The following is a 129,685-nucleotide window of genomic DNA, read 5'->3' as shown; positions in this document are numbered from 1 at the left end:
GGGATGTGTAGGTTAGAGGGATTAGTGGGTATAATGTGTAGGGATATGGGGGTAGGGCCTGGGTGGGATTGTGGTTGGTGCAGACTCGATGGGCCGAAGGGCCTCTTTCTGCACCGTAGGGTTTCTATGATTCTATGACCTCTCAGCTCCCCTGTCAATCAAAACCCTGTCTAACCCGGCCCTGAATATATTTATTGACCCACTGCTCTCTGTGCAAGAGGATTCCAAAGACTAACAACTCTCTGAGAGAAGAAATTTCTCCTTGCCCGTCTTAAGACGGAGAGGGTTGGACCTGGTTCTGTCTGTGGCGGAGGCCACCTCGTACAAAAGGTGAGAAAACGCACAGGAATTATCAAGGCCAAAATGATCTCTTCTTGACTGAACGATGAGGGTTAAGGGTCAGAGAGAAAGCTGCCCGGGTATCTTATTCCAAATTGGCCTGGACTTCAATCTGGTCACCTTGTCCTGGAGATCACAGGGTCTCAAGGTGGACTGGAGATTTTGGGGTCAGACAGAGAGAGGATGTGTCCCCTTTTCTTTGTGCTGTGTCACTTCTCTTTTGGCCAATAAGAACATAAGAACATAAGAAATAGGAGCAGGAGTAGGCCATCTAGCCCTTCGAGCCTGCCCCGCCATTCAATAAGATCATGGCTGATCTGTCGTGGCTCAGTTCCACTTTCCCGCCCTCTCCCCATAACCCTCAATCCCCTCTCTTATCAAGAACCCATCAACCCGCTTCTTAAAAATATTTAGCGAGGCAGCCTCCACCACTTCAACGGGCAGAGAATTCCAGAGATTCACCACCCTTTGAGTGAAGAAGTTCCTCCTCAACTCCGTTCTAAACCGCACCCCCTTTATCTTGAGGCTGTGCCCCCTAGTCCTACTGTCTTTTTTGAGCGGGAAGAGTCTCTCCACCTCTATCCTATCCATCCCATTCATCATCTTATACGTCTCAATGAGATCTCCCCTCATTCTTCTAAACTCTAACGAGTACAAGCCTAGTTTATTCAGCCTCTCCTCATAGATCAACCCCCTCAACTCCGGTATCAGCCTAGTAAACCTCCTCTGCACTCCCTCCAGGGCCAAAATATCCTTGCGCAGGTGCGGCGCCCAAAACTGCACACAGTACTCCAGCTGCGGCCTCACCAATGCCCTATACAGCCACAGCAAGACCTCCCTACTTTTATATTCAATCCCCCTCGCTATGAAGGCCAGCATCCCATTCGCCTTCCTGACCACCTGCTGCACCTGCAGGCTGGGTTTTTGCGACTCATGCACAAGGACCCCGAGGTCCCTCTGCACCGTCGCCTGCTGCAGTTTTTCGCCACGTAAGTAATAATCCTTCCTACCATTCTTCCTACCAAAGTGGACCACCTCACACTTGCCAACATTAAATTCCAAATGCCCAACCCTTGTTGCCCCCTGCCGTACCTTACCTTTATCCTGTTGTCTTCTTGCCCCTTGGTCTTTTTCTTATATGTTATATATTATTATCGGTGTTAGTTTTTTTCTTGTGTGGGGGGGTGTGTGGTGGGGGGGGGGGGGGTGCTACCGTACTGTGGCAGAAGAGAAGGGATGGGGGAGGGGGAAGGACAAAGGGAAACAGGGTGATGGTCTGCTTGTGTTGTGTTTTAGCTGGTTTGGGGAGGGAGATGGTTGTTGAGGCGGTGGGTGTTAGGAGGAAGGGGGCTGCCAGGGTGGGTGTTTACGTGTTTCCAGATGCAAAGAACAAAGAACAGCACAGCACAGGAAAACAGGCCCTTTGGCCCTACAAGCCCGTGCCACCCATTTTAACACATTCAGTCAGCGCCTTATTCAAGTCTTTCATCGATCGTCGATGTTTTGTCTACCTCTAGTGGAACTTCACAGTAAAGGGGGTGGAAATTTAGGGAATTATATGTACGCCAGATTAAGGGAGATCCAATTTATTGACACCAATCAGCCCAAAAAGCACGTTTTTGGGGTGTGGGAGGAAACCGGAGCACCCGGAGAAAACCCACGCAAGCACGGGGAGAATGTGCAAACTCCCACAGACATTGATCCAAGCCGGAGATCCGACCCGGGTCCCTGTAACTGTACAATGCCGGGGGGGGGGGGGGCGGGGGGTGTGTGTGTGTGTGTGTGTGTGTGAGGGGGGGGGCGGCGTGTGGGGGGGGGGGGGGCAGGGGGGTGGATGTCTAGGCAGCGTATGTTGGAGAGTCGGGGGGGGGGTGGATGGTTTCTTGGCTGGGGAGGTTTTGTGTCTGTTGCTGAGTCAGATTCTGTTTTTTTCAAAGTGGGGGGGGAGGGGGGAGGGGGGAAGGTTTTGTTAGTGGGTGAGCTACTGAGGGGGTGGTAGGTGGGAGTGGAGGGGTGGGGGGGGGGGGGTGGGTAAAAGATCTTCGGGGTTTCCTGGGAGGGATGTTGGCGGGTAGGGTATTGGTTGAGAGATGGTTTGTTGCCCTCCGCTGTCTCCCGTGTGTGCCTGTTAGGGTGGGTGGAGCGAGGGGGGGGGCTCCCAGAGCTGGTGGGATGGGGTGATTTCTATTTCTGGAGTTGCTGAAGGATTGGAGAGCGTTTATGTTGGAATAAATGAGTTTGGGTGAATGTATGGGACAGTCTGATAGAGCACAGAACCTGTCCTCTCACTGTGTTATTAATAAGGGGGCTCATGATACTCACACGTTGGCAAAACCAACTGCAGAAATACAGCCACGCACGCCCACAGTTTTTGAAGATTGATGTATCCATCGCTGGCTGGGCCAGCATTTATTACCCGTCCCTAATTGCCCCTTGAGATGATGGTGGCCTTCTTGAACCCGCTACGGACCATGCGGTGTAGGCACACCCACCGTGCTGTTAGGGAGAGAGTCCCCCGGGATTTTGACCCAGGTGAAGGAACGGCCGATATATTTCCAAGCCAGGATGGCCTTGGGGGGGAGTCTTGCAGAATTCCCAGCGTTCCCAAGTATCTGCTTGTCCTTCCGGGGGAGAGAGGTCACAGGGTTTGGAAGGTGCTACACAAGCAGCCTCGGCGAGCTGCGGCAGTGCGTCTTGTGAGATGGTACACGCTGACACAGTGCATTGGTGGTGGAAGGAGTGGACGTTGAAAGTGTTGGGTGTGGTGTGGAGCAGGTCTTTTTCTGCCAGTTCTCCTCTGGAGAGTTTTGGGACCTTCCATTTCATTGTTATAAGTGCACGTTAATGTTTTGTTACTGGACAACAAATTTTATGAAATTGGGCACACAAAATGGAAGCGGACTAAAGTTACCCTCAGAGCCTCTCCACTAAAAATCACTAAGTAACAGACTCCAATCAGTAGGCTAGAGCATGCTTTTAGAATGCAAATGAGGGCTAGCACATAAGGGACGCTGGACAGGATGGCACCTACCAGAACTAAAATCTCCACCCCATCAAAATCAGAACTTCTAAAACAGTCAAACAACCCATGGAGACACCTAAAATTAGCATAGCTAAGGAAACATTCCTGGCCCCTCAAAACCTCTTTTTGAGATCAATGAGAACATAAGAAATAGGAGCAGGAGTCGGCCATCTAGCCCCTCGAGCCTGTCCCCCCCATTCAATAAGATCATGGCTGATCTGAAGTGGATCAGTTCCACTTTCCTGCCCTCTCCCCATGACCCTTAATTCCCCTGTCTATCAGAAACCTATCTACCCGTGACTTAAATATATTCAGCGAGGTAGCATCCACCACTTCAACGGGCAGAGAATTCCAGAGATTCACCACCCTTTGGGTGAAGAAGTTCCTCCTCAACTCTGAGGAGTTGACATGCCTCTGGTCCAAACCCGGAGATTCTAGACTATTAAATAACCAATCAGACAAAACAATTAACACACACCTAAAACAATTTCCCCAACACTTGGAAACATCGAGACGGGATGGCTAAGGTCGAATACTGTAAATAAAGTATTAGCATTTGAATCGCAAACTGCACCAAAGTTCGGGTATAACTGTAGCCCATTGCGGCGGACCATTAGAGTGCTTTCGGGACAGTCCGATTGGACGTCCTGACTGCGCTTCTCCGTCGACGTAAAGAAAATAAAGCTGTGCCGTTACTGAACTTCACCCTGAGTCCGCAGTGGTCGTTTCGCCCACTCGCGCTAACAGTCTTAACCGTACAACAAGCTTCCAACCTCGTTCAGGAGCTCTGAAACGCGGACGGGTAAAATGAGTACCTGGTGTTAAGTTGGCGATGAGGTTGTTCTCCAGGTACAGGAACGTCACCGTGGCCGCGCCGTCAAAGGCTCCACCCTCCAAGGCGCCAATGCTATTGTTGTTGAGGTGGAGGAACTGCAGTCGGCTCAGGCCGCTGAAGGCGCCTGCCCTGAGCCGCTCAACCCCGTTGCCGCTCAGGTACAGGGTGGTCAGGCGGGACAGGTTGGGGAAGGCCCCCGCCGGGACGACCGGCAGGCGACTGGAGCTGAACTGCAGCTGAGTAGTGGCTCCGGGCAGCCAGCCGGGGAAGTCCCCGACGTCGGCGCAGCTGACGTGATGGTACAGTTGGCAGGCGCAGCCGCTTGGGCACTGGGCGTCCACGGAAGGGGCGGCGGAGCTCACCGCCAGAGTAAAGTGCCGCGTCAGCGTCACCGTGCACAGGAAGATCCCAAGGAATGGCATGTTCTGTATGAACGAGAGAGGAAAGAGTTGGGTGATGTTTGCCACACTTTAGGTATTATTTTACAAGCAGCAACGGCCCACGGGTAGACATTTTTCTGTTTTGCGCCTTGCATAGGAATCCATCGGTGCACCAGTTGTGTCCTGCACACAAAGATTCTACATCCCTGGCCTCCTGCACATTCTCCATCTTCTTTCTCTCAACCATTGGCAGCCACATTGTCGGCTGCCTAAACGCTAAATTTGTTAAACCTTCCTGCTCCTGAACTCAAAGGACAAAGAATGAGATAGCACGGGAAACAGGCCCTTCGGCCCAACCAGCCCACGCCGCCATTTCGACATTGTGAGTCCCCTCTTCCACCCGTGACCCTTGTCTACGCCTATGGCACTCCACATTGGAAACCAGATTGAGGGGAGACTAATTTAGGGACAATTTGCTACACCAATCAGCCTAACTCGACGTCTGACCTCCCCTAAAACCTCCTGACATGGTGTCAGTCTCTGTTTGAGAACACTGATCTGTACCTCCCTGGGAGATCTTAAACCCGACATAAATTGTTATTGTTTGAGATCATTTAAAATGCAGTTCCGCTATCTGCTGTGGCGGGAATCGAACCCAGAACCTTAGCTGAGTTTCCAGATTAATAGTCTAGTGATTACACCACTGGGCCTTTGCCTCCCCGCGATGAGATGTTAAACTAAGGCCTTCCCCTGGCCCCACCTTGAAAAGAAGCAGTGAGGCCACCCCGGCCGGGTGTCCTGGCCAACATTCATCCCTCAACCATCTTCACAACTGTAGGATACCAGAGCGATGGCTGTTTGTGGGAGCTTGCTGTGCGCAAATTGGGTGTCATTTTCCTCACTGCTTCAAGATGTTGCCGTAAGGGGAATTCCCGAGGTTGTACAAAGATGAGGTAAAAATACAAATTATGTCTTTCCTTCTCGACTTGGATAGCTTGGACTACAGGAACCTGGGAAGCCGACACCAAAAATTGAAAAAAGATAAACCTTGAAACGTAGAGATGGAAGGAGATGTTTGTTATTAAGACAATTGGGAGGCTTTTGTTAATGAAAGAGTTTTCATTGGCAGCAGTGAGTGAAGCCATTGCCCCATCTCCTTGGATAGATGGGTGGGAGGGAGCATGGCTGGCGCTTTGCGCCCCCCTTTGGATTGGATGTGAATGGCAACGGTAGCGCAAAATTCTCGGCAGAGGCCCAAAGTGTGAGAGGGAACCATAGAACCCTACAGTGCAGAAAGAGGCTCTTCAGCCCATCGAGTCTGCACCCAACACAATCCCACCCAGGCCCTACCCCCATATCCCTACATATTATACCCATTAATCCGTCTAACCTACACATCCCTACTCAGTAAGGGGCAATTTCTTAGCATGGCCAATCAACCTAACCTGCACATCTTTGGACTGTGGGAGGAAACCCACGCAGGCACGAGGAGAATGTGCAAACTCCACACAGACAGTGACCTGACCCTGGAATGGAACCCAGGACCCTGGAGCTGTGAAGCAGCAGTGCTAACCACTGTGCTACCGTGCCACCCAAGACAAGTCCTCTTGCGATTGTCCCCAAAGTAGGGGAGGGAGGTGGGGGGGGGGGGGGAGGTGGGGGGCAGTGATGTTAAGGGGATTCTCAATTTCAACATTGGGAAACCCATTGGAATAAATTGAAATCTAGCCCTCTATACCTGATAATGAGACAGGTGGCACAGTGGTTAGCACTGCTGCCTCACGGCACCAGGGATCCAGGTTCGATTCCTGCCTGTGTGGACTCTGCACGTTCTCCCCATGTCGGCGTGGGTTTCCTCTGGGTGCTCTGGTTTCCTCCCACAGTCCAAAAGACTGTGCTGGTTAGGGTGCATTGGCCGTGCTAAATTCTCCCTCAGTGTAACCCGGACAGGCGCTGGAGTGGGGATTTTCACAGTAACTTCATCGTGGTGTTAATGTACACCTACTTGTGACACTCATAAAGAAACTAAACGAAAGATTATTCCCCCACCCTGGCCGTTATTTTACCCACTCGTGTTGGCACAGGGGCATGGCAATGTGAGTTATGACTGCTGCCTCACGGGGCTGGACTCGCCAGGGGAGTGCATCGCTCAGGGAGGAGAGGGCCATCCTTGGGGGAGAGCCAGGGGGCAATGCCAGGGGATTGAAGGGGGGGCACACTCTGCCGCCCATTTGGGTACACTGCATGGCCAATGCACCAAGCCAGCACGTCTCCTTTTACACCCACAGGCGATTCGGTCCACCTTGTTGTCTAACAAGGTGCACACACGCGGTGGGTCCTGCAAGGGCTGCTCTTGGATGTTGCTTCGAGAGTTGCCTCGTGCTTCACGTCGTTAGTGTACGCTTAAACTGGACCATCTGACGGGCAACACCACAGCTCAGTGACTATCACTGTTCGCTGGTGCAGTTACAGGGACCCGGGTCGGATCTCCGACTTGGATCAATGTCTGTGGGAGTTTGCGCATTCTCCCCGTGCTTGCGTGGGTTTTCTCCGGGTGCTCCGGTTTCCTCCCACACCCCACTTTTCAGGCTGATTGGTGTCAATAAATTGTCCCTGAATTGGATCTCCCTTAATCTGGCGCACATTTAATTCCCTAAATTTGCCCCCCCTTTATTGTGGAGTTCCACTGGAGGTAAACAAAAACATCATCGATTGACGTAAGACTTGAATAAGGCACTGACTGAGTGTTAAAATGGGCAGCGCGGGCTTGTTGGGCCAAAGGGCCTGTTTCCTGTGCTGTGTGGCTCTTTGTTCTTTGTCTTTCAGATTGTGGGAAGGAGGGTGGAGGGTTCTGTGTTTGCTTTATTGTACTGGGACGGACTTTAAAAATGACACCAAATCTCCTTTCCCCGCCTGCGATAAATTAATAACGATAAATTCCACCCTCGATCGCGGACAAGTGTGTGAAAGAGAACTCGTTCTCTGGCTTGCCAATTGACAAACTGAACGGAAGATAGTTGGTGACCCGCGTGGAGCTGTGAAACGGACAATCCCAGACGGGGATTCCCTTATCAGAGAGCCACAGGCAACCTCTGCCTTTCCTGCTGTTTGCTCTCCACACTGAGCTCTGAGTGAGAGAGCCGCTGAGAAACCCAACCGCAACGCAAGCGGCCTTCAACCCCTGTCGAGGGTCAAAAAGTGAGGGCAGCCGGCGAGCGCTGAACGTGAACCCCCCCCAGTGAATCATCCGGACTCAGGACCAGTCCGTTACACAGCCAGGAGGAAAGGCTTGCATTCATATAGCGCCTTCTGTGATCACCAAGCGTCCCAAAGCATTTTACAGCCCAGTGAAGTACTGCACAGAGTGTAATCGCAGTTGCATTTAGGAAATGACTCAGCCGATTTGTGCACAGCAAGCTCCCACAAACGGCAACGGGATAATGACATAAGAACACAAGAAATAGGAGCAGGAGTAGGCCATCTAGCCCTTCGAACCTGCCCCGACATTCAATAAGATCATGGCTGATCTGAAGTGGATCAGTTCCACTTTCCTGCTTTCTCCCCATAACCCTTAATTCCCCTGTCTATCAGAAACCTATCTACCTGTGACTTAAATATATTTAGTGAGGCAGCCTCCACCACTTCAACGGGCAGAGAATTCCAGAGATTCACCACCCTTTGAGTGAAGAAGTTCCTCCTCAACTCCGATCTAAACTGCACCCCCCCATCTTGAGGCTGTGCCCTCTAGTTCTGCTATCCTTTCTAAGTGGGAAGAATCTCTCTACCTCTACCCCTATCCATCCCCTTCATTATCTTATACGTCTCTATAAGATCCCCCCCTCAGCCTTCTAAACTCCAGCGAGTTCAGACCCAGTCTATTTAGTCTCTCTTCATAGTCCAACCCCCTCATCTCTGGTATCAGCCTAGTGAACCTCCTCTGCACTCCCTCCAAGGCCAATATATCCTTGTGCAAGTGCGGCGACCAAAACTGCACACAGTACTCCAGCTGCAGCCTCACCAGTGCCCAGTACAGTCACAGCAAGACCTCCCTGCTTTTATATTCTATCCCCCTCGCTATAAAGGCCAGCATCCCATTCTTGATCACAGGTACTCTGTCCTTGCATTGTTAACAGAAGCATACAGAGGAATCAAGGCCCTCAGTTCCCTAAGGCAGGCTGGCCTTTATCGCTCGGGGTGTTGGAGTATAGGAATTGGAAAATCGTGTTGCAGCTGTATAAGACTTTGGTTCGACCACATTTGGAGTATTGTGTACAACTCTGGTCGCTGGAGGACGTTGATGCATTGGAAAGGGTGCGGAAGAGATTTACCAGGACGTTGCCTGGTCTGGAGGGTATGGACCATGGAGAAAGGTTGAATAAACTTGGATTGTTTTTATTGGAGTGTCAGAGGATGAGAGGAGGGGAGCCTGATAGAGGTTTACAAGGTTATAGAAACATAGAAGATAGGAGCAGGAGGAGGCCATTTGGCCCTTCGAGCCTGCTCCACCATTCATTACGATCATGGCTGATTGTCCAACTCAATAGCCTAATCCTGCTTTCTCCCCATAACCTTTGATCCCGTTCACCCCAAGTGCGATATCCAGCCGCCTCTTGAATACATTCAATGTTTTGGTATCAACTCCTTCCTGTGGGAATGAATTCCACAGACTCACCGGGTGAAGAAATGTCTCCTCATCTCCATCCTAAATGGTCTACCCTGAATCCTCACCCCTGGTTCTGGACTCCCCCCACCATCGGGAACAGCCTCCCTGCATCCACCCTGTCTAGTCCTGTTAGAATTTTATAAATCTCTATGAGATCCGCCCCTCATTCGTCTGAACTCCAGTGAAAACAACCGTAACCCAGTCAATCTCTCCTCGTACATCAGTCCCACCATCCCCGGAATCAGCCTGGTAAACCTTCGCTCCCTCGAGAGCAAGAACATCCTTCCCCAGAAAAGGAGACCAAAACTGCCCACAATACTCTAGGTGTGGCCTCACCAAAGCCCTGTATAATTGCAACAACGCATCCCTGCTCCTATGCTCGAAACCTCTCACAATGAAGGCCAACAGACCATTTACCTTCTTTACCCCCGCTGTACCTGCACGCTTACCTTCAGTGACTGGTGCACAAGGACACCCAGATCCCTCTGCACACTCCCCTCTCCCAATTTACAGCCATTCAGGTAGTAATCTGCCTTCTTGTTTTTGCTTCCAAAGTGAATAACCTCACATTTATCCAAATTATACTGCAACTGCCATTGATTAACCCACTCACCCAACCTGTCCAGATCATTCTGAAGGATCTCTGTATCCTGGTCACAGTTCACCCTCCCACCCAACTCGGTATCATCTGCAAACTTTCAGATGTTACATTTCGTTCCTTCATCCAAATCATTAATATATATAAAACAGGCTTGGATGGAGTGGATAGAGTATTTTTCCCAGGGTTGAAGGGTCAATTACTCAGGGGTGGAGGTTGACAGTGAGAGGGGAAAAGTTTTAAAGAGATGTGAGGGATAAGTTTTTCACACAGAGGGTGGTGAACGCTTGGAATGCGCTGCCGGAGGAGGCGGTGGAAACAGATTTTATAACAACGTTCAAAAGGCATCTGGATAAATACACGGGTGGCACAGTGGGTTAGCACGGCTGCCTCACAGCGCCAGGGACCCGGGTTCGATTCCTGGCTCGGGTCACTGTCTGTGTGGAGTCTGCATGTTCTCCCCGTGTCTGGTGTCCAGGGGCAGGGTTGGTGTCTGAGGGTGTGTCCAGGGGGTGGGGCTGGTATCTGCGGGGGTGGGGCTGGTATCTGTGGGGGTGGGGCTGGTATCTGCGGGGGTGGGGCTGGTATCTGCGGGAGTGGGGCTGGTGTCTGCGGGGGTGGGGCTGGTGTCTGCGGGGGTGGGGCTGGTATCTGCGGGAGTGGGGCTGGTATCTGCGGGGGTGGGGCTGGTATCTGCGGGGGTGGGGCTGGTGTCTGTGGGGGTGGGGCTGATGCCCGAGGGTGGGGCTGGTATCTGCAGGGGGGGGGGCTGGTATCTGCGGGGGTGGGGCTGGTGTCTGCGGGGGTGGGTCTGGTATCTGCGGGGGTGGGGCTGGTGTCTGCGGGGGTGGGGCTGGTGTCTGCGGGGGTGGGGCTGGTATCTGCGGGGGTGGGTCTGGTATGTGCGGGGGTGGGGCTGGTATGTGCGGGAGTGGGGCTGGTGCCCGAGGGTGGGGCTGGTGCCCGAGGGTGGGGCTGGTGTCTGGGGATTGCGTTGGCCTCTGCTGTGACTTTCAGGGTTGAGTATTTGGTCAGCAGGTTAGAGCCACAGAAAGAGGTGCCACAGTGGGAAAAGGAAAGCTTCCATCCAAGGTTGACATTCCCAGGAAGCCCCAGTATGCCAATGAAACCCTCCTTGCCTGGCAGGAAACACAGCAGCCAATTTGTGCACAGCAAGCTCCCACAGACAGCGGCAGGTTAAATTCCCGGATACTAATCTGCTTTTGGCTTTGGTCAGGTGTGTGGAGAAATGGCCAGGTCACTGGGAGGAACCGCCATTCTTATCCCCAATATAAGATGATGAGAGGGATTGATAGAGTGAACGTTCAGAGACTATTTCCTCGGGTGGATGTAGCTGTTATTAGGGGGCATAACTATAAGGTTCATGGTGGGAGATATAGGAGGGATGTCCGAGGTAGATTCTCCACTCAGAGAGTGGTTGGGGTGTGGAATGCACTGCCTGCTGTGATGGTGGAGTTGGACACTTTAGGAACTTTCAAGCGGTTATTGGATAGGCACATGGAGCACACCGGAATGATAGGGAGTGGGATAGACTGATCTTGGGTTTGGACAAAGCTCGGCACAACATTGAGGGCCGAAGGGCCTGTACCGTTCTATGTTCTGTACTTTACACCCACAAATGTTTCATTTGAAAGAAGCCACCTCGGGCAGGGTGGCACCCCATCAGTACGGCAGCCCCGAACCAGCCCGGGAGCGGCATGTGTAACCCCCCCCCCCAACCCTGAGTGCCACCCAGAACTTAGAGAGAGAGAGAGAGATGGGGAATATTAGAGAGAGAGGGGAGTCAGCCAGGCGGGGTCAAAACAACAAAGAACAACACAGCACGGGAAACAGGCCCTTCGGCCCAACGAGCCCGTGCCGCCATTTTAACATTATGGGTGCCCTCCTCTACCCATGACCTATTGGGGAAGATTGAGGGGAGACTAATTTAGGGACAATTTGTTACACCAATCAGCCTAAGAGCACGTTTTTGGGATGCGGTCTCCTCTGACTTTTTGTCTCCGCCATAATAGTGAACAGAAAAACAGCCACAAAGAAAACCATTTCTACTCACCGCAGGGGAGGGAGGGAGGGCGAGAGCGCCCATTGCCGTTGGGGGTTTATACAGGCTCGGTGTGGCAGTCACTGCCAGCGGGTTATTCGGCTCACTGTCCCTGGGTGGCTGGCAGTCAGAGAGAAGGCTGCTGCCGGCAGTGGATGGCCCATCGAACTGTGGACAACACTCTGTATGGCTCCTGCGAGTGCGTTGGACAGGAAGCTGAGGCTGGAAGGCAACACTTCCTGCCATTGTCTACGAGCCTGGGAGAGGAACGAGAAAAATAAAATCAAATTACTCCGTTCCTGTCGACTGATAAACGCAGCAAAGGGACAGCAGCGAGGTGCAGGGATATACCCACTGCTGGAAAACAACTTTTTCTCTCTCCCATTTACTCCTCCCTGTCTGTGGACAAGATATACCTTTCCTACTCAGACCCTCTCTGTTAACCGCTCCCAAATGGCCACCTTTATTCTAACCTGGCCTACAAGGGTGAACTTAATTCTAGTTACGATGTGGAGTTGCCAGCATTGGACTGGGGGTGGGCACAGTGAGTAGTCTCAAAACACCAGGTTAAAAATCCACAAGTGTGGGGTTATCCACTTTGGCAGGAATAATAGTAGGAGGGATTACTATTTAAAGGGTGAAAAGCTGCAGCATGCGACGGTGCAGAGGGACCTCGGGGTCCTTGTGCACGAGTCGCAAAAACCCAGCCTGCAGCTGCAGCAGGTGGTCAGGAAGGCGAATGGGATGTTGGCCTTTATAGCGAGGGGGATAGAATATAAAAGCAGGGAGGTCTTGCTGCGGCTGTACAGGGCACTGGTGAGGCCGCAGCTGGAGTACTGTGTGCAGTTTTGGTTGCCGCACTTACGCAAGGATATTTTGGCCTTGGAGGGAGTGCAGAGGAGGTTCACTAGGCTGATACCGGAGATGAGGGGGTTGGACTATGAAGAGAGATTGAATAGACTGGGTCTGTACTCGCTGGAGTTTAGAAGGATGAGGGGGGATCTTATAGAGATGTATAAGATAATGAAGGGGATGGATAGAGTAGAGGTAGAGAGATTCTTCCCGCTCAGAAAGGACAGCAGGACTCGAGGGCACAGCCTCAAGATAAGGGTGGGGCAGTTTAGATCGGAGTTGAGGAGGAACTTCTTCACTCAAAGGGAGGTGAATCTCTGGAATTCTCTGCCCGTTGAAGTGGTGGAGGCTACCTCGCTAAATATATTTAAGTCACGGGTAGATAGGTTTCTGATAGACAACGGAATTAAGGGTTATGGGGAGAAAGCGGGAAAGTGGAACTGATCCACTTCAGATCAGCCATGATCTTATTGAATGGCGGGGCAGGCTCGAAGGGCTGGATGGCCTACTCCTGCTCCTATTTCTTGTTATGTTCTTAAAGTCCAACAGGTTTATTTGGTAGCACAAGCTTTTGGAGCGTTGCCCCTTCATCAGGTGGGTGAAGGAGCAGCGCTCCGAAAGCTTGTGCTACCAAATAAACCTGTTGGACTTTAACCTGGTGTTGTGAGACTTCTTACTGTGTTTAATTCTAGTTGGGAGAGACTAGACCCTTGCTGACGAGTGACCAAAATATGGTAGAATTCTTTGTCAAAGTGGATAATGATATAATTGATTTTGAGACCAGTGTCTTGAATCTCTGTGAAGGTAACTGTGATGGTATGAGGCATGAATTAAAAGACAGTGGACAGGAAACGGGAGACATTTGAAGAACAAATAGATGAATTCCAGAAGTTGTTTATTCCTGTTTGGTACAAGAATGGCAAAGGAACTGTGGCCAAGTTATGGCTCGCAAGGGAATTTAAAGATAATATCAGATTCAAGGAAGAAACATACAAACTGGCAAGAAATAGCAATAGTCCCGAGATCGGGAGCAGTTTAAAATTCAGCAAAGGAGGACCAAGAGATTGATAAAGAAGGGAAGAATAGAGTATGAAAGTAAGCTAGTAGGGAACAAAAAAACTGACTGTAAAAGTTTCTGTAGATATGTAAAGAGAAAAAGATCGACAAAAACAAATCTTTACAGTCAGAAACAGGAGAATTCATAACGGGGAATAAGGAAATGGCCGAGGAATTAAATTAGTATTTTGCTTTAGACTTCACAAAGGAAGACATGAATAATGTATCAGAAGTGCTGAGAGAAATATGTTTTAGTGAGGAGTGAAGGGAATCAGCACAAGTAGAGGAATGGTTTTGGGGAAATGGATGGGATTGAAGGTGGATTAATCTCCAGATCCTGATAATCTTCATCCCAGAATACTGAAGGAAGTGGTCTTGGAAATAGTAGATCCATTGGTGGTTATTTTCCAAAATTCTTTGGATTCTAAAATAGTTCCTACAGGTTGGAAGTTGCCAATGTAAGCCCGCTATTCAAAAAGGGAGGTAGAGAGAAAACAGGGAACTATAGACCAGTGAGTCTAACATCGATACTGGGGACGTTGTTAAGAGTCCATTATCAAGGATTTCATAACTCAGCATTTGGACAGCAGTGGGATAATCAGACAAAGTCAGCATGGATTTACAAAAGGGAAATCATATTTGACAAATCTACTGGGATTCTTTGAGGATGTAACTAGTTGGAAAAATGCTTGAATCCGTCATCAAAGAAGAAATAACGAGGCACCTAGAGAAGAATTGTTTGATAGAGCAGATGCAGCACGGATTCGTTAAGGGGAAGTCGTGTTTGACAAATTTATTGGATTTCTATGAGGATGTGACTAGTGCGGTAGACAGAGGAGAACCAGTGGATGTGGTGTTTCTCGATTTTCAAAAGGCGTTTGATAAGGTGCCGCACAAAAGGTTGCTTCAGAAGGTTAGGGGGCATGGAGTTTGGGTAAGGTGTTAGCGTGGATAGAGGATTGGTTGTCTAATAGGAGGCAGAGAGTTGGTATAAATGGGTGCTATTCGGATTGGCGGTTGGTGACTAGTGGAGTGCCCCAGGGATCGGTGCTGGGGCCTCAGCTATTTACCATTTATATAGATGATCTGGAGGAGGGGGCTGAGTGTAGGGTGTCGAAATTTGCTGATGACACAAAGATGAGTGGAAAAGCAAATTGTGCGGAGGGTGTGGAAAGTCTGCAGAGGGATCTAGATAGGCTGAGCGAGTGGGCGAGGACCTGGCAGATGGAGTACAATGTTAGCAAGTGTGAGGTTATCCACTTTGGCAGAAATAATAGTAGGAGGGATTGCTATTTAAAGGGAGAAAAGCTGCAGCATGCTACAGTGCAGAGGGACCTGGGGGTCCTTGTGCACGAGTCGCAAAAACCCAGTCTGCTGGTGCAGCAGGTGATCAAGAAGGCGAATGGGATGCTGGCCTTTATAGCGAGGGGGATAGAATATAAAAGCAGGGAGGTCTTGCTGCAGCTGTACAGGGCACTGGTGAGGCCACAGCTGGAGTACTGTGTGCAGTTTTGGTCACCGCACTTGCCCAAGGATATTTTGGCCTTGGAGGGAGTGCAGAGGAGGTTCACTAGGCTGATACCGGAGATGAGGGGGGTTGGACTATGAAGAGAGACTCAATAGACTGGGTCTGTACTCGCTGGAGTTTAGAAGGATGAGGGGGGGATCTTATAGAGACATATAAGATAATGAAGAGGATGGATAGGGTAGAGGTAGAGAGGTTCTTCCCGCTCGGAAAGGACAGCAGGACTAGAGGGCACAGCCTCAAGATAAGGGGGGGTGCAGTTTAGATTGGAGTTGAGGAGGAACTTCTTCACTCAAAGGGTGGTGAATCTCTGGAATTCTCTGCCCATTGAAGTGGTGGAGGCTGCCTCGCTAAATATATTTAAGTCACGGGTAGATAGGTTTCTGATAGACAAGGGGATTAAGGGTTATGGGGAGAAAGCGGGAAAGTGGAACTGATCCACTTCAGATCAGCCATGATCTTATTGAATGGTGGGGCAGGCTCGAAGGGCTAGATGGCCTACTCCTGCTCCTATTTCTTATGTTCTTAGTCAACTTGACTGAGGAGAACCAGTAGATGTGGTTTATTTAGACTTTCAGAAGGCTTTCGACAAGGTCTCACATAGCAGACTACAGTGTAAAGTTAAAGCACATGGGATTACAGGGAGTGTGTTGAGATGGATAGAAAGCTGGTTAGCAAATAGGAAGCAAGGAGTTGGCATAAATGGGTCTCTTTCTGATTGGCAGTCAGTGACTAATGGGGTTCCTTGAGGATCTGTGCTGGGACCCCAACTGTTCACATTATATATTAATGATTTGGAAGAGGGAACTGAATGTATTATCTCCAAATTTGCAGATGATACAAGGTTGGGTGGGAGGGTGAGCTGTGAGGGGGATGCAGAGATGCTTCAGTGTGATTTGAACAGGTTGAGTGTGTGGGTATCTGCATGGCAGATGCAGTATAATGTGGATAAATGTGAGGTTATCCACTTTGGGAGCAATAATAGAAAGGCAGATTATTATCTGAATGGGTGTAAATTGAGAGAGGCGGATACTCAGCAAGACCCTGGAGTCCTCGTGCATCAGTCACTGAAAGTAAGCGCACAGATACAGCAGGCGGTAAAGAAGGAAAATGGTATGTTGGCCTTCATAGCAAGAGGATTTGAGTATCGGGATAGGGATGTTTTGCTGCAATTGTACAGGGCGTTGGTGAGGCCACACCTGGAGTATTGTGAGCAGTTTTGGTGTCCTTATCTGAGGAAGGATGTCCTTGCTATAGAGGGAGTACAGCGAAGGTTTACCAGGCTGATTCCTGGGATGGCAGGTCTGTCATATGAGGAGAGACTAAGTCGGTTAGGATTATATTCACTGGAGTTTAGAAGAGTGAGAGGGGATCTCATAGAAACTTATAGAATTCAAATGGGGTTAGACAGGAAATCTGCCATCCTTACCCGGTCTGGCCTATACGTGACTCCAGAGCCACAGCAATGTGGTTGACTCTCAACTGCCCCCCTGAAATAGCCCAGCAAGACACTCAGTTCAATGGCAACTAGGGATGGGCTATAAGTGCTGGCCCAGTCAGAGACACCCATGTCCCACAAATGAATAAAGAAAATCCTTTCTAAAGCAACTAGAACTGGAGCCTAACCTGTGCCTTGCTTATCATTCTGGGAGGGTATCATTAATTCCAGATATTCCAAGATGTGGGACAGTACGGAGGGGGATTGGCCAAAATGGTTCTGAGGATGGGGAAGATTTTAGCTCCAGGGTTAGGGTTGGAGATGTGGGGGGTTGTTCTCCTCAAAGCAAAGGAGATTCAGCAGAGTTTTGGTTGATGCAAACAAGATTGTCCACCTTATCCAAAGCTGGCACAAAGAAAATTCTTCGCAGGTGGAAGATGTGGTCAAGAAGGCGTTTGGTGTACTGGCCTTCATCAATCGAGGGATTGAGTTTAGGAGTCGGGAGGTAATGCTGCAACTTTATAAGAGTGTTGTCAGACCCCACTTGGAGTACTGTGCTCAGTTCTGGTCGCCTCACTACAGGAAGGATGTGGAAGCTATTGAGAGGGTACAGAGGAGATCTACAAGGATGTTGCCTGGATTGGGAGGCATGCCTTATGAGGATAGGTTGAGGGAGCTTGGTCTTTTCTCCCTGGAGAGACGAAGGTTGAGAGGTGACCTGATAGAGGTTTATAAGATGTTGAGAGGAATAGATAGGGTGGATTCTCAGAGGCTATTTCCCAGGGCTGAAATGGTCACTACGAGAGGACACAGGTTTAAGGTGCTGGGGAGCAGGTACAGAGGAGACGTCAGGGGTAAGTTTTTCACTCAGAGGGTGGTGAGTGAGTGGAATCGGCTGCCGTTGGTGGTGAACTCGCTGGGGTCTTTTAAGAGACTTCTGGATGAGTATATGGGATTTAATAGGATTGAGGGTAAGCCTAGTAGGTAGGGATATCATCGGTGCAACTTGTGGGCCGAAGGGCCTGTTTGTACTGTAGTGTTCTACGTTCTTTCTCAGGGTCCCAAATGTGTAGGGTAAATGCGTGGGCCTGGGTAAGATGCTCTTTCAGAGAGTCGGTGCAGACCTGATGGGCTGAATGGTCTCATAGAAACCCTACAGTACGGAAAGAGGACATTCGGCCCATCGAGTCTGCACTGACCACAATCCCACCCAGGCCCTACCCCCATATCCCTACATATTATACCCACTAATCCCTCTAACCTACACATCCCTGGACACTGAGGGGCAATTTCTTAGCATGGCCAATCAACCTAACCCACACATCTTTGGAGTGTGGGAGGAAACCAGAGCACCCGGAGGAAACCCACGCAGACACGGGGAGAATGTGCAAACTCCACACAGACAGTGACCCGAGCCGGGAATCGAACCTGTGTCCCTGGTGCTGTGAGGCAGCAGTGCTCACCACTGTGCCACTGTAGAGGGTTAGCAACTGACTCCCTACAGGCCTCAGGCTCTGGAATTCCCTCCCTACATACCCCTCTGCCTCGTTACCTCGCTTTCCTCTTGTAAGCCCCTCCTTCAAGCTTACCCCTCTGTCACCGTCCTTCCTAATCTGGCCTCATGTGATTCAGCGTTAACCCCTTGTTTGATTGCACTCCTATAACCCGGCTTGGGGGTGGTTTACTGTGTTGGGGGTGCTATATAAATGCAAGTTGCTGTTGTTTTTCACCATTCGTGCAGCCACACATGGTCGCATAGCTTCGCCCAGGACACTAACCTATTGAGAGGGGATGGCCTCTCTCAGTCAGAGCGAGTCCGATTCCGTCTGCTCGTCCACAGGAGGTTGCGCCGCCATCCCCCACACCCCTCCCTAGTGGCCCAACTGAGCAGAAATTCCTGACCTGAATATGAACTGAGTACAGCTGGGAAAAAAGAGACATACTGTCAAAGTTTTTGGTCTTGAACTCATCAGGTCTGATCTGCAAGAATACCAAATCTCAAAAGCAGATAATTTATACTGCATGAGAAGAGATCATAGAATCATAGAACCCTACAGTGCAGAAAGAGGCCCTTTGGCCCATCGAGTCTGCACTGAACACAATCCCACCCAGGCCCTACCCCCATATCCCTACATATTTTACCCACTAATCCCTCTAACCTACACATCCCTGGACACTAAGGGGCAATTTCTAAGGGGCATGGCCAATCCCGCACATCTTTGGACTGTGAGAGGAAACCGGAGCATCCGGAGGAAACCCACGCAGACACGAGGAGAACGTGCCAACTCCACACAGACAGTGACCCGAGCCGGGAACCGAACCCAGGACCCTGGAGCTGTGAAGCAGCAGTGCTAACCCACTGTGCCACCGTGCCACCCCAAGAGGGCCCTGATTGGTTGGCAAGGCAGCTGTGATTTGTAGAGGCAGGCTCCCACGGGGAATGCACCAGGGCGCAGTTAACCGCCAAGCCTTCGTTTAAGTGCAGACCAGGCAAGTCGACTCTGATTGGCCGAGGCCAATTTTTATAGGGAAGGAAATGGCTGACCCCCACGCTTTTTGTTGAAGTGTTGAAACTATTAACCGGTCTCTGCACCCCCTGGCGTCGGAGAGGAAAGATAAGGGAATCAGTCGGTGGGGGTGCGGGGGGGGGGGGGGCGGTGTCTAATCAAATCGCTGATTCCCTCGCCGCATCCCTGTTGGAAAAAAAACACGGATGGAATTTTCCCGCTCCGCCCGCCACGAGGATCGTCAGCAGGCGAGAGGCAGGACCACGGAAACCTCGGGGTGGGGGGGGGTGGGGGGAGGGGGGGAATTTTCCTCGCCTTGGGGTGAGCGCCGGCGGAAGACCCTGTCCCATACCAGGGGAGAACTGCTAGTCGCTCCTCCTAGTGAGGCACCCCCGGCGGAACAGCTGACTTAAACTTAGCTTAGGATGTTGGCTAAGTTGGGGAGGGGGGGTGGGGAGGATTTGACAGGCCCATTGACCTGTCTCTGTGCCCCGACGGTAACGAACTTGGACGGAGAAGGGCGAGCGAGGCCTGAGTCTCAGCAAACAGGGGCCCAGCGAGCAGCCCAGGAGAAAGATCCCTTTGTTCAGGATATATATATTAAAAAAAATCCTTGGATTGGTGCTGCAGGCAGTGGAAAATTCCAGGTCTCTCAGCTCCAACACCTCCCCCCCACCCCCCCCACACCCCTCCCTTCCCCCCCTCTCTCCGATACGAGCGCTCGCAGCACTCTCGCTAAGACTCAGGATCCCCACCCTAATCTCTCCTGTCTCCCTCCCGAGAATCCCGGACTCCCAAACAGACTCCAAGTTTTGTGCTGCTGTGACCACAGGGTGGTGGGGTTGAGGGGGGGGGCGGGCGGAGGGAGGTGGGGGGGGGTGCGGTTTATCAGGAACATTTCAGACTCCCAGTCGGCTCCCTTTTCTCCACCCCCCCCCCCCCCCGTTCCGGTTGCAGGCTCCAAGTCGCCGTCCCCCGGCGTCGTCAAAGGTAGGTGTTTAGATCGGATCCGTCGACGGGTGAGCGACTTCGCTGTCGATTTGCTCAAACCCTCTCGGTTTCTCTTGAGGGGGGCCGGGCGCCGTTTCCGCCTCCGGTGGCTCGGCCGCTGAGGGTTGGCACCTCGCCTGGGTGAGCTCACGGTGCCCCCACCTCCTGGGGAGGTGGGGGGTTTGGGGGGGGGGGGAGGGGTAGACACTTGGCGAGCGGGGAACCCGGGGCTGATACCCCGTGGCTGGGTTGTGTTGACGCGGATTCGGGCCTCGCTCGCGGGTCAACGCCCAGCCAAGGTTAGCCCGGCCCCGTGCCGCTGGCGGGCTGAGTGTGACGGCTCGGCATCGAGCCCCCGGGGGGGGGGGAGGGGTGGGGGGGGGGGGGTGAGTCTGCGATTTGCTGGAATTTTCCACCTTGTTTTCTCTGGGACGGAGCTTGACATTCCCACACGGCAGCTCAGAGACTGCTCATTCCCAGAATATCCGGTGCGGCTGCTGGAATCTTTTCAAACCGCCCATAGAATTCCCCATTCAGGGAGGCCATTCAGCCCATCGGGTCCGCACCAGCAGCAATCCCACCCAGGACCTATCCCCGTAACCCCCGCACGCTCACCCTGATAGTCCCCCTGACACTGAGGGGCAATTTAGCACGGCCAGTCCACCCTAACCCGCACGTCTTTGGAGTGTGGGAGGAAACCGGAGCACCCGGAGGAAACCCACGCAGGCACGGGGAGAATGTGCAGACCCCGCACAGACGGTGACCCGAGCCGGGAATCGAACCCGGGTCCCTGGCGCTGTGAGGGAGCAGTGCCAACCCACTGTGCCGCCCTCTCAGGATGTGTCATTTGTGCTCAACTGTTTTCCAGAGATTTCAATAATTCATAGATTCCCTGCAGTGCAGAAGGAGACCATTCGGCCCATCGAGTCTGCACCAACCGGCTGACAGAGTATCTTACCCAGACTCTACCCCCACTAATCTCTCTAACCTACACATCTAGGTACACTGAGGGCAGTCTACCATGGCCAATCCACCTAACTGGCATATCTTTGGCGTGTCGGAGGAAACTGGAGCCTCCAGAGGAAACCCACGCAGATATGGGGAGAATGTGCCGACTGCACACAGACAGTGACCCGAGGCTGGGAATCGAACCCAGGTCCCTGGTGCTGTGAGACAGCAGTGCTAACCCACCGTGCCACCCTGATGTGTTGCCCAGCCCTAATTACCCTCGAACTGAGTGTCCATCTCGATTATTTTGGGGGACAGTTGAGAGTCACCCACGTTGCTGTGGGCTCTGGAGTCACATGTAGGCCAGACTGGGTAAGGATGGCAGATTTCCTTCCCTATAGGGACACGAGTGAACCAGATGGGTTTTTACTGAGACTAGCTTTCAATTCCAGGGCTATTAATTGAATGTAAATTCCACCATTCCCACCATGCCGTGGTGGGATTTGAACCCGTGTCCCCAGAGAATTAGCCTGGGCCCCTGGGCTACTAGTCCAGCGATATCACCCCTACTCCACATCTCCCCACTTCATTCCTGAAGGTGACTACACTGCCCAGCTCTGCTCAACCCAGCCCACACCCACCTGCTCAACACCTTTTAAACTTGTGGGGGGGTGTGGGGTGGTCCTAGTGATATAGAGTCGTACAGAGAAGGAAAGGCCATTCGGCCCATCGAGTCCGCATCGACAACAACCACCTCTAGAGCTGCGCTGATCCCATTTTCCAGCTAATCCCATATCCGGGAATGTTCTGATGTTTCAAGTGCTCATCCAAATACATTTTAAAGTTTCCGGCCTTCACTACCTTCCCAGGCAGCACGTTTCCGATTCCCACCACCCTCTGAGCAGAAAGGTTTTCTCTCAAATCCCCTCTGGATTTCCCACCCCTCGCTCTCAATCGATGACCCCTCAACCAAGGGGATCAGCTGCTCCTTACTCACCCTGTCCACACCCCTCGTAATCTTACACACCTCAATCCTGTCCCCCCTCAGCCTTCTCTGCTCCAGAGAAAACAATCCAGCCTCTCCTTATCGCTCAAACGCTCCGTCCCAGGCAGCACCCTGGTGAATTATTCCCCCCTTTTCTCCCCCCTTTGCTTCCCCTTTTTTCTCCATTTTCCCTCTCTCCCACCCATCTCTCCTTTCCACCTCATCTTCGTCTGTCACAGTTTACCCTCTGGTTCCAGCTCCTCTGCCCTTTGGCCGTTCTGTTCTCTCTAGGGGCTGCCATTAGCAGCCTCTCCCCTGGTTTCTGTGGCTATGACTCATCTTTCATTCCCTCCCCCTGCAGTATAAATACCTTAGTAAGGAGTCCCACAACACCAGGTTAAAGACCAACAGGTTTATTTGATAGTAAACGCTACGAGCTTTCGGAACGATGTTCCTTTGTCAGGTGAGTGGAGAGTTCTGCTCACAAACAGGGCATATAAAGGCACACACAGGTTACAGAATACTGGTGAGAATGCAAGTCTTTCTAATCACATTCTCACCAGTATTCTGTAAACTGTGTGTGCCTTTATATGCCCTGTTTATGATCAGAACTCTCCACTCACCTGACGAAGGAACATCGTTCCGAAAGCTAGTGGTGTTTACTACCAAATAAACCTGTTGGACTTTAACCTGGTGTTGTGAGAGTTCTTACTGTGTTTACCCCAGTCCAACGCCGGCATCTCCACAGTATAAATATCTCCCACTTTTAACTTTGACAAAGGGTCACCTGGACTCGAAACATCAGCTCTTTTCCCTCCTTACATGATGCTGCCAGACCCGCTGAGATTTTCCAGCGTTTTCCCTTTTGGATTCAGATTCCGCAATAATTTGCCTTTATCCCGGTGAATCTGCTCTGTTTCCCTTCTCGTGCAGTCACGTCCCTCCTGTAGTGAGCGTACACCAAGCCAGAGGCAGCCAGACAGGTCGGGGAGGGGGGCGGGAATCACACTGGGAAAGCTTTGGGAAGCCCTGGTCTAACTGGGGTGGTTTTATTTTTCTTCAGATGTTCCGGCTGCGTTCCAGCCACTGGTTCCTGGGAGCCGTCCTCACTGCCCTTGTGAGTGGGAGTGTGGCGTGTCCGTCTTACTGCATCTGTGACAATATCCAGCGAGAGGTGACCTGCGTCAAGAAACAGTTGACGGAGGTGCCCGTCACCATACCAGAGGTTTGTACTGGGCCCATTCTCAAAGGCACCTATCCGGTTTGCTGACCCTGTCCACCGTGCCGGGTTTTGAGAGGTGGGCAGGAGTTTCCGAGCTTGAGCTGAAAACAGAAAGTGCTGGAAAACACTCGATAGGCCAGCGCGCAGGACCCATCTCGACGTCGACCTTCGCATCCATCTTCCGCCTCCACTTCCCTTCGAACATCCAATCTCTCCGCCTCCCCCACAGCCCGAGACCTCACCACTTCTCAGACCCCCCCCCTCACCACCGCTCCCTCATCCAACAACTCCCCCTTTAACTTGTCTCCAAATCGAAGGTGTTGCTCACACTCGCCCGTAGCGCCTGTCTTTTTGTAGGGTGTGTAGAACACTCCTTGCTCCTACTCAACCTACCCCCACCCTTCCCAGCTTTGCCTCCCGGACCCTGATGACTGTATCGGCGCCATTTCCTTATCCTTCCTGGAAAGCTTCGTTCGCCATTGAAAGAGCCGGAGCGGGAAGAGGCCATTCGGCCCATCGAGTCTGCACCGACCACAATCCCACCCAGGCCCTGCCCCCCACATCCCTACATATTTACCCACTAATCCCTCTAACCTAACTTTACTTCCAATTTCCAGCCCTCTCACACCTTCACCTGGTCCAACCCTGCCTTCCCTTCCCCTGTCTCCGTTTCCGCTGATAGATTGTCTCCTATTATAAACCCACCGACTCCTACATCGACCTCCCCTACACCCCCTCGCTCCCTCTGAGATCCCACCCCGTTCCCCCACATCTCTGTCTCATACTGATGATGCCACCATTCATCGCTCTTGTTTCTGACACATCTTCTTTTCCCCAAAACTGAGGGTTCCCCCCCCCTTCTCCACTCTGTGGTTACCAGGGTGCAAAATACCCCCGCTCAGTCCCCACGTGCCACTCCGACCGTCCTGTCCCTGCCATTTTAACTCACCGTGTCCTCACGTCCATCCTTGGGCTGCTGCAATGCTCCACTCAAACCCAACGCAAAGAACGCAGAACAGTACAGCACAGCCGATCATGATAAACTGAAACCATCCGCGCTTACAGAGTCCGTATCCTTCCATTCCCATCCTATTCATGTATTTGTCTAATTGCCCCTTAAATGTCACTATTGTACCCGCTCCCACCCCCTCCCACATTCCAGACGCTCACCACTCTCTGTGTAAAAAATTTGCCTCGCACACCTCCTCTAAACTTTTCCCCACTCACCTTAAACCCCTGTCCCCGAGTACTTGACTTTTCTACCCTAGGAAAGAGCATCTGACTATCCACTCTCTCCATGCTACTCAATCTTGTAAACCTCCATCAGGTCACCCCCTCAAACTCTGTCTTTCCAGTGAGAACAACCCAAGTTTCTCCAACCTCTCCTCGTAGCTAATACCCTCCAGACCAGGGCAACATCCTGGTAAACCTCTTCAAAGCATCCACATCCTCCTGGTAGTGTGGCGATTAGAATTGTGCATAATATTTCCTCCGGGCGCTCCGGTTTCCTCCCACACTCCAAAGATGTGCAGTTTTGGTCGCCGCACTTACGCAAGGATATTTTGGCCTTGGAGGGAGTGCAGAGGAGGTTTACTAGGCTGACACCGGAGTTGAGGGGGTTGAACTATGAAGAGAGGCTGAATAAACTAGGCTTGTACTCGTTAGAGTTTAGAAGAATGAGGGGAGATCTCATTGAGACGTATAAGATGATGAATGGGATGGATAGGATAGAGGTGGAGAGACTCTTCCCGCTCAGAAAGGACAGTAGGACTAGAGGGCACAGCCTCAAGATAAAGGGGGGGCAGTTTAGAACGGAGTTGAGGAGGAACTTCTTCACTCAAAGGGTGGTGAATCTCTGGAATTCTCTGCCCGTTGAAGTGGTGGAGGCTGCCTCGCTAAGTATTTTTAAGACGCGGGTTGATGGGTTTTTGATAAGAGAGGGGATTAAGGGTTATGGGGAGAGGGCGGGAATGTGGAACTGAGACACGACAGATCAGCCATGATCTTATTGAATGGCGGGGCAGGCTCGAAGGGCTAGATGGCCTACTCCTGCTCCTATTTCTTATGTTCTTATGGGTTGATTGGCCGTGCTAAATTGACCCTGGTGTCAGGAAGATCAGGAGGATGAATATGTGGGGTTACGGGAATAGGGTCTGGTTGGGATTGTGGTTGGTGCAGCCTCGATGGGCCGAATGGCCTCCCTCTGCACTGTAGGGATTCTATGATACTATTGTACACTCGAGAAGCAACACCCCATCTAGTGATTGAGCATTTGACAGACTTCTGGATTCAATAGAAAGTTCAACACTCACATAGCACAAACTTTGTCCTCTTTTCTTTACCGTGTGTTAATATGAATCTTAGTTTTCAGACAGAGCTGTTGATTATTCTGCCATTCACACGTACTTGGCACCAAAGCTCAGTTTCTTGCTTACAACCATTAACGTTCCCTTGGCCTTCTGCTCCATGGCATCTTTGTACCTCTCCCACCCTATCCCTTTTCTTCTTCCCCCCCCTATCCAACTTCTCCTCATAGCTAATACCCTCCAGACCAGGTAACCCCCCCTGGTAAACCTCTTCAAGGCATCCCTGTCGCCATAACCCCAGGGACTTACCCTGCTAATCCTCCTGACTCTAAGGGACAAGTTCCCCCTCCAATGGTGTGAATCCCATCACATTTGCCCCTCACCTCAGTTCTGAAGAAGATTCGTATCTGAAACATTAACTCTGGGCCAGATTTCCCACCGCGTGGCGTGCTTTCCAGTTCCTGCTCGTGTTATGTGTGGCTCACCAGTCGGGAAACCCATCGCGGGGTGGGGTTGGGGGTGGGGGAGGGTGGTGGTGTCACTCTCGGTGGGACTGGAAAATCCTGCCCTCTGTTCCTGTCTCCACGGATGCTGAGTATTTCCAGCACTTTCTGTGCGTCCCTCGATCTGGTTCTGATTCTCTAAATTTGCTCACCTTTATTGTGGAGTCCAATAGTGGTAGACAAAAGTCGTAGGGATTGGAATGAGGCACTGACTGAGTGTTAAAATGGGCGGTGCAGGCTTGTAGGGCCAAAGGGCCTGTTTCCTGTGCTGTGTTGTTCTTTGTTCTTTCAATTTTTATCCCATTATCTCCACCAGGCTTCTCTTTCACTCTGTCTTCGACAATATCTTCTTCCTCGGTGATGATAAATGCAGAATATTCATTCGTTTCCTCAGCCGTACTCTTTGTCTCCAGGGTAGAGACAGGATCACTCGTGTCACTAAAGAGCTTCACCTCTCCTTAGGCTCTTCCGTATGACTATCGTTGGGAAACAGAATTGAAATCCACTATTCTTACACGATCTGTCTCTAAACCTCCTCCTATTCCTCTTCATCTAAACCTATCGGTGTACCCTTCTATTTTTTTCGGGTGGCACAGTGGGTTAGCGCTGCTGCCTCACGGCGCCAGGGACCCGGGTTCGATTCCCGGCTCGGGTCACTGCCTGTGCAGAGTCTGCATGTCCTCCCCGTGTCTGCGTGGGCTTCCTCCGAAGATGTGCGGGTTCGGTGCTAAATTGCTCCTCAGTGTCCTGGGATGCACGGGATAAATTTACAGGGATAGGGCCTAGGTGGGATTGTTGTCGGTGCAGACTCGATGGGCCGAATGGCCTCCTTCTCCACTGTAGGGATTCTATGATTCTACGTGCGGGTTAGGTGGATTGGCCGTGCTAAATTGCTCCTTAGTGTCCTGGGATGCATGGATTAACGGGATAAATTTATGGGGAAAGGGCCTGGGTGAGATTTTTGTTGGTGCAGACTCGATGGGCTGAATGGCCTCCTTCTGCACTGTAGGGATTCTATGATTCTACGTGCGGGTTAGGTGGATTGGCCGTGCTAAATTGCTCCTTGGTGTCAGGAGGATTAGTAGGGTAGGTACGTGGGGTTATGGGGATATTCCTGGGTGGGGTTGTTGCAGGCTCGAATAGCCTCTTTTTTGCACTGTAGGGTTTCTATAATTTCCATGTGCTAGCCTAGGTTCCACCAGCTACACCGGGGTTAGGACTGGCAACTGGATTCCCAAACCAGGTCGTTAAACTAGACACAAATCCTTTTCTTGATTGTTCCTTTATAAAGCTGCAGCATTGTCAACCAACTCCTAAACTCAATCCTTCATCAATCGAGGGATTGAGTTTAGGAGTTGGGAGGTAATGCTGCAACTTTATAAGACCCTGGTTACACCCCACTTGGAGTACTGTGCGCAGTTCTGGTCGCCTCACTCCAGGAAGGATGTGGAAGCTATTGAGAGGGTGCAGAGGAGATTTACAAGGATGTTGCCTGGATTGGGAGGCATGCCTTATGAAGATAGGTTGAGGGAGCTGGGACTCTTCTCCCTGGAGAGACGAAGGGTGAGAGGCGACCTGATAGAGGTTTATAAGATGTTGAGAGGAATAGATAGGGTGGATTCTCGGAGGCTATTTCCCAGGGCTGAAATGGTCACTACGAGAGGACACAGGTTTAAGGTGCTGGGGAGCAGGTACAGAGGAGATGTCAGGGGTAAGTTTTACACTCAGAGGGTGGTGAGTGAGTGGAATCGGCTGCCGTCAGTGGTGGTGGAGGTGAACTCGCTGGGGTCTTTTAAGAGACTTCTGGATGAGTACATGGGATTTAATGGGATTGAGGGTTATAGATAGGCCTGGTAGGTAGGGATAGGATCGGCGCAACTTGTGGGCCGAAGGGCCTGTTTGTGCTGTAGTTTTTCAATGTTTATTTGCAGGATGCAGTGTTGCATACACCCCAACACCTACACACTTAACCTGTGGCCCAGCAATCTCACTTTGTACAGTGAGAGAGGATTTGAGTTTAGGGATAGGGATGTTTTGCTGCAATTGTACAGGGTGTTGGTGAGGCCACACCGGGAGTATTGTGAGCAGTTTTGGTCTCCTTATCTGAGGAAGGATGTCCTTGCTATAGAGGGAGTACAGCGAAGGTTTACCAGGCTGATTCCTGGGATGGCAGGTCTGTCACATGAGGAGAGACTAAGTCGGTTAGGATTATATTCGCTGGAGTTTAGAAGAGTGAGAGGGGATCTCATAGAAACTTATAAAATTCTAACAGGGTTAAAACAAAGAACAAAGAACAAAGAACAATCCAGCACGGGAAACAGGCCCTTCGGCCCAACGAGCCCGCACCGCCGCATCACCCTACACCTATTCTACCCTGTGTGTCTACGAATGGAACCCTACTCAGTCAGATTCAGGGAAGAAATAGTGTCAATTTGGTAAAACCAATCAGCCTAAGAGCACATCTTTGGGGTGTGGGAGGAAACCGGAGCGCCCGGAGGAAACCCACGCAACCACAGGGAGAATGCGCAAACTCCCACAGACACAGGCCCAAATCCATGTATCTGCACAGCCAGCAGTGCTAGTCACTGAGCTGTTGTGGTGCCCGTCTACCGGTCCAGGATCAAGCACACACACCGACATGAAGTACTAGGCCACTCCTGGACTTCCAAGAGCAGCCCACGCATGACCCGCCGTGTGCATGCCCCTCGCTTGACACGAGGTGGACCTCCACCTGTGGAATAAAGACAAAAATATTAATCATACAGCCTGCCCTTCCGGTGTCTCCCGAGGTTTAACCCTATTTAATAGCCCCTACCATATCCCTCCACTGTCGTTTCACTCATGTGCCTATCTAACTGCATCTTAAATGAGTCCAACGTTCCTGCCTCCACCACCCTACTCGGTAGCGCATTCCAGACCCCCACAACTCTCTGCGTAAAGAACCTTCCTCTTACCTCCAAATTATACCTCTCCCCCCTCACCCTTAAATGATGACCTCTCGTGTTCGTACCCAGTCTAGGGAGCAGCCTCTCACTATTAACTCTATCTATTCCCTTCAGTATCTTATATACTTCTATCATGTCCCCTCTCAATCTCCGTCTTTCCAAGGAGAATAGTCCCAGTCTCTTCAATCTCTCCTCGTAACCCAGTCCCCCCATGCCAGGCAACATCCTGGTAAACCTCCTCTGCACCCTTTCCAGAGACTCCACGTCCTTCCGGTAGTAAGGTGACCAGAACTGGACGCAGTACTCCAAATGCGGTCTAACCAACGTTCTGTACAACAGAAGCATTAGACGGCAGCTTTTATACTCTATACCCCTTCCTATAAAGGCTAACATCCCATAAGCCTTCCTAACAACCTTCTCCACTTGTGACGCAACCTTCATGGATTTGTGAACCTGCACTCCCAGGTCCCTCTGTATGTCTATACTCCTAATCGGCCTACCTTTTATCACATAGCTCCTCTCTGCATTATTCCGTCCAAAATGCATCACCTCGCATTTGTCAGGATTAAATGCCATCTGCCAACTATCTGCCCACAGCACCAACCTATCTATATCCTGTTGTATCACCTGACAATCCAGTTCCATACCCGCCAACCCTGCCATCTTGGTGTCATCAGCAAACTTGTTGATCACACCACCTACGCCCTCTTCCAAGTCATTTATGTAGACTACAAAGTTAGACAGGGTAGATTCAGAAAGAATGTTCCTGATGGTGGGGGAGTCCAGAACTAGGGGTCAGAGTTTGAGGATAAGGGGTAGATCTTTGAGAACTGAGGTGGAGAGAAATTTCTTCACCCAGAGGGTGGTGAATGTGTGGAATTCACTCCCACAGAAAGTAGTTGAGGCCAAAATGTCTGATTTCAAGATGAAATTAGATATAGCCCTTGGGGCTAAAGAGATTGAGGGGTATGGAGCGGGGGAGAGGGGGATCAGGATATTGAATTTGATGATCAGTCACGATCAAAATGAATGGCGGGGCAGGCTCGAGGGGCCAAATGGCCTCCTCCTTGCTTCTAGTTTCTATGTGCTCTTAGTAATTAATTAAACAATGACCTTTCACCTATGTATCTTAAGGATATAATTAATATCTCAGTAACAAAGAGACTTTTACCATAGAAACCCTACAGTACAGAAAGAGGCCCTTCGGCCCATCGAGCCTGCACCGAACACAATCCCACCCAGGCCCTACCCCCATATCCCTACATATTATACCCACTAATCCCTCTAACCTACACATCCCTGGACACTAAGGGGCAATTTCTTAGCATGGCCAATCAACCTAACCCGCACATCTTTGAACTGTGGGAGGAAACGGGAGCACCCGGAGGAAACCCACGCAGACACGAGGAGAATGTGCAAACTCCGCACAGGCGGTGACCCGAGCCGGGAATCGAACCCCGGACCCTGGAGCTGTGAAGCAGCAGTGCTAACCACATGCCGCCCACTAACAATCAGCCCATTTAATACTGAACGCTTCACGTAGACAGAACAAACACTGGAGTTAACGTCCCGGGAGTGCGTCAAACACTGAGTGCAGCGATCAGAAGTTAGAGGCTGAATCGGTGGGGTGGGGGCGGGGGGGAGGGATATGTTTTTTTTCTTGACGGGCTGAATGGCCTTTCTCGCCCAGGGGGTTGTGAATGGCTGGGCCAAGTCCATCATTGGTCAGTCTGTGAGTTCACCATTGACCAGTTGGTTGGAAATATCGGAGTTTCTGCAGAGTTGTGTCAGACACACTCAGTGTTGGGTTCCTGCTGGAGGTGGGGGAGGCCAGCTTCCAACAGAGAGTCCGCGCAGGGGAAACGGTGTAATGAAGGGGGGGGGGAAGGACTCCAAGGTGGTAACTGGCTCTGACCTCTCGCAAACTGCTTCCTGAACAATCTCTTCCCCCACAACTTAACATAAACAAGCGTGTAACTTTCTATTTACTTTTGCTGGCGTCTTTTATACTGATGAGGGAGATACGAGAGAGATGCGCTGCCTGGGAGGGTGGTGGGTGAGTACTTGGCACGCCATAACATTCAGGGCTGTGGGCCAAGTGCTGGCACGTGGGATTGGGTGGGCAGGTCAGGGCCTTCCATACATCGGTGCAGACTCGATGGGCCGAAGGGCCTCTTCTGCGCTGTAGGATTCTGTGACATGATACCTTAAAGTGTTAACTCTTACAAGGTCTGCAAACCTAGAGAACTGGGCTACACCTGCAATCTTTGGTTAATTCCTTGGTCTCAGGAAATATTTGATTTGATTTATTATTGTCGCGTGTGTGTTAGTATACAGTGAAAAGTACTGTTTCTCGCACAGACAAAGCATAGAGAAGGAAAGGAGAGGGTACAGAATGTAGTGTTACAGTCATAGGGTGTAGAGAAAGATCAACTTAATGCGAGGTAGGTCCATTCAAAAGTCTGACAGCAGCAGGGAAGAAGCTGTTCTTGAGTCGGTCGGTACAGGACCTCAGACTTTTGTATCTTTTCCCCGACGGAAGAAGGTAGAAGAGAGAATGTCCGGGATGCATGGGGTCCTTGATTATACTGGCTGCTTTTCCCCGAGGCAGCGGGAAGTGTAGACAGAGTCAGTGGATGGGAGGCTGGTTTGCCTGATGGATTGGGCTCTGTTTATGACCCTTTTGTAGCTTCTTGCGATCTTGGACAGAGCAGGAGCCCAGACCAAGCTGTGATACAACCAAAAAAAGGTGCTTACCCTCCCCACAGCTCACTGTCCCACCCAGCTTTGTGTCATCTGCAAATTTGGAGATATAACACTTTGTTCCTTCGTAGAACCATAGAAAATTACAGCTCAGAAACAGGCCTTTTGGCCCTTCTTGTCTGTGCTGAACCATTTTTTGCCTAGTCCCACTGACCTGTACTTGAACCATATCCCTCCACACCCCCCTCATCCATGAACCCGTCCAAGTTTTTCTTAAATGTTAAAAGTGACCCCGCATTTATCCAGCAGCTCATTCCACACTCCCACCACTCTCTGTGTGAAGAAGCTCCCCTAATATTCCCTTTAAACTTTTCTCCTTTCACCCTTAACCCATGCCCTCTGGTTTTTTCTCCCCCTAGCCTCAGTGGAAAAAGCCTGCTTGCATTCACTCTATCTACACCCATCAAAATCTTATACACCTCTATCAAATCTCCCCTCATTCTCCAGGGAATAAAGTCCTAACCTATTCAATCTCTCTCTGTAACTCAGCTTCTCAAGTCCCGGCAACATCCTTGTGAACCTTCTCTGCACTCTTTCAACCTTATTTACATCCTTCCTGTAACTAGGTGACCAAAACTGTACACAATACTCTAAATTCGGCTTCACCAACACCTTATATAACCTTACCATAACACTCCAACTTTTATACTCCGATTTATAAAGGCCAATGTACCAAAATCACTCTTTACAACCCTATCCACCTGTGACGTCACTTTTAGGGAATTCTGTACCTGTATTCCCAGATCCCTCTGTTCAACTGCACTCTTCAGAGTCCTACCATTTACCCTGTACGTTCTACTTTGGTTTGCCCTTCCAAAGTGCAATCTAAGTCACTAATATATGTAGTGAATAGTTGGGGGGGGTCCCAGCACTGATCCCTGCAGTACCCCACTAATCACTGCTCGCCATTTATTCCTACACTTTGTTGCCTCTCTGCCAACCAGTTTTGGGTTCAATACACTTCCCCCAGTCCCACGTGCTCTAATTTGACATGCTAATCTCTTCTGTGGGACTTGGTCGAAAGTGTTCTGAAAGTCTAAATAAACCACATCCACTGGCTCCCCCTCATTAACTCTACCTTGAAGAATTCCAGTAGATTTCCCAAGCGTGCTTTCCCTCTCACCAATCCGTGCTGCCCCTGTCCCATCTGTTAGAATATAAAAGTAGGGAGGTCTTGCTGCAACTGTACAGGGCACTGGTGAGGCCGCAGCTGGAGTACTGTGTGCAGTTTTGGTCGCCGCACTTGCGCAAGGATATATTGGCCTTGGAGGGAGTGCAGAGGAGGTTCACTAGGCTGATACCGGAGATGAGGGGGTTGGACTATGAAGAGAGACTAAATAGACTGGGTCTGTACTCGTTGGAGTTTAGAAGGATGAGGGGGGATCTTATAGAGACGTGTAAGATAATGAAGGGGATGGATAGGGTAGAGGCAGAGAGATTCTTCCCGCTTAGAAAGGACAGCAGGACTAGAGGGCACAGCCTCAACATAAAGGGGGGGGGGGTGCAGTTTAGATCAGAGTTGAGGAGGAACTTCTTCACTCAAAGGGTGGTGAATCTCTGGAATTCTCTGCCTGTTGAAGTGGTGGAGGCTTCCTCGCTGAATATATTTAAGTCACGGGTAGATAGGTTTCTGATAGACAAGGGAATTAAGGGTTATGGGGAGAAAGCAGGAAAGTGGAACTGATCCACTTCAGATCGGCCATGATCTTATTGAATGGCGGGGCAGGCTCAAAGGGCTAGATGGCCTACTCCTGCTCCTATTTCTTATGTCAGTAAAGTGCAGTGGTGGAGAGAGAGGGAACGCCTGGTACAAAAAGTAGGTGTGACTCCTGCATTAACGATATCTGTGTTACAGGCCACGAGGAAACTGGACATCAGGGGCAACAACATCAACTCGATTCCCCACGGGACCTTCCTGCCCATTCCATACCTCACCCACTTAAATTTACAGAAAAGTAACATTCAGCACCTTGCGGAAGGTGCCTTCCGCGGACTGGGGCAACTGGTCTACCTGAACCTGGGCTTCAATAACATCGAATTCATCTTCCAGGAGACCTTTGATGGCCTCACGTCCCTCCAGCAGCTCATCATTGACCACAACAAGATTGAGGAGATCAGGCCCGGTGCTTTCAGCCAGCTGGGCTTCCTGAATTTCCTAAACCTTGAGGGGAACCTCCTGGTGTACCTCCCTCCTTTACTCTTTCAGGGGTTACAGCAAATTAAACACCTGCGCCTGTCCAAGAACATGCTCAATAATCTTGCGGATGAGGCCTTTGCTGGTCTCTGGACGCTGAAGAGACTGAGCCTGGATGACAATGAACTTCAGTACCTCCCAACCGAAGCTCTCTCCAGGCTCAAAAACGTGGTCAGACTGGAGCTTGGCCAGAACCCCATGACGTACCTCGGAGAAGAGTCCGTCCGGATGCAGTCGCTCAGGCACCTGGCTCTGGACAACATGGCCCTCCAGGAGGTATCTCACACCGCGTTCGTCCACAGCCCGAAGCTGGCGGTGATCGACTTCCACTCCAATCAGCTGGAGGCCCTGCAGCCTCTGGAGGGGCTCGAGAGCTTGAGGGTGGTCAACCTGACCGGCAACCCCATCCAGTGTAACTGCTTGATGAGGCCTTTCCGGGAGTGGATGGCCAACTCCACCAGGCTCAAGGCTGAGGTGTCCTGCGGCGCGCCCGGCGTATTCCGGGGCGAACGGTTAGACTCGCTACGGCTGGTCGACCTGAAGTGCGTCAGCCGGCCCTCGGACTACGAAGAAGAGGAGGAACTCAAGGCGGAGAGTAAGGCGGACCCAAGTAATCAAGAAAGGCGTCCATGCCCAGAGTCCTGTGACTGTCAACATGACCTACAACACTCTAGCTGTGAAGGGAAAGGTCTACGGAAGATCCCAAAGGGATTCCCCGCTGACACTCAATTACTTGACATCCGTTACAATGACTTCCACCTTGTGCCCAAAGGTTCTTTCCCAAAGTTAAAAAACCTTGTTTCCCTTCACATGCAGAAGTGTAGAATTCATGACATTCAGGCTGGGGCCTTCCGAGGTTTGAAGAAGCTAATTTACCTCTACCTGTCCGGCAACGAGATATCGAGTCTCCATCCAGCGATGTTCGACGGCCTGCTCGACCTGACCTACCTCTACCTGGACCACAACAAGTTGCCATCCCTGCCCAAGGGAGGCTTCAATCTCCTCCCCAAACTCTTCGCCCTCCACCTGGAGCACAATCCCATCCCCCGGCTGACTGACGACAACATGGAGGGGGCCGAGCAGATACGCTGGCTTCACCTGACAGGCGCCAACCTCACCTACATCTCGCCAGCCGGCCTGCGGCCTGCCGGGGAGCTCCAGAAACTGTTCCTGGACGAGAACCAGCTGACGGCGGTGCCCACCCTCGCCCTGGCCGGGATGTCCATGTTGGACGAGCTGAAGCTGTCCAAGAACCCCATCAGGCAGATCAGGGACGCTGCCTTCCTCCCGGTGGCAGGCTCCCTGCAACACTTGTGGCTGAATGACATGGGTTTGGAGAAGGTAAGCTGGTTCCCGAGATCGGAAAAGGGCTCGATCCCATAACCCCATGCATTGACCCCAGGGGTCAATTTTACCTCGGCCAATCCATCTTTGGACATCTTTTTTTCCACATGACTCTCCATCAGACCTGCTGAGCTTTTCCAGAACTTTCTGCTTCATTTCAGATTTCCGGCATCCGCAGTATTTTGCTTTTTATTTGGATTGAAATTCCCAAAATCTATCCCCACCCCCCCGCCGCACCCCGATATCCTTGGGGTTAAACGTACCTGATGTCCCGAGTCTTCACCTGCCCAGGCTCCATCCTTTGAAAATCCCTCCAAAATCCTTGTCGCATTCATTCTACTTGTTAAGACGTTCCACTTTTCCCTGAGCTAGTTTGGCACGGATCCATATCTCGCTCACATCCCTGCAAAGTTCCTTCAGCAATTATCCAACATCAAAGCCACTTTGTAAAGTCAAGAGATAGTTTTGAACTCTAAGATCAGGAAGGTAAGACTCTCACTAACCTTTACAGATGCACCACAGAAAGACATGAGGAGAAACTTTTCACACAGCGAGTCATTAGGATCTGGAATGTACTGTCTGAGAGTGTGGTGGAGACAGATTCACACAGCGAGTGGTTAGGATCTGGAATGTACTGTCTGAGAGTGTGGTGGAGACAGATTCACACAGCGAGTGGTTAGGATCTGGAATGTACTGTCTGAGAGTGTGGTGGAGACAGATTCACACAGCGAGTGGTTAGGATCTGGAATGTACTGTCTGAGAGTGTGGTGGAGACAGATTCACACAGCGAGTGGTTAGGATCTGGAATGTACTGTCTGAGAGTGTGGTGGAGACAGATTCACACAGCGAGTCATTAGGATCTGGAATGTACTGTCTGAGAGTGTGGTGGAGACAGATTCACACAGTGAGTGGTTAGGATCTGGAATGTACTGTCTGAGGGTGTGGTGGAGACAGATTCACACAGCGAGTGGTTAGGATCTGGAATGCACTGTCTGAGAGTATGGTGGAGACAGATTCACACAGCGAGTGGTTAGGATCTGGAATGTACTGTCTGAGAGTGTGGTGGAGACAGATTCACACAGCGAGTCATTAGGATCTGGAATGTACTGTCTGAGAGTGTGGTGGAGACAGATTCACACAGCGAGTGGTTAGGATCTGGAATGTACTGTCTGAGAGTGTGGTGGAGACAGATTCACACAGCGAGTGGTTAGGATCTGGAATCTACTGTCTGAGGGTGTGGTGGAGGGGGCGTTAATATCTCTAGGATGTAGGCCATCAGGTCTAGGGGTTTTGCTGCATTTCACTCCTATTAAAGATTCCTGTACCTTTTCTATCATTAATATTAATTACATTCTGTTCCCTGAATTCAATGACCAGGGATAGACTCACAGAATCATAGAATCTCTACAGCACAGAAGAGGCCATTTGACCCATCAAGTCTACACTGACTCTCTAACAGAGTATCTTACCCGGACCCTCTCCCCCACCCTATCCCCATTATCTTGCACATTTACCATGGCTAATTATTCTAGTTCACACATCTTCGGACACTAAGGGGCAATTTACCGTGGCTAATCCACCTAACGGCAGTACAGGGTACAGTGGTTAGCACTGTTACCTGGATTCGAATTCCCAGCTTGGGTGACTGTGCGGAGTCTGCATGTTCTCCCCAGGTCTGCGTGGGTTTCCTCCGGGTGCTCCGGTTTCCTCCCACAGTCTGAAAGACGTGCTGATTAGATGCATGGACCCGATCTGGAGTGTGGCAACTCAGGGATTTTTGCAGTAACTTCATTGCAGTGTTAATGTAAGCCTTGCCTGTGACTAATAAATGAACTGAACCGGCACTTCTTTGGGCCGTGAGAGGAAACTGGAGCACCCGGAGGAAACCCACGGGGTTACCAGGAGAATGTGCAAATCTATATGATCACCCGAGGCCGGAATCGAACTCGAGTCCCTGGCACAGTGAGGCAGCAGTGCTCACCACTGTATATGTCTCTGAATTCCCAACCTTTGACCTAGTCTTTGCCACGGTAGCTGTTCCAGCTCTGTTCCCGGTCAGTGATAACCCCCAGGATGTTATAGTGGGGCGGGGGGCGGGATTCAGCAATAGTAATGATATTGAATGTCTAGGGTTAGACTCTCTCCTTTTGGAGATGGTCCGTGCCTGCCACTTGTGTAGATGGGGAATAAACATCCATACCAAAGAACAAACTGGCTGGTGACACTGGCTCGCTGATGTCTTACTGCAGATCTTCGATGGGGCCTTTGATGGACTGGACACAAGCTTAGAAAGTCTGTACCTGGAGAATAACAAACTGAACTACATCCCCGATCTGAGAAAGTTCACAAACCTTCACACCATCGACCTCTCCAACAATCCCTGGAACTGCGACTGCCCACTCCTTCACCTCCGCAGGTAAACACCTCTTCACAAGGCTTTGGAAACAGCTATGCGATTACTGATTGTGATTTTCTGCTTAGCACTGTACCAAGATATTCAATTTCTAGGTAAGATTTAACGAAACGCTGAGTTAGGTTCCCTGCAGTGTTGAACAGAGTTGAGGAGGAACTTCTTCACTCAAAGGGTGGTGAATCTCTGGAATTCTCTGCCCGTTGAAGTGGTGGAGGCTACCTCGCTGAACATATTTAAGACACGGGTAGATAGGTTTTTGGTAGGCAAGGGGATTAAGGGTTATGGGGAGAGAGCGGGAATGTGGAACTGATCCACTTCAGATCAGCCATGATCTTATTGAATGGCGGGGCAGGCTCGAAGGGCTAGATGGCCTAATCCTGCTCCTATTTCTTATGTTCTTATATTCAGTGCCAAACCACTCTGAATTAACCCTGAGCTTGGGAAACCCACAGGTCCATCTTGCTTTCTCTCACCTCAACCAATCAGCGCCCTTTTCCCCTGGTGTTGAAATTGTGCTAATTTGAAATTTGGTATTCATAGAAACCCGACAGTGCAGAGAGAGGCCATTTGGCCCATCGAGTCGGCGCCAGCCACAATCCCATCCAGACCCTACCCCCATACACATTTACCTGCTAATCCCTTTAACATATGCATCTCAGGGGCAATTTTAGCACGGCCAATCAAACTAACTCGCACATCTTTGGAGGAAACCCACGCAGACACGGGGAGAATTTGCAAACTCCACACAGACAGTGACCCGAGCCGGGAATCGAACCCAGCTCCCTGGAGCTGTGAAGCCTCAGTGCTGACCCACTGTGCCGCCCGCACTGTACCGTGACCTGGCATTTGTCCAGGGAAGGTTCGTTGACTCGTTCCTGGGATAAGGAGCTTATCTTACAAAGAAAGTTTGGACCTGTACACTTTAGAGTTTAGGAGAAGGAGAGATGACCTTATTGCTTTGAATGTGCAAGAAACAAAACTATATACGAATACATGTAACAATAATAAGTCAAATCAGAGAACGAAGGACAAAGAAAATTACAGCACAGGAACAGGCCCTTCGGCCCTCCAATCCTGCACCGACCATGCTGTCCAACTGAACTAAAACCCCCTCTACCCTTCCAGGGACCATATCCCTCTATTCCTATCCTATTCATGTATTTGTCAAGACACCCCTTAAAACTCACTATCGTATCCGCTTCCACTCCCTCCCCCGGCAGCGAGTTCCACCCTCTGTGTAAAAGACTTGCCTCCTACATCTCCCTTAAACCTTACCCCTCACACCTTAAACCTGTGCCCCCCCTAGTAATTGACTCTTCCACCCTGGGGAAAAGCTCCTGACTATCCACTCTGCCCCTCACAATCTTGTAGACTTCTATCAGGTCTCCCCTCAACCTCTGTGAGAACAAACCAAGTTTCTCCAACCTCTCCCTCATAGCTAATGCCCTCCATACCAGGGCAACATCCTGGTAAATCTTTTCTGTAACCCTCTGCAAAGCCTCCACGTCCTTCTGGTAGTCAAAAATCAAATGTCTCAATAAGGTTACCTCTCATTCTTCTAAATTCCAACCTCTCCTCAGAAGAAAATCCCTCCATACCTGGGATCAACCTGGTGAACCTTCTCTAGACTCCCTCCAGTGCTACGATGTGTCTCCCTAGATAAGGGGACCAAAACTGTTCACGGTATTCCAGGTCTTGTCTAACTAATGCCTTGTGCAAATACTTCCTTATTTCATACTCCATTCCCTTTGAAATAAAAGGACAGCATTCCATTTGTCTTCCCTGTTCCTTGCAGACTCGCTTTTCCTGCATGGGGACCCCCGGCTCCCTCAGTGTGGCAGCTTTCTGCAGCCTTTCTCCATTTAAATGATGTTCGGCTCCTTTATTCTTCCTACCAAAGTGCAAAGCTTCATATTTTCCGAAAATTACATTCCATCTGCTCGGTATCACTGGCTCGCACACCAGGGCACACACCCACAGTGGTTAGCACTGCTGCCTCACAGCGCCGGGGACCCGGGTTCGATTCCCGGCTCGGGTCACTGTCTGTGCAGAGTTTGCACGTTCTCCCCCGTGTCTGTGTGGGTTTCCTCCGGGTACTCTGGTTTCCTCCCACACTCCAAAAAATGTGTGGATTGGCCATGCTGATATTGCCCTCTTGTGTCGGGGGGAATGAGCTAGAATAAATGCACTGGATTACAGGGATAGGGCCGGGGGTGGGATAGTGGTTGGTGCAGACTCGATGGGCCGAATGGCCTCCTTCTCCACTGTAGGGATTCTATGATCCTGTGAATGTGCAAACTCCGCACAGGACAGTGACCCGAGGCCGGAATCGAGCCCGGGTCCCTGGCGCGCTGTGTGCTAGCAGTGCTAACTGTGCCACCGTATCGATCACTTTGGAGAGTGCTGTGGAGATAAGGAGGCGCTAAAGAAATGCAGATTTTTTTTTGGTGCCCCATTGCGCGTGGGAGAGATGTATTATCGCCTGTGTTTATCTGAAGCAGTGATTTTTGTTTCACCGACACGTTTTTATCTTTGAAAGGTGGATGAGAAATACCAACCTAAAGGTCACGGCTGTCTGTGACCTCCCAGTAAACTCCACGGGACTGAGCGTGAGGGACGCCCCCTTTGACGACTGCGAAGGGAACCTTCCCGGGGAGGCGGAAAGTCAACCGGACCAGGAGACCAAGCAGGGCAAACGGAGACCAAAAAAGGCCAAGAAACTACGCAAGTCAGAGAGGAGGAGTAAAAAGAATAAATCTGAGTAGATGGAGCTGACAATGTGCACAGATTGAGCTGAAGCAATGTCCTGACGGTGATGCGGGCAGGCTGACTGGCTTTTTTAAAACTTCCGGCTGCTTTCACCCCTCCTGAGTTTTATAATTGCAGTGGCTGTATAATCATAGAAAAATATTTAACGCTCTTAAATCAGAACGGACTCTGTTTTGATTTTGATTTTATTTCTTGCACACTATATAGAGCATACCGTTCATAGAGTACACAGGGGAGCAGGAAAGGAGAGTGTGCAGAATATAGTGTTACAGTCACAACTAGGGTGTAAAGAAAGATCAACTTAATATTTGATTTGATTTATTATTGTCACTTGTATTAACATACACTGAAAAGTATTGTTTCTTGCGCGCGATACAAAGCATACCATTCATAGAGCACGTAGGGGAGACGGAAAGGAGACTGTGCAGAATATAGTGTTACAGTCACAACCAGGGTGTAAAGAAAGATCAACTTAATATTTGATTTGATTTATTATTGTCACATGTATCAGTATACAGTGAAAAATATTGCTTCTTGCACATTATACAGACAAAGCATACCATTCATAGAGTACATAGGGGAGACGGAAAGGAGAGGGTGCAGAATATAGTGTTACAGTCACAGCTAGGGTGTAAAGAAAGATCAACTTAATATTTGATTCGATTTATTATTGTCACATGTTTTGGGATACAGTGAAAAGTATTGTTTCTTGCGTGCTATACAGACAAAACATACCATTCATAGAGTACATAGGGGAGCAGGAAAGGAGAGCGTGCAGAATATAATGTTACAGTCACAGATAGAGTATAAAGAAAGATCAACTCAATAATTGATTTGATTTATTATTGTCACATGCGTCAGTATACAATGAAAAGTATTGTTTCTTGCACGTTATACAAAGCATACCATTCATAGAGTACATAGGGGAGACGGAAAGGAGAGGGTGCAGAATGTAGCGTTACAGTCACAGCTAGGGTGTAGAGAAAGATCAACTTAATATTAGGTTTGATTTATTATTGTCACTTGTATTCAAGTTCAAGGGGCAGTTAGGGATGGACAACAAATGCTGGGGTTTCTTACACCCCATGAAAGAATAAACAACAGGGGGAGGGAATCTATGAGTGGAGCCAGAGGAAATGGGCGAGGTATTGAATGAGATGCACCAGAGAGAAGGACTTGTTGGCTGATGAGTCTGGGAAAGGATGTGTAGATAGTTTGAGCCATGTTGAGATGGAAAAGGAGGAGGTCTAAGAGATGTCTCTATTATCAACTGTTCAGTTCAAACAAGTTCAGGCCTCTTGACTGATGTACAAACTATTCACCCAGAGTATTGGCGGAGTCAGTGTTAATGTCTACTTAGAAGCACAGAATCCCTACTGCGCAGAAGTGTGGTCCATTCAGTCTGCACTGGCCACCCTCTAGGGTGCCTCACATATTTACCCCAGCTAGTCCTCCTGACCCTAAGGGGCAATTTATCACGGCCAATCAACCTAACCCGCACATCTTTGGACAGTGTGAGTAAACCGGAGGTAACCCACGCAGAGACGATTCTTGGCTCTTTCAACCACGTTGCTGTGGCTCTGGAGTCACATATAGGCCAGACCGGGTAAGGATGGCAGATTTTCTTCTCCAAAGAGAACCAAGTGGGCTTTTACGACAATGGGTTTCATGGTCATCCTCATAATTCCAGATGATTTATTGAAATCAAATGTCACCATCTGCCGTGGTGGGATTCGAACCCGGCTCCCTACACAATTAAGCCTGGATTACTGGCCCAGTGACAACACCAGAGCTTCTCCGGTTGGGTCAAATCGAATCCTCTGGGGTTGGATAGGAGTGTAGATCTCAGTGTACAAGTCAACCTTTGACATCTCAAGACATCTCTCCATAACCAGGGTCAACTCATAGGCTGGGATTTTACTGCCCTGCCCACCATGGGAATCAGAGCCAGGGGTGGGACCACGGAAAGGCCTGTTGACATTGGTGGGATTTCGGGACGAGTGAGGCACTAAAATCCCAAGAATGATAGTGTTGAGTGTGGGTGGTCATAGGTAGAGGAGGGCACTCACAATGTTAAGATGGTGGCGCGAGCTGGTTGGGCCAAAGGGCCTGTTTCCCGTGCTGGGTTGCTCTTGGTCTCCACTTGGATCAACATCTAACACAAAGGGCAGGGGTATCATAAACCCCTGAGCATCTTTGCAACACAGCCCGTATCGCCTCCCTGATCCCTTACCCCCAGGGATAAGGTACTGGTACTTTGTGGAGTGAAAAATGAAGATTAACAACTAAGGGGGGTATGGCATGTAATAACTGAACGGGGGAACACTGTGGCCAAGAGGGTTGGCCTATACATGGAGCAGATGGAGAAACATATTTAGGGCTGGAGAAATGGGGTTGTCTTATACACTGGGTCAACTTATATGCCTTAATTTACAGTAAGTATACCCAGCTAGCCAGGAGATTTGACTGAGAGCTGATTAATGATGTGAAACCCCCTCCGAACCCCTCTTTCTCCTGTCTACCTCGAGGCTTTTCCTGTTGAACCACTTTGGAACCTGTCCGTTCTGAACTCTCTCCCCAGTTTTCTCCCTCCGTCCCCTTTCTCCGGCTCCAATTCACCTCGTTCCCTCCGGTTATATCATTCAGACTTTATGGGAAAAAATGTGATCAGTGAAGGCTGTGGCTCGCACAGTTTTACAACATCTGCCTTGTAAACGTGGCTGTGACACTGCCCTGGGTTGTCTCTGAGCTTGTTGGGACTGTGTTAGTCTCTGCTCAGACCCTGGGCCGCTTGTCCTGGCCCCTCTCCACCAGCAGGTGGTGAGAGTGAGCAACTGAACAATATTCTAACTGCAGCAAAACTGAACTAAAATCACTCACACTCACTCACCCTCACACTCACACACCCTCACACACTCACTCACTCACACCCTCACTCACACTCATTCACACTCACACACCCTCACACTCACTCACTCACTCACACCCTCACTCACACTCACTCACTACACTCACACCCTCACACTCACTCACACTCCTCACTCACACTCACACCCTCACACTCACTCACTCACTCACACCCTCACTCACTCACACCTCACACTCACTCACACTCACACCCTCACTCACATCACTCACACTCACACTCACACTCACTCACACTCACACTCACTCACCCTCACCCTCACACTCACACTCACACCCTCACACTCACTCACTCACACTCACACTCACACACACTCACACCCTCACACCCTCACACTCACTCACTCACACTCACTCACCACCTCACACTCACACCTCACACTCACTCACTCACACTCACACTCACACTCACACCCTCACTCACTCACACTCACTCACACTCACACTCACTCACACTCACACACACTCACACTCACACCCTCACACTCACTCACTCACACTCACCCTCACCCTCACACTCACACCCTCACACTCACTCACTCACACTCACACTCACTCACACTCACACCACACCCTCACTCACACTCACACTCACACTCACTCACACTCACACACACTCACACACACCCTCACACTCACTCTACACTCACTCACTCACACTCACACCCTCACTCACACCCTCACACTCACACCCTCACTCACACCCTCACACTCACTCACCCTCACACTCACTCACACTCACTCACTCACACACACTCACACTCACTCACCCTCACACACACTCACACTCACTCACCCTCACACTCACACTCACACTCACACTCACTCACTCACCCTCACACTCACTCACACTCACTCACTCACCCTCACACTCACTCACACTCACTCACTCACACTCACCCTCACACTCACTCACACTCACTCACACTCACACCCTCACTCACACCCTCACACTCACTCACTCACACACACTCACACTCACTCACACTCACACCCTCACTCACACTCACCCTCACACTCACTCACACTCACTCACACTCACACTCACACCCTCACTCACACTCACCCTCACACTCACTCACACTCACTCTCACTCACACCCTCACACTCACCCTCACACTCACACCCTCACTCACACCCTCACACTCACTCACTCACACACACTCACACTCACACTCACCCTCACTCACACCCTCACACTCACCTCACTCACCTCACACTCACACCCTCACTCACTCACACTCACCCTCACACTCACACACTCACTCACACTCACTCACCCTCACACTCACTCACCCTCACACTCACTCACTCACACTCACTCACCCTCACACTCACTCACACTCACACTCACTCACTCACACTCACTCACTCACACCCTCACACTCACTCACACTCACACCCTCACACTCACTCACACTCACACCCTCACACTCACTCACACACTCACACTCACTCACTCACACTCACTCACACTCACTCACACTCACACCCTCACACTCACTCACCCTCACACTCACTCACTCACCCTCACACTCACTCACCCTCACACTCACTCACACCCTCACACTCACTCACACTCACTCACTCACACCCTCACTCACACTCACTCACACCCTCACTCACACCCTCACTCTCACTCACACTCACTCACTCACACACACTCACTCACTCACACCCTCACTCACACTCACACCCTCACTCACACTCACTCACACTCACACCCTCACTCACACACCCTCACTCACACTCACACACTCACACTCACACCCTCACTCACTCACACACTCACACTCACTCACACTCACACTCACTCACTCACACCCTCACACTCACACTCACTCACTCACACCCTCACACTCACACCCTCACACTCACTCACCCTCACTCACACTCACTCACTCACACCCTCACTCACACTCACTCACACCCTCACACTCACACCCTCACACTCACACCCTCACTCACACCTCACTCACACTCACTCACCCTCACACTCACCCTCACTCACACACCCTCACTCACACTCACTCACCCTCACTCACTCACACCCTCACACCCTCATTCACACTCACTCACCCTCACTCATTCACTCTCTCACACCCTCACACTCACACCCTCACTCACTCACACCCTCACTCACACACACCCTCACACTCACACCCTCACACTCACTCACACCCTCACTCACACCCTCACACTCACACCCTCACCTCACTCACACCCTCACACTCACACCCTCACACTCACACACCCTCACTCACACTCACTCACTCACACCTCACACTCATTCACACCCTCACACTACCCTCACACCCACTCACACCCTCACACTCACTCACACCCTCACTCCACTCTCACACTCACTCTCACACCCTCACACTCACTCACACTCACACTCACCCTTACACTCACTCACACCCTCACACTCACTCGCACCCTCACACTCACTCACACCCTCACACTCTCACTCACACCCTCACACGCACTCACACCCTCACACTCACACTCACTCACACCCTCACACACACTCACACCCTCACTCTCACACTCACTCACACTCACTCTCACCCTTACACTCACTCACACTCACTCACACCCTCACACTCACTCACACCCTCACACGCACTCACATCCACACACTCACTCACACACTCACATTCACTCACACCCTCACACGCACTCACCCTCACACTCACTCACACTCACTCACACCCTCACACTCACACCCTCACACTCACACCCTCACTCACACCCTCACTCACACCCTCACACCCTCACACTCACTCACCCTCACTCACTCACACCCTCACTCACTCACTCACCCTCACTCACTCACACTCACTCACTCACACCCTCACACTCACACCCTCACTCACACTCACACCCTCACACTCACACCCTCACACTCACTCACACTCACACTCACTCACACCCTCACTCACACACTCACTCTCACACCCTCACACTCACTCTCACACTCACCCTTACACTCACTCACACCCTCACACTCACTCACACCCTCACTCACACCCTCACACTCACTCACACCCTCACTCACACACCCTCACACTCACTCACCCTCACACTCACTCGCACTCACACACACTCACTCACACCCTCACACTCACTCACACCCTCACACTCACTCGCACTCACACACACTCACTCACACCCTCACACTCACTCACACTCACACCCTCACACTCACACTCAAAAACACTCACACCCTCACACTCACACTCACTCACACCCTCGCACACACACACTCACTCACACCCTCACACTCGCGCTCACGCACACTCACTCACACCCTCACTCACTCACACCCTCACACACACACACTCACTCACACCCTCACACTCACTCACACCCTCACACTCACACACACTCACTCACACCCTCACACTCACGCTCACACACACTCACTCACACCCTCACACAGTCACACACACCCTCACACTCGTGCTCACACACACTCACTTGCACCCTCACACTCACTCTCAAACACACTCACTCACACACGGACACACTCTCCCTCAAACACACTCATTCACACTCTCACACCCTGACACTCACTCTCTCTCACACACACACACTCACTCACTCACACACACTCTCTCACACAGAGACAGACTCACGCACACACACACACACTCATACACACACACTCACACACTCAGAGTCTCTCTCACACACACACTCACAAAGTTTAAACTACAAACTTTAATTCACACAATATCTGATTGTGAGATTAGGGAATGGACGTTAGAGTCTCAGTGAGGAATGGAAGAACACTCTGCTCCTGTCCCGGGACAAGTCCGATACACTTTTACTCAAGACGGTTTGTCTGAAAATCATTCTTAAAACGTGTGTGTGTTTGGTTAATTGGCCACAAATTGGACAATTATCCGAGGGAGGCCAGGGTGTTTGAAGCTCAGGGATAAGAACTGACCCCCCCATCCCCCACAAGTACCCAGCATCCTCTGCTGCCCTGTGATTGGTAGAACGATACCAATTCCATTCCCATCATGCCGTGCCTGGACTTTTCCAGACCCATTGACAGCAGGCCTGGAAAATCCCACCCAAAGCCAATGAAACATTGGCTGGCCTACCAAATTTTCCATCCCTCCGGGGGACAATTCACACCACGCGAGGAACTGGAAAATCCGGCCTTCGTGTGTTGCCAGGAGAGCAACAGGATGAACAGATAGGGAATTCTGGCTTCCACTGTGTTGCAATGCTGAGAGGCTGGGCCTGAGTGAGAGGCTGGGCCTGAGAGGCTGGGCCTGAGAGACTGGGCCTGAGAGACTGGGCCTGAGAGACTGGGCCTGAGTGAGAGGCTGGGCCTGAGTGAGAGGCTGGGCCTGAGAGGCTGGGCCTGAGAGACTGGGCCTGAGAGACTGGGCCTGAGTGAGAGGCTGGGCCTGAGTGAGAGGCTGAGCCTGAGAGACTGGGCCTGAGAGACTGGGCCTGAGTGAGAGGCTGAGCCTGAGAGACTGGGCCTGAGTGAGAGGCTGGGCCTGAGAGACTGGGCCTGAGAGACTGGGCCTGAGTGAGAGGCTGGGCCTGAGAGACTGGGCCTGAGTGAGAGGCTGAGCCTGAGTGAGAGGCTGGGCCTGAGAGGCTGGGCCTGAGTGAGAGGCTGGGCCTGAGAGGCTGAGCCTGAGTGAGAGGCTGAGCCTGAGTGAGAGGCTGGGCCTGAGAGACTGGGCCTGAGTGAGAGGCTGAGCCTGAGTGAGAGGCTGGGCCTGAGAGACTGGGCCCGAGTGAGAGGCTGGGCCTGAGAGGCTGGGCCTGAGAGACTGGGCCTGAGTGAGAGGCTGGGCCTGAGAGGCTGGGCCTGAGTGAGAGACTGTGTCTGAGAGGCTGGGCCTGAGTGAGAGACTGGGCCTGAGTGAGAAGCTGGGCCTGAGTGAGAGACTGGGCCTGAGAGGCTGGGCCTGAGTGAGAAGCTGGGCCTGAGAGGCTGAGTCTAACCTGATGCCACCACACCTGATAAGTAGCTTTCCATGAGTTCCAGTTCCTTAATAACGGACAGAACAGCAGTTTGGACAACAGCAATCTTGGGATCTCCGAGATATAGACCAACATTTATTACCCATCCCTAATTGCCCCTTGAACTGAGTGTCTCGCTCAGCCATTGCAGGAGGCAGTTACAAGCCACCCACATCGTGTGGGTCTGGAGTCACATGTAGAAGTCTCACAAACACCAGGTTAAAATCCAACAGGTTTATTTGGAATCACGAGCTTTCGGAGCACTGCTCCTTCATCACCTTCTTATTGTGCCAACGCCAGTCCAACGCTGGCATCTCCCTCCACGTAGGCCAGGTAAGGACGGCAGATTTCCTTCCCTGCAGGACACATTAGACCATCATCTCCCCCAAACCCAAATTCCACGCAGAAATTACGTCCCCACTCTTAATTTTATACAGAAGGAAAGCTCGAATTACCAATGGAAGCAGGAAGCAAACACAGCCTTGCAATCTGTAAAGATATTTAAAGATGAGTGCACTAAGGCTATTTCGAGCTTTCATTGAATAGAATAGAATCTCTACAGAGACATTTGGCCCATCAAGCCTGTACTACCCACCTATTTACCCAGTCCCCCTGAGAATTTAGCACGGCCAATGTACCTAACCCACACATCTTTGGACTGTGGGAGGAAATCAGAGAACCCGGAGGAAACCCACGCAGATACAGGGAGAATGTGCAAACTCCACACAGACAGTGACCCGAGCCGGGAATCGAACCCAGGTCCCTGGCGCTGTGAGGCAGCCATGCTAACCCACCGTGCCACCGTGCCACCCAAAGAGAAGCAATGGGAGGAAGGCTGCTGTCTAACTCAGGTTCATGTATTTCTCTCTGCTAGATTCATAGAACCGCTACGGTGCAGGAAGAGGCCATTTGGCCCATTGAGTCTGCACTGACTCTCCAACAGACCATCTTACCCAGGCCCACCCCTGCCCTCTCCGCACCAAGCCCCTCTAACCTACACATCTTGGGACACCAAGGGTCAATTTAGCACGGCCAATCAGCCTAACCCGCACATCTTTGGACTGTGGGAGAAACCGGAGCACCCGGAGGAAACCCACACAGACACGAGGAGAATGTGCAAACTCTGCACAGACAGTGACCCGAGGCCAGCTTGGGTCACTTGTCTGTGTGGAGTCTGCATGTTCTCCCCGTGTCTGTGTGGGTTTCCTCCCACAGTCCAAAAGACTAGTTAGGCAGATTGGCCACGCCAAATTCTCCCTCAGTGTAGCCGAACAATGTGGTGATTGGGAGATTTTCACAGCAACTTCATTGCAGTGTTAATGACACTAATAAACACACTTTAAAAAATCAACATTTAAGAGGCATCCCAGCAGATAGATAGATAGGCAGGGAATAGAGAGATATGGACTGTGTAGAGGTCTTTGGTTTAGAAAGATACCACGTGTTGTCTTGTTCCTGTGCTGTAGTGTTCTTTGATGTGGAGTTGCCGGCGTTGGACTGGGGCATTAGAACATAGAACATTCCAGCGCAGTCCAGGCCCTTTGGCCCTCGATGTTGTGCCGACCAGTGGAACCAATCTAATGACCCTCTAACCTAAACTATTCCAATGTTATCCATATGCCTATCCACTGACCATTTGAACGCCCTTAAAGTTGGCGAGTCCACAACTGCTGCAGGCAGGGCATTCCACACCCTTACTACCCTCTGAGTAAAGAACCTACCTCTGACATCCATCCTGAGACTATTTACTGGACTGTTCTCTGTTGGCTTTATTCTGGCCCTGCAGATGCTGAGATTTTCCAGTATTTTTTGGTTGTGTTTCAGGCCACAGCAACCGGGTCAAAGTCCAACAGGTTGATTTGGTAGCAAACGCCACGAGCTTTCGGAGCGCTGCCCCTTCGCCAGGTGAGTGGAATCTCCGCGTCATGTGTTTCAGAGCCCGGGGTCTGAGGTGATTCGGTGGGGGGTGGGGAGGGGGGGTGGGGGGGGGGGGTGGGGGGGGGTGTGGGGAGGGGGGGGGGTGTGGGGGAGGCGGGTTTACAATTCCACATTCACTCTGAGGGACTACATCTCCCAGAATCCACCACCACCCAGCAAGCCCCGCACCCCCCCCCCCCTCTCTGTAAGGACTCTTTCCATTGGTCAAAGAGCATCCAGTCAGAGAGGCCCTTATTGAGAGGCTGGCCCTTCCTGAGATGGCAGCGTTGTTTGCAATGTGTTCCTGACGTTGGGTATCGAGCAGCAGAGAGAGACGGGGGAAAGGAAGGACCGTGAGTGTGTTTTTGTTGGAAGTTCTCTGAGTGGATTAACCACAGTCTGGGGTGATTTTATGAGCTGTGCTGTTCCTCACAGATTATTTCAAACCCGTTCTCCCCGGGCCACACATTGTGTTGGTGATCTTTTACCTGCTCATCTTCAGGGTTAGTTTGTAACTGTGGGGGAAATGAGCTGGGAGACATTGTTGCTAAGAGGAGATGTGGTTTGAGTGAAGGTTAATGGGTCTGAGAGTGTTACCATTGTTGCTAAATGTCTGTCTGCATTCCTCCTCGTAACAATGTTGTCAGTTGCTGCTTAATAACCCGGGCGCCAGTCTAATAACCCGTGCGCCAGTCTAATAACCCGGGTGCCAGTCTAATAACCCGCGCCCCAGTCTAATAACCCGCGCCCCAGTCTAATAACCCGCACCCCAGCCTAGTAACCGGTGCCCCAGTCTAATAACCCGGGCGCCAGTCTAATAACCCGCGCCCCAGTCTAATAACCCGCGCCCCAGTCTAATAACCCGCGCCCCAGTCTAGTAACCCGCGCCCCAGTCTAATAACCCGCACCCCAGTCTAATAACCCGCACCCCAGTCTAATAACCCGCGCCCCAGTCTAGTAACCCGCGCCCCAGTCTAATAACCCGCGCCCCAGTCTAATAACCCGCGCCCCAGTCTAATAACCCGCGCCCCAGTCTAGTAACCCGCGCCCCAGTCTAATAATCCGCGCCCCAGTCTAATAATCCGCGCCCCAGTCTAATAACCCGCGCCCCAGTCTAATAACCCGCGCCCCAGTCTAATAACCCGCGCCCCAGTCTAATAACCCGCACCCAGTCTAATAATCCGCACCCCAGTCTAATAACCCACACCCAGTCTAATAACCCGCGCCCCAGTCTAATAACCCGCACCCAGTCTAATAACCCGCACCCAGTCTAATAATCCGCACCCCAGTCTAGTAACCCGCACCCCAGTCTAGTAACCCGCACCCCAGTCTAGTAACCCGCACCCCAGTCTAATAACCCGCACCCCAGTCTAATAACCCGCGCCCCAGTCTAGTAACCCGCACCCCAGTCTAGTAACCCGCGCCCCAGTCTAGTAACCCGCGCCCCAGTCTAGTAACCCGCACCCCAGTCTAGTAACCCGCGCCCCAGTCTAGTAACCCGCGCCCCAGTCTAGTAACCCGCGCCCCAGTCTAGTAACCCGCGCCCCAGTCTAGTAACCCGCGCCCCAGTCTAGTAACCCGCGCCCCAGTCTAGTAACCCGCGCCCCAGTCTAGTAACCCGCGCCCCAGTCTAATAACCCGCGCCCCAGTCTAGTAACCCGCGCCCCAGTCTAATAACCCGCGCCCCAGTCTAGTAACCCTCACCCCAGTCTAATAACCCGCGCCCCAGTCTAGTAACCCTCACCCCAGTCTAATAACCCGCGCCCCAGTCTAGTAACCCGCGCCCCAGTCTAGTAACCCGCGCCCCAGTCTAGTAACCCGCGCCCCAGTCTAGTAACCCGCACCCAGTCTAATAACCCGCGCCCCAGTCTAGTAACCCGCGCCCCAGTCTAGTAACCCGCGCCCCAGTCTAGTAACCCGCGCCCCAGTCTAGTAACCCGCGCCCCAGTCTAGTAACCCGCGCCCCAGTCTAGTAACCCGCGCCCCAGTCTAGTAACCCTCACCCCAGTCTAATAACCCGCGCCCCAGTCTAATAACCCGCGCCCCAGTCTAATAATCCTCACCCCAGTCTAATAACCCGCGCCCCAGTCTAATAATCCTCACCCCAGTCTAATAATCCGCGCCCCAGTCTAATAACCCGCACCCAGTCTAATAACCCGCACCCCAGTCTAGTAACCCGCGCCCCAGTCTAGTAACCCTCGCCCCAGTCTAATAATCCTCGCCCCAGTCTAATGACCCGCGCCCCGGTCTAATGACCCGCGCCCCAGTCTAGTGTCCCGTGCCCCGGCCTAATAGCCCGCGCTCCAGTTTGCCCTGTTCGGCAGTCTCACAGGTGTGGGGAGCAATTGTGGGGGCTCCACAGTGTTTAGCGCTGCTGCCTCACGGTGCTGGGGAACCAGGTTCAATTCCTGGCTCGGGTCACCGTTTATGCAGAGTCTGCACGTTCTCCCCGTGTCTGCGTGGGTTTCCTCCGGGTGCTCCGGTTTCCTCCCACATTCTGAAAGACATGCTGGTTAGGGTGCATTGACCCAAACAGGAGTGTGGCGGCTAGAGGAATTTTCACAGTAACTTCATTGCAGTGTTAACGTAAGCCTACATGTGACTAATAAATAAACTTTAAAATAAATGAACAATCCTTTACTCTGAACCCCATTTCCTCTGCCACTTTTTAAATGTAGAATTGTGAAAGATTGACAATTTGTGTTTTTTAAACAGCAAATCATCTTCTGTTAGGTGTCTATTATATTATAGTATATATTAAGTTGATCTTTCTCTACACCCTGGCTATGACTGTAACATTACATTCTGCACTCTCTCCTTTCCTTCTCCATGAACGGTATGCTTTGTATAGCATGCAAGAAACAATACTTTTCACTGTATATTAATACATGTGAAAATAATAAATCAAATTATAAGTGGAAGCCTTAATTTAAGGTGGTGGTGTCACTAATCTAGAGGCAAATGCTCCGGGTGCACAGGTTCAGATCTCGCCAAGGCAGCTGGTGGAATTTAAATCCAATTAATAAATCTGTAAAATTAAGCTAAATGAGCAGCCCAGTGGTTAGCACTGCTGCCTCACAGCGCCAGGGACCCGGGTTCAATTCCCAGCCTTGTGTCACTGTCTGTGTGGAATTTGATGTGGAGATGCTGGAGTTGGACTGGGATAAAGACAGTATGAAGTTTCACAAAACCAGGTTCGAGTCCAACCAGTTTATCTGATGGCTTGTGGGATTACTATCAAACAAACTGGTTGGACTCGAACCTGGTGTTGTGAGGCTCCTTACTGTATGGAGTTTGCACATTCTCCCCGTGTCTGCGTGGGTTTCCTCCGGGTGCTCCGGTTTCCTCCCACAGTCCAGAAGACTGGTTAGGGTGCATTGGCCGTGCTAAATTCTCCCTCAGTGTAGCTGAACGGATGCCAGAGTGTGACGAATAGGGGATTTTCAAGGTAACTTCATTGCAGTGTTAATGTAAGCTGAGTTGTGACACTAATAAATAAACTTTAAACTTAGTCTCATTAATGGTGACCATGAAACTATCATTGATTGGATTATGTTGATTGTTGGAAAAACCCATCTGGGTCAAAAATGTCCTTTAGAGAAGGAAATCTGCCATCCTTACCCTGTCTGGCCTACATGTGACTCCAGAACAATGTGGTTGACTCTTAACTGCCCCTCTGACATGGCCGAGTGAGATGCTCAGTTCCAGGGCAATTAGGGATGGGCAACAATTTTCCCTGTGTCTGTGTGGGTTTCCTCTGGGTGCTCCGGTTTCTTCCCACAGTCCAGAGATGTTGGGTGGATTGGCCATGCTAAATTGCCCCCTTAGTGTCAGAGGGATTAGCTAGGGTTAATGCATGGGGTTGTGGGGATAGGGCCTGAATGAAAGTGTGGTTGGTGCAGACCTGATGGGCCGAATGGCCTCCTTCTGCACTGTAGGGGATTCTATGAAATGCTGACCTTGTCGGGAACATGCACAGGAAATAGGAGCAGGAGGAGGCCATTCGGGCCTGCTAAGCCAAGGATTGTGGGTTCAAGTCCCATTTGGGGTGATGTGCATTGTTTGGGTGGCACTGCTGCCTCACAGCGCCTGGGGCCTGGGTTCAATTCCGGCCTTGGGTCACTATCTGTGTAGAGTCTAATCAATGGGTGGCACAGTGGTTAGCCCTCCCACCTCACAGCGTCAGAGACTCAGGTTCGATTCCTGCCTCGGGTCACTGTCTGTGTGGAGTGTGCATGTTCTCCCCGTGTCTGCGTGGGTTTCCTCCGGGTGCTCCGGTTTCCTCCTATAGTCCAAAGATGTACAAGCTAGATTGGCTGTGCTAAATTGCTCCTTAGTGTCGGGGCATTAACAGGGTGAGTGAATGGGGTTAGGGGGATAGGGTTTGGTTGGAACTGTTGTCGGTCCAGGCTCGATGGGCCAAATGGCTTCCATCTGCTCTGTAGGGATTCTATATTACAATTCAGGCAATGAAAAGCTAGCCTCAAAGTGTTTAATAGCTTGCCCAGTCACAGCTGGACGCTGGCCACCGGCCATTGTCTTGGGGGAGAAATTGGGAATAGATTTAAAAGCATTTTAGAATCGTACAGTGGAGAAGGAGGCCATTCGGCCCATCGAGTCTTCACTGACCGTGAGGTCATGTTACAACTGTACAAAACTCTGGTGCGGCCGCACTTGGAGTGTTGCGTACAGTTCTGGTCGCCACATTATAAGAAGGATGTGGAGGCATTGGAAAGGGTGCAGAGGAGGTTTAAGAACATAAGAACATAAGAAATAGGAGCAGGAGTAGGCCATCTAGCCCTTCAAGCCTGCCCCGCCATTCAATAAGATCATGGCTGATCTGTCGTGTCTCAGTTCCACTTTCCCACCCTCTCCCCATAACCCTTAATCCCCTCTCTTATCAAAAACCCATCAACCCGCGTCTTAAAAATATTTAGCGAGGCAGCCTCCACCACCTCAACGGGCAGAGAATTCCAGAGATTCACCACCCTTTGAGTGAAGAAGTTCCTCCTCAACTCTGTTCTAAACCGCCCCCCCTTTATCTTGAGGCTGTGCCCCCTAGTCCTACTGTCTTTTTTGAGCGGGAAGAGTCTCTCCACCTCTATCCTATCCATCCCATTCATCATCTTATACGTCTCAATGAGATCTCCCCTCATTCTTCTAAACTCTAACGAATACAAGCCTAGTTTATTCAGCCTCTCCTCATAGCTCAACCCCCTCAACTCTGGTATCAGCCTAGTAAACCTCCTCTGCACTCCCTCCAAGGCCAAAATATCCTTGCGTAAGTACGGCGACCAAAACTGCACACAGTACTCCAGCTGCGGCCTCACCAATGCCCTATACAGCTGCAGCAAGACCTCCCTACTTATATATTCAATCCCCCTCGCTATGAAGGCCAGCATCCCATTCACCTTCCTGACCACCTGCTGCACCTGCAAGCTGGGTTTTTGCGACTCATGTTGCCTGGTATGGTGGGAAGGTCTTATGAGGAAAGGCTGAGGGACTTGAGGTTATTTTTGTTAGAAAGAAGAAGGTTGAGAGGTGACCTGATTGAGACATACAAGATGATCAGAGGATTGCATAGGGTGGATAGTGAGAGCCTTTTACCTCGGATGGTGATGGCTAACACGAGGGGACATAGCTTTAAATTAAGGGGGGATAATTATAGGATGGATGTCAGAGGGAGGTTCTTTACTCAGAGGGTAGTAAGGGCGTGGAATGCCCTGCCTGCAGCAGTTGTGGACTCGCCAACTTTTGAGGGCGTTCAAATGGTCAGTGAATAGACATATGGATGACATTGGAATAGTTTAGGTTAGAGGGTCATTAGATTGGTTCCACTGGTCGGCGCAACATTGAGGGCCGAAGGGCCTGTACTGCGCTGGAATGTTCTGTAATATTTGATCCCGCTCTTAGACTTAGGTTGAAACCAGCCAAAGTTGGACTTGCGAATCCTTACAGATGCAGGAAGCCTTCATCAACTGATTTAATTTTGTCTCTGCAGGAGGTTCTAAAAATGTCCCTCAAGGGAGATGATGACTTCAGCCTGTTTGATGGGGATGATAGCCTGGAAGACCCCGGCCCCAGTAGCAATGACAACTCCACCGAGGAATCGAGTGATGACCTGGAGGAGGAGGAGGAGGAGGAGGAGGAAGGTGGGAAGCAGCAGGAAGTGGAGTCAGTATTGGGAGCGATGAATGATGACGAATCCCTGGACGGAAGACTCGGAATGGGTGTGTTTTGTGTTTGACGTTCCGGTTTAAGAGTTGGGAACTCAAATTCATTCGGATCATAGCGGAAATCCCAATTGTCGCCGTTAACCTGAGGCCCAGTGCGGGGGGAGGTGAAATTTCATTTATTATTGTCACCTGTATTGGGATTCAGTGAAAAGTATTGTTTCTTGCGCGCTGTACAGACAAAGCATACCATTCATAGAGTACATAGGGAGAAGGAAAGGAGAGGGTGCAGAATGTAGCGTTACAGTCATAGCTAGAGAAAAATCAACTTAGTGTGAGGTAGGTCCAATCAAATGGACCTATTTTAAGGATGGCACAGTGGGTTAGCACTGCTGCCTCACCGCGCCGGGGACCCGGGTTCGATTCCCGGCTCGGGTCACTGTCTGTGTGGAGTCTGCACATTCTCCCCGTGTCGGCGTGGGTTTCCCTCCGGGTGTCCGGTTTCCTCCCACAGTCCGAACGATACGCTGGTTAGGTGGATTGGCCGTGCTGAGTTGCTCTTTAGTGTCCTGGGGGACTGGCTAGTGTAAATGCATGGGGTTATAGGGATAGGGTTTGGGGGGGGTGGGGTGGGGTGTGGGAGGATTGTGGTCGGTGCAGACTCGATGGGCCGAATGGTCTCCTGCACTGTAGGGTTCTGTGAAAAGTCGGACAGCAGCAGGGAAGAAACTGTTCTTGAGTCGGTCGGGACGTGACCTCAGACTTTTGTATCCTTTTCCCGACTGAAGAGGGTGGAAGAGAGAATGTCCGGGGTGCGTGGGATCCTTGATTATCCTGGTTGCTTTTCCGAGGCAGCAGAGTTAAACTCCCCCCCGCTTTTGGGAAGAGCTGTTTAAGCCGTGTGTAGTCCTTGGAAGTTGCGTCCAGGGCAGTTGGGGGTAAAGTAGGCAGTAGGCCTCTTGTTAGTGGGGACAGAGACACTAATGCCTGATTTGGGTACAAACTCTGGGTTCTGCTTCCTTTGACCCTCACGGCAATACAGCATGTGGATGCCTGTCTGTGAACGAGTGTGTGTTGTCTTGGTGTGTTCTATATCTGTAAAAATAGGTGAGTCTTCACCAACATAACAGAATGGCGAAAATGTTCACACTTTGGTTCATTATCCAATGTTCCTTTTATTCATTCCTGGGACGTGGGTAACGCTGGCTGGGCCAGCATTTATTGCCCATCCCGAGTTGCCCTTGGAGGGCAGTTGAGAGCCAACCACATTGTTTTGGAGTCACATGTAGGCCAGACCGGGTGAGGATGGCAGATTTCCTTCCCTAAAGGACCCAGATGGGTTTATCCAACAATCGACAATGGTTTCATGGTCATCAGTAGATTCTTAATTCCAGATTTTTTTTTTGTTTACAAATTCCACCACCTGTCGTAGTGGGATTTGAACCCGCTCCCCAGAAATTTGGCGGAGTTTCTCATCTAATAGTCTAGCGATAATACCACTGAGCCATCGCCTCCCTTGTATCGTGCGACAATGCTGTGTGTGATGAGTGGACTGTATGACTCTTAAGTGGGGACCAAGTAATGTCTCCAAAATCCTGAATGAATTAGACCACCCACCCCCTACCCCGACACATTGTCAGTCCCGTATTATCCAATTGTTGACGAGCAAACTTGTTGCCATGGTGGCACCATTCCAGCCACATTTAGTCATTTAAGAACAACACAACACGGGAAACAGGCCCTTCGGCCCGACGAGCCCGCACCGCCACCTTAACATTGTGAGTCCCCTCCCCTACCCATGACCTTTGTCTACGCCGATTGGGGAAGATTGAGGGGAGACTAATTTCGGGACAATTTGTTACACCAATCAGCCTAAGAGCACGATTTTGGGGTGTGGGAGGAAACCGGAGCACCCGGAGAAAACCCACGCAAGCACGGGGAGAATGCGCAAACTCCCACAGACACCGGCCCAAATCCATGTGTCTGCACAGCAAACAGTGATAGTCACTGAGCTGTCGTGTTGCCCGTCAGTTGGTCCAGTTTAAGCGTACACTAGCGACGTGAAGCACTAGGCAACTCTCGAAGCGACATCCAAGAGCATTTAAGGAGCAGATACCTTCTGTGTACTCACCCAATATAGCCACGCTCATGTTCACCAGCGAAGGAGAAATGTCTACCTGTGTTCTGTAGCCAAGAAAGTAAAATAGTCAAGTGACAGTCGTACACTCACGCTGTGGGCCTTGTTGCTAACTAACACACCTACACTTCTGGCGTGTTTTGGTTTTGTAGAATTCCTACAGAGGCCACCTAGCCCATCACGTCTGCCCCGACTCGCTTACCCAACCCTGCTCTGTCTACTAACCCCACACATTTACCCCAAGGCGCACTTTCTTCCACCTTCTTCCACTGGGAAAAAGACACAAATGTCTGAGGCCCCGTACTCAAGAATAGCTTCTTCCCTGCTGCTGTCAGACTCTTGAATGGACCTACCTCGCATTAAGTAGATCTTTCTCTACACCCTCGCTATGACTGTAACATTAAATTCTGCACCCTTTCCTTTCCTTCTCTCTGAATGGTATGCTTTGTCTGTGTAGCGTGCAAGAAACAATACTTTTCACTCTATCCCAATACATGTGACAATAATAAATCAAATCAAAAATTGCTAATTTCCCCAAACATGCACGTCTTGTGGGACTGTGGGAGGAAACTGGAGCACCCGGAGGAAACCCACGCAGATACGGGGAGAATGTGCAGACTCCACACAGACAGTGACCCAAAGCCGGAATTGAACCCAAGTCCCTGGTGCTGTGAAGCAGCAGTGCTAACCCACTGTGCCGTCCCTTATGCTTTCCAGCATTCCTTTACAAGGGGAAGTGGTGGTGTAGTGATATTATCACTGGACTAGTAACCCAGGCTAACACTCTGGGGACACGGGTTCAAATCCCACCACGGCAGCTGGTGGAATTTAAATTCATTTAATTAATAAATCTGGAATTGGAAGCTAGTCTCTAACAATGTACATGGAACTATCATCAGTTGTAAAAACCATCTGGTTCATAGAAGAAATAGAAACGTAGAAACCCTACAGTGCAAAAAGAGGCCATTTGGCCCATCAAGTCTGCACCGACTACAATCCCACCCAGGCCCTACCCCCATATCCACCCACTAATCCCTCTAACCTACATATCTCTCAACTTTTTTTTAGCACGGCCAATCAACCCAACCCGCACGGCTTTGGACTGTGGGAGGAAACCCACGCAGACATGGGGAGAATGTGCAAACTCCACACAGACAGTGATCCGAGCCGGGAATCGAACCCGGGTTCCTGGAGCTGTGAAGCAGCAGTGCTAACCCACTGTGCTACCGTGCCGGCCTGGTTTAGATGCGCTGTTCTTACTCTGCCTCGTCTACATGTGACTCCAGACCCACAGTAATTTATTCATACATGAGACATGGGCGTCACTGGCTTGGCCGGCATTTATTGCCCATCCCTAGTTGCCCTCGAGAAGGTGGGGGTGAGCTGCCTTCTTGAATCGCTGCAGTCCATGTGCTGTGGGTTGATGCCGTTAGGGAGGGAATTCCAGGATTTTGACCCAGCGATTGCAAAGGAATGGCCGATATATTTCCAAGTCAGGATGGTGAGTGGCTTGGAGAGGAACTCGCAGGTGGTGGTGTTCCCATTGTATCTACTTGCCCTTCTAGACGGAAGTGGTCATGGGTTTGGAAGGTGCTGTCTCAGGATCTTTGGTGAACAGTTTTTTTTAAGTTTTATAAGTTTATTTATCAGTGCCACAAGTAGGCTTACATTAACACTGCAATGAAGTTACTGTGAAAATTCCCCAGTTGCCACGCTCTGGCGCCTGTCCGGGTACACTGAGGGAGAATTTAGCACGGCCAATGTACCCTAACCAGCACATTATTAGAAAGTTTCATAAAATGCCTACAGTGCAGAAGGAGGCCATTCGGCCCATTGAGTCTGCACTGACCACAATCCCAGCCATGCCCTATTCCTGTAACCCCTCATACTTACCCTGGCAATCCCCCGATTGATACTGGGGTCAATTTAGCAATGGCCAATCAGCCTGACCTGCACGTCTTTGGAGCGTGGGAGGAAACCAGAGGAAACCCATGCAGACATGGGGAGAACGTACAGACAGTGACCCAAGCTGGAATCGAACCCGGGCCCCTGGCGCTGTGAAGCAGCAGTGCCAACCACTGTGCCACCGCACTGCCCTTCCTGATTCTTAACTGCGCGCTGGAATGTCCGAGTGAGACACGTGGTTCGAGGGTAATTAGGGATGGGTGGTAATTAGCGGGCAATGCCAGCTTTGATCCTTGTAAATCAAAATTCCTAAGATTTACAAGGATCCATCTTTCAAAAAGATCTTTTGAATTTGCCTTTAGTGTTCTGGTGGGTCCCGAGTTTCATTTAACCGCCTGTTTTTTTTTTGTTTCCCTTCTGGATCTCCTCAGCGACCTGTGAGATGTGTGGGGTTGCTGGAGCTCGGGAGACGTTCTTCTCCAAGACGAAAAGATTCTGCAGCGTCTCCTGTTCCCGAAGCTACTCTTCGAACTCGAAGAAAGCCAGCATCTTGGCGAGGTTACAGGTTTGTTTACGGCCGTGTGAGTGACCCTGGGAATGCCCACCTACTCTGCGTGGCGCGATCGGTTTGGGTGAGCAGCGCTGTGGGAGGGGGCACTGTTCCGAGAGTTAGTCCAACCCCCCCCCACCACCCCGGGGGGAGTGGGGAGAGGACGGGCAGACAGGGAGAATTGCGGAGTTGGCAAGGGGGGGGTGGGAGAGATTTCAGTTTAAACAAAAAGACTTGCATTTCTGTAACGCCTGTCCCGACCACCTCTTTACACCCAACCTTTGAAGGGAGGTTGGTGTTATAATGTATGGAGTGTGGCAGCCTATAGGCACTCAGCAGACCCCCAGAAATAGCTTTGTGATAATAATCAGCTAATCCACTTTCCTTGTGATGTTGACTGTGGAATAAATATTAATCAGGGCACCGGGGGATAACTCCCCCGCTCCTCTTCACAGTGGCGCCATTGTGATGAGACTGTGCCTTTAAGAAATGGGTTTTTATCATGTTGCTTGTAAGGGGTATGTTTAAAATTGAGCTCTGTTTTATACAGTGCCAATATGTCTGCATCAGGCAGCTCACATGCTGACAATGCAGAGTGATGACTGACTTGAGCTTGGAATATGTTTGTCTATATAGAGTTAACGCATTTGTGTTTCCTTGGGGTTTCAGAGTAGGGTTTTGATTAGGTTGATTGACAGTTATGTGATTAAAGAGAGGTGCTAAGCTTATAGGAAAGAAAGTATTTTAGTTTCATTTTTAAAATGAGAGCAGTTGCTGACTGGAGCTGTTTAAAAGAGCTGGCGTTCTTTCTTTCTCCAGATATGTTTATAAAGCTCTAGGACTGTTAACAAGTACATAAGCCTGGGGCTTTGCTAACTGGTTTTGAAGAGGAGTTTAAGTCTATAAGAAGAATATTACTTGAATTGGAACTTGTAGAGATAAGTTAGCAGTTAAGAATTGTGTCTTGTCATGTTTGGTCAATGTTAAGCTAATTAATTTGTTATATTTAAACTGCATGTTAAATAACATTTATTTTGATAAAATCTTTCCAGATTGTCAGTAGAATCATACCTGGAGTGAAACATCTCACCCTTACACCAACATTGCAACTACTCAGGGTCTAATCTAACTTCATAATATACCTTGGGGTTTCTGATCTTGTACCTTAACACCATGAGATGTTGGGCATCCACCCAAGCTGGCAAATAGGCCCTGATCTGAAAGGCAGCACCTCTGACAGTGCAGCACTCCCTCAGTACTGGTAGTGTCAATCTTGATTTTTCCGCTTCTGTGGGACTTGAACCTGAAATCTCAAAGCGAGAATGCGACCCATGAAGCCACGGCTGATGCTATTCAGTAATGGCCTCACTGATATTTTGAGTTTTTCTTACTGGGACAAGTCAATCCCCCCCTTCCCCATTATCACAGAGCCATTACATCCTGGGTACGGTGAGGGGACAGTTCTATTCTCCATCTTTCAAAAAGACTACAAAGACACAGGAAGGGGTGCGATAAAAAATTTGATTTGATTTATTATTGTCACTGGTATTAACATACAGTGAAAAGTATTTTTTTTTTGTACGCTATACAGGCAAAGCATACCATTCATAAAGAAGGAAGGGTTACAGTCATAGCTAGGGTGTAGAGAAAGATCAACTTAATGCGAGGTAGGTCCGTTCAAAAGTCTGATGGCAGCAGCAGGGAAGAAGCTGTTCTTGAGTCGGTTGATACATGTCCTCAGACTTTTGTATCATTTTCCCAATGGAAGAAGGTGGAAGAGAGAATGTCCGGGGTGTGGGGGGTCCTTAATTATGCTGGCTGCTTTGCCGAGGCAGCAGGAAGTGTAGACAGAGTCACTGGATGGGAGGCTGGTTTGTGTGATGGATTGGGTTATGTTCATGACCTTTTGTAGTACCTTGCGGTCTTGGGCAGAGCAGGAGCCCAGACCAAGCTGTGATATAACCAGAAAGAATGCTTTCTATGGGGCATCTGTAAAAGTTGGTGAGAGTCATAGCTGACATACCAAAATTCCTAAGATTTACAAGGATCAAGAAAAGATTCTGTTGAGAAGCAAAGTCTTGAAGGGATGACCAAATATAGATCTTTGAAATTATGAACTTCAAACCTTCAAAATAAAGAGGCAGCGCAGTGGTTAGCACGGTCGCCTCATAGCTCCAGGGACCCGGGTTCGATTCCCGTCTTGGGTCACTGTCTGTGTGGAGGTTGCACGTTCTCCGCGTGAGTTTCCTCCAGGTGCTCCGGTTTCCTCCCACAGTCCAAAGATGTGCAGGTTAGGTGGATTGGCTGTGATAAGTTGCCCCTTAGTGTCAGGGGGACTAGCAGGGTAAATGCATGGCATTATGGGGATAGAGCCTAGGTGGATTGTGGTTGGTGCAGACTCAATGGGCCAAATGGCCTCCTTCTGCATTTAGGATTCTACTTGTGGGGAGTCCAAACCAGGGACCATAACTATTAAGGTGCAACTCAGAGAGTCTGAGTTGCCACAGTAACCTGCACTTTCCCATGCGTGTTGTAATCTGGAGCTATGGACAGTGATGGTCGAGGCTCCAACATTCTTTCTATCACATGTCTGACCAGGAATCTCTCCCACTCTCACCGCCTGACACTGGCGTGTGTTTGGAAGGATTTTCCAGGTTGATTCTCAACCTGTTTGGCTGCGTTACGAACTCCCCTTCCTTGGACACCAAGTCCTGGGGGTGGGACTCGAACCCGGAGCTTCTGGTTCAGAGGCAGGGACACTAACCCACTGCGCCACGGGGCCTCCTGATAAGATAGTCATTGATAAATTCAGCCAGGGAGCTGTGAGAATGTGGTGGTAATGGTATAATAACTACAGAACGTTGATTACTTCAGTACCTAGAGCACTTGTAAAGAGAGACTCGGGGTGTGGGTAGGAGGCAGAGGAGAATGCAGTGTTCTGTAACTAAATCCAGTCAAACAAAAAGTATTAATGTCTAATTTGTTACCTCAATTGGCTGAGAATGGAGTTTGTGGAACTTGCTATCGCAGGGAGTGGTTCAGGCAAATAGAATAGATACATCTAAAGGGCGTTATACAAATGTAGAGGGGAATAGGCATAGATTATTCTAATAGTGAAGTTGGGTGGAAGTGAGCTCGTTTGGAGCCAGAAAATTGCCTGAGATCAGCTGAGCGACACGGTGGCACAGTGGTTAGCACTGCTGCCTCACAGCACCAGGGATCTGGGTTCGATTCCCGGCTCGGGTCACTGTCTGTGTGGAGTTTGCACATTGTCCCAGTATCGGCGTGGGTTTGCTCCGGTTTCCTCCCGCAGTCCGGAGATGTGCAGGTTAGGGGGATTGGCCGTGCTAAATGCGTGGAGTTGGGGAGGGTGGGCCTGGGGAGGACGCTCCATAGGAGAGTCAGTGCAGATTTGATGGGCCGAATGGCCTTCTCCTGCGCTGTAGGGATTTTATGATTCTGTGACGTGGACTGTCTCTGTAATGTAAATTTTTTAAAAAAAAACCTTGGTTCTTTGATGGGATGGGGCATCGCTGGCAAAGCCCATCCCTATTTGCCCTTGAACTGAACAATCCAGAGGGGCATTTAATGGCCAACCCCATTGCTGTGAGTCTGTAGGCCAGACTGGGTAAGAACGGCAGATTTCCTTCCCCGAGGGGACATTAGTGACCCAGATGGATTTTTACAACAATCGACGATAATTCCATAGTTAACCTTACTGAGGCTAACTTTATAGTCCAGACTTATTAATTAATATTTAAATTCCACCAGCTGCCATGGTGGGATTTGAACCCGGGCCTCCAGAGCATTACCCTAGGGCCCTTGGATGACTAATCCATCACCTCCCCCCAAAGACACAATTCTACACCACTGAAGACAGTATGAAATACTATTATGTAATGTCAAGCTCTTGTTAGTTAACATTTATTTATGAGTGTCACAAGTAGGCTTACATTAACACTGCAGTGAAGTTACTGTGAAAATCCCCTAGTCGCCACACTCTGGCACCTGTTCGGCTACACTGAGGGAGAACTCCATATGGCCGATACATCTAATCAGCATGTCTCTCAGACTGTGGGAGAAAACCCATGCAGACATGGGGAGAATGTGCAAACTCTACACAGACAGTGACCCGAGCGGGGATTCGAAACCGGGTCCCTGGTGCTGTGAGGCAGCAGTGCTAACCACTGTGCTACCATGCTGCCCGGATGGCACAGTGGTTAGCATTGCTGCCTGACAGCGCCAGGGACCCGGGTTCAATTCCCGGCTCGGGTCACTGCCTGTGCGGAGTCTGCACATTCTCCCCGTGTCTGCGTGGGTTTCCTCCGGGTGCTCCGGTTTCCTCCCACAGTCCCAAAGACGCGCTGGTTAGGTGCTAAATTCTTCCTCTGTGTACCCAAACAGGCGCCGGAGTGTGGCGAGTAGGGGATTTTCACAGTAACTTGATTGCAGTGTTAATGTAAGCCTACCTGTAACTAATAAATAAAACTTTAAACAGTTTTAGCACAGCCCTGACTCCCTCGAGGGAGTCACCGGGGGGGGTCGGCGACTCGGTGTTTCGGTGAGTGCCTCAGGTGATGAGAAAGGTTTTCAAGTTTGGAGCTGCCAGGAAATGTTTGGCTCCTGATCAGAAGGAATTGGGGCGACTTCCCTTGTCTGTGTTCGCTTTGATTTGGTTCTCAGAAAGAACGAAAAGCTTTTGCTCGAAGCCAGACAAGTCTGTACTCACCCTCCAGTGATGCTCGTTTACAGATACGATTCCAAATTAGAGAGAATGTACAGCGATTGTGTGTGTCCTGCCCGTGTGTACGTGCGAGTGCCCACGTCTGCATGCACCTGTGGTGCGTGTGTGTTTGTGTGCAGGTGTGTGCGCACCCATATGTGTGCGTGTACCCACTGTGGCTGTGTGCGCATTGGTGCATGCCCGCGTGTGTGTGTGCATGCGTGCCCGCAGGGGTGTGTGCGCGTGTGTGCCCACGTGTGTGTGTGTGTGCATGTGTGCCCGCGGGGGTGTGTGCGCCCGCGTGTGTGTGTGCATGCCCTTACTCCAGATTTCTAAAGCAGCCAAGTATAAGCCTCACCCCATTCTCCAGTTTTTGCTCCTTCCTGGGACATGGGCATCGCTGCCAGGGCCAGCATTTATTGCCCATCCCTAGTTGCCCCTTGTTCAGAGGGCAGTTGAGAGTCAACCACATTGCTGAGGCTCTGGAGTCACATGTAGGCCAGACCGGGGTAAGGACGGCAGATTTCCCTCCCTAAAAGGAACATTAGTGACCCAGGTAGGTTTGTTCCAACAATCGATGATATTTTGAGGGTCACCATTACTGAGACTAGATTCCAATTCCAGATTTTATTAATTGAATTTTAATTCCACCAGCTGCCGTGGTGGGATTTGAACCCGTGTCCCTGGAACATTAGCCTGGATTATTAACCAGTGCGTCACCATCTCCTCTCGATCCCACTAAGCAAGTGCTGCTGTTTGGAAGCTGCAGTTTTGTGTCGAGGTTAAATCCTGTTTCGTTTTGTCACAGGGCAAACCACCCACAAAGAAAGCCAAAGTATTAAACAAAGCCTCCTGGGTATCGAAACTGGGCGCGTTTCTCCAGCACCAGTCCAATGGGAAGATAAAGAATGGAAATCAGAATAGCAATTCTGGTAAGATTTATATCCTGTTATATATCTCAACTGTTAACAAATTGTTCTCTCTCTCTTATTCTGAATAAGTGTAGCCCTCACTTCACTGATTTGGTTTATTATTGTCACGTGTATTAGTATACAGTGAAGAGTATTGTTTCTTGCGCACTATACAGACAAAGCATACCGTTCATAGAGAAGGAAACGTGAGAGTGCAGAATGTAGTGTTACAGTCATAGCTAGGGTGTAGAGAAAGATCAACTTAATGCGAGGTAGGTCCATTCAAAACTCTGACAGCAGCAGGGAAGAAGCTGTTCTTGAGTCGGTTGGTGCGTGACCTCAGACTTCTGTATCTTTTTCCTGACGGAAGAAGGTGGAAGAGGGAATGTCCGGGGTGCGTGAGGGGGTCCTTAATTATGCCGGCTGCTTTTCCGAGGCAGCAGGAAGTGTAGACAGAGTCAATGGATGGGAGGCTGGTTTGTGTGATGGATTGGGCTGCATTCACGACCTTTTGTAGTACCTTGCGGTCTTGGGCAGAGCAGGAGCCCAGACCAAGCTGTGATCCAACCAGAAAGAATGCTTTCTGTGTTGTATCAGTAAAAGTTGGGTGAGACCCGTAGCCAAATTTCCTTAGTCTCCTGAGAAAGTAGAGGTGTTGGTGGGGCTTTCTTAACTATAGCATTGGCATGGGGGGGGACCAGGACAGGGTGTTGGTGATCTGGACACCTAAAAACTTGAAGCTCTCGGTCCTTTCTACTTCATCCCCGTTGATGTAGACAGGGGCATGTTCTCAGCTACACTTCCTGAAATCGATGACAATCTCCTTTGTTTTGTTGACATTGAGGGAGAGATTATTGTTGCTGCACCAGATCACCAGATTCTCTGCCCCCCCCTTCCCCCTCCACCACCCCTCTGCCCCTTCCCCCTCCGCCCCCTCTCCACTGTTATCCATCTGGGTGGGATTGTTCTCTCCCCCCAGTTCCATCCTTATCTATCTCGTTGTCACCAAAGAATCCCTTTCAGCTCCTTCTCTTCCTGCACTGTGAACATAAGAAATAGGAGCAGGAGTCGGCCATCTAGCCCTTCGAGCCTGCCCCGCCATTCAATAAGATCATGGCTGATCTGAAGTGGATCAGTTCCACTTTCCTGCTTTCTCCCCATAACCCTTAATTCCCCTGTCTGTCAGAAACCTATCAACCCGTGTCTTAAATATATTCAGCGAGGCAGCTTCCACCACTTCAACGGGCAGAGAATTCCAGAGATTCACCACCCTTTGAGTGAAGAAGTTCCTCCTCAACTCCAATCTAAACTGCTCCCCCCCCCTTATCTTGAGGCTGTGCCCTCTAGTCCTGTTGTCCTTTCTGAGCGGGAAGAATCTCTCTATCTCTACCCTATCCATCCCCCTCATTACCTTATACGTCTCTATAAGATCCCCCCTCATCCTTCTAAACTCCAGTGAGTACAGACCCAGTCTACTCAGTCTCTCTTCATAGTTTAACCCCCTTCATCTCCGGTATCAGCCTAGTGAATCTCCTCTGCACTCCCAAGGCCAAAATATCCTTGCGCAAGTGCGGCGACCAAAACTGCACACGGTACTCCAGCTACGGCCTCACCAGTGCCCTGTACAGCTGCAGCAAGACCTCCCTACTTTTATATTCAATCCCCCTCGCTATGAAGGCCAGCATCCCATTCGCCTTCCTGACCACCTGCTGCACCTGCAGACTGGGTTTTTGCGACTCGTGCACAAGGACCCCCAGGTCCCTCTGCACTGTGGCATGCTGCAGCTTTTCGCCCTTTAAATAGTAATCCCTCCTACTATTATTTCTGCCAAAGTGGATAACCTCACACTTGCTAACACTGTACTCCATCTGCCAGGTCCTCACCCACTCGCTCAGCCTGACCTGCGTCTCTCCCAGGAATCTCTCCTTGATCCCCCCCCCCTTCTCATCGACACGCTGCCTCTTGGCGACACTGTTGAAAGTGCAGGGTTAATTTTGACGTGTAGACTGACTGCGGCAAGCTGTACCTCCCCCGACTCTGTACCTCCCCGTTACTGAATGATCAGCCTGCCTTTCCGACGTCCGGCATTGGATGAGCAGGAGTTTCCCATCGGGAATGCTGAAGCCCTGGTTATCGGTGCCCACCGTGAACTCTGCCCCCTAGCCTGCTGACCCCTCGCTCCCTCGTCCCGGGCAGTTTGTCTGAGGTTAAAGTTGGCCAGTTCGCAAAGCCGATGTCACATTTGACCTTGAGGTGAGCTCCCGACCTCACGTTTGTCCGATCACTTAAGACGGTTTATTCCAGATTGGTAATCCCTCCACCACCCACCCCACAGCTTATCTACTGCTGAAGCCCTCACCCCATGCCCCCGTTATTCAGCTATTGAAGCTCGCTCCTGGCTGGGACCCCTCACTGTACCCTCTGTACACTGACAGGTCGTTCAACAGCAGCCAGTCCCATCACCTCACCTCCACTTTGCCCCCAATCTTGGTTTCAAAATTCTCATCCTTGTTTTCATGCCCCCGCTCCCTGTCTCTGTAACCCCCTCCGAGATCCGCACTCCTCTGATTTGGGCCTCCTGAGCATTTCCCATTCTAAATGTTTCTCCAGTGTGTTGGGGGAGGTGGGGGCGGGATGTGCCTTCAGCTACCTGGATCCCAAGCTCTGGAATTCCCACCCTAAACCTCGCTGCCTCACTTTCCTTCCAGCAATCTACCTTTCTGATCAAATCTTTTGGGCATCTGATCTAATATTTCTCTGTGCCTAGGTGACTTGCCATGTTCCTGATGCTCAGTGCTGTCTCATTACGTTAACAAGTGCTATCTATATAAATAGAGGTTGTCATAGAATCCCTACAGTGCAGAAGCAGGCCATTCGGCCCATTTGAGCCTGCACCAACATCAGACCCAAGTCCTACCCCCGTAACCCCGTGTATTTACATTGTTAGTCCCCCTGACACAAAGGGACAATTCAGCATGGCCAATGCACGCTAACCTGCGCGTCTTTCAGACTATGGGAGGAAACTGGAGTACCCGGAGGAAACCCACGCAGACACGGGGAGAACATGCAGACTCTGCACCGACAGTGACCCAAGCTGGGAATCGAACCCGGGTCCCTGGCGCTGTGGGGCAGCAGCGCTAACCCACTGTGCCATTGTACCACCCATTGTTGGTGTTGTTGAGAGCACAGACTAACGTCAGTGGGCAGATAGAGGAGGTCAGCTCACAAACTGAGATTGAACATTCTGTGGTATGTCAGAGGGCCGAGTGGGAACCTTGGGAACTGTTAATCAGAGAAGCCCCTCAGTGAAAATGGTGACTTTAAACTTTGTGATGACTACAAGCCGTACTATCTCCTCTGTCAGTTCCAACCAGTGGTCAGCACTGCTGCCTCACAGCACCGGGGACCCGGGTTCGATTCCCGGCTCGGGTCACTGTCTGTGTGGAGTCTGCACATTCTCCCCGTGTCTGCGTGGGTTTCCTCCAGGAGCTCCGGTTTCCTCCCACAGTCCAAAGATGTGTGGGTTAGGGTGCATTGGCTGTGATAAATTCTCCCTCAGTGTAACCCAAACAGGAGTGTGGGTGACTAGGGGATTTTCACAGTAACTTCATTGCAGTGTTAATGCAAGCCTACTTGTGACACTAATAAATAAACTTTAAACTTTGCATAGAAATGTTATTAAAATGAATCTCCGAAGGGAAAGTGCTGTTGTTGAACTGGCCACCAGGGGGTGCCCAGCAGCACACAGGCAACATGTTGCCTGGAATTTGCCCAAATTCTACCCGGCTCCCGAAAACAGGAATACTGGGAATAGCCAGTGACAGGGCAGCAGCTCCGTGTCCTTACCCTGTGCCACGCGGTGAGGTCTCCGTGTCCTTACCCTGTGCCACACGGTGAGGTCTCCGTGTCCTCACCCAGCGCCACGTGGTGAGGTCCCCGTGTCCTTACCTGGCACCACACGGTGAGGTCTCCATGTCCTTACCCAGCGCCACGTGGTGAGGTCTCCGTGTCCTTACCCTGTGCCACGCGGTGAGGTCTCCGTGTCCTTACCCGGTGCCACGTGGTGAGGTCTCCGTGTCCTTACCCAGCGCCATGTGGTGAGCCATGCCCTTACCCTGTGCCACGCGGTGAGGTCTCCGTGCCCTTACCCTGTGCCACGCGGTGAGGTCTCCGTGCCCTTACCCAGCGCCATGTGGTGAGCCGTGCCCTCGCTCACTGTCCCGCGGTGGAATTTGAACCTGCTGTGGGCTGGGCACTGAAATGTATTTTATTAAATAAATCCTTCCCCAGTGACGCCTTCTCCCTGTTTTTAAGCTTTCAGCCAGAGCTTTGAGTGGGGAAAGTATATCGAGGAACACCAGTGCAAAGCTGCTCCAGTTTCCTGCTTCAAACACGTGAGTATTTGTGTTAAGGTCGTGTTTTTCTCTCTCGTTCATTCTGTTTTCAAATTAAAGAGAAACCGTGCATTTTCCTGTGAGCCAAGCTCCTCCCATTAGCACATGACCCTGTCAATCAAAACTCTACCCTGAAACCCCATGGGAAAAACCCAAGTAAACACACATGCATTAACACTATTTAGACATAAGAAATAGGAGCAGGAGTCGGCCATCTAGCCCTTCGAGCCTGCCCCGCCATTCAATAAGATCATGGCTGATCTGAAGTGGATCAGTTCCACTTTCCCGCTTTCTCCCCATAACCCTTAATTCCCTTGTCTATGAGAAACCTATCTACCCGTGACTTAAATATATTTAGCGAGGCAGCCTCCACCACTTCAACGGGCAGAGAATTCCAGAGATTCTCCACCCTTTGAGTGAAGAAGTTCCTCCTCAACTCCAATCTAAACTGCACCACCACCCCCCCCCCTTATCTTGAGGCTGTGCCCTCTAGTCCTGCTATCCTTTCTGAGCGGGAAGAATCTCTCTACCTCTACCCTATCCATCCCATTCATTATCTTATACGTCTCTATAAGATCCCCCCTCATCCTTCTAAACTCCAACGAGTACAGACCCAGTCTATTCAGCATCTCTTCATAGTTCAACCCCCTCAACTCTGGTATCAGCCTAGTGAACCTCCTCTGCACTCCCTCCAAGGCCAAAATATCCTTGCGTAAGTGCGGCGACCAAAACTGCACACAGTACTCCAGCTGCGGCCTCACCAGTGCCCTGTACAGTTGCAGCAAGACCTCCCTGCTTTTATATTCTATCCCCCTCGCTATAAAGGCCAGCATCCCATTCGCCTTCCTGACCACCTGCTGCACCTGCAGACTGGGTTTTTGCAACTGATGCACAAGGACCCCCAGGTCCCTCTGCACCGTAGCATGCTGCAGCTTTTCGCCCTTTAAATAGCAATCCCTCCTATTATTTCTGCCAAAGTGGATAACCTCACACTTGCTAACATTGTACTCCATCTGCCAGGTCCTCACCCACTCGCCCAGCCTATCCAGATCCCTCTGCAGACTTTCCACACCCTCTGCACAATTTGCTTTTCCACTCATCTTTGTGTCATCAGCAAATTTCGACACCCTACACTCAGCCCCCTCCTCCAGATCATCTATATAAATGGTAAATAGCTGAAGCCCCAGCACCGACCCCTGGGGCACTCCACTAGTCACCAACCGCCAATCAGAATAGCACCCATTGATACCAGCTCTCTGCCTCCTATTAGACAACCAATCCTCTATCCACGCTAACACCTTACCCCCAACTCCATGCCCCCTAACCTTCTGTAACAACCTTTTGTGCGGCACCTTATCAAACGCCTTCTGAAAATCGAGAAACACCACATCCACCGGTTCCCCTCCGTCCACCGCACTAGACACATCCTCATAGAACTCCAATAAATTCATCAGACACGACTTCCCCTTAACGAATCCGTGCTGCGTCTGCTCTATCAAACAGTTCTTCTCAAGGTGCCTCGCTATTTCTTCTTTGATGATGGATTCAAGCATTTTTCCTACAACACACGTTAAACTAACCGGCCTATAATTCCCTGCCTTTTGCCTGCCACCCTTCTTAAACAGTGGGGTAATATTAGCCGATTTCCAATCTTCCGGCACTTCCCCGGAATCCAGCGAGGTTTGGAAAAAGATCACTAAGGCATCCACTATCACCTCCGCCATTTCTTTCAGAACCCTTGGATGCATTCCATCCGGTCCTGGGGACTTGTCCACAATCAGCCCCTCCAGTCTGTCGAGCACTGCCTCTCTAGTAACAAACACACCAATAGCTAAAATGAGTTGTTATCCTGCATTTTCAGCAAGGGACTGCTTGTTTCTTTCAGATAAAGCGACTCCTTGCCCCTTACAAGAAACACGACATAAATATATTTCTTAAAGGCACAGTACCGTCACATATACCTTTTTTCCTCCATTTTAAAAATGGTTTGAGATGAAAACCATTGTAAAACTAGATGTTTCTTCCCACCCACAGGTTCCACTGTTTGACCAGTGGGAAGATGTTCTGGAAGGGATGAAGGTGGAAATATTGAACCTTGACTGTAACCTGCCGAACAAAGTCTACTGGATCGCGTATGTCATCAAATTGGCAGGTCCGTCACCCCAAGTTTCACCTGGGATGGTGGGACTTTATTGGATTGTGCGCCCCACGCCAATGGCTTTGAGATCCCTCACCTCAGTGCCACCTCGCACTAACCTCACTCAGGTCCAACATGGCGCTGGTTTCCTCTTTGTAGTGAACAGGGGCCGGCTGTGGAGGTGGGACCTCACTCTGAGCCCCAGTGACCAGCGGCCAAGCGCTTTCTGTTCAATGTACTGAGGGGGAGGGAGGATTTGCACTCGCCTGGAGTATTGTGTTAGAGTTCGGGCTGTCACGCTGCAGGAAGGATCTGAAGACGTTGGAGAGAGTGCGGAAGGGGTTTACAAGAATATTTCCAGGGATGAGAAACTTTAGTTAGGAGGATAGATTGGAGAGGGTGGGACTGTTGTCCTCAGAGAAGAGAAGGCTAAGAGGAGATTTGATAGAGATGTTCAAATTCCTGAGAGGGGCTGGACAGAGTTGGCCGGGAGAAACTGTTCCCCCCCCCTGTAAAAAAATCAAGAATGAGAGGGCACAGATTTAAAACAATTTGCAAAAGAATCAAATGTGATGAGAGAGAAAACTTTTTCACACAGCGAGTGGTTAAAATCTGGAATGCACTGTCTGAGAGTGTGGTGGAGACAGATTCACACAGCGAGTGGTTAGGGTCTGGAATGCACTGTCTGAGAGTGTGGTGGAGACTGATTCACACAGTGAGTGGTTAGGATCTGGAATATACTGTCTGAGAGTGTGGTGGAGACAGATTCAATTGAGACATTCAAGTGGAGAATAGATGATTATTTGAATAGAAACAATATGTAGAGGGACGGGGAATGGCACTAACTCATAATGCTCTCGTTTGGAGAGCTGGTGCAGAGACAATGGGCTGAATGGCCTCCGTGTGCACCATGATAACTCTCTGATTCCGAGGATATTAACTAATTAAAATGTTTTCCTTTATTCTTTCATGGAATGTGGACGACACTTACAAGAGTAACATTTGCTTTTCCCTAATTGCCCCTTGAACTGAGTGTCCCACTTGGCCATTTCAGCGGGGCAGTTAAGAGTGACATTGCCGTGGGCCTGGAGTTACGTGTAGGCCAGACCGGGGTAAGGATGGCAGATTTCCTTCCCCAGGGGGCCAACAATCGATGGTGGTCAAGAAACTATCTTTCAATTCCAGATTTGAAGTTTAAACTCCCCAGCTGCCGTGATGGGATTTGAACCCGTGCCCCCAGAGGTCTCAGGGCGGCTAGTCCAGGGACATCACCCCTCCCCCCGCATTATTAATAGGTTTTCCTTCTGGACATCTCGTGATCATTTCAGTTACAAACATTTACAAAACAATAATCATTTTTTTGCCTGTGCCCTTTTCCCCGTTAGGTTACAAAGCGTTGCTGAGATACGAGGGATTCGAAAATAACTCGCGACAGGATTTTTGGTATAACCTGGGAACTATCGATGTCCATCCAATTGGCTGGTGCGCAACATTCGGCAAACCTCTCGTGCCCCCTCAGAGTGAGTTCCTCGTGCTTTCTGTTAGTGTCGCGTAGCGTCACAACCCAACCGCATTTTGATTGGATTTATTATTGTCGCACAAAGAAAATTCCAGCACAGGAACAGGCCCTTCGGCCCTCCAAGCCTGCACTGACCACGCTGCCCATCTGAACTAAAACCTCCCACCCTTCCGGGGACCGTATCCCTCTGTTCCCATCCTGTTCACGTATTTGTCTGGAGACCCTTTAAAACTCACTGCTTCCACTCCCTCCCCCGGCAGCGAGTTCCAGGCACCCACCACTCTCTGTGTAAAAAAAATCTCCCTCCTACATCTCCTTTAAACCTCGCCCCTCACATCTTAAACCTGTGCCCCCCCCCCCCCCCAATAATTGACTCTTACACCCAGGGCAAAAGCTCCTGACTAGATCCGCGGGTTAGGTTGATTGGCCGTGTTAAGTGTCCAGGGATGTGTAGGTTAGAGGGATTAGTGGGTATAATATGTAGGGATATGGGGGTAGGGCCTGGGTGGGATTGTGTTGGGTGCAGACTCGATGGGCCGAAGGGCCTCTTTCTACACTGCAGGGATTCTGTGTTTGACTATCCACTCTGCCCGTGCCGCTCATAATCTTGTAGACTTCTATCAGGTCTCCCCTTAACCTCCGTCGCTCCAGTGAGAACAAACCAAGTTTCTCCAACCTCTCCTTTATAGCCAATGCCCTCCCGACCAGGGCAACATCCTGGTAAATCTTTTCTGTACCCTCTCCAAAGCCTCCACATCCTTCTGGTAGTGTGACAACCAGAATTGAACACTATATTCCAAGTGCAGCCTAACTAAGGTTCTATAAAGCTACAACATGACTTGCCAATTTTTAAACTCAGTGCCCTGGCTGATGAAGGCAAGCATGCCGTGTGCCTTCTTCACCACCTTCTCCTCCTGCATTGCCACTTTCAGTGACCTGTGTACCTGTACGCCCAGATCCCTCTGCCCATCAATACTCTTAAGGGTTCTGCCATTCACTGTATATTTCCTATCTGTATCAGACCTTCCAAAATGCATTCCCTCACGTTTGTCCGGGTTAAACTGTGTGTGTGTAAGCGGCGGACTTCTTTGTGTGATTCTGGGCAAGTCCCAACGTTTCATTCTCCGACCCGCGTCGGAGACACGTTACGGTTTATCCCGCTGGCCGGCAGTGCTGCCGCTGCTGTCCTTGCCGCGTTCGACCTGCCGGTCCCCGGCACAGAGTGGAGACGCTGGCGGAGTATCACGTTCCGGACTTGGGGGCAGAGTGTTCCGCTCTGTGAAATGGACTCGTGACGTTCTCCCTCTCTGTCTGCCTGCAGCTGTTCGAAACAAGACCACTGACTGGAGATCCTATCTGTTGAAGAAACTAATTGGATCTAAGACCCTACCTGTTGACTTCCATTACAAGGTAAGGGAAACGTCCCCCCCCCCCCCATCACCACCCCCCAAGCTCAAGAGTCACTTTACATCTTAATGGTGTTAACCAGATAACGTCCATGTGAAAGAAAATACCTGAGCTCTGCACTTTAATAAATCTATTCTTTTGATGGGATGTGGAGGTCTCTGTCCGGTCCAGCATTTATTACCCATCCCTAATTGCCCCTCGAACTGAGGGTCTTGCTTCGGGGGCCAGTTGAGAGCCAACCACGTTGCTGAGACTCTGGAGTCACGTGTAGGCCAGACCGGGTAGGGACGGCAGATTTCCCTCCCTAAAAGGACACTAGTGACCCAGATGGGTTTTTCCAACAATCAGTGATAGTTTCAGGGTCACCGTTGCTGAGACTAGCTCTCGATTCCAGATTTTTATTAGTTGAATTTAAATCCCTCCAGATGCCGTGGTGGGATTTGAACCCGTGTCCCCAGAGTATTAACCTGGGCCCCTGGATTACCAGTCCAGGGATATCACCACTCTGCCATCATCCCCACGACCGTCCATTGCACGTAGGGACAATGTGGTGGTGTCGCCATATTTCAATAAGGAACATCCCAACCTTGACACTCTCACCTGTGCTGAGATTGTCTCACAGCGTCAGGGTCCCAGGTTCAATTCCAGCCTCGGGTCACTGTCTGTATGGCGTTTGCACATTCTCCCCATGTCTGCGTGGGTTTCCTCCCACAGTCCAAAGATGTGCAGGTTGTGTGGATTGGCCATGGTAAATGTGTGGGGTTACGGGGATAGGGTGGGGCAGAGATCCTGGGCGCGATGCACTTTCAGAGAGTTCGATGCAGACCTAATGGGCTGAAAGGCCTGTATCAACACAAAGGACTCTGTGACCAGGTTGCCTTTGGGGATGATCTCTGGAGTACGTTCATCTTCCATTTGCAGGGGGATGGGAAGGTGGAACATTGTATCATTGTCTTTTTACTGTTGGATCCCTCTGGAAATCTCCCAGGTTGCCTTGATGGGAGGTCTATGATTACTGAAGAAGCACCCAGCTTCTGCTGGGATGGGGGGCGGCGGCGGTGGGAGGGGGGGGGGCGGGGTGGGGGGTGGGGGGCTGTTGCCAAACAACCTAACCCGCACATCTTTGGACTGTGGGCGGAAACTGGAGTACCTGGAGGAAACCCACGTAGACACGAGGAGAATGTGCAAACTCCACACAGACAGTGACCTGAGCCGGGAATCGAACCCAGGACCCTGGAGCTGTGAAGCAGCAGTGCTAACCCACTGTGCCACCCTTGTTCTTGAACCTGTTGCAGTCCATGTGGTGTAGGTAGACCCACAGTGCTGTTAGGGAGGGATTTTGACCCAGCGACAGTAAAGGAAGGGCTAATATATTTCCAAGTCAGGATGGCGAGTGACTTACAAAGAACAACACAGCACGGGAAACAGGCCCTTCGGCCCAATGAGCCCGTGCTGCCATTTTAACATTGAGAGTTCCCTCCTCTACCCTTGACCTTTGTCTACTCCTATTGGGGAAGATTGAGGGGAGACAAATTTTGGGACAATTTGTTACACCAATCAGCCTAAGAGCACATTTTTGGGGTGTGGGAGGAAACTGGAGAACCCGGAGAAAACCCACGCAATCACGGGGAGAATGTGCAAACTCCCACAGATACCGACCCAAATCCATGTATCTGCACAGCAAACAGTGATAGTCACTGAGCTGTCGTGTTGCCCGTCAGTTGGTCCAGTTTAAGCGCACACTAACGACGTGAAGCACTAGGCAACTCTCGAAGCAACATCCAAGAGCAGCCCTCGCATGACCCACTTGGACTTGGAGGGGAACCTCCAGGTGTTGATGTTGTTCCCAGGTGTCTGCTGCCCTTGTCCTTCTAGATGGTGGAGGGCATGAGTTTGGAAGGTGCTGTTGAAGGAGCCTTGGTGAGTTGCCGCAGTGCATCTTGTGCGTCAGTGGTGGAGGGGGTGAATGTTGAAGGAAGCGGATGACGTGTTGGTCAAGCTTGGTCCTGGATGGTGTGGAGCTTCTTGAGTGTTGTTGGAGCTGCACCCATCCAGAGTGTTCCATCACACTCCTGACTTGAGCCTTGTAGATGGTGGACAGGCTTTGGGGAGTCAGCAGGTAGATACTCGTAGTAGATCTCCTAGGGTGGCATGGTAGCACAGTGGGTTAGCACTGCTGCTTCACAGCTCCAGGGTCCTGGGTTCGATTCCCGGCTCGGGTCACTGTCTGTGTGGAGTTTGCACATCTTCCTCGTGTCTGTGTGGGTTTCCTCCGGGTACTCCCGTTTCCTCCCACAGTCCGAAGATGTGCGGGTTAGGTTGATTGGCCGTGCTAAGAAATTGCCCCTTAGTGTCCAGGGATGTGTAGGTTAGAGGGATTAGTGGGTATAATATGTAGGGATATGGGGGTAGGGCCTGGGTGGGATTGTGTTGGGTGCAGACTCGATGGGCCGAAGGGCCTCTTTCTACACTGTAGGGTTCTACGATCTGACCTACTCTTATAACCACAGTATTGATATTGGCTAGTCCAGCTCAGATTCAGGTCAATTGTAGCCCCCAGAATGTTGATAGGTGTTTCAACAATAGCATTGCCATTGAGTGATGGTCAGATTCTCTCTCTTGTTGGACTTGGTTGTTGCCTGGCACTTGTGTGGCATGCCAAAGCCTGGAAATGGTCCAAATCTTGCTGCATTTGGACATGGGCTGCTTCAGTACCTGAGGAGTCGCGAATGGTGCTGCACAACCATCAGCGAACGTCCCCCCCAGTTCCGACGGAGGGAAGGTCCATTGATGAAGCAGTTGAAGGTGGTTGGGCCTACCCTGAGGGGCTCCTGCGGCGATGTCCCAGAGCTGAGATGACTGACCCTCCAGAACCATTCCGGGGGAGGAGGAGGGGGGTTCCTGTCAGCTGGGCCCTGCTGGAAAGTAAGGCCAAGTTCTGACGTGGTCGCCCCACTCTTGAGAGTTGGACAACATTCGCTGCTCTGGAAGATCGGGAAAGCCAGCGGAAGCTGCCATCTTCCTCAAAAGCGTTGGCCGGTGAGGGAGGAGCTCTTTATTTCATCTCCCTGGTTGAGGTGAAGTGGGAGAAGGAACATTTTCTCTCTTTGTTTTCCCGCCCAGATGGTGGAGAGTATGAAATACTCGTTCCGGCCAGGGATGAGGGTGGAGGTGGTGGACAAGACGCAGATTTCGCGCATGAGGACGGCGGTTGTGGACACGGTGATTGGCGGACGCCTCAGGCTGCTATACGAAGACTGTGAGGAGGATGACGATTTCTGGTGTCACATGTGGAGCCCGCTCATTCACTCGGTCGGATGGTCCAAGCGGGTGGGACACAAAGTGAAACGCACAGGTGGGCTATTGGAACGTTTACACCTGTAGCTTCCAAGAACAAAGAAAATTACAGCACGGGAACAGGCCCTTCGGCCCCTCCAAGCCTGCTACCCAACACTACTGGCACTTGTGTGGCATGCCAAAGCCTGGAAATGGTCCAAATCTTGCTGCATTTGGACATGGGCTGCTTCAGTATCTGAACCCCCTACCCTTCCCGGGACCATATCCCTCTATTCCCATCCTATTCATGTATTTGTCAAGACGCTCCTTAAAACTCACTATCGTATCCGCTTCCACTCCCTCCCCCATCAGTGAGTTCCAGGCACCCACCACCCTCTGTGTAAAAAACCTGCCTCCTACATCTCCTTTAAACCTTGCCCCTCACACCTTAAACCTGTGCCCCCCCCCCCCCCTAGTAATTGACTCTTCTACCCTGGGGAAAAGCTTCTGACTATCCACTCTGTCCATGTCCCTCATAATCTTGTAGACTTCTATCAGGTCGCCCCCCTCAACCTCCATCGCTCCAGTGAGAACAAACCAAGTTTCTCCAACCTCTCCTCATAGTGGATGACTAGTATCCTCGTCAGGATGGTATACGTTTGGAAAGTGAACAAAACTCTCCATCTTCAAGGCCGGCACAGTGGTTAGCACTGCTGCCTCACAGCGTCAGGGACCCGGGTTCGATTCCCGGCTCGGGGTCACTGTCTGTGCGGAGTCTGCACATTCCCCCCGTGTCTGCGTGGGTTTCCTCCGGGTGCTCCGGTTTCCTCCCACAGCCTGAAAGACGTGCGGGTTAGATTCATCGGCCGTGCTAAATCCTCCCTCAGTGTAACCCGAACAGGAGTGTGGCGACTAGGGGATTTTCACAGTAACTTCATTGCAGTGTTGAAGCCTACTTGCGACACTCATAAATAAACTTTAAAATAAATAAACTTTAATTTTGCCCCTAATTTTGTGAAGCCAGATCTGAATCTGAGTTTTACAGAGGATGACAATTTGTATTTATCTGTTTGAGTTGCGAACATGTCACAGGGAGAGAGGAGGGGGGAGAGAAATGGATGCTGTTTGTGAGTCTGGGATCAAAACTTATAATAACTTTAAACTAAAATTTTATCCATTTGTCCTGCCAAGGAGCAGCCAGAGCAGACTTAAGCTCACACCCAACATTTCGGAAAATCTACTGTGATGCCGTCCCCCATCTCTTCAAAAAGGTACGGGACAATATTTTACATATTTCCTTCACTCCGGGGGTAAGTGTATGGCTGGAAATCACCATTCCTCTTTCACTCTGATGGGATGTGGGAGTCACTGGGCCAGCGTTTATTGCCCATCCCTAACTGCCCTTGAACCGAGTGTCTCACTCGACCTTTTCAGAGGGCAGTATTGAGAGTCAGCCACGTTGGAGAGGCTCTGGAGTCACGTGTAGGCCAGACTGGGTAAGGAAGGCAGATTTCCTTCCCTCGAGGGGCATCAGTGAACCAGATGGTTATTTTAGAACATCAGTGATAGCTTCATGGTCACCACTGTTGAGAATTGCTTTATATTCCAGATTTTATTCACTGAATTTAAAGTCCGCCAGCTGCCGTGGTGGGGTTTGAGTCCCATAGCGTTACCCTGGGTCTCTGGATTACTAGTCCATTATCACTGTGCCCTCATCTCCACTACCATCCATTGCACAATGATGTGACGTAACCATATTTCAATCAGTAAAGCCCCAACCTTGATGCTCTCATTGATGTTGAGATTGTTGGCGACACCCCAGCACAGTGGTTAGCACTGCTGCCTCGCAGCGTTAGGGACCCGGGTTCGATTCCCGGCTCGGGTCACTGTCTGTGCAGAGTCTGCACATTCTCCCCATGTCTGTGTGGGTTTCCACCGGGTGCTCCGGTTTCCCCTCTCAGTCCAAAGATGTGCAGGTTAGGTGGATTGATCGTGCTAAATTGCCCTTTAGTGTCCCGGGGATGCGTAGGTTAGAGGGATTAACGGGGCTGTGGGGATAGGGCCTAGGGTGGGATTGTCACCAATGCAGACTCGATGGGCCAAATGGCCACCGTCTGCACTGCAGGGAGGAGTGTATTTATGCACACATTTTCCCCAGAATGGAGGGTCCCCAATCTTTGCCACTGTGACAGAGGAGAGAAGCATCAGTTGCCAATGGTTAATTATAAATTAGGGTGGCACGGTGGCACCTTGGTTAGCACTGCCCTCTCACCATGCCAGAGACCCGAGTTCGATTCCAGCCTCGGTTCACTGTCTGTGTGGAGTTTGCACATTCTCCCCATGTCTGCGTGGGTTTCTCCCGGGTGCTCCGGTTTGCTCCCACCGTCCAAAAAACGTGCTGGTTAGGTCAATAGGCCGTGCGGAATAGACCCTAGTGTCGGGGAGACAAGCAGAGTAAATGCATGGGGACACAGGATTAGGGCTTGTGGTCGGTACAGACTCGATGGGCCGAATGGCCGCCTCCTACACTGTAGGGATTCCATGACGCACTTACCTAATTACTCAGTGGGCAAAACCACCTCATGGTCAACCACCGTTGCACTATCTGGTTATCGTTCACTCTGTTGTGGGAGTGGGTGTCATTGGCAAGGCCAAGATTTATTGCCCCTTGAACTGAGGATCTCGCTCAGCCGTTCCAGGGGGCAGTTAAGACTCAACCACATGACTGCATGAGCCTGGAGTCAAGTGTAGGCCAGACCGAGTAAGGATGGCAGATTTCCTTCCCTAAAGGTTATTAACAAACCAGGCCAGTTCTGGTCCAATAGATGTTAGTTTCCCAGTCACCAAATCTGAGATTAGTTTTCAATTCCAGGTTTTATTAACTCAGTTTAAACTCCTCCAGCTGCCTTGGTTTGAATCCGTGTCCCCAGAGCAACAGCCTGGGCCTCTGGATTGCCGGGCCTCTGGTTATCGCTGGGCCTCTGGATTGCCGGGCCTCTGGTTATCGCTGGGCCTCTGGATTGCCGGTCCTCTGGATTGCCGGTCCTCTGGATTGCCGGTCCTCTGGATTGCCGGTCCTCTGGATTGCCGGTCCTCTGGATTGCCGGTCCTCTGGATTGCCGGGCCTCTGGATTGCCGGGCCTCTGGATATCACTGGGCCTCAATCTCCTCTCTACAGCCGAAATCAAGATCAAGTAACTCGAAACAAATCAAAGCCTAATTTGGGTTCCCGGTTTAGAGAGTTTAGCACCACCCCTGTAATTAATGTAGTCCCTAAATGGTTACGGCAGAATTGGTTTTTTTTATGTTTGTTTTGTAAAATCTTCTTTCGTTGTTCCAGTTTTCCTTTCCAGGATTCCTTTGTGAAAGCTTCCTTCTGTTAATGTGTCAGAGTGTTAGGCGACAGAGTACTGAGGCTAACTCTCTCCATTTGAGTTAGACGATAGAACAATGAAAATTACAGCTCAGGAACAGGCCATTCGGCCCTCCGAGCCTGCACCGACCATGCTGCCCGACTGGACTAAAACCCCCTACCCTTCTGGGGGCCGTATGAAGAGAGATTGAATAGACTGGGTCTGTACTCGCTGGAGTTTAGAAGGCTGAGGGGGGATCTTATAGAGACGTATAAGATAATGAAGGGGATGGATAGGGTAGAGGTAGAGAGATTCTTCCCGCTCAGAAAGGACAGTAGGACTAGAGGGCACAGCCTCAAGATAAGGGGGAGCAGTTTAGAACGGAGTTGAGGAAGAACTTCTTCACTCAAAGGGTGGTGAATCTCTGGAATTCTCTGCCCGTTGAAGTGGTGGAGGCTGCCTCGCTAAATATATTTAAGTCACGGGTAGATAGGTTGCTGATAGACAAGGGAATTAAGGGTTATGGGGAGAGAGCAGGAAAGTGGAACTGATCCACTTCAGATCAGCCATGATCTTATTGAATGGCGGGGCAGGCTCGAAGGGCTAGATGGCCTACTCCTGCTCCTATTTCTTATGTTCTTATATCTCTCTATTCCCATCCTATTCATGGATTTGTCCAGACGCCCCTTAAAAGTCACAAAAATTGAATTCAAATTCCACCATCTGCTGTGGCGGGATTTAAACCCAGGTCCCAGGGACATTAACTGAGTTTTTGCATTAATAGTCTAGTGATTATACCACTACGCCATCGCCTTCCCTGGTTCTGATGGTTTTGAGTCTCTGTTCAGTGCACTCGGAGCAGGTGGCACAGTGGTTAGCACTGCTGCCTCTCAGTGCCAGGGACCCGAGTTCGATTCCCAGCTGGGGTCACTGTCTGTGTGGAGTTTTGCACATTCTCCTCATGTCTGTGTGGGTTTCCTCCAGGTGCCCCAGTTTCCTCCCACAGTCCAAAGATATGCTGGTTAGGTGGATTGGCCATGTTAATTTGACCCTAGTGTCAGGGGAATTAGCAGGGGTGTATAGTCAGTATATGGGGTTATGGGGATAGGGCCTGGGTGGGATTGCGGTCAGTGTAGACTGAACAAAGAACAACACAGCACAGGAAACAGGCCCTTTGGCCCTACAAGGCCGCGCCGCCCATTTTAACATTCAGTCAGTGCCTTATTCAAGTCTTTTGTCGATTGATGGCGTTTTTGTTTACCTCTAGTGGAACTCCACAATAAAGGGGGTGCAAATTTAGGGAATTATGTGTACGCCAGATTAAGGGAGATCCAATTCAGGGACAATTTATTGACACCAATCAGCCTAGAAAGTGGGGTGTGGGAGGAAACCGGAGCACCCGGAGAAAACCCACGCAAGCATGGGGAGAATGCGCAAACTCCCACAGACACTGACCCAAGCCGGAGATCCGACCCGGGTCCCTGTAACTGCACAGCAAACAGTGATAGTCACTGAGCTGTCGTGTTGCCCGTCAGTTGGTCCAGTTTAAGCGTACACTAACGACGTGAAGCACTAGGCAACTCTCGAAGCAACATCCAAGAGCAGCCCTCGCACGACCCACCGCGTGTATGCCTCTCGTTGAACAACCAGGCGGACCGAATCGCCTGTGGGTGTAAAAGGAGACATCAGTAAACTGAGACCAGGACTCAATGGGCTGAATGGCCTCTTCCTGCACTGTAGGGATTCTGTGATCCATCGAGATGAGTGAGAGTGCAGGGCAGTGATCTGCAGAGCGTTGTCACTGAGCCAAGGCTGGCACACACACACACACACACACACACACACACACACACACACACACACACACACACACACACACACACAGTGAGAGCGTTTGGATGTAGTGTGGAGGTTGGCTTAGCGAAGGAACTGGGTGTGAGAAACACTGAGTGGACCAGTCAGTGTCACTGATAGGGACGGACATGGGGACGTGAAGGAAGCTGACCCATTCACAGAGATAGGGGAACCCAGGTCTGCCCCTCTGTTTCTGTTCTTATTCCTAGCTCTGCTTCTTTCTGTCGGAAATGAATGTTTGAGCCTTTCTGATCTCTAGGTCCGAGCAGTTTACGCCAATGATGATTGGTTTGAGGAGGGGATGAAACTGGAGGCTATCGATCCACTGAACCTGTCCACAATCTGTGTCGCCAGCGTCCAAAAGGTAAGGAGTGCTTTTTGCTTTTGCTTATTTTATATACCAATATAAATATTTATTATTGGAGCAGCACAGTGGGTTAGCGCTGCTGCCTCACAGCACCAGGGGCCCGGGTTCGATTCCCGGCTTGGGACACTGTCTGTGCGGAGTCTGCACATTCTCCCCGTGTCTGCGTGGGTTTCCTCTGGGTGCTCCGGTTTCTTCCCACAGTCTGAAAGACGTGCTGGTTAGGGTGCATTGGACGTGCTAAATTCTCCCTCAGTGTACCCGAACAGGCGCCGGAGTGTGGCAACTAGGGGGATTTCACAGTAACTTCATTGCAGTGTTAATGTAAGCCTAATTGCAACTAATAAAATTAACCTTGCCCCTCACCCCTCGCACATGCACTTTGACTTTATTTGAGAGTATTCATCCTTGCGTACGTGCTCGCCCCATGTGCACACTCGCCCCGTGTGCACACTCGCCCCGTGTGCACACTCGCCCCGTGTGCTTGTTCTTATCTGTATGTACACTTGCCCCTGTATGTACACTTGTATCTGTGTACATAAGGTGCCACCAGATATTGCTTTGATGGCTCGATTTTCAGAAAGTGCCATCTTCATCTTGAGATGAGCAGATAAAGAGCAGTGAAATCAGTTGTATCCATCTAGCTGGCTCAGGGATTAACATCACTCCCTCGTATGATACTGAGGAGTGAGTCCCGAACATTCATGTTGGAATGCTGCTCTGCTTGTTACTAACTGGGGACAGAGATTGGGGAGTTATTCTTGTGTGAGTAAGAACTGGTTTACACAGGGGTATGCAGTGGGGGTGAGGGGAGTGTGTGCCAGTGCTCGATGGTTTTGTGAATAAAAGAAAAGAAAAACTCAAGATTTGTCCTTTACCCAATGCAGGAGATGTGAGCTTAGCACAAAGTGCTCACAGATAGACCCTGCTTTAATTCTCTCACCTATACTGAGGGAGCAAATCCTTTTATGGGTAGCACAGTGGGTTAGCGCCGCTGCTTCACAGCTCCAGGGTCCCGGGTTCGAATCCCGGCTCAGGTCACTGTCTGTGTGGAGTTTGCACATTCTCCCCGTGTCTGCGTGGGTTTCCTCCGGGTGCTCTGGTTTCCTCCCACAGTCCAAAGACGTGCGGGTTAGGTTGATTGGCCGTGCTAAGAAATTGCCCCTTAGTGTCCAGGGATGTGTAGGTTAGAGGGGATCAGTGGGTATAATATGTAGGGATATGGGGGTAGGGTCTGGGTGGGATTGTGTTTGGTGCAGACTCGATGGGCCGAAGGGCCTCTTTCTGCACTGTAGGGTTTCTATGATTCCACGCCCAGCCTGAACCAATCGAGCACCAGTAGCGAACAGACCGTCCTACTCAAACACAGAACAACGGATGGGTACGGCACCCGCCTTTTCCAATCCGATTGGCTTCCACGCAGCCAGAGGGCCCGATATCTAATTGGAGGAAACGTCTGCTCAGCCAATAGCGGATGACAGGCCAGCGAGGTAATTTGAGGCAGACATCGAGTGTTGCACCAGAGCAGCGGAGGTGATGGACTTTGTTTCTTTTGTCTCCTGTGGGACGGCAGGTCTTGTTGGATGGCTATCTGATGATTGGCATTGATGGGTGTGAGGCGGCCGATGGCACCGACTGGTTCTGTTACCACGCCTCCTCCTGCAGCATCTTCCCGGTGGGATTCTGTAAGAAAAACGACATTGAATTGACGCCCCCTCGAGGTAGGTCACCCACCGCAACTCAAACTACTTTGACCCTCGATCCAACTTGAGGAAGAGCTGGCAGTAAAACCATGGATACCAACCTGGAAATAGCCCCCTAAGGATGATTGTCCAGCGTGCGTTGCGTTGGCTGGATTTGGTAGTTTAAGATTGGCCTCTTTTTTTTTGGGGGGGGGTTTATATTTTCCCACATTTTTTTCCTCTTGTTCTTCCAACGCTCTCCCCTCCCCTGGCGGGATGTTGGCCAAGGCACAGTGCCAATGGTGCCTGCCCCTCTCTGCCATCTCACCCAAGTTGTTCTGAACATGCGTGCCAAGGCGGTGGGCATCATTATTTGACCCCGGAGGCTTGACCACTCCGTGCGTGTGTACCAATCCACTCACATTCCCGCCCCATTCCGGCAGGAGGCTCCAGAGCCCCCCCCCAGTGGAATCCCAAGGAACACCCCTTCGCAGGTGGCGAGGGGGTCTCCCATCGCACCTGACCCTCTGCGTAAAATCAGCGCCCATTGGAGCTCCAAACCAGGACAGCTTCAGAGAACCCTTACAGTGCAGAGGAGGCCATTCGGCCCATTGAGTCTGCACCTTCCCTCTGAAATAGCACCCTACCCATTGAGACCATCCTCCTCCCCCTACCCCACCCATGAACATCGAGACACCCCTCTCCTCCCTCACGGCGGTTGAGACTTCCCCTCGTGGGCACCGAGACTACCTTCTCCCCTCACGGACATAGAGAACCCCCTCCCCCTCACAGACATTGAGACCACCCCACCCATGGGCATGGAGATTCCCCATCCCCCACCCCCATGGACATGGAGACCCGCTCCCTCCCTCCCTCCCTCCCTCCCTCGTGGACATGGAGACCTCCCCTCCCCCACAGACATCTCTGGTGGGATATTTCAGCCTTGCTCATCCTGAAACTGTAAAATTACCCCTGAGGTCAATGGAGCGTTCCATTGTCCACCCCTTGCCCGCTCCCATTCCCGTGGTGGGCAGGACGGTAAAATTCCAGCCAGGGGGAGACCCCCTTTCCCCTGCCCCTACTCTCCACCCCATTTCCCCGTCTCCCACGGACATGGAGACTACCCATGTCGAAGGACAACCACCCCCAACCCAATGGATAAGAGCAAACCCTAAAATGGAGCTCCCCAGTGGGTCCCATGGCCCTGCCAGAGTGCCCCGGGGCACTGCCCAGGCATGCCCCTCACCACCCAGGGGTCACACTGACCCATGCACCCCGACAGGGTCACCCCGACTGGTGTTTGGTTTTGGTTTTTTTTGGAACCCACGGGGATTCTCGCTGGTGTGTGTTACGCCCAGTGGCTGGGACGATACAGTGAGGTCAGGCCTACGAATGCGATGTTAGTTTATGGAAATAAGGACCTGATTCTGTCACTGGGGGAGGGGGAAGATCTCACCAGATCAATTCCAAATCCCCTGTTTGGCGCCTCGTGAGGTTTAGTGGCAATTTTGGGATGGTGTCCACAGTCAGCACGGCCGTTAGACCACAGCCCGCTATCTCCAGCTCAGTAAAACCCACCTTCCCATAGAAATCCTGCAGTACAGACAGAGGCCCATCGAGTCTGCACCGACCACAATCTCTAACCCCACAATCTGTACACATTTTACCCACTAATCCCTCTAACCTATGCATCTACAGTCAATTTTAGCACAGCCAATCAACCTAACCCGCACGTCTTTGGGCTGTGGGAGGAAACCGGAGCACCCGGAGGAAACCCACACAGACACGGGGAGAATGTGCAGACTCCACACAGACAGTGACCCGAGCCGGGAATCGAACCCGGGTCCCTGGTGTGCTAACCACTGTGCCACCATGCTGCCTCTGTTTTGTAATCTTGCCTTTCCAGTTGTTAATCTCTTAAACCAACAAGGCTCCATCCTTTCGAGCCTAAAACTGCGTTTATTCAATTTTCTACAGTTAAGCTTTCATTTGTAAGACCAAAAACACTCGTGCTGTGAACTGAATATTCACAGCACTCAATGGTGAAAGGGAGTTTGATGAAGCCTTGGAAAGTGATTGACATGTATTGGAGACAGACACATTGGCACAGTGGGTTAGCACTGCCGCCTCTCAGCTCCAGGGTCCTGGCTTCGATTCCCGGCTTGGGTCACTGCATGTTCTCCCTGTGTCTGCATGGGTTTCCTCTGGGGGCTCCAGCTCCCTCCCACAGTGGGAAAGATGTGTGCGTTAGGCAGATTGGTCGTGTTTAGTTTTGGGAAATTATGTGGGGTTACGGGGATAGGGACTGGGTGGGATTGTGGTTAGTATTGACTCAATGGGCCGAATGGCCCCCTTCTGCAGCGGAGAGATTCTATGATAAATGAGGACCTTGCCTGAGAGTCTCCACCGTATCTCCTTCTCCTCAAGTCTGTCAGAGAGTTGTTTCCCTTCTCAGGAGATTGTCTACTTTCTGATTCCAGGCTGGGAGAAGTGCTTTGATTGGGATGCGTATTTGAGGGAGACTGGGACCATGGCCGCTCCTGCCAGCCTCTTCATTCGGGTGAGTGACCGCACCTTCCTCTGTGATTTTCTAACTGCGACCACCAGATACGGAAGAGCTGTGAGGTGTTTTGTTAACGTGTCCCCTCTCTCTGTCTCTGTCTCCCCGCCCCATCGATACTGAGCCTGAATTGTGGGACGTGTCCCCCCTCTCCGCTGGCTCCAATCTGTTCACTGAACGTGAGGCAGTTTGGAAATATCCCAGCTCTGACAAAGGGTCATCCAGAGTCGAAACATTGGCTCTATCCTCTCCCCACACAAGCTTTTTGATTTGATTTATTATCGTCACGTGTATACAGTGAAAAGTATTGTTTCTTGCACGCTACACGGACAAAGCATACCGTTCATAGAGAAGGAAAGCAGAATGTAGTGTTACAGTCATAGCGAGGGTGTAGAGAAAGATCAACTTCATGCGAGGAAGGTCCATTCAGAAGTCTGACGGCAGCAGAGAAGAAGCTGTCCTTGGGTCGGTCGGTACAGCACAGGAAACAGGCCCTTTGCCCCTACTAGCCCGCACCGCCCACTTTAACACTCAGCCAGTGCCTCATTCCCAATCCTCCTCCTACCTATGACCTTTGTCTACCCCTCTTGGACGCCACAATAAAGGGGTGCAAATTTAGAGAATTATCTGTGCCCCAGATTCAGGGATGTCTAATTTGGGGGCAGTTGAGGTTCGTGACCTCAGACTTTTGTCTGAGGAAGAAGGTGGAAGAGAGAATGTCCGGGGTGCGTGGGGTCCTTAATTATGCTGGCTGCTTATTTAATAATGGATTAAATAATAATTCAATACCCTGATTTCCCCCACATCCCTTGATCCCTCTCCCTAAGAGCTAGATCTAATTTCTTCTTGAAATCATACAACGTTTTGGCCTCAACATCATCAGACCCGATAACACATTTTAAATTAAATTCCATGGGCTTCTGCGACACCTTCCCTTTAAGGGGTGATCATTACAGTGTAGAAAGAGGCCATTCAGCCCATCGAGACTGCGCCGACTCTCCCGAGAGAGCATCTTACCCAGGCCCAGAGGGGCGCTGTTGTGTTTGTGGGAGGAAAGTGTATGAGGTAGGTCGGACAAGATGGAGGGTCTGTTAACCGTGGTGCAGGGCTGAGGAGGGGAGGGTATCCCTAGTTGAGGCAACAGGATAAGATGTTGGAAGTGCCAGAATGAAAGGTTGCGGTGTCCAAAGAGATGTGCTGGAGGTACTGGGGGAATAATAGAAACCCTACAGTACAGAAGGAGGTCATTCAGCTCATCAGTTCTGCACTGACCACAGTCCCACCCATGCCCTACATATTTACCCGCTAATCCCTCTAACCTACGCATCTCAGGACACTAAGGGGCAATTTCTTAGCACGGCCAATCAACCTAACCCGCACATCTTTGGACTGTGGGAGGAAACCGGAGCACCCGGAGGGAACCCACGCGCACACGGGGAGAATGTGCAGGCTCCACACAGACAGTGACCCGAGCCGGGAATCGAACCCGGGTCCCTGGAGCTGTGAAGCAGCAGTGCTAACCCACTGTGCCGCCCCATATGGCAGGATGGCCTTCATCGCTCGGGTATAGGAATTGGAAAATCATACTGCAGCTGTATAAGACTTTGGTTAGACTGCATTTGGGGTATTGTGTACAATTCTGGTCTCCACGCTACTGGGAGGATGTTGGTGCGTTGGAAAGGGTGCGGAAGAGATTTACCAGGACGTTGCCTGGTCTGGAGGGTATGGACCATGGAGAACGGTTGAATAAACTTGGATTGTTTTCACTGGAGTGTCAGAGGATGAGAGGGGGAACCTGATAGAGGTTTACAAGATTATTACAAACTTGGGGATAGAGTGGATAGTCAGAATCTTTTTCCCAGGGTTGAAGGGTCGATTACTCGGGGGCACAGGTTGAAAGTGAGAGAGGGAAGGTTTTAAAGAGATGTAAGGGGTAAGTTTTTCACACAGAGGGTGGTGAATGTCTGGAACGCGCTGCCAGAGGTGGTGGTGGAAACGGATTCTATAACAACGTTCAAAAGGGGATCTGGATAGATACACGAATAATCAGCGAATAGAGAGATATGGAGCGCATAGAGGCAAGAAAATGTTAGAGAGGCATCCGTGATGGCACAGACTTGGTGGGCCGAAGGGCCTGTGCCTGAGCTGTACTGTCCTTTGTTACGGAATAACATTGCCCGAGATTTTGGATCATTGCCTGCCTGTTTTCCGCACACGTTTCTTGTTTGTCTTTGCAAGATTAAAGGATACCCTGATTGAGGTGTTTGAAAAACCGACCCAAGCTAAGGGAGGTAATCCGAAAATAAAACCAAAAGGGAGAGTAAATTGAAATGAAAGTTTAGAAGGATGAGGGGGGGGATCTTATAGAGACGTATAAGATAATGAAGGGGATGGATAGGGTAGAGGTAGAGAGATTCTTCCCGCTTAGAAAGGACAGCAGGACTAGAGGGCACAGCCTCAAGATAAGGGGGCAGTTTAGATCAGAGTTGAGGAGGAACTTCTTCACTCAAAGGGTGGTGAATCTCTGGAATTCTCTGCCCGTTGAAGTGGTGGAGGCTGCCTCGCTAAATATGTTTAAGTCACGGGTAGATAGATTTCTGATAGACAGGGGAATTAAGGGTTATGGGGAGAAAGCAGGAAAGTGGAACTGATCCACTTCAGATCAGCCATGATCTTATTGAATGGCGGAGCAGGCTCGAAGGGCTAGATGGCCTACTCCTGCTCCTATTTCTTATGTTCTTATGAAAGGCAGCCGAATATTTGCTTTTTTGAGTAGGAACGGTCAAAGTTGCGGAGAAAGTGGAGGGAAATGAGGCCAAACGGTCACGGTTGAAGGAGCTCGAGGTGTTGCGTTGTCCACTCGCGGTCTCGGGGTAGGCTGAGGGCCTGAGGAGGGAGAGGCGAACCTCCCTCACAGGAGGCCGGCGGCCACGAGTTCTGACTGTCACTCTGTCGGTTAGGATATCCCGTGCCACGGATTTGAGCCCGGAATGAAACTCGAGGCAGTCGACCTGATGGAGCCCCGCCTCATCTGCGTTGCCACGGTGACGCGCGTGGTGAACCGCCTGCTGCGGATCCATTTTGACGGCTGGGACGACGAGTACGACCAGTGGGTGGACTGCGAGTCGCCGGACGTGTATCCGGTGGGTTGGTGTGAGCTGACCGGCTATCAGCTCCAGATGCCTGTCGTTCCGGGTAAGTGTCGGAAGGTTGCCCCGGAGAAGGGCAAAAACCTCTCCAGTTTTATTGGTAGCCTACGTTGTCACGTCCAGCTCCAGAACACTCATCGAACATGGTTCCATTGTTACCTGTCTCAACGTTACCAGTGGATCTCACCTTCCCCGGCTCAGGCACTCACACTCTCACCTGTAGGTTCAAGCCCCACTCCCAGGATTTAAGCATTGGCCTTCTGCCCTGTAGGAGTTCTTTTGGCCCAGCGGGTCATGACAATTTGACCTCGTTTCCCTCCATTTTCTCCACAATCTTTACCGTTTCTACTCCAAAAAGCAATCCCACCCAGGCCCCATCTCTGTAACCCCCCCCTGTGTTTACACTACAAGTCCCCCTGACACTAAGGGACAATTTTATCACGGCCAATCCATCTAATCCTCACACCTTTGGACTGTGGGAGGAAGCCGGAGCACCCGGAGGAAACCCACGCAGACACGGGGAGAATGTGCAGGCTCCGCACAGACGGTGCCCCGAGGCCGGAATCGAACCCAGGTCCCTGGCAGATCAAGCTCGAGAGGCCAAGTGGCCTAATCTTATCATAGAGTCCTACCGTGCAGGTGGAGGCTGTTCGGCCCATCGAGTCTGCACCAACCACAATCCCAACCAGGCACCCACTCCCGCAGCCCCGCATGTCAATCCTGCCAGTCCACCCGACACTTGGGTCAATTTAGCCTAACCCAATCCGCCTAACCCAGAGAGCCTTGGACTGTGGGAGGAAACCGGAGCACCCGGAGGAAACCCACGCAGACACGGGGAGAATGTGCAGACTCCACACAGACAGTGACCCGAGGCCGGAATTGAACGCAGGTCCCTGGCGCTGTGAGGCAGCAGTGCCAACCCACTGTGCCACCGTGCCGCGCATAGAATCTCTTCCGTGCCACCTTGAATCTAGGTTGACACTCTGGTGCAGTACCGAGGGAGCTCTGCACTGCCTTACAGATGAGATGTTGAACTGTGACCTTGTGCCTTCTCCTCTGTGTTAAGTTAGAAGATCCCGTGATGGACAGGAGACTCTCCTTGGTGGGACACCCCTCAACCCTTGTCAGACTGCTGTTGGTGGGAGTACGCTGTGTGCAAATTGGCTTCTGTAATTTCCGTATTGCAAATGACGTGACTTCACATGGTGGCGCAGTGGGTTAGTACCAGGGATCCAAGTTCGATTCCACCCTTGCGTGCAGTTTGCACATTCTCCCCGTGTCTGCGTGGGTTTCCTCCGGGTGCTCTGGTTTCCTCCCACACTCCAAAGATGTGCGGGTTAGGTGGGTTGGCCACGCTCCATTGCCCCATGGTGTCTAAAGGTGTGTGGATTAGCAGCTTTAGCCAGAACAAATACATGGAATTACAGGGATACAGCCTAAGTAAGGTGCTCTGTCGGAGAGTCAGTACAGCTGAAATGGGCTGGATGGCCTCCTTTGCTCTGTAGGGATTCTATGGAACAATCAATTGGCTGTAAATCGCTTTGGTTTGTAGCTTGTTCACAGAAGATGCTACTGAAGATGCAATCTGACCTCGGTGGCACAGTGGTTAGCACTGCTGCCTCACAGCGCCAGGGACCCGGGTTCGATTCCTGGCGCTGTGAGGCAGCAGTGCTAACCACTGTGCCACCTTAAGAGTAATAACTTTCAAAGGAGAAATTTGGATAAATATTTGAAGGAAAGAAACACAGCGCTGCGGGGAACGAGCTGGGGGTGGGAGAAATTGGGTAAGGCCATCGTTCCGAACACATAGGCGAGTTTGGGGAAGTGCCACAGAGGGTAAACCACAGTGCAGAGGAAGATGGGGTGAGTTCCTGCTCTCAATATCGTTCACATGCTTTGAATTCCCAGGAGAATGATCCCGGGAAGGAAAAGCTTGATGTACGGGAAGCGTCCGAGGACTCTGGATCTGTACTCGATGGAGTTTAGAAGGATGAGGTGGGGGTGAGATCTCATTGAAACTTACAGAATACTGAAAGGCCTGGATAGAGTGGACGTGGGGGGAGATGTTTCCATTAGTGAGAGGGACTGGTATCTGAGTGCACAGCCTCAGAATAAAGGGACAACTCTTTAGAACCAAGATGAGGAGGAATTTCTTTAGCCAGAGGGTGGAGAATCTGTGGAATTCCCTGCCCAGTGAAGCAGTTGAGGCTACCTCATTAAATATTTTTAAGGCAAGGATAGATACATTTTTGAACAGTGAAGGAATTAAGGGTTATGGTGAGCGGGTGGGTAAGTAGAGCTGAGTCCACGAAAAGATCAGCCGTGATCTTATTGAACGGCGGAGCAGGCTCGAGGGGCCAGATGGTCTACTCCTGCTCCTAGTTCTTATATAACACTGAGAGAGCAGGGAAGGGAGGGAATAAAACAAGTTCAACTCTCCAAGACATCTACAAGTTGAAGCCATTATCAATCAATAATGCTAACCTGACTGCTGGACACCAGTGGCTATGGCGTGGTGGTTATATCACTGGATCAGAAATCCAGAGGCCCAGGTTCATACCCCATCACGGCAGCTGGCGGGATTTAAATTTAGTTAACAAATCTGTAATATGAAACTAGTCTCTGTATTGGTGACAACTATCATCGATTGCTACACAAACCCATCTGGGTCACTAATGTCCCTTTAGGGAAGGAAATCTGCCATCCTTACCCCGGTCTGGCCTACATGTGACTCCAGAACCACAGCAACGTGGTTGACTCTCAACTGCCCCCCTGAAAATGGCCGAGCGAGGCCCTCAGTTCAAGGGGCAATTAGGGATGCCAATTTCGTTCATGAGTTGTGGGCTTCACTGACTGGCCAGCATTTATTGCCCATCCCTCATTGCCCTTTTTCTGAGGGCATTTAAGAGTCAACCACGTTGCTGTGGCTCTGGGGTCACATGTAGGCCAGACAGGGTAAGGACGGCAGATTTCCTTCCCTAAAGGACATTAGTGAACTAGGTGGAATTTTCCAACAGTTGACAACGGTCTCACGGATAGACTTTTAGATTTTTATTGATTTCAGATTTCACCATCAGCCATGGTGGGATCTGAACCCGGATTCCCCTGGGTCTCTAGATCACTTGTCCACTGATATTACCACCAATGTTTATATCCTAGGGAAGAATAAAGGGAGAAAAATGAGTTGGGAAATTATAGATCTTGTCTGTTACTTTATTTAAATGTTTGTGTTGTCCATCCAGGTGAATGCATGGGTCTTTATCAACAATAGATTTTTCTTCTCCCCCCCCAACACAGCTCCAGAAAAACGTGTCACCAAACAGTCAGAAACCAGCAAGACGAAGAGGAAGCCCTATGGGAAGAAGAGTAAGTCCTAACACAAGGCATCGTAAACTGCGCTGGGGACAGTGTAGGACTGCAAAGGGCGGCACAGTGGCACAGTGGGTTAGCACTGCTGCTTCACAGCTCCCAGGGTCCTGGGTTCAATTCCCGGCTCGGGTCACTGTCTGTGTGGAGTTTGCACATTCTCCCCATGTCTGTGTGGGTTTCCTCCCACAGTCCAAAGATGTGCGGGTTAGGTTGATTGGCCGTGCTGAGAAATTGCCCCTTAGTGTCCAGGGATGTGTAGGTTAGAGGGATTAGTGGGTATAATATGTAGGGATATGGGGATAGGGCCCGCGTGGGATTGTGTTGGGTGCAGACTCGATGGGCCGAAGGGCCTCTTTCTGCACTGTAGGGTTTCTATGATGTAGACAAATTGGTGGGGTGGGCAGATAGGAGGCAAATGAGGTTCAGTGCGGAAAAGTGAGGCATTTTTAGAGGAAGAACACAGACAGAATCCCTCCAGTGTGTCGAAAGAGGCCATTCAGCCCATCAAGTGGTGAAAGCAGGCTCACTTTTAACATTTAAGAAAAACTTGGACAGGTACATGGATGAGATGGGGTGTGGGAGGATATGGTGCAGGTGTAGGTCAGTGGGACTAGGCAGAAGAATGGTTAGGCACAGACAAGAAGGACCAAAGGTTTCTGCGCTGTAATGTTCTATAGTTTCTAAGTCTGTACCAATCACAATCCCACCCAGGCCCTACCCCCATATCCCTACATATTATACCCACTAATCCCTCTAACCTACACATCCCTGGACACTAAGGGGCAATTTCTTAGCACGGCCAATCAACCTAACCCGCACATCTTTGGACTGTGGGAGGAAACCGGAGCCCCCGGAGGAAACCCACGCAGACATGAGGAGAATGTGCAAACTCCACACAGACAGTGACCCGAGCCGGGAATCGAACCCAGGACCCTCACGCTGTGAAGCAGCAGTGCTAACCCACTGTGCCGCCCTGATGACAAAGTCTCACCTGGATTCGGAACGTCAGCTCTTTTCTCTCCTTACAGATGCTGCCAGACCCGCTGAGATTTTCCAGCGTTTTCTCTTTCCGTTATATTAAACGTCGAGAGATATTTATTGACAGATTGAGATAGCTACCCCAAAGGAGCCGTACAGACCCAGAGGTTTTTAGGGTTGGATTGAGGCATCACGCTGGACGTGGGCAGAGATGTACGATGGGTTTGTCTCTAATTGTTGGCGAGTGATTCCTGGAACTTCACGTGGGTGGGGGAATGGCTAGACTGAGGTGCCAGAGGATGGTAATGGAGTCCTTATCAAGCACCAGTTGTCTTCAGGGGAGTAGAAAATTACCAGAGGAAATGGAAGAAGAGAACTTGACTATATAGAAACTTAGAACATAGAACGCTACAGCACAAACATGCCCTTCGGCCCACAAGTTGCGCCGATCCTACCAGGCCTATCTATAACCCTCAATCCCATTAAATCCCATGTACTCATCCAGAAGTCTTTTAAAAGACCCCAGCGAGTTCGCCTCCACCACCACCAACGGCAGCCGATTCCACTCACCCACCACCCTCTGAGTGAAAATCTTACCCCTGACATCTCCTCTGTACCTGCTCCCCAGCACCTTAAACCTGTGTCCTCTCGTAGTGACCATTTCAGCCCTGGGAAATAGCCTCCGAGAATCCTCACTAAATATTTTTAAGACGCGGGTTGATGGGTTCTTGATAAGAGAGGGGATTAAGGGTTATGGGGAGAGGGCGGGAAAGTGGAACTGAGCCACAACAGATCAGCCATGATCTTATTGAATGGCGGGGCAGGCTCGAAGGGCTAGATGGCCTACTCCTGCTCCTATTTCTTATGTTCTTATGTTCTAATCCACCCTATCTATACCTCTCAACAATTTATAAACCTCTATCAGGTCACCTCTCAACCTTCGTCTCTCCAGGGAGAAGAGTCCCAGCTCCCTCAACCTATCCTCATAAGGCATGCCTCCCAATCCAGGCAACATCCTTGTAAATCTCCTCTGCACCCTCTCAATAGCTTCCACATCCTTCCTGTAGTGAGGAAAGATAGGAGCAGGAGGAGGCCATTCGACACTTTGAGCTTGCTCCGCCATTCATTACAATCGTTCAACTCAATAGCCTAATCCTGCTTTCTCCCCATAAGAAATAGGAGCAGGAGTCGGCCATCTAGCCCCTCGAGCCTGCCCCGCCATTCAATAAGATCATGGCTGATCTGAAGTGGATCAGTTCCACTTTCCCGCTTTCTCCCCATAACCCTTAATTCTCCTGTCTATCAGAAACCTATCTACCCGTGACTCAAATATATTTAGCGAGGCAGCCTCCACCACTTCAACGGGCAGAGAATTCCAGAGAATCACCACCCTTTGAGTGAAGAAGTTCCTCCTCAACTCCGTTCTAAACTGCCCCCCCGCTTCCATCCACCCCCCCCCCTCCCCCAATAACCTTTGATTCCCGTTCGTCCCAAGTGCTACATCCAGCCGCCTCTTGAACACATTCAATGTTTTGGGATCATCTATTTCCTGTGGTAATGAGTTCCACAGCTCACCACTCTCTGGGTGAAATATAAATGTGATATGGTGGAAGGTGGACAATCGCAAAGGGCTAAGAACAAAGAGTGTTTGTGGATCGATTATTTGTGTAAGAGCTGTCAAACCTCAGGGCAACAGTGGGATTTAGAGAATTGTTTATTAAAAAAACCACATGATGCGGTTGGTAAATAACCCTCTACGTAATCTTTGCAACAAGTGCTGGGAGAGCTTGTCCACTCTCCTGGGCAGTTAGATCCCTGTGAGTGCGGGGCGCAGAAGGTTCAGGTAACCTTGCTTCATTGGAGTAGCTTCTTTTGGTCCTTTACTATCCAGCAGGGGTGGTGACGAGAGAGGCCACTCAGCCCATCAGGATCGTGTTGGTGCTCCATATGTGCCTTATCCCAGGATTCTCTATCTCTGCCCCACTAACCGAACTCTCCACTCCTTTCCCCCTTTTCCCTGTAAAATGCACCGGTGCCCTTCATCTGATCTATTCTTAGAAATCCCAACACTTACTATTTTGAAAGAAGGCTAATCAACGTTCCTCACAGTGCCAGGGATTCCTGGCTCGGCTCACTGTCCGTGACTGCACATTCTCCCCGTGTCTGCGTGGGTTTCCTCCGGGTGCTCCCGTTTCCCCCCACACTCCAAAAGACCTGCTGGTTAGGGGCGTTGGCCGTGCTAAATTGCCCCGTAATGTCTCGGAATGCACGGATTAGCAGGGTAGATGTGTGGAGTTACGAGGATAGGGATTGTTGCCGGTGCAGACTCGATGGGCCAAATGGCCTCCTTCCCTGCTGTAGGGTTTGTACGATTCTATATCCACAGATGTGCGGGTTAAGTGGATTGGCGATACCAAATTGCCTCTTGGTGTCGGGGGACTAGCTAGGATAAATAGGCGGGGTTACGGGATAGGGCGGGATTGTGGTCAGTATAGACTCGATGGGCCGAATGGCCTCCTGCGCTGTGAGATAATATGACCTAGGATGATTTTTAAGCTTCTTGATCATGTCCTGCCTGATTTAAAAGTGTTTCATGGGTCTGCAATGGAAAATACCACCTTCAACTGCAGTTCTTTAAAATCACCTTCCGTCTTTGAAATGATTGACAGCCGCTGTCACCTTTGACCCCCCCAGCCCGCTAACACTGTTGCTGCCGCTGATTCCATCTCCCCCCCCCCCTTCAACCCAGACCCCTTCCTCACTATTGAATTTGTAAAGAGTTTGAGGTTATGCTGGAATTATATAAAACATTAGTTAGGTCGCAATTTGAGTTCCGTGCGCGCAGTTCTGGTCACCTCATTACAGAAAGGATGTCATTGCATTAGAGAGGGTACAGAGATTGGTGGGGGGGGGGGTGCATTTAGAACAAAGAACAACACAGCACGGGAAACAGGCCCTTCGGCCCGACGAGCCCATGCCGCCATCTTAACAATGTGTTTTCCCTCCTCCACCCTAGACCCGTGTCTACGCTTATGGCACCCACATTGGAAACCAGATTGAGGGGCGAATAATTTCGGGACAATTTGTTACACCAATCAGCCTAAGAGCACATCTTTGGGGTGTGGGAGGAAACCGGAGCGCCCGGAGGAAACCCACGCAAGCACGGGGAGAATGCGCAAACTCCCACAGACACCGGCCCAAATCCATGTGTCTGCACAGCAAACAGTGATAGTCACTGAGCTGTCGTGGTGTCCATCAGCTGGTCCAGTTTTAAGCGTGCACAAACAACGCGAAGTACTAGGCCACTCTCGAAACATCCATTTACAAGGACGTTGCCGCCCAGGACTATGAGGAGAGACTTGGAGGGGCTGGGATTGTTCTCCCTGGAGCAGGGGAGGGGAGATTTAAGTGAGATGCGCAAAGCTGTGAGGGGGCTTGGGTATAGTGGGATGTGGGAAAAGCCTATTTACCTCGGCAGAGAGGTCAGTGACTTAGGGGACATAGATTTAAGATGATTGGTGGAAAGATTAGAGGGGGGGTGGGTAGAGAGGAAAAATATTTTCACCCAGAGGTTGTTAGGGGGTCTGGAACTCGCTGCCTGAAGGTGTCGTAGAGTCAGAAACTCATTTAACAGCTGTCTCAAGTGTGGTAACCAGCAGGGATATGGACTAAACACTGGACAATGGGCTAAGGCTGGTTTGTTGGCTTACACAGACATGGTGGGCCAAGTGGCTGCTTTCTCTGAGATACAAATGTGAGGGAATACATTTTGGAAGGTCTAATACTGATAGGAAATATACAGTAAATGGCAGAACCCTTAAAGAGTATTGATGGGCAGAGGGATCTGGGTGTACAGGTACACAGGTCACTAAAAGTGGCAATGCAGGTGGAGAAGGTAGTCAAGAAGGCAAACGGCATGCTTGCCTTCATCCGCTGGGGCACTGAGTTTAAAAATTGGCAAGTTGTGTTATAGCTTTACGGGACCTTAGTTTGGCTGCACTTGGAATATAGTGTTCAATTCTGGTGGCCAAACTACCAGAAGGATGTGGAGGCTTTGCAGAGGGTTACAGAAAAGATTTACCAGGATGTTGCCTGGTATTGAGGGCATTAGCTATGAGGAGAGATTGGAGAAACTTGGTTTGTTCTCACTGGAGCGACGGAGGTTGAGGGGCGACCTGATAGAAGTCTACAAGATTATGAGGGGCACGGACAGAGTGGATAGTCAGAAGCTTTTCCCCAGGGTGGAAGAGTCAATTACTCGGGGGGCACAGGTTTAAGGTGCGAGGGGCAAGGTTTAAAGGAGATGTAGGAGGCAGGTTTTTTACACAGAGGGTGGTGGGTGCCTGGAACTCACTGCCGGGGGAGGGAGTGGAACCGGATACGATAGTGAGTTTTAAGAAGCGTCTTGACAAATACATGAATAGGATGGGAATAGAGGGATATGGTCCCGGGAAGGGTAGGGGGTTTTAGTTCAGTCGGGCAGCATGGTCGGTGCAGGTTTGGAGGGCCAAAGGGCCTGATCCTGTGCTGTAATTTTCTTTGTTCTGTGCCGTAAACTTTCTGTGGTTATATCGATGAGAACCACCCACTGACTTCAAACAGAAACAGACCTTGAACTAGGCAGAGTCTCCGTCAGAAGGTTACTTGCGGTTTGAAGTGAATGCGCTGTATAAAGTTCAAGCTTATTAATCGCAAGTAAGACTTGCATTCACACTGCAATGAAGTTACTGTGAAATTCCCCTAGTCCGGCGCCTGTTCGGGTCCTAACCAGCACACTCCCCCCAAGTGCAGTGACACAAGGGTGTACAGGTACGCCGGTTTCTGTATAAACCTGGGTAGCCAGGAGATACTGAGTGCCTAAAGAGGGTGTTCGGATGTGAAGTGGGAGGTTTAGATCTCTGATATCACCGTGGGCTGTGTAGAAGATCGTGCATCGAGACTCGGAGGAAGGAAGCGGATATACTGGAGCCAGATTCACAGGTGACACAAAAATAGGTGGAAAGACAAGTTGTGAGAGGCATAGAAACAGTTTACAGAGAGATATTGATAGGTTCAGAAAGTGGACTCAATGTTGGCAGATGGAGTATAATGTGGAAAATGTAAAGTTGTTCATTTTGGAATGGAGAACAAAAGAACAGAGTATTTAAATGGAGAAAAACTGCAGAAAGCTGAAACTCAAAGGGATTGGGGGAACGTGTGCACAAAACACAGAAAAGCTAGCACACAGGTACAGCAGGTAATCAGGAAGGGTAATGGAATGTTGGCCCTTATTTCAAGGGGGTTGGTGTATAAGAGTCGGGAAGTCTTGCTGCAACTGTACAAGGTGCTGGTGAGACCACATCGGGGGCACTGGGAGCAGTTTCAGTTCCCTTATTTAAGGAAAGATATTATTCCATTGGAGGCCGTTCGGAGAAGGTTCACTGGGATGATCCCGGGATGGAGGGATTGTCTTATGAGGAAAGGTTGGGACTCGACCCATTGGAGTTTGGAAGAATGAGAGGTGATCTCATTGAAACGTACAGTATTCGAATGGGACTTTGACAGGGTCAACGCTGAGAGGGTGTTTCCCCTGATGGGGGGGTCTCGGACCAGAGGGAACAGTCTCAGAATAGAGGGGCCCCAATTTAACACTGAAACGAGGAGGGATTTCTTCTCTCGGAGGTTGTGAATCTTTGGAACTCCTTGGCACAGAGAGCTGTGGGGGGCAGAGTCCTTGCGGAGATTTAAGGCTGAGATAGATCTTTGATTGTAAGGGATCGAGGGTTATGGGGAAAGGTCAGGAAAGTGAGGAATGTCGGATCAGCCGAGGTCCTGTTGAATGGAGGAACAGGCTTGAGGGGCCAAATGGCCTCCTCCTGGTCCTCTTTCTTATAGTCTTTTGTTGCCAAGTGGAGGAAAAAGATAAATCATAGTTTTGTTCTCCTAACCCCACAGGAAGGAAACTGCTGATGGCAAAACGTGGGACTAAGGGCAAACCTGGCGCATTACTCGACTTGAAGAAAAAGGAGGACCCCCCTGAAGATGAAAGTAAGAAGGATTTGATTGTGTTCTTGATTTTGATTTGATTTATTATTGTCACAGGTATTAACATACAGTGAAAAGTATTGTTTCTTGCTCGCTGTACAAAGCATACCGTTCATAGAGAAGGAAAGGAGAGAGTGCAGAATGTAGTGTTACAGTCATAGCCAGGGTGTAGAGAAAGGTCAACTTAATGCGAGGTAGGCCCATTCAAAAGTCTGAGGGCAGCAGGGAAGAAGCTGTTCTTGAGTCGGTTGATACGGGACCTCAGACTTTTGTATCTTTTTCCCAATGGAAGAAGGTGGAAGAGAGAATGTCCGGGGTGCGTGAGGGGGTCCGTAACTATGCCGCCTGCTTTTCCCGAGGCAGTGGACTGAGTCAACGGATGGGAGGCTGGTTTGTGTGACGGGTTGGGCTTCATTCGTGACTCTGTAGTTTCTTGCGGTCTTGGTGGGAGCAGGAGCCCAGACCAAGCTGTGATATAACTGAAAAGAATGCTTTCTCTGGTGCATCTGTAGGAGTTGGTGAGAGTCGTAGCGGACATGCCAAATTTCAAAGAACAACGCAGCAGGGGAAACAGGCCCTGCGGGAGATTAAAATCTCCCACTACAACAACCCTATTCTTCCTGCACCTACCCAAAATGTCTCTACATACACCTCCTTCCACTGCCCGCGGGCCGTTGGGCGGTCTGTAGTACACCCCTAGCATTGTAATCGCTCCCTTCCTATTCCTCAACTCCACCCACAGCGACTCAATTCCTAACCCCTCTATATTATCCTCCCTCTGCACCGCTGTGATGTGCTCCCTAACTAACAGCACCACTCCCCCTCCTCTTTTCGAGCCTCCCCTGTCGTGCCTAATACACTTATACCCAGGAATATTTAGCTGCCAGTCTTGCCCTTCCTTTAACCACATCTCCGTCACTGCCACCACATCGAAATTCCTTAAGTTCATCCCTTTTACCTGTCAAGATTTCCTTAATCTTGTGGGAGAATAGAGGCGTTGGTGGGTTTTCTTAACTATAGTGTCAGCGTGGCGGGGGGGGGGACCAGGACAGATTGTTGGTGATCTGGACACCTAGAAACTTGACCATTTCCACTTCATCCCCGTTGATGTAGACAGGGGAATGTTCTCCACCACACTTCCTGGTGTCGATGACAATCTCCTTTATTTTGTTGACATTGAGGGAGAGTTTATTGTCGTCACACCAGTTCACCAGATTCTCTATCTCTTTCCTGTACTCTCTCTCGTCTTTGTGTGTAAGGGGTTAGTCAGTTCCTCAAAGATGAAGGTGATGTCTTGGCTCTGTGGCCACAACATGAGAACCGTAGATCAGGGGGAAAACTGCAATGAGAGGCGAACATTCTCAATCAGGTTTTTGCCCCAGACTGGTTGTTTCAACAAGTACGCCGTCAAATTCCAATTTTTTTTTTTAATGAGTTCAAAGGAAACTGAACAAGTAACGGGGTACGTTGTTGAAGCTTTTCATCTTGCACTCATCAGGACAAACACAAGAATACCAAATTTCAAACAACCTCAGTAATTTATACACGATTGGTCGGCAAGTTGACTTTGATTGGGCGAGGTGTTGCCATGGAGAAAGCAACAGGGAACCATAGGCTCCCCAAGCTCCCGGGTAATTCACAAAGGTGCAAGGCTTTGCAGGGAATGGGTCTCTGTTTCAATGTGTGTTGCTGCGCGCAAGCATAAGTGAGCCAAGTTATGAGTTCGACTGATTATCTTATTTTAGTCACAAGTAAGACTTACATTAACACTGCAATGAAGTTACTGTGAAAATCCTTTGATCACCGCGTTCCAGAGCCTGTTTGAGTGCACCTAAACCAGCACATCTTTCAGACTGTGGGAAGAGCCCCATGCAAACACAGGGAGAACATGCAAACTCCACACAGACGGACTTTGGAATGGTTTGCCCCAGAGAGCAGTGAGGGCTGGGCCATTAAATAGACTCAAAGCCCAATTCAGCAGTAGAGTATCATGGTGGGGGGTTTTACTGCCCCGGTGCCATGGGAACGGGAGTGAGCGGTTGAGGGGCAATGGCAGTGAGGGGAGGGGGTGGTATTTTACAGTTTTGCGACGAGCGAGGCAGTAAAATCCCGCCCTGCAAGTCCCCTCAGCCACTAATGGCGCACCGCTGCCTCCTATAGGAGAGTTCCCTGTCTGCAGCAGCATTATTGAGGGGTTTGTCCGCAGCGTTGGGCACTGCACGTGGGGTGGCACGGGTGGCACAGTGGGTTAGCACTGCTGCCTCACAGCGCCAGAGACCCAGGTTCGATTCCCGGCTCGGGTCACTGTCTGTGTGGAGCCTGCGCATTCTCCCCGTGTCTGCGTGGGTTTCCTCCGGGCGCTCCGGTTTCCTCCCACAGTCTGAAAGACATGCTGGTTAGGTTGAAGTTAATTTTATTAGTCACAAGTACATTAACACTGCAATGAAGTTAATACGAAACCCCCATAGTCACCACAGTCTGGGTCAATGCACCCTAACCAGCACGTCTTTCAGACTGGGGGGGGAAACCGGAGGAAGCCCACGCAGATACGGGGAGAACATGCAGACTCCGTGCACACAGTGACCCAAGCCGGGAATCGAACCGGCAGCAGTGCTAACTCACTGCCGGCGCAAGTGCATTGGCCGTGCTACATTCTCCCTCGGTGTACCCGAACAGGCGCCGGACTGTGGCGAACGGGGGATTTTCACAGTAAAGTTTATTTATTTATTAGTCACAAGTAAGGATTCCATTAACACTGCAATGAAGTTACTGTGAAAATCCCCTGAGTCTCCACACTCCGGATCGGGTTACACTGAGGGAGAATTTAGCACGGCCAACGCACCCTAACCAGGACGTCTTTCGGACTGTGGGAGGAAACCCACGCAGACACGGGGAGAACGTGCAGACTCCGCACAGACAAGCCGGGAATCGAACCCGGGCCCCTGGCGCTGTGAGGCAGCAGTGCTAACCCACTGTGCCAACCAACTTCATTGCAGTGTTAGCATCAGCCTACCTGTGACACTGATAAATAAACTGGGATTCCTCCGTTTAACTTCTTTCTAATAAAGTTGGTTATTTGCGCCCCCCCCACAGTCATCGCAGTGCGAGTGAAGGAGGAGATGGTCGACTTATCGACGTCGCTGGACCCCAAAAACCTGCTGGTGGCCGTGGACAGCATCAAGGAGGAACCGGCGGACTGAGTGAGTTCCTCGCCGCCCAGCCCCCTCGAGGCCACAGTATCGTCCGTCCGAGGTGAACTGGAGGGGGGCAACTTCCTGGATCCGGTGTCGGAGATGGGGTGGGGGGGAGGGGGGGGTGCGGAGAGAGCCAGGAGCCCCCAGACCTCGAGCTAGGCTTGAGTGGATCAGACTGGTTCAAACTGGGCGGCACGGTGGCACAGTGGGTTAGCACTGCTGCTTCACAGCTCCAGGGTCCCGGGTTCGATTCCCGGCTCGGGTCACTGTCTGTGTGGAGTCTGCACATTCTCCTCGTGTCTGCGTGGGTTTCCTCCCACAGTCCAAAGATGTGTGGGTTAGGTTGATTGGCCGTGCTAAGAAATTGCCCCTTAGTGTCCTGAGATGCGTAGGTTAGAGGGATTAATATGTAGGGATATGGGGGTAGGGCCTGGGTGGGATTGTGTTGGGTGCAGACTTGATGGGCCGAAGGGCCTCTTTCTGCACTATAGGGTTCTATGATTCTATGAAACCGGCTAGGACTGGATCCTGCTGACCAAATACACTGGGGCCCTTTTGTTACCGATTCCAGAAAGAAAATCTATGTGATTTATTAATAAGAAGAGTTGGGCAGCAGTGGAACTGTGACTGAACAGTACAGATTGCGTTAGGAGTGTCGGATCTCTCTGGAACGCTGCTGTAATGGTTAGCCCTTATAGCTGGTGTATCGGTCTGGTATAGAAGTCTTCCAATGCTCTCTATCTCACACCACAGCGGCCTATCCTCGTAGAGGGGACTGGACGAGAGCACCAACCCTTCCTCCTTGTAGGAGCGAGAGGCCTCACCGTGGGGGGGGGTAGATCTTGAAGCTGTGGGGAGCCTCCGCGAGGAGAGATCAAACCTCTGTGACTCTGCCCCCAGGCTGGGACTCCCTTTTGCCCACTCTCCTCTCACTTCCATACCCTCTCCCCAACCCCTTTCTGTTTTGGGGAAGGGGGGGGGAGGGTGGATACCCTTTGCCCCCCCCCGCGAAGAGTTTGGCCACTTGACTGTTATTCGTGTGTGGGTGTTGAGTTCTTTCATAGAGACAGCCAACAAGCTCTTCAACCCTGGGGGCATCAGAGCAGCTCAGGAAACAGGCCCTTCGGCCCCACAGAGCCTTCCTGGAATGGGGTGGGGGGGCAGGGGTCAGGGGGCAAGGTTTCCGTGCCGACTCACCGGGCAGCCATCCCTGGCTTAGGTTTCCCCATCTCTCACCCTGGCACAGGAACACCAATGTTACCAACCTTGCGTCTGGACGTTGTACCTGGGGACTTGCTTGGCTGGAGTATCTCAACCTTCCCGCTGTGTAACCCTGGTATTGGGGTGGGGGTACAATCCTGAGGGATATGGCGGGGGGGGGGGTGGGGGTGGAGCCCATACGGAGGGGGCTTTGGCCCAGAGCAGAGGGGCGCAGTCCTGAGGTGTGATGAGGGCAGGGGTAGGTACAGGTGGAGGGAGCTCGGCCCCCAAGGCAGGGGCACCCTGCTGAATGGGGGCGTAACAATTGGAGCAGGAACCCTGGTGCATGTTTGTACCCACCCTCCCCTTGGCACTTGAAGGAAACCGCCCTCCCCTCTGCCCCTGAGGAGCTGTAACCCTCGGCCAAGTTTGTGTGAACTGGCGAAACGGTGCGGACGCTGGAAATCTAAATAAAAACAGAAAATCTCAGCAGATCTGTGGAGAGGGAGCGTTAACGTTTCGACTTCTTATTCACAACTTCCTCACAGTCTTCAGAGGAAGAATCCGACCGGATTCGAAACGTTCACGCTGTTTTCTCTCTCCACAGAGCTGCGGAGATTTTCCATTTTAATTTCACAGAAAGCATTTCCTGAATTAACCCTTTTTTTCCTTAAAAACAGACAAAACTCGAGGGTGTGAGTGAGGTTTAAAGTTTGCTTATTAGTGTGAGGTTTACATTAACACTGCAATGAAGTTACTGTGAAAAATCCCCCTAGTCGCCCCACTCCGGTTCGGGTTACACTGCGGGAGAACTTAACACGGCCAACGCACCCTAACCGGCACGTCTTTCGGAACTGCGGGAGGAAACCCACGCAGACACGGGGAGAATGTGCGGTCTTTGCACAGACGGTGACCCGAGGCTGGGAATCGAACCCGGGTCCCTGGCGCTGTGAGGCAGCAGTGCTAACCACTGTGCCACCGTGCTGCCCCCTGTGTGTGGACTGGCTGAAGGGTAGAGTTGAGGAGATGGGGTGTACACAGTGACTTGACTCTATTCTCATCTGCTTTGCTGTGAGCCTTACAGTTAGAACTGCCAACAACTCACGAGTTTGCTCTGTGTGAATCCGATCCCTCGCCCAGGCGAGAAAGTACTGGCAGATTGGGACAGCTTCTCAGGGTTTATTTTCGACAGGTAGCGAATGAGCAGAATAGAGACGCACAGGAATGGGGATCAATTGCCGTGGTCTTCAGAACGCCAGTGCCAGTTTGTTCCCTCCCCAGGCATTCACGGCACGGTAGCACAGTGGGTTAGCACTGCTGCTTCACAGCTCCAGGGTCCTGGGTTCGATTCCCGGCTCGGGTCACTGTCTGTGTGGAGTTTGCACATTCTCCTCGTGTCTGCGTGGGTTTCCTCCCACAGCCCAAAGATGTGCGGGTTAGGTTGATTGACCATGCTAAAATTGGCCTTACTGTGCTGAGATACGTAAGTTAGAGGGATTAGTGGGTAAATGTGTAGGGATATGGGGGTAGGGCCTGGGTGAGATTGTGGTCAGTGCAGACTCGATGGGCCGAGTGGCCTCTTTCTGTGCTGTAGGGTTTCTGTGACTCTATGACTAGCTAGGGCAAAGAAGTGGGGTAGGTAATAGGGTGGGATTGTGGTAGGTGTAGACTCAATGGGTTGATTGGCCTGCCCCCTCTCTCTCTCTCTCTCTCTCGCTCTCCTGGCACCCCACCGCTGTCTCTGCCTCTCTCTCTCTCTCTCTCTGTCTCTGTCCGTGTGTCTGTCTCTCTGTCTCTGCCTGTGTGTGTGTGTCTCTCTCTGTCTCTGCCTGTGTGTGTGTGTCTCTCTGTCTCTGCCTGTGTGTGTGTCTCTCTGTCTCTGCCTGTGTGTGTGTGTCTCTCTGTCTCTGCCTGTGTGTGTGTCTCTCTGTCTCTGCCTGTGTGTGTGTCTCTCTCTGTCTCTGCCTGTGTGTGTGTCTCTCTGTCTCTGCCTGTGTGTCTCTCTCTCTGTCTCCGCCTGCGTGTGTCTCTCTCTCTGTCTCTGCCTGTGTGTGTGTCTCTCTCTCTGTCTCTGCCTGTGTGTGTCTCTCTCTCTGTCTCTGCCTGTGTGTGTCTCTCTCTCTGTCTCTGCCTGTGTGTGTCTCTCTCTCTGTCTCTGCCTGTGTGTGTGTCTCTCTCTGTCTCTGCCTGTGTGTGTGTGTCTCTCTGTCTCTGCCTGTGTGTGTGTGTCTCTCTGTCTCTGCCTCTGCGTGTCTCTCTCTCTGTCTCTGCCTGTGTGTGTGTCTCTCTCTGTCTCTGCCTGTGTGTGTCTCTCTCTCTGTCTCTGCCTGTGTGTGTGTGTCTCTCTGTCTCCGCCTCTGCGTGTCTCTCTCTCTGTCTCTGCCTGTGTGTGTCTCTCTCTCTGTCTCTGCCTGTGTGTGTGTCTCTCTGTCTCTGCCTGTGTGTGTGTGTCTCTCTGTCTCTGCCTCTGCGTGTCTCTCTCTCTGTCTCTGCCTGTGTGTGTCTCTCTCTCTGTCTCTGCCTGTGTGTGTCTCTCTCTCTGTCTCTGCCTGTGTGTGTCTCTCTCTCTGTCTCTGCCTGTGTGTGTCTCTCTCTGTCTCTGCCTGTGTGTGTGTCTCTCTGTCTCTGCCTGTGTGTGTCTCTCTCTGTCTCTGCCTCTGTGTGTGTGTCTCTCTGTCTCCGCCTCTGCATGTGTCTCTCTCTGTCTCTGCCTGTGTGTGTGTCTCTCTGTCTCTGCCTGTGTGTGTGTCTCTCTGTCTCTGCCTGTGTGTGTGTCTCTCTGTCTCTGCCTGTGTGTGTGTCTCTCTGTCTCTGCCTGTGTGTGTCTCTCTCTGTCTCTGCCTCTGTGTGTGTGTCTCTCTGTCTCCGCCTCTGCATGTGTCTCTCTCTGTCTCTGCCTGTGTGTGTGTCTCTCTGTCTCTGCCTGTATGTGTCTCTCTCTGTCTCTGCCTCTGTGTGTGTGTCTCTCTGTCTCCGCCTCTGCATGTGTCTCTCTCTGTCTCTGCCTGTGTGTGTGTCTCTCTGTCTCTGCCTGTGTGTGTGTCTCTCTGTCTCTGCCTGTGTGTGTGTCTCTCTCTGTCTCTGCCTGTGTGTGTGTGTCAATCTCGGTAAAGCTTCAAGCAGAGTTGAACTCTCAGACATTCTCATTACAGGTATACTCAGTTGCATTCTTTTATATAGCTGTGTAATTATAGCAAGGAGGTAACCGTGACTACACAGTTAGTAATGGGCTGCTTTTTCCAGCTGACATGTCTTTTGTGAGTAACTAAACCTGCCTTGTAGTTTCCAGCTGCTGTCAGCTTCCGCAGTGTGTGTGTGTGTGTGTGTGTGTGTGTGTTTCCTGGTCTGTTCAATGGGGTGTGATTTTTCAGGAAGAATTTCCCCCTTTTGCACTCCTCAGAAAGACAGTCTGTATCCCGGGAATCGCGGCCGTGTAGTATTTCATAGCAATGGACAACCTTCTGATTACCATAAAACCCATCGTTATATCATGGAGTGGGTACCAGCCTGTGGGTTAGTGTTATTCCTCAGCCCAGTAATCGGGGGTTACAGCACTGAGCAGTTCAGGTGGTTTTTATACAGGGGCTGCCCAGGGAGATTTACAGACTAGAATCATAGAATCCCTGTAGTGCAGAAGGAGACCATTCAGCCCATCGAGTCTGTTCCAACCACAATCACACCCTGGCCCTATCCCCATAACGCCATGTATTTACCCTATTAATCCCCCTGACAGTAAGGGCCAATCAACCTAACCCGCGCGTCTTTCGGACTGTGGGAGGAAACCCACGCAGACACGAGGAGAATGTGCAAACTCCGCACAGACAGTGACCCGAGCCGGGAATCGAACCCGGGCCCCTGGCGCTGTGAGGCAGCAGTGCTAACCCACTGTGCTACCGTGCCACCCAAGATAGCAGCGTGGTTAGCGCTGCTGCCTCACAGCGCCGGGGCTCGGCTTTGATTCCCAGCTTGGGTCACTGTCTGTGTGGAGTTTGCACATTCTCCCCATATCTGTGTGGGTTTCCTCCCACAGTCCGAAAGACGTGCTGGTTAGGGTACACTGGTCATGCTAAATTCTCCCTCAGTGTAACCCGAACAGGCGCCGGAGTGTGGAAACTAGGGGATTTTCACAGTAACTTCATTGCAGTGTTAATGTAAACCTAGTTATGACATGAATAAATAAACTTTATCTTTACACTTAGAATCAGGGGGATGAATTTATTAACTAGGAACCTGTTGATTCAAAAGTGATTTGAACACCTGAGGATGAAAAGAAATGTCAAGATTGAAGCTGAAAATATATTCGAATCCTTACCTCGACTCAGGAGGAATGGGTTTGAGGTTTGGAGGTGTTTATTGATGTGTAATGTTTTTAATAGATAGCGAGACGTGGGGTTCAGGTCAACTTCGAGAGATAAAAGTCTGTGATGAAATCAGTGTCGGTGTGAGGGGGTTCTGGAAACTTCTGCAGTCATCGTACAGACACTTTGACTCTCTGATCTCTCCAATCATGTGGCAGTTTTGCCAAGAAGTCATGTTCTGTTCACTGTTGGGAAATTTGATGTTTATGTTCTTGTCAGCACAGTATTTGAATCCAATGTATATCCGTGTGAAAATACGTGTTATTTTCTGTGGGATTTCGCGCAGGACAAGTGTGTGTGTGTGTGTGTGTGTGTGTGTGTGTATTTGTAGATATTTTAATACCAGTACATGTGCATCGAAGAATTTTTATTGTTCTGTGTCTCAGAACCCAAGGGGACCCCCTTTAGCTCCCCCACTGAAACCAAGAATAAAGCTTTAACAACACAGAGGTTAGTGGTAGAGACACGGAAGAGTAACTGGCTAATAAACTCAGTACGATGCAAGTAAAATCGATTTAATCACATGTTAGCACAGTATTGTTGGAAAAAGACACGTGCTGTCAAAGTTTTTCACCGTGCGCTCGTCAGGGACAGTTCACGACAATGCCAAGCTATAAAGGGAACAACAATTTGTACCACAAGGGAGTGCTGATTGTTTGGCGCAGCGGTTAGCACTGCTGCCTCACAGCGCCAGGGACCCGGGTTCGATTCCTGGCTTGGGTCACTGTCTGTGTGGAGTTTGCACATTCTCCCCGTGTCTGCGTGGGGTTCCTCCAGGTGTTCCGGTTTCCTCCCACAGTCCAAAGATGTGTGGGTTAGGTTGACTGGCCACGCTAAATTCTCTCCCCACCCCACCAACCCCTCTGGCAGCAGTTGCCCAGGTGACTGACGCACCTTATAGAATCATACAGCTTAAATCTGATGCCCCTGGTCACCGGTGGAAACTGTTTCTCCCTGTTCTCTCCATTTGGACGCCCCGATTAAACCCTCCCTAAGCCTTCCCTCCTCACCAGGGCACTGACGGAGACTCTCCAGAACTCAGGGTGAGCCGTGTGTCTGTCACCACCCCTGTTGATGTGGAGTGTGGGAGTGGGTCTGATGCCTCTTTTTGTTTCACACACTGACCGAATCCCGTACCCTGACCACACAGCGTAACTGTAACGTACCGGCGAGAGACCCATATCGGTGTCAGCTATGTGCCAATAATCACCTTACCAAGTACAAATAGCCCCTAATCTCCTGGTGATCGGGGTGGGTTGGACACATAGATACAGAGACACACACACACACACACACAGAGACACACACACACAGAGACACAACACACACACACACACACACACACACACACACACACACACACAGACACAACACACACACACAGACAGACAGACACACACACACACACACACACACACACACACACACACACACACACACACACACAGACACAACACACACACACACACAATGTATTTGCCATGGAAGAGGTGGTGCAGAACTGAATGGAGACCAACACTTACAATTCTAACTGTGTGTGGGGGGGGAACAGCTACTCTGCATATTGTTAATATTTACAATTCTTTGCTAATTTGTAAGGAGCTAGTCACTGTAATGAATATTAATCATGACAATAAAATACATTTTGTATGATACCTGATCGTGTTTCCTTCTGTCTTTTTCTTGAATCAGTGGTGGACCTCAGAATTGTGACAGCGCAGGAGGAGACCATTTGGCTCATTGTGTCTGTACCCACTCTCCACTCCCCCACCTTCTCCCCGGAACTCCGCACACTCTTCCTTTTCCGTAACAGTCTAACTCCCTTTTGAATGTCTTGATTCACCCTGTCTCCACCACACTCTCAGACAGTACATTCTAGACCCTAACCACTCGCTGTGTGAATCTGTTCCCACCACACTCTCAGACAGTACATTCCAGACCCTAACCACTCACTGTGTGAATCTGTCTCCACCACACTCTCAGACAGTGCATTCCAGATCCTAACCACTCGCTGTGTGAATCTGTCTCCACCACACTCTCAGACAGTACATTCCAGATCCTAACCACTCGCTGTGTGAATCTGTCTCCACCACACTCTCAGACAGTACATTCCAGATCCTTTCTGGAGACAGAGGCTGGAATGATAGACCTTAAGACTTAGGAGCAGAATTAGGCCACTTGGCCCATCAAGTCTGCTTCACTATTCAATTGGTGGCTGATGTTTTTCTCATCCCCATTCTCCTGCCTTGCCTCATAACCCTGACCCTCTTATTAATCAAGAACCTATCTGTCTCTGTCTCAAAGACACTCAATGACCCGGCCTTCACAGCCCACTCTCTGGCTGAAGAAATTCCTCCTCATCTCTGTTTTAAAGGATTGTCCCTTTACCCTGAGGTTGTGCCCTCTGGTTCTAGTTTTTCCTACTAGTGAAAACATCCTCTCCACGTTCACTCTATCCAGGCCTCGCAGTATCCTGTGAGTTTCAGTAAGGTCCCCCCTCATCCTTCTAAACTCCAGTGAGTACAGCCCCAGAATCCACAACCGTTCCTCATACGACAAGCTCTTCATTCCAGGGATCATTTTTTGTGAACCTCCTCTGGACCCTTTCCAAGGCCAGCACATCCTTCCTTAGATATGGGGCCCCAAAACTGCTCACAATACTCCAAATGGGGTCCGACCAGAGCCTTATACAGCCTCAAAAGTACATCCCTGCTCTTGTATTCTAGCCCTCTCAACATGAACACTAACATTTGCCTTGCTAACTGCCGACTGAACCTGCATGTTAACCTTAAGAGAATCTTGAACAATGACTCCCAAGTCCCTTTGTGTTTCTGATTTCCTAAGCATTTCCCCTTTAGGAAATAGTCTGTGCCTCTATTGCTCCTCCCAAAATGCATAACCTCACACGTTTCCACAGTGTATTCCATCTGCCACTTCTTAGCCCACTCTCCTAACCTGTCCAAGTCCTTCTGTAGCCCCCCTGCTTCCTCAATACTACCTGTCCCTCTACATATCTTTGTACCTCCTGTAAACTTAGCAACAGTGCCTCCAGTTCCTTCCTCCAAATTCGTTAATGTTTATTGTGAAGAGCTGTGAAGAGAAAGGGTTAGAAAGTGGGGGGGAAAGAGGCCGGAAGTGGGGGAAAGAGTGAAGAAAGGGGTGGGAAAAAGGGGGCAGAGTGGGGGGAATGGGTGTGAAAGGGATAGGGAGTGGGGAAAGAGGCAGAGTGGGGGATAGGAGCTGGGAGTGGAGGAAGAACATTCCAACACTCATGACCCTCTGAGAGTGAAGTATTTCTCCTCATCTCTGCTCTGTGGGCGAAGAGAATGATGAGGATGTAGAAAAGCTGAAATGTCAGTAAAATCCTAGTGCATTGGGCTCAGTACTGCTGCCTCACAGCGACAGGGACCCGGGTTCGATTCCCGGCTCGGGTCACTGCCTGGGTGGAGACTGCACATTCTCCCCGTGTCTGCATGGGTTTCCTCCAGGTGCTCCAGTTTCCTCCCACAGTCCGAAAGACATGCTGGTTAGGTGCTAAATTCTCCCTCAGTGTACCCAAACAAACACCGGACTGTGGCGACTAGGAGGTTTTCACAGTAATCACAGTGCAGGAAGAGGCCCATCGAGTCTGCACCGACCACAATCCCACCCAGGCCCTACCCCCATATCCCTACATATTATACCCACCAATCCCTCTAACCTACATATCCCTGGACACTAAGGGGCAATTTCTTAGCACGGCCAATCAACCTAACCCGCACATCTTTGGACTGTGGGAGGGAACTGGAGCACCCGGAGGAAACCCGCGCAGACACGAGGAGAATGTGCAAACTCCACACAGACAGTGACCCGAGCTGGGAATTGAACCTCGGTCCTTGGAGCTGTCAGGCAGCAGTGCTAACCACTGTGCTACTGTGCCACCCACAAACTTCATTGCAGTGTTAATTTAAGCCTTACTCGTGACTAATGAAAAACGTTAAACAAATCTTAGAAAGTGGCAAAAGATGGCTGGAAAAAATTAGAGGAATATGAGAGAAAACTAGCCAGAAATATAAAAACAGGCAGAAAAGTGTATAAAAAGGAAAAGAATGGCTAGAGTGTTGGTCTCTTCAGAGGGAGACTGGGGAATTAAATGGAAACAAGGGAATGGTGAGTATTTTGCGTCGATCTTCACAGTGGAAGACACTAAAAACATCCCAAAAATAATAGAAAAGCTTGGGGGGGGTGGGGGAGAGGAGGAGGTTGGGGGAAACGGGGGTGAGGGTTTGGGAGAGGGGGAAATGGGGGGGTGAGGGTTTGGGGGGTGGGGGGGAAACGGTGGGTGAGGGTTTGGGGGGGTGAGGGTGGGAGGGGAACGGGGGGGTTGAGGGTGGGAGGGGAACGGGGGGGTTGAGGGTGGGGGGGGTGAGGGTGGGAGGGGAACGGGGGGGTTGATGGTGGGGGGGGGTGAGGGTGGGAGGGGAACGGGGGGGTGAGGGTGGGAGGGGAACGGGGGGGTTGAGGGTGGGAGGGGAACGGGGGGGTTGATGGTGGGGGGGGGGTGAGGGTGGGAGGGGAACGGGGGGGTGAGGGTGGGAGGGGAACGGGGGGGGTGAGGGTGGGAGGGGAACGGGGGGGTTGACGGTGGGGGGGGGTGAGGGTGGGAGGGGAACGGGGGGGGTGAGGGTGGGAGGGGAACGGGGGGGTTGACGGTGGGGGGGGTGAGGGTGGGAGGGGAACGGGGGGGGTGAGGGTGGGAGGGGAACGGGGGGGGTGAGGGTGGGAGGGGAACGGGGGGGTTGACGGTGGGGGGGGGTGAGGGTGGGAGGGGAACGGGGGGGGTGAGGGTGGGAGGGGAACGGGGGGGTTGACGGTGGGGGGGGGTGAGGGTGGGAGGGGAACGGGGGGGGTGAGGGTGGGAGGGGAACGGGGGGGGTTGATGGTGGGGGGGGTGAGGATGGTGGGGGGGGTTGAGGGTGGGAGGGGAACGGGGGGGTGAGGGTGGCGGGGAGGGGAACGGGGGGGGTGAGGGTGGCGGGGAGGGGAACGGGGGGGTGAGGGTGGGAGGGGATGGGGGTGAGGGGGGGGTGGGTGCAGAATGGAGGAAGAAATTAAAGTTATGATGGTCCCCCGAGATGGTGCATTAGCAAAACTAATGGAACTAAAGACTGCCCAGTCCCCTGGACCTGATAAAGTTTATTTATTAGTATCACAAGTAAGGCTTACATTAACACTGCAATGAAAATCCCCCTAGTCGCCACACTCCTGTTCGGGTACACAGAGGGAGAATTTAGCACGGCCAATGCACCCTAACCCGCACGTCTTTCAGACTGTGGGAGGAAACCCACGCAGACACGGGGAGAATGTGCAGACTCCATACAGACAGTGACCCGAGGCTGGGAATCGAACCCAGGTCCCTGGCACTATGAGGCAGCAGTTGCTAACCACTGTGCCTAGTTTGTCTTAGTAATGGTAACCACAAAATTATCATTGATTGTTGGGAAAACCCATCTGGGTCGCTAATGTCCCTTTGGGGAAGGAAATCTGCCATCCTTACCCGGTCTGGCCTACATGTGACTCCAGAGCCCACAGCAAACGCCCTCTCAAATGGAGTTCCATCCACTGAGTCCACACATTCCGGAAGGTCATTTCGGCACCTTGTGTTCCACACTGTTCCTGAGCTGGGAGCAGTTCAGGCTGCCCGTTCGCTCATCACCTGGAAGTCCAGTTACAAAGAGTTTGGCTAGAGTAACCCCCCTCTTCTCCCTTTCTCTCTCTCAAAGTGGAGGTGTACAACAGATACAGGAATAGGAGAGAGCCACTCAGCCCGGCACAGCAGTTAGCACTGCTGCCTCACAGCGCCAGAGACCGGGGTTCGATTCCCGGCTCGGGTCACTGTCTGTGTGCTGTTCAGTGATGCTGAATTACCCCTTAGTGACCCAAGATGTGGAGCTCAGGGGGATTAGCGGGGTAAACAGACACCCACTCTGGGAATTAAACCCGGGTTCCTGGCGTTGTGGGGCAGCAGTGCTAACAACTGTGCCGTCCCTATACTTAATTCATAGAATCCTACTGTGAAAACAAGGCCAGTCGGCCCATCAAGTCTGCACCAACCACAATCCCACCTAGGCCCCATCCACCTAACCCCACATATTTACCTTCGCGAGTCCCCCTAACACTCAGGGGCAATTTAGCACGGTCAATCAACCTAACCTAATCTTTGGACTGTGAGAGGAAACCGGAGCATGCGGAGGAAACCCACACAGAGACAGGGAGAATGTGCACACTCTGCACAGACAGTGACCCAAGCCAGGAATCGAACCCGGGTCCCTGGCGCTGTGAGGTTGCAATGCCGCCGCCAAGTGAGATATTGAAGTATTGTTCAATTAGTAAATGATAAGCTAATTATGTTTATAATTACACTGTTGTTAAATAAAGTTTGTTTTGATAAAAGCTCCCTAGTGTGTCAATAGAATCATACCTGGAGTGAAACATCTTACCCTCACACTAATACCAACATAGTAACTAGTCAGGGTCTAGTCTAACTTCATAATATACCTCGGAGTTTCTGATCCCGTACCCTAACACTCCCAGCTGATTTCAAACCCAAAGTTAGTGGGTGGGAAAAGGAGCAGAAGAATACCTTCTCCGTCATTACAGCTGATCACAGCTAGCCTCCTGATTCAACTCCATTTTCCCACCCATTCCCCAAATCCCTTCATCCCCCCCAGAGATCAAAAGTCTGTCTCACCCAGCCTGAAATATATCCAATGATGGCACACCCACAACCTCTTTTGAGTGAAGAGGTTCCTCCGCATCTCAGTCCTCAATAATGGACCCCTTATCCCGAGACTGTGGCCCCCTCCCATTCTTGGATTCCCAGCGGAGGAAACCCACGCAGACAAGGGGAGAAAGTGCATACTCCGCACAGCGGAAACAATCTCAGAGTCTATCCCGTGAAGCCCCTGCATAATTTTTCACTTGTTTCTATGAGATCATCTCTGATTCTTCTAAATTCCAAAGAATATCGACCCAATTTACTCAGGTTTCCAACAAAGGACAACTCGATGGGTGGTTAGCAGTGGGTTAGCACTGCTGCCTCACAGCACCGGACCCGGGTTCGATTCCCGGCTCGGGTCACTGTCTGTGTGGAGTCTGCACATTCTCCCCATATCTGTGTGGGTTTTTTCCAGGTGCTCCGGTTTCCTCCCACAGTCCAAAGATGTGCGGGTTAGCCATAATAAATTGTCCCTTAGTGTCCCAGGGTGTGCAGGTCAGAGGAATTGGAAGGGTGAGTATGCGGGGTTACGGGGATAGAACCTAGGTGGGTGGGATTGTGGTCAGTGCAGACTCAATGGGCCGAATGGCCTCCTTCTATGATTTCTATGAACCCCAGGTGCCAATCTCGAGCACCTTCCCATGCGATTTTTTTTACATATTCATTCATCCGCAGGATATGAGTGTTACTGACTCGGCCAAATTTATTGCCCATCTCTAACTAGCCTGCAGAAGGTGAGCTGCCGCAGCCTGTGTGTAGGTACACCCTCAGTGCTGATAGGGAGGGAGTGCCAGGATTTTGACCCAGCGACAGTGAAGGAACGGCAAGAATATCCTTCCCAATTTACACATTGCTGCAGGTGAAAGCCCCACTAAAACATAGAATCATAGAATCCCTACAGTGCAGAAAGAGGCCCTTCGGCCCATCGAGTCTGTACCAATCACAATCCCACCCAGGCCCTACCCCCATATCCCTACATGTTATACCCACTAATCCCTCTAACCTACACATCTCAGGACACTAAGGGGCAATTTCTTAGCACGGCCAATCAACCTAACCTGCACATCTTTGGACTGTGGGAGGAAACCGGAGCACCCGGAGGAAACCCACGCAGACACGGGGAGAATGCGCAAACTCCACACAGACAGTGACCCGAGCCGGGAATCGAACCCGGGTCCCTGTGAGTCAGCAGTGTTACTGCGCCGTCCACTGGTGTAATGTTAACAAGGCTGTTCTTGTACCCTGTCCCCTGTCCCCTCGCAATAAAAGGTACAATTGGTTTTCCTGTGAGGTTAACAAGGAGAGGGTGCAGGCTGGACAGGCCTGACACTGACTGAAGCATCACAGTAAAAAGTCTGACGACACCAGGTTAAAGTCCAACCGGTTTATTTGATAATAAACCCACGAGCTTTCGGAAACGCTGTCTCTTCGTCAAGTGTGTGGAAAGTGGGAACTATCAAATAAACCCTTTGGGCTTCATCCTGGTGTTGTGAGACCTCTTAGTGTGTTTACCCCAGTCCAACGCTGGAAAGGAGAGGGTGCAGAGTGTAGTGTTACAGTCACAGCGAGGGTGTAGAGAAAGATCAACTTAATGCGAGGTAGGTCCATTCAAAAGTCTGACAGCAGCGGGGAAGAAGCTGTTCTTGGTCGGTGACCTCAGAATTTATCTTTTTCCCGATGACGGGAAGAGAGAATGTCGGGGGCTCCTCCATCTCCGGGGATATTTGCGGAGCCTCCTCCTCCAGTGAGCTGTTTAATTGTCCACCACCGATCGCCACTGGATGCGGAAGGAGCGTAAACCTGATCCAAAAACAGAAAATGCTGGAAAATCTCTGACGGCGACTGTGCAGAGAGAATAGAGCCAACGGTTGGAGTCTGAGTGAAGGCGAGGAGAGTCGGGCGAGGTTTATACGGCGAGGGGAGGCTGATCCGTTAGTTGTGGGGTCCCTTCGCTCTGGGCTAGTACATCTGCTGCTATTGTTCGGCATGCGAGTGATCCTGGGTTGTACCTTCACACCCTATGTATAGGTTTGATTTGATTTATTATTGCTACATGTATTAACACACTGTGAAAAGTATTGTTGCTCGCGCACTATACAGACAAAGCATACTGTTCATAGAGAAGGAAGGGAGAGGGTGCAGGGTGTGGTGTTACAGTCATAGCCAGGGTGTAGAGAAAGATCAGCTTAATGCGAGGTAGGTCCATTCAGAAATCCAATGGCAGCTTTCTCTATGAACAGTATGCTTTGTATAGCACGCAAGAGACAAGACTTCTTGTTGATACATGTGACAATAATAAATCAAATCAAATCGAATCGAAAGAAGTTGTTTTTGAGTGCGTGATCTCAGACTTTTGTATTGCGGGGTCAGGAGTGACAGAACAGAATGGACTCGGTGAGGGGGGGGGGGGGAGGGTTTGAACTTTACGAGGGCCAACAGCATCCTCTGCTATCACATTGGGGAATCCGTAAGGGGCTGGTACCTACCCACTTACGGGGGGGGGGGGGAGATCGGTCAAAGAGGGTGGGGGGGAGATCAGAGAGGGTGGGGGGGGGAGATCGGTCAGAGAGGGTGGGGGGGGGGAGATCGGTCAGAGAGGGTGGGGGGGGAGATCAGAGAGGGTGGGGGGGGAGATCAGAGAGGGTGGGGGGGGGAGATCAGAGAGGGTGGGGGGGAGATCGGTCAGAGAGGGTGGGGGGGGGAGATCAGAGAGGGTGGGGGGGGAGATCGGTCAGAGAGGGTGGGGGGGGAGATCGGTCAGAGAGGGTGGGGGGGGGAGATCACAGAGGGTGGGGGGGGAGATCAGAGAGGGTGGGGGGGGGAGATCAGAGAGGGTGGGGGGGGAGATCGGTCAGAGAGGGTGGGGGGGAGATCGGTCAGAGAGGGTGGGGGGGGAGATCGGTCAGAGAGGGTGGGGGGGGGAGATCAGAGAGGGTGGGGGGGGAGATCGGTCAGAGAGGGTGGGGAGGGGAGATCGGTCAGAGAGGGTGGGGGGAGAGATCAGAGAGGGTGGGGGGGAGACCGGTCAGAGAGGGTGGGGGGGGGAGATCAGAGAGGGTGGGGGGGGAGATCGGTCAGAGAGGGTGGGGGGAGATCGGTCAGAGAGGGTGGGGGGGGGGAGATCGGTCAGAGAGGGTGGGGGGGGGAGATCGGTCAGAGAGGGTGGGGGGGGGAGATCGGTCAGAGAGGGTGGGGGGGGAGATCGGTCAGAGAGGGTGGGGGGGGAGATTGGTCAGAGAGGGTGGGGGGGGGGAGATCGGTCAGGGAGGGTGGGGGGGGAGATCGGTCAGAGAGGGTGGGGGGGAGAGTCACGTCTGGATCAGAAGGGGGAGGGTGGAATTGGGGGGGGGGTGTTGCTGGAAGCTAAACCCAGGGCCGCAGGGTGAGTGGAAGGTGTGTGTGTGCCGGATGTGGGGGTTCAGTGTGAGGGGGGGGGGAGCCGGCACTGTTCCCGGGACAGGGAGGGGTTTAACTGGGCTGGGACCAAGCTCCCGAATAGGACTTTAAACCAATGAGGGTGGGGCAGCGACAGAGAGCCCACACAGAAATAACCATAAAAATACAAATGCTCTGGCGATAAGGACAGGTACGCGAGCAAAGTCCAGCTTATAAATAGTGCCAGGGACAAACCCTACCTCATTCTAATGGGAAGGAACACCTCGATCGCATGGAGGCTAATGGGTGGCACAGTGGGTTAGCACTGCCGCCTCACAGCGCCAGAGATCCGGGTTCGATTCCCGGCTCGGGTCACTGTCTGTGTGGAGTCTGCACATTCTCCCCGTGTCTGCGTGGGTTTCCTCTGGGTGCTCCGGTTTCCTCCCACAGCCCAAAGATGTGCGGGTTGGGTGGATTGGCTGTGCTAAATTGCCCCTTAGTGTCAGGGGGACCAGCTAGGGTAAATGCATGGGGATAGGGACTGGGTAGGATTGTGATCAGTGCTAACTCGATGGGCTGAATGGCCTCTCTCTACACTGTAGGGATCCTATCATGTTATAATTTGAGGGGGAGGGTCACAAACCAGGATTATCATTGTTGAAAAATTCATTCTTGGGCCACTATTTGTTCATTACCCCTCGAACTGAGTGTCTCACTAGGCCATTCCAGGGGGTCAGTTGAGAGTCAACCTCATTGCTGAGGCTCTGGAGTCACGTGTAGGCCAGACCGGGTGAGGACGGCAGATTTCCCTCCCTAAAGGGACATTAGTGAACCCAGATGGGTTTTTCCGACAATTGAAAGTGGTTTCCTGGCCATCAGCTATTCCAAATTTTTATTGAATTCAAATTTCACCATCTGGGTGGGATTCGAACCCTGGGCCTCGAGACACCAGCCCAGTGACAATACCACTGCCTTCCCTGTGTGGATATTGAAGAGGGATAGAGCAGACATTGACCAACCAAACAGAGCAATTAACAGGTAACATTACAGAGGAATGGGGAGACATGTCCAGAGGAGAACTTTGGTGGTGTTTTATAGTTCACTTGGAGATACCATGGCAACCTGTGCGTTCCCATGGGTGTTGTGGTCTGGAGCTATGGACAGCGATGGTCGAGGCTCCGACATTCTCTCCATCACGTGGGGCGGGTTAGGTGTTCCTAACCATCCGGTTGGGAGTGTTACTGACCCGTGCCTGGGTCTCCAGCTGGGTCGCTACTGGGCTACTTCGATCAAAAGCAAAATACCTGCAGCAAAGGCGAGACAAGAGGAGAAACTCAGCGGGTCTGGCAGCATCTGGTAGTCATGATGCCGGCGTTGGACTGGGGTAAACACAGTGAGAAGTCTCACAACATTGTCTACCTGCTGCAAGAAAGGATGTCCATGGTACACTGGGGGAGACCGTGTAGACGCGACGGTGAATGAACACCGCTCGACAATCACCAATCCCTTCCTGTTGGCGAACACTTCACGGGCATTCGGCCTCTGATCTTGGGGTAAGCGTTCTCCAAGGCGGCCTTCACAACAGCACAGAGTCTAGGACACCCTCGGGCACACACAGCCCTGAAGAGGGGAGACTGATAGCCAAGTTCCGCACACATGAGGATGGCCTCAACCGGGACCTTGGGTTCATGTCGCACTATCTGTAACCCCCACAACTTGCCTGGGTTTGCAAAACCTCACTCACTGTACTGTCTGGAGACAATACACATCTCTGTAACCTGTGATCAGTGCTCCTTCCACTCACATTGTCAGGTCTTGAACAGCAGGTTAGGTGTAAAGATTCGCATTCTAATCAGCAATCTCTAAACTGTGCTTTATATGCTCTGTCTGAGGCCAGAACTCTCCATTCACCTGATGAAGGGACAAACCCCAAAAGCTTGTGAGTTTACTATCAAATAAATCGGTTGGACTTTAACCTGGTGTTGTCAGAGGGAGAGAGTTAAAGGATAGAGAAACAACAGTAAGTGTAAAGAATAACTTACCAATTAGAAGAATCCTAACTTTCTCTCCAAATCTTGCAGGAAACGTTCTGAAATTCAGGAGGGAGAGGAATTGTAGAATTCCCACAGACCAGGCAGAGGCCATTCAGCCCCTCGAGTCTGCACTGACCACAAACCCACCCAGGTCCGATCCCCTGTATTTACCTTACCCTGACACTAAGGGCCAATTTAGCACGGCCAATCCACCTAACCCACACCTCTCTCGGACTGTGGGAGGAAACCGGAGCCCCGGAGGAAACCCACGCAGACATGGGGAGAACATGCAGACGGTGACCCAAGCCGGGAATCGAACCCAGGACCCTGGCGCTGTGAGGCAGCAGTGCGAACCCACTGTGCCACCCTTGATAGGTTCACGACTAATCAGTGAGATGCGTAGTTCTGATGGGGTTCTGCGATACTGGAACCAAGCGAGTACAGAAGAGATTAAATCTGTATCGGGTAATTGGTGACGTGTTACAGATCGCTCAGAGTCTGAGTTGCCGCGGTAAGCTGCACGTTCCCCACGCGCGTTGCGGTCTGGAGCAATGGACAGCGATGGTCGAGGCTCCGACATACACATACCTGACCAGGAATCTCTCCCACTCTCACCGCCTGACATTAGTTTGGAAGGATTTTCCAGGTTGGTTCTCAACCTGTTTGGCCGCGTTACGAACTCCCCTTCCTCGGACACCAAGTCCTGGGGGGTGGGATTCAAACCCGGAGCTTCTGGTTCAGAGGCAGGGACACTAACCCACCGCGCCACGGGGCCTCCCGTGTAATGAGAGACCTCGTTATCCAACACCAATTACAGTCACATCACACAGATGACTGGAAGGAAAGGACAGTGAGAATACATTCATTATTCCCTGACAATAACATCACAGGTTTCACCGGAAAAATGTCATGTTCCAAACAGCCTGATTCCAGTTTTCAATTTTTACAAAGGTTCTGACCAAGTTCCGGGTGAAATACATCAATGGAAACCTCGCGTAGAACCTGGGGGGGGGGGGGCAGTGATATCGGTGTGGTATCACTTGCGGGGGGGGGGCAGTGGTATCGGTGTGGTATCACCGGGGGGGGGGGGGGGCAGTGATATCGGTGTGGTATCACCGGGGGGGGGGGGGCAGTGATATCGGTGTGGTATCACCGGGGGGGGGGCAGTGATATCGGTGTGGTATCACCGGGGGGGGGGCAGTGATATCGGTGTGGTCTCACTGGGGGGGGGGGGCAGTGATATCGGTGTGGTATCACCGGGGGAGGGGGGGGCAGTGATATCGGTGTGGTATCACCGGGGGAGGGGGGGGCAGTGATATCGGTGTGGTATCACCGGGGGGGGGGCAGTGATATCGGTGTGGTATCACCGGGGGAGGGGGGGGCAGTGATATCGGTGTGGTATCACCGGGGGAGGGGGGGCAGTGATATCGGTGTGGTATCACCGGGGGAGGGGGGGGGCAGTGATATCGGTGTGGTATCACTGGGGGGGGGGGGGCAGTGATATCGGTGTGGTGTCACCGGGGGGGGGGGCAGTGATATCGGTGTGGTGTCACCGGGGGGGGGGCAGTGATATCAGTGGGGTATCACTGGGGGGGGGCAGTGATATCGGTGTGGTATCACTGGGGGGGGGCAGTGATATCGGTGTGGTATCACCGGGGGGGGGGCAGTGATATCGGTGTGGTGTCACCGGGGGGTGGGGCAGTGATATCGGTGTGGTATCACTGGGGGGGGGCAGTGATATCGGTGTGGTATCACTGGGGGGGGGCAGTGATATCGGTGTGGTATCACTGGGGGGGGGGCAGTGATATCGGTGTGGTATCACTGGGGGGGGGCAGTGATATCGGTGTGGTATCACCGGGGGGGGGCAGTGATATCGGTGTGGTATCACTGGGGGGGGGCAGTGATATCGGTGTGGTATCACTGGGGGGGGGCAGTGATATCGGTGTGGTGTCACCGGGGGGTGGGGCAGTGATATCGGTGTGGTATCACTGGGGGGGGGCAGGGATATCGGTGTGGTATCACTGGGGGGGGGCAGTGATATCGGTGTGGTATCACTTGGGGGGGGGGCAGTGATATCGGTGTGGTGTCACCGGGGGGGGGGCAGTGATATCGGTGTGGTATCACCGGGGGGGGGGGGCAGTGATATCGGTGTGGTATCACCGGGGGGTGGGGCAGTGATATCGGTGTGGTATCACCGGGGGGGGGGCAGTGATATCGGTGTGGTATCACCGGGGGGGGGGGCAGTGATATCGGTGTGGTATCACCAGGGGGGGGGGCAGTGATATCGGTGTGGTATCACCGGGGGGGGGGCAGTGATATCGGTGTGGTATCACCGGGGGGGGGGGCAGTGATATCGGTGTGGTATCACCAGGGGGGGGGGCAGTGATATCGGTGTGGTATCACCGGGGGGGGGCAGTGATATCGGTGTGGTATCACTTGGGGGGGGGGGGGCAGTGATATCGGTGTGGTATCACCCGGGGGAGGGGGCAGTGATATCGGTGTGGTATCACCGGGGGGGGGGGGCAGTGATATCGGTGTGGTATCACCGGGGGGGGGGCAGTGATATCGGTGTGGTATCACTTGGGGGGGGGGGGCAGTGATATCGGTGTGGTATCACCCGGGGAGGGGGGCAGTGATATCGGTGTGGTATCACCAGGGGGGGGGGCAGTGATATCGGTGTGGTATCACCAGGGGGGGGGGCAGTGATATCGGTGTGGTATCACCGGGGGGGGGGCAGTGATATCGGTGTGGTATCACCGGGGGGGGGGCAGTGATATCGGTGTGGTATCACCAGGGGGGGGGGGCAGTGATATCGGTGTGGTATCACCGGGGGGGGGGGCAGTGATATCGGTGTGGTATCACCGGGGGGGCAGTGATATCGGTGTGGTATCACTGGGGGGGGGGGGCAGTGATATCGGTGTGGTATCACTGGGGGGGGCAGTGATATCGGTGTGGTATCACCGGGGGGGGGGCAGCAGTGATATCGGTGTGGTATCACCGGGGGGGGGGCAGTGATATCGGTGTGGTATCACCGGGGGGGGGGGGCAGTGATATCGGTGTGGTATCACCGGGGGGGGGGCAGTGATATCGGTGTGGTATCACCGGGGGGGGGGGCAGTGATATCGGTGTGGTATCACCGGGGGGGGGGGCAGTGTGGTCTAACCCGCACTTGGTTTGGACACTGAGCGCCGTCACTTGTCCGATGGCCGGTAGTGAGGGATGGAGATCTCCCTCCGCTGGGTCACTAACCTCATCATGTTTCCACTAAAGCCCAACCATCCGGGGCGGCTCACACTCTAACTACCCTCTCACTCAATGTTCAGGCACAGAGGAGAGAGGGACAGAGGAAGGAGGGTCAGAGTGACTTAGGCTGGAGGCAGAAGGGACAGAAGGAAGAGGGATAGAGGCGGGAGGGATGGAGACGGAAGGGACGGAGGCGGGAGGGATGGAAGGGGGAGGGACAGAGGCAGGAGGGACGGAGGCAGGAAGGAGGGACGGAGGCAAAAGGGATGGAGGCGGGAGGGACTGAGGCAGGAGGATTGGAGGCAGAAGGGAGGGACAGAGGCAGGAGGGACGGAGGCAGGAGGGACAGAATCAGGACGGACAGAGGCAGGAGGGAGAGGGATGGAGGTGGGAAGGATGGAGGTGGGAAGGATGGAGGTGGGAGGGATGGAGGTGGGAAGGATGGAGGTGGGAGGGACGGAGGTGGGAGGGACGGAGGTGGGAGGGACGGAGGTGGGAGGGACGGAGGTGGGAGGGACGGAGGTGGGAGGGATGGAGGTGGGAGGGATGGAGGTGGGAGGAATGAAGGTGGGAAGGATGGAGGTGGGAGGGATGGAGGTGGGAAGGATGGAGGTGGGAGGGACGGAGGTGGGAGGGGCGGAGGTGGGAGGGACGGAGGTGGGAGGGACGGAGGTGGGAGGGACGGAGGTGGGAGGGATGGAGGTGGGAGGGATGGAGGTGGGAGGAATGGAGGTGGGAAGGATGGAGGTGGGAGGGATGGAGGTGGGAAGGATGGAGGTGGGAGGGACGGAGGTGGGAGGGGCGGAGGGTGGAGGAATGGAGGCAGGAGGGAGGGACAGAGGCAGGAGGGAGAGGGATGGAGTTGGGAGGGGCGGAGGGTGGGGAATGATGGAGAGATGAAAGAACATGGATCTGGGAATGGGGAAATGGTGGGGGGGGGTGTGGGGGGTGGGGGGGGTGTGGGGGTGTTGTGGGGGGTGGGGGGGAGCCCAGGCTGGGGTCCCAATCCAGTGCCCGGGGCTGTGCTTTCTGACTCGGTCACTCTGTTAACCATCGCGGCCCATGGTCTAGAAGCAGGAAGTCTCCTCAATAACCCTCTGGGCCCGGTTCACGTGGGTGAAGAGAAGCTGGGAAACAGTTTGAGAACTTGGGAAAGTTGGGTGTGGGGCGAGCAGTGCGATCCATGTCCGCCTCCACGGGCCGCTCCCCCTTTACCAATGATTGAAAACGGCCGCCATTTGGACCCAGAATAGACCCGACATGTGTTTGCGTGTGTAGAAATTGATGTAATGTGCTGCACACCCAAACTTACCGGCACATCCCCCTTTACCCCAACACATTCAGCACGAAACAGACACAGTCACAGAGTCAGAGAGGTTTACAGCACGGAAACAGGCCCTTCGGCCCAACTTCTCCATGCCACCCCTTTTTTGTTGAAACCTCTAAGCTAATCCCAATTGCCCGCATTTGCCCCATATCCCTCTATACCCATCGTACCCGTGTAACTGTCTAAACACTTGTTACAAAATTGTACCCGCCTCTACTACTGCCTCTGGCAGCTTGTTTCAGACGCTCACCACCCTCTGTGTGAAAGAATTGCCCCTCTGGACACTTTTGTATCTCTCCCCTCTCACCTTAAACCTGTGCCCTCTAGTTTTAGACCTTTGGGAAAAGATATTGACTATCTCGCTGATCTGTGACCCTCATTATTTTATAGACCTCTATAAGATCACCCCTCAGCCTCCTACACTCCAGGGAAAAACGTCCCAGTCTATCCAGCCTCTCCTTATAATTCAATCCATCAAATCCCGGTAACATCCTGGTAAATCTTCTCCGCGTTATTTCTCTATAATCGGGTGACCGGAACTGTACACGGTATTCCAAGTGTATCCTTGGTCCACACAGGTCCGATTTGGGTGCTCCAGCTTCTGAGGAGGTAGGTTCGCATCTTCTGGCAGCTCTCTGACTCACATCGGTGGTGGTGCGGGGGCGGTGGGGGGGGGGGGGTCAGATGGCTCTCTGGGTGGGTGGGGGAGGGGTGTGCAGGGGCGGGAGGAAGGGGTCCACATTGCGTACGATCGGTGGAGAGGGGGGAGAGCCGGTGGGGGGGGGGGGTCGCGATGGGTCTGTGTGTAGCAGGGGAAAGGAGGTTAGTAATGTTTTTGCTGGGGGGGGGGGTGTGCGATGTCTGCGTGGGGGCAAAGGGGAGCGTTATTCTATTTTATTTAACCGCGCAGCAGCAGTTGGAGGGGCCAATCCGGAGCCCCAGCCCATAGCGCGATTCGGAATCGCTGATCTCCCTTTTTATTTCGCGAGCAGAGCGCGTACGGGAGGGGTGCCCGAGGACGGGTCTGAAAGTCGGATCTGAAACACTCCCCCCCCACCTGGTTTGGAGTCCGTCCAGCGCTGGGAATTAAAATGATGAAATAGGGTCCTTTCTCCCTGGACCAGAACCACTTTCACCTTCAGCCGGTCATCGAGCCATTGCTGTGGTTTACATTCTGAATCCAGCGAGAGTTGATTCGACCCACTGGTAACTTTGCATTTTGCGAAGGTGTTTT

The 129,685-nt window shown here is 51.3% G+C and overlaps 2 protein-coding genes across 3 annotated transcripts; both read left to right on the top strand.

The window, feature by feature from the left end:
* The first annotated feature begins 13,482 nt into the window (after window positions 1-13,482).
* chadlb (chondroadherin-like b) lies at window positions 13,483-40,735 on the top strand. The gene is made up of 6 exons (XM_080217362.1): window positions 13,483-13,555; window positions 20,235-20,296; window positions 23,264-23,425; window positions 33,795-35,474; window positions 37,727-37,893; window positions 40,430-40,735. The coding sequence occupies exons 1-6, from the start codon at window positions 13,483-13,485 to the stop codon at window positions 40,653-40,655; spliced, it is 2,370 nt and encodes a 789-aa protein (XP_080073488.1). The 3' UTR covers window positions 40,656-40,735.
* A 15,771-nt stretch (window positions 40,736-56,506) lies between these two features.
* Window positions 56,507-106,219, top strand: l3mbtl2 (L3MBTL histone methyl-lysine binding protein 2). Of its 2 annotated transcripts, none has more exons than XM_080217328.1 (16): window positions 56,507-56,729; window positions 61,146-61,279; window positions 66,796-66,919; window positions 71,213-71,292; window positions 73,327-73,444; window positions 74,815-74,949; window positions 76,270-76,358; window positions 79,479-79,710; window positions 80,829-80,902; window positions 85,098-85,202; window positions 86,776-86,923; window positions 89,365-89,444; window positions 92,405-92,639; window positions 95,891-95,959; window positions 102,875-102,967; window positions 106,058-106,219. In XM_080217328.1, exons 1-16 carry the CDS (start codon window positions 56,513-56,515, stop codon window positions 106,162-106,164), a joined length of 2,040 nt encoding a protein of 679 aa, XP_080073454.1. In that variant the 5' UTR covers window positions 56,507-56,512; the 3' UTR covers window positions 106,165-106,219. The 2 variants fall into 2 exon arrangements, with proteins under 2 accessions (XP_080073454.1, XP_080073453.1); XM_080217327.1 differs by having other exon boundaries at window positions 80,823-80,902.
* The last annotated feature ends 23,466 nt before the right edge of the window (window positions 106,220-129,685 follow it).

Source organism: Carcharhinus amblyrhynchos, chromosome 35 (genome assembly GCF_965287045.1).
Source record: "Carcharhinus amblyrhynchos chromosome 35, sCarAmb.v2.hapA, whole genome shotgun sequence".
NCBI classification, from domain to species: domain Eukaryota; kingdom Metazoa; phylum Chordata; class Chondrichthyes; order Carcharhiniformes; family Carcharhinidae; genus Carcharhinus; species Carcharhinus amblyrhynchos.
This window is presented reverse-complemented; position numbering and strand designations above follow the sequence as displayed.

What these genes read in the sequence shown, in the direction of transcription:
- chadlb (XM_080217362.1), top strand. Translation starts at nt 13,483, where the DNA reads ATGGTAGAATTCTTTGTCAAAGTGGATAATGATATAATTGATTTTGAG. An exon ending in TGCCCGTCACCATACCAGAG is followed by an intron (nt 23,426 to 33,794) that starts GTTTGTACTGGG and finishes TCTGTGTTACAG; the next exon opens with GCCACGAGGAAACTGGACAT. An exon ending in CCACTCCTTCACCTCCGCAG is followed by an intron (nt 37,894 to 40,429) that starts GTAAACACCTCT and finishes TATCTTTGAAAG; the next exon opens with GTGGATGAGAAATACCAACC.
- l3mbtl2 (XM_080217327.1), top strand. Translation starts at nt 56,513, where the DNA reads ATGTCCCTCAAGGGAGATGATGACTTCAGCCTGTTTGATGGGGATGAT. An exon ending in CTGTTGACTTCCATTACAAG is followed by an intron (nt 76,359 to 79,478) that starts GTAAGGGAAACG and finishes TTTCCCGCCCAG; the next exon opens with ATGGTGGAGAGTATGAAATA. An exon ending in CTGCCAGCCTCTTCATTCGG is followed by an intron (nt 89,445 to 92,404) that starts GTGAGTGACCGC and finishes TCTGTCGGTTAG; the next exon opens with GATATCCCGTGCCACGGATT.